General features: G+C 44.5%; 1 protein-coding gene and 2 long non-coding RNA genes across 14 annotated transcripts in view; 2 read left to right on the forward strand and 1 right to left on the reverse strand.

Annotated features, from left to right (window-relative positions):
* LOC102531606 (uncharacterized) overlaps positions 1-454 on the forward strand; it is a 4,228-nt gene extending 3,774 nt beyond the window's left edge. Inside the window, exon 3 of the long non-coding RNA XR_012063458.1 lies at positions 277-454. This is a non-coding gene — a long non-coding RNA (uncharacterized lncRNA). The remainder of the gene's footprint in view (positions 1-276) is intronic.
* Positions 455-17,371: 16,917 nt separating this feature from the next.
* On the reverse strand, positions 17,372-109,815 carry LOC102528608 (anoctamin-6-like). Of its 8 annotated transcripts, XR_012063401.1 has the most exons (10): positions 109,660-109,815; positions 98,126-98,191; positions 94,170-94,284; positions 89,224-89,358; positions 79,263-79,321; positions 74,115-74,190; positions 69,639-69,781; positions 68,420-68,591; positions 68,143-68,240; positions 54,640-54,869 (listed from the first exon to the last, which is right to left on the reverse strand). XR_012063401.1 is itself a non-coding variant. In XM_072948299.1 (8 exons), coding segments are annotated over exons 2-8 (519 nt in total). In that variant the 5' UTR covers positions 98,127-98,191; positions 109,660-109,815; the 3' UTR covers positions 64,067-64,340. The 8 variants fall into 8 exon arrangements, 3 of the variants coding, with proteins under 3 accessions (XP_072804408.1, XP_072804393.1, XP_072804400.1); XR_012063403.1 differs by lacking the exons at positions 98,126-98,191; positions 109,660-109,815 and adding an exon at positions 96,940-97,177; XR_012063408.1 differs by lacking the exons at positions 54,640-54,869; positions 68,143-68,240; positions 68,420-68,591; positions 69,639-69,781 and adding exons at positions 17,372-17,632; positions 18,807-18,956.
* A 76-nt stretch (positions 109,816-109,891) lies between these two features.
* Positions 109,892-114,162, forward strand: LOC140700676 (uncharacterized). 5 transcript variants are annotated; one of them, XR_012079166.1, is made up of 6 exons: positions 109,898-109,965; positions 110,277-110,320; positions 110,665-110,870; positions 112,634-112,854; positions 113,472-113,587; positions 113,894-114,162. It is a non-coding gene; the product is annotated as an uncharacterized lncRNA (long non-coding RNA). The 5 variants fall into 5 exon arrangements; XR_012079171.1 differs by having other exon boundaries at positions 110,670-110,870; XR_012079165.1 differs by lacking the exon at positions 110,277-110,320 and having other exon boundaries at positions 109,892-109,965.
* The last annotated feature ends 30,017 nt before the right edge of the window (positions 114,163-144,179 follow it).

The following is a 144,179-nucleotide window of genomic DNA, read 5'->3' on the forward strand; positions in this document are numbered from 1 at the left end:
TGTTTATTGTCTTGTAACTTGTTATTGCATTTCCAACTATGGTTTCCCATCTCTATAGTATCCTGCTTCCTTTCTGTTTAGAGTAGAACCTTTTAATGTCTCTGGTTCAATAATGCTGAATTATCTCCCCACCCCCTCCCCCCTGCGCCTCTGAATCCTGAGTCCAGGGAAGCCAAACCATCCTAGCCTTCATCGGTTCTGGGAAAGCAATCTTCAGAGTGGGAAAGAAAACATTGAAAAATAATATTCTGTGTGTTGCTTTCTACCCTTGCCCAGAGAGTCAGAATCACCTCTGAAGGCGGAGGAAGAAATTTGGAGGTGCGGGGCACAAAGTCTTTTCTCCTTTTGCTACTGAAAAAATGATTGCTTTTGTAATTAGTGATGATGCCCTTTAAATTGGTGAGATCGAGACTCCACAGCTTCAGCGCTTGTGAATAACCAGCGAGCCCTGGAGGCCGCAGGGAAGTGCAGCGAGCCCAGGAGGAGCGGGCACTTCCCCAAAGCTGGGTTGACAGGTCATAACCAACTCACTGGGGACCGAGAGGTACCGAGATATTGTTAACTTTTTGTCCCTCTTCCTTAAAAAAACTGCTTCCTGTTGAATAGCCTGTGTCGTTAGTGAGAATTAAAGACATGAAGCAACATTTCCTCAAAGTCATCCATTGTGTAGTTGTTAATAAGGGTCAAATGCAAACTTGAATAGATGAAATGAATCATTCATCAGAGGATTTTAAAACCCTTTAAAATAAAAACTCTTGCTGCCTTTGTTCTTCATTTCAGGGTTCACTTGGTGATAATTATAGTAACCAAAGCAACAGCAAACCCTTACAGAGCTCTGTCCTGCTGTTCCAGGAACGCTGTGTTCACAACAACCCAATGAGGTGGCACTTTACAGGAAGGACAGTCATTAATCACACAGGTAGTAAATGGCAGAGCGGGGACTTGAACCCAAGCTCTCTGGCCCCAGAGCCCCCTCTCAGCCCCTTCACTGCAGCTCATCACTTGGCATGCCCAACACAGGCCAGCATTAAGGAGCAGCGTGACCTTGGCCAAGACTGCTTCACCGCTTGGTCTCTGTTTCCTCATCTGTAGAATGGGGGTGTGGGCAGTGAACTCTGCGAGCTCAGTGGTCACTTCCTCCAGCCCTGCTATTCTTCTGCTTTGAGTTAATTTAGTAAGTATCCGAGCCTCTGCATGGCCCACACATGGGCTGGTGCTTTGCTAGGCCCTGGGTTACGGAGAAAAGTAAGATCAGCCTGCTTCTCCGAGTAGCCTGTGTCCCTCCATGGGAAGCAGCTGTGAGGCCCAGGCTCCCTCGCTGGTGGCCGGGGGTTGGGCAGGAAAGTCTGATAGAAGATGGAGGCAGAGCCCCTCCGGGAACAGTGGTGGCCACACAGCTCTCAGGAGCGGGGGAGTCTGTCCAGGCTGCTGAGAGGCGAGTCCTCATGAGGCCAGTAACCCCCCCAAAACTAAGCCCTCAGGACAAAGATCCAGCCATCCCTGCAGTGTCACCATAGAGCCAGTCCATCCTCATCACTGTTCCTCTGTGCTCCTTTGTCCTGGGTCCTCTCTTCCCCCTACACCCAGAAGACATTTCTCCCTCTCTACTCTGAGGGTCCCCTCACTTCACCCGTGGTCCCTGCTTCCTGGGTAACCATCTCTGGAGTTGACGCTTTGCCCCCTCATACCACCCTTTTGATCAGGAGCCTGGGTTGGCCTCCTTGTGCTCACATTCCCCCTTCAGATGATTGCTCCTTCTCTAGTGGGAGCAACAGGAAAATCCAGATCCTTTCCTAGCAGTGCCTGCCACCCTGGCCTCCCTGCTCATCTGCCTCAGTCAGGAGCACCTGGACCACTAGCTCTGTATTGCCTCACCTCCTACCATCAAGACTTCAAAGTTCATTCTCCCTCCACCACCCAGTATGGTCATTTTAGGGTCTTCTTCTCCGTCAGCCTGAGCCAGCCACCCCCCATTCCCCCTACCCCCGGGCTCATACCCGGGCATGTCTCCACCCCAGTTTCAGCCTCTCTCCTTTATGTGCCCACCTCTAGCCATCTGGCTGCTTCTCCACCAGCCTCCCTGGGGCTCCTTCACCCTCACTGGGGCATCAAGCGCTGACTCCTCTGCTTTCCTGCCTGTCCACGTTCCTCTTACTTCCACTTCCCCACCTTCCAGCTCTGCATCCACAGTCAGCACTCTCTTTATGACAAACAAAACCCCCTTGACCCTTGATCTTTTCAGTTCCTACATCTCAGTTCACCCAGCTCTATTTGTTCTGAGCGTGCAGGCAGCAGGCTCTCCCAGCACAGATTTCTAAGACTACAAATCAATGCCCACCATGTTGCCACTGCCAGGCAATCCTCCAGGATTTCTCTAGTGGGCACATTTCCCCACTTATCACTCAGTCGTGTCAACATTCTCTGCTCTCTGCACACCTCTAAGCTTCCTTCTGTCTCTTCCCTGACTCCCAGCAGATGGCCTTGCCTCCTGCTTCAGAAAGAATGACATGTCACTGGAAAGGAACTCGCTCACCTGCAGCAAATCTGCTCACCTCACCTTTTATCTGTCTCTCTCCCACCTGGACTCTAGCTGTAGTTGTTCTTAATTTAGTGAGTTTAGTTGACATATATATACACAGTTAAAAGCACAGCACACTATCGGCTACCTTCTAGGGCTTATTTTTCAATTTAACATACAGTGTATGATTCATTCATTTCATTGCATGTACCTGCAGTTCATTTGTTTTAACTGATCTTAAATATTGTGTGTGTGAAAGTAACACAAGGCAAGGGTAAGCCAGGATTCAGGATGCTGGTTACTTCCTGTGAGAAGAGGCCAAGGGCAGGATACGGAAAGAGGACACAGTATGTCACTGTCAATAGTCCTGTTCAGATGCTGGGTGATAGGTTCACAACTGTTTCTTATAATATTAATTTTAATACATAAATACTTCTGACAGTCACCTAAGGTGAGAATGTGTCATGAACCAAGATATACAATGGATAATATTACATCATTATTGTTATGTAACCTTGTTATGAAATATATTAATCATAATCCTACATTGTTATGTGTTATATATTATATAGATGCATGAATTATATATTATGTATATAAATAACTACATAAGTATTATATACTATCTGAAAATAAACAGAACATAACATGCTAGTATATCTACTATTACGCATTATTTAATAAATAATATAATATATCCTGTTATATGACATGGCACCTAATCTTTAATCAAATAAAAATATGTCACTATATGTAATGGTAATTAATAAAATTAAATGAAAAAGCCCGCAGCTTTTAACGCCGACACCGTTCCAGCTGTCACTGCCTTTTATCTTCCCTTTCATGGTCGAGGTCCTCACAGTGCTCTCTGTTCCCCCTTTCATCTCCTTATCCTGAACCTTTCTCCTCCTCCCATCCAATGCTGCCTTCTACCCCGTGGCCCCTCTAGTCACCAGCGGCCTCTGGGTCACTGAATTGCTGGCACGGTCTCAGGCCCCAGCTCACCTGCCTGTCTGCCGCCTCTGCCACCGCTGGTGGGGCGGGGCGGGGGGGCAGAGGGCACCTCTTGTCCTAGAAGAGAACACAGCACAGACTCAGTGACCAGCAGCAGGTGTGGCCGGGACCTGCAGGACTGGGGGGAGAGCCAGACTGTCTGCATCCAGACCGGGGGCACTTGGAGTGTGAAGAAGCCCAGTCCTCACTGCCCCTGAAGTGAGGAAAACACCCTCAGGTGAGTTAAAGTGCTTATGACCTAGGTCTGTTGGCTGGAAAGGACAAACGGGCCCCTAAGGGGAGGGTAGTTGATGTTCCAGGCCCCACCAAGGCCCTAAGGGCTGGCGGGGAACCAGGCTGGACGCTCCACTGGACCCAGTGCCCCCTCGGGGGTGGGGCCTTCGGGAACAAGCAGAAAACCCTCGGTCTCTGGGGGGAACGGGGCAGTGTGGGAGCATCCCTGCAGCGAGTCAAGTGAAGTCAGGGCCTGTGGGATCCGTTTTCATGGCCACATCGAGCCTCAGCAGAAGCCACAGCAGGAGTGGATTCCTGTCTCTCCAGCTGCCATCGTATCTGAGTGCCAGGCTTCAGACCCAATCCCCTGGGGCTCTAGGACAGTTATAGACAGAGCCGGCTCAGGGAGGCCTCAAGAGGGCGGTACTGGCCTTCCTGCCGACATGATTACACGAAGATCAAACAATCCATCGATGGGAAGAAAATAAGAACCATGGTCACATCTGGACCCCAAGCTTAGACGTGGTGTATGGGTGACATTTATCGACAATCCAGCGAGGTTCTGGCCAGAGCTAGAGGCCAGGGCAGCAAGACGGGAGTGGCATTAAGGAGCATCGTGGCGCAGAGGCTGGACTGGGGGTCTGCAGGCTCCTCCCAGGAGGAGACTTAGTGTTTGGGAGGTGGCTAACATGTCTCCTTCGTGTCACCAGCAAGTGATGCCACCTGCGGAAAATCAGCTATAATCCTGAGCCGGATCAGCCCTGGGTGATGTGATAAAGGCTCCTACAAGAGGGGGCGACAGATGGATAGTGAGCCAACCAACAGGCTGATGAATTTCTGGCCTGTGTTTATCGGGCTTTCGTATCAAGAATGAGGAGAGAATTGAATGGCTCACCATGAAGAGTTTAACAACTTAAGAAGGTTCCGTGTCTCACTCAGAGGAATTCTGGAGGTGTTTAGACCCAGTGGAGACTAACGTCCTCTTGGTTCCTCATCAACCTGGCAAACCCCCAGCCCTCTATGACCAGACCATGGCAAGTGCCTTCCCTTGTTATAACAAAAACCTTTCCACCCACACCTGTGGTAAGCTTTTATTTTTTTTTAATTAATGGGAAAGAAGATACCTTACAGCCTCCTCAGACCTCTCCTTAGGGCTTCTGTCCTTAGATCACGTCAAGGGGGCCTGCTGCCCTTGGTCCTGCACTACAGAGGGTCCCTCTGTCTCTGACACTTCCTCTGGCCACGCCCTCCATGGGGTGGAGTCAGCATGGCAAGGGGACATGGTCATTGGGTCCATCCCATGCTCTAGAAACCCAGGACCTCGAATGCCCTGCCTCAGCAGCCCCTGACCCATTTCTAGTTCCTGCACAGGCTCTCCCCGGAGTTCAGATCCCCAGGACTCACAGAGAGGCCAAAGGGCAGCTGTTTGCATAGAGGGTATGAGCAGAGCCCGGACGTGAGGACTGTGTCCCCCTGTGCACATCCAAGGCCACTTGTGGCAAGGGATGGACCCAGCATTGGGAAGAAAAGGGTCAGGCTAGTGATCAGAGACTGGGAATCAGCTCTCCCCACACGCTCACTTTCTTTGCCGGACTTCCCTGTGTCTGGGAATTCTAAATTTGAACCCGGCCTTCCCCCTTATAATGAATGTATATTTGTAAAGGCAGGACTTTAGAACCTACTGCACTTAACATGTTTACATATATAGGATGTGAGCTTCCAGGTATGCTCTGGTCCTGCACTTCCAAAAGTCCAGAGCAGTTATGTTGGCTCTACTGAGACTGTAAGTGGTAAAGACCATCTCCAGAGAGGAGGGGCTCCTGCTTCACACTCCAAAGTCAGGAACTTCTGAGTGGATAAATCAATGGACACCGTGACCCTCAATTGTAAATTGATTTAGAATAACGCCAAAGTGTGTATGACGTGTGTGTGCGCACGTACACACCTGGGGACGTGTGTCGTACATGACTCTGTGTGTGTGTGCACACGCGCACCTGGGGATGTATGTGGTTTGTATGTTATGTGTGTGTGTGCGCCTGAGGACGTGTGTGGTATATGACTCCATGTGTGTGTGCGCGTGGGGATGTATGTGGAGCAGAGCCAGTGTGTCTTCACGTGTGTTTGTGTGTACGTACATGCATTGGTTTTAATAGTAGAAGTTGTCCTTTAGAATTATGTAGTAATAAAAATTGTATGATGTCCTTTGCTGTATAATTCAAAATTAAAATAATCTTCAATCACCAGAAATTTAGTCCCCCACAGATTCTGATTTTTTTTTTTCCATATTGATTATGTCTTCATTTTACTGATGAGGAAACTGTAGCTTATAGATGTCAACTGACTCAACTAAGGGCATGGAGCTCGCGCGCCCAGGGCCAGGACGCAGTCCAAGCCGCGCTGCTCCAGAGGCCTGGAGCCCGGCTCACGATCACGCGTTGCCTCTTGGCGGGGGAACAGATTCTGATGGGCTGTGGCCAGCGTGCAGGCTGCCCAAGCCGGGGACTCGGGAAGCCGGGCACAGAGTACCAGACAGCAGAAAAGAGTGAAGGGTTGCTCAGAAGTCAGAGAGGTTCCTAGGTCTTGGATGAGGAAGGAGGCTCACTGCTCATCCTTGATCACTTTGCTGGTGGCTAAAAGGGACAAAGGCCCACGAGAGCACTTCTGGGAGCTGCCTGCCAAAACCTGGAAAAGGACTGCTCAGGACTGGCTCTACAGTAAGAGCAGAGGAAGGAAATGTCGCCTCCTGGTGGACATCCTTGATGATGGCAGTAGGAGGCCTAGCAGCCTTGGTATAGAGGTGGCAGGACAAGGTCCTAGTGGATGATCGTTTTCATGTGTCTTAAAAATAATTGCTTCATATATTCTATCCATTTTGTGGTTTATTTTAGGATGGTAAATACGGTCTCTGTTACTCCATATTACCTGGATTGATTAATTTTTTTATTGTTAATTTTCTCTTTAGTGATTTGGAAGCTATATTGCCTCTTAATGAAAATTCTCTCTAAATTTTTATAAATCATCTCTAAGTTCATAACTTTATCTGTAATTGGATCAGTATTCCTATAAGAGTCTCAAAAATGAAATAATCTATTAGATCCTGTTCCTCAATAATGATAAATTTAGCATATTTTACCTCTCTGCTGTTCCAAATTGTGTGTGTGTGTGTGTGTGTATGTTTGTGCTCCAGTTACTACTTTTTAGACAGTTGCTTTAAGTTTGTTACATTAACAAAGAAAATACAGGTATAAACATCTTGGATTTCATTGCTCACTACCACTATTTAATCCCATGTCTTTCCCACTTTTGAGTTATTTACTTATTGGGATTTCCCAATCAACTGGACACATGATTGACTAATTTTTTTTGAGCGGTGGACATGGAGCACTTACATATCTATATGCAGATGTATGTTCTCCTCATCAACAACTCTCACCGTGTTGTTGATGTTCCAAGCCTTGTTTTAAATTAAGGCATTGTTTTTCATCACCAAAAAAAAAAATTTCTTAATTTAAGGTGCTGTCTTTTTATGGCTGGCTAGTCTTGTATGGTGAATGGATATTAAAAGAGATTTCCTTAACCTTCCTCCTTCTTTTTGCCATATCTCGAATTCATTGAGAAGCATGTTTTTACCATTTCTCAGATGGGCTTCTGCTTTGACTTCCACTTTAAACCATCACCCCACTCTTTTTCTCCATGTTTATTCCTGAAAAAGTGAGCTCTCTATCGGATTAAAGGTGGTTCCTGTCAGAGATGTGTGGCTCCCTGTCCAAAGGTCCAAAGGAAGAGAAAAGGAAAGATTCCTGTTTCTGGTGGTTACATTTTGTAAGCTTAAAGATCTAGTTATCAGTGTGGCTGCGGTGGAATCTGCAATATCTTGGCTCAGAGTTTCCTTTTTCTGGCTTACTAGGAGAGCCACATTAGCTGAATTCACGGCGCTGTGGCCGTTGTCAGGATCCCGGGGCTGAGGCAGCCCCTCTCACTCCTTGTTATTTTGATCTTGCAAACTGGGTCCCAGCTATGGGAACCCTGCACCTGGTGGCCAGGATCGCCCCACACGTGACGTGTCCCCAGTTCCTCGGCGTCCCTCACCGCTATCAGCTAACTCCAGTAAGGGTACAAGCCTGCTTCCACTGCGGTCCTTCCTCCTTCCTCTCCAGGCAGGCCCTCCTTTCCCACTAGTTGGCCCTAAGCCTTCTCTCCTGCGCTACATATGCTGAAGGAATTTCTCAGGATTTCCAGCAGGTAGATGGCGCTCTTCTATGTTTGGACTCCTTCAGTGCTTGCAGTGGAAGTTTAGGAGGTGGGAAGGAGGAGTTTGGAGGTTCTCCGTATCTAGGGGCTCCCTATCCAGCAGATTAAACTAACTGTGGATTGAAAATATTCGGGAAAAAACAGAAAGTTTCAAAAAGCAACACTTGAATTTGCCATACACTGGCAACTACTTACATAGCATTCATGTTGTATTAGAAACCATGAGTAATCTAGAGATAATTTAAAGTACACAGGAGGACACAGTGAAAGAGAAAGTGACAACAAATATATGTGTATATTCATGTATAACTGAAAACTTGTGCTGTATGCTGGAATTTGATACAACATTGTAAAATGACTATAACTCAATAAAAAAAAAGTCTGTATATATAAGAAAAAAGTACATGGGAGGATGTACATGAGTTTCATGCAAGTCCTATGTCATTTTATACAAGAGGCGTCAGCATCCATGGATGTTGACGTCAGGGGGGAGTCCTGGAACCAGTATCCCATGGTTACCAAGGGATGACCAGAAGTCCAGGCTCCTTATCCCAGCCTGTCAGGTCCCCACGTGGTCTGAATCCTACCTATACCACACTTCCCTTGTCACTCTCCTCCAGCCCTGGTAGACTGCCCTCAGATTCTTGAATAGGGCACACTCACTGCGCTTCATGTCCGGACCCTAGAAATACCCATTACTTTCTAAGCATGGCTCTGCTTTCAAAAAATGGGCTGCATTGTCACTAGAGAAGACAGTGTGGAATTTCCTTTAAAAACTGAAAATGGGCTTAACTCATGATCCAGCCTTCCCACTCCCGGGCATATGTCAGAAGAAAACTCTAGTTCAAAAATTCACATGCACCTCAATGCTCACAGCAGCACTATTTATAATAGCCAGGACATGGCAACAAACCAAACGTCCATCGACAGCTGACTGGATAAAGAAGTAGTAGTATATTTCTACAATGGAATACTACGCAGCCATGAAAAAACAAAATAATATCATTTGCAGCAACATGGATGGATGTAGAGATAGTCATTCTAAGTGAAGTAAGCCAGAAAAAGAGAAAAATGCCATATGATATAACTTATATGTGGAATCTAAAAAAGACACAGATGAACTTAGCTACAAAAGAGAAACAGACCCACAGACATAGAGAAACAAACTTGAGGTTACCAGGGAAAGAAGGGGATGGGAAGGGATAAATATGGGAATTCGAAAAGTGCCCCTCTTGGGGAGTTATGGAAATGTTAGCTATCTTGATTGTGGTGATGGTTTTCTGGGTGTAGACATTTATCAAATTCATCAAATAGTACATGTGAAATATGTGTAATTTACTGTACAGGAATCATACCACAATAAAGGTGCCTGTAAAAGAACAAGAAAAGATTGGCGGCATTGTTTCATACGTTTTTGTGTGTCTTCAGTGAGTGGGTCTTCAAGTTTCTGGTCTCCCATATATTCTGAACCAGAAGTGCCCTCCTTCCTTTTTCTTTGGCAAACTGTCAGTGGGTGGCATTTATTCCCGTGGCTTCAACTGCTCTCTGTCCACTGATTAACTGTCAAATCTTTTCCAGCATGGAAATCTCAGTTCAGTCCCAGAAATATACTTCTAATTGACAAGTAGACATTCCCATTTGATTAGCCCATAAAAATCTCAAGCTCTGTATGTTTGGATTTACACTCGCTCAGAACTAGGTTTACTTCTTCAAACAATGGCATCACTATCCCATCTGTTTTCCGTGCCATACATCTGGGAGTTTTCCTTTACTTTGCCACTCCCTCACTCCCATCAGCACTACAATTCTATTCCTTAATGTCCCCCAACTGAGTCCCCGCCACTTGCTCCCCACTGCATTAATTCCCACCCCTTGCTAGTCTCCCCAGTGCTGTTCTTTACAGTGAACAATCCACTTTGCTCACTTTTAATGACTAATCTGTGTCACTCTCCTCCTTAAAACCCCAAAGAATTCCCCGCTGCGTATGTGAGGAAGTCCACGCTCCCTGATTTAACGTCACACCTTCCCATCACCTAGTTGCTGCTTTTTTTCAGCCTCAGCTTCCGTTAGTTCCCCACAGCCTCTAGCCTCACTGACCTTCCTTCCCTAAGTGCAAAGTGCTCTTAGACACGACCAGACCTCTGCACTAGACACGCAAGCTGCCGAGAATCCCGTGCCCAGCACGCACTCTCCTGGTCTAGAGATTTGCTGGAATCCATCAGATGTCAGTGCAGAAAGCATTTCCTCTCTGACACCTTCCCTACCTTCTAGAACCCAGCACCAGGCAGTGCAAGAGCCCTTCTGAACATACAGTATACATGATGCCAAGTGACAATTGCCACATTGTTTTGAAAATCTATTTAAATTTGTCTCTTCCACGACACACTGTGATCTCCTTGAGGGATGGGGGGCTGTGTGGTATTTGTCTAGACAGCTAATGTCTGGCACAGACCCCGGGCCATTGGAAACAGTCGGCTGACTCATCAAGAATTGTCGTTTTTGCGATGTAAGAAAGACTACATGATCTCTGATCTTACACCATTTGTCAAGGTTCAAAATAATTTCCCATAGAACTACACAGGCAAAATATGTGTATTCTTTTCCTCTTTGTGAGCCCGACATCATAGGCATCCTGGAACGTAGGTGTCACTCTAAGCTGTCTGCCCCCTAGGCTGTCACGTCCAGCTTCAACAAATTTTTTAGAAGTTGTAGGGATACGTGTACTTCACCCCGTCTTACAGCAAACGGCGCTTCAGCCTGACCAAGTTTAATGTCCATATAAAAATCAGAAATCTTCCAAACTGAAGCCTGAAGAAACATTTCCCGTCTCTCCTTCCAGTATGTCTGCCATCTGTATCCCACATCCCCACTGCTCGTCTGCGTCAGGCCACCTTCCATCTAGAAACATTTTCAGTGGGACTCTTGGATGAGAACTAATTACAGCAATCATGAAAATGGCCCCACGAACGTAAGCTCTGTACAACAAGGATGCTTTGACCGGAGGCCTCAGCCGTGGCCTGCAGGGTCTGTTCACGTGTTCTGCCTGGCTTCCCTGCAGACGTTCTGCAGAAAATCAAGCCGCAGTTAAAGTCATAGAAGGCCCAAGAAATCCAGAAAAATGGAATGAGATTCATCTCCTTGGGAATATTTTTGAAAACCATCCACTAATAGGAAGAAGAGCTTTAAGAGGTTCGTTTCAGAGCAGATGATGTCCAACTGCCGGTGGGTCAGTTTTGTCAATGTTGCTCGCTAGTTGGCTTTCTGCTGCTTCTAACACGCCGCTGTTTAGAGAAGTGGCCTGAGTCGGCCCTCAGAGCAGAAAGGTGAGCTGCGCCTGGAGACAGTCAAGCTCTTCTGCTGTGTAGTGACCCGCTGAGAAGGAAGGGATGGCCCAGGGCTTCCTCTGTCTCTCTCCCTCAGTTATAAACTCTATGAATGGAAAATGGAACAAAAAATCTTAATTCAATATGGTATTGTCAAAGTATAAAAATAATTGTCTTTGGAGGGATTGGTATAGTTCAAGGGCTAGAGTACGTCCTGGGTTCAATTCGCAGTAACTCGATGTAAAAAAATAAATAAATAAAAATTCTTTAAAAAAAAAATAAGGAAAAGAACAAAGAAGAAAAGAGATCTCAAACAATCCAAGTTTAAAAAGAAAAAAAAAGTCTTTTAAAAATAGTAGTCAGTTCGGTCCTTTGCTAGATTAGGAGTTTGGGATTAACAGGTACACACTACTATGTAGAAAATAAATAACCAATTCCCAGGTCCTTAATAACCTAGTTCAACCTGAATCCTTTCTCTTTTTTCCCCTAAGCAACCCGTGGAAGCCTCTGAAATTCTCATCTTATAAAAGAATTCATTTAAAGGCGGTTTGAAAGTTACTGGTTAAAACAGTTATTTGTGGTTCCATGAATATAGGTCTAGTAAGAAAGACAGACAATAAACCAGTAAGCAAATAAATATATGACGTACTGCCAGGGACTAATAGTTGCCACAAAGAAACATAAAACATATTAGGAGAGAAAATGATTGAATAGGAAATATGTGTGTGCTATTTTAAATAATGTGGTCAGATAAGTCCTCTCTGAGGGTAAAATAATTTGAACAAAGTCCTGAATGAAGATACCAAAAATGTCTTTGAAGAGCTTTTCTAAGACTGGGCTTGTAAAGAGACTGTTAGTTGGCAGAGACACTCTTCTCACCCATAGTCCCTCTCCTAAGGTTGGAAAGGACCAGCGTTTCCCCTGTGTGCAGTCCTGGTGCTTCAAGTGAGTTGTGGCGTAGGGCGGTGCACATGGGGCTGCCTTCAGTTTGTCCATCCTAAGTAACCCCTGGCAGTCAAAGGCCGAGTGTCTTGCAACGACATGAACAATTCGCCATCGTCTCAGGGGTGTGTGCTCATCTCAGCTCATCCTGGCTCAGGTGATGGTAGAGCAGGGAGTGGTGGCAAGAGGTCAGCCATGAGTAGCAGGGAGCACCTGTAGTCAGCTGGGTCCCAAGTGGCTAGGAGTTGCAGATGGAATTCCCAGGACTTCCCACAGCTCATTCATTCAGCTACTACTACTCCAGCACCTGTGATGTGCTGGTGCTTCCTTTGTGAACAGAACCAATTCCCTGTCCTCATGAAGATGATGTTCTAGTGGACATAAGAATTGATAAACGCAGAAGCAGATCCAGGTCAGGACACATGAGTGCTGTCTACTATGGAGTGCACAAGGTGAGATCCTTTGGGAAGGAATGTATGATACAGGAAAATGTGGGGGAGAGGATGGCCGTATTCCAGGTCTGATTTGGGCCCCTGAGATGCACCTCGTGAAGTGTGGGTCCTTGGTTTGCACAGGAACGAATTCAAGAGAGAGCCACAGTTCAGTAAATGTAGATTTATTCAGAGAGAGATATACTCCACAGACAGAGTGGGCTGTTTCAAAAGGCAAGAGAAAAGCCATGAGGCGTGGGGTTTGGGTGCTCCAGTTTAAAGTAAAAGTAGATACACACTCCACAGACAGAGTGTGGGCTGTCTCCCTCAGCAGAGAGAGCAGCCACGAGGTGTGGTTGTTAGTTTTTATGCACTCAGTATCTTCATATGCTTATAAGTGGGAGGAATATTCCAACTGCTGTGGGGAAGGTATTGGGATTCCCAGAAATTGGGCCACCACTCATCCTTTGACCTTTCATGGTCAGCCTTGAACCTGTCCTGGCACCTGTGGGAGTGCCATTTAGCATCCTGCTGTATTTCGGAGAGTGTGTATTGAAGCTCAAGATCTACTGGGAGTTGACTTTTCCACCGTCTTGGTGCTGATGGCTGTGCCATTCTTTTAATGGCTGTGCCCGGCCCCCTTCCCTCCTGTCTCATGAAGGAGCTCTGGATTGATTGAACAATTGAAGAGCAGGGGACAGAGCGGAAAGAACTTCATAAGTGGAAGGTGGGAGGCAGTGTTGGCAGTAGAATTTTCAAGTCAATCACAAAGTAAGGGTCTTCTGTTTGCTGGGGGTGCCTGGTGTCACATTAGGGAGCTGTGAGCCTTGGGGACATCAGTGAGTGGGAGGATCACTGTATATACTGTGTTGCGTCTTAGGCGGTCCGAGGACAGTTGGCTCTATAAGCCATTCACTCAAGCAGAGGTCTCTTAGGGTATTTTCTGCACGTGAGGCAAACATGGGTCACATGGGGTCAGCACCGGCCAGTCACAGCTTGGTTCACAGTCACCTAGTGCCCTCAAGGCTTTCATCCCATGGATGCATCACCTCCCCCTGGATGGGGACAAGGGCACAAGTGGTGGGGCAGCTTCTCAGTGGTGGAGGCATTGCTCTCCAGACCCAACACTCAACGTCATGGACCCCTGGTGTTAGCCACAGTCCTGGCTAGATGCGGCTGTTGGGTAGCTGAGCTCATGAGACGTGGGTGCCATGCTTCCACTCTCACCAAGAGCTCTACTTTTGAAGGTTCTGGTCAGACAGCCACAAATACTCCCTAGCCTATAAGTAAAGAACAGTCTCTTTCACTCGGGGAAGTACACACAGAAGGAGAACGGATCACCCGAGAGCAGGAGAGGCCAAATCAGTCCTGCCATCAGGGGTCTGACAGACGAGCCAGCAAAGTTTTCTTACTAGTTGTTTACTTGGATGATCTGGGGTATTTGGGTGACCTGCAAGTGTCAGGAAATAGTACATGAGGGCTTTGTAGATTTTCTGGTTCAGGGTTAACTCACCCCATTGTAGCTGTCGTGCAAGGAAACAAAACTTGGTGGACAGCAGGCCATGGCCTCTGCTCCCTGGTGGAGCCAGGAGATTACAATGGTAAGTACGACTGCGGGGGCATCATTTCTATGCTGAGAGGCCAAATGGCCTTACATATCTCTCATGCTGGATGTCTAAGTTGCAGAGGGAAACTAGATTCCATCCAGCCCTCCAGCCAAGGAGGAGACCAGAAGTGGCCTCCCCCACCAACTGTGAGCTCTTTGCCTCCACTGACGGCAGCATCTATAGCAAAAAGCTGGGCTGCCCCCTGCGTTTCCGTGTAAACATCCGAGTAGCCACAGCAATGGCCTCGTGAGGGTTGGTGTGCCCAAGGAAGGGACGGAGGGAGGAGTGCCGGGGTCAGACACCAGGCGGGCAGTCAGGCAGTGACGGCATCTGTGCAGCGCAGGCGCCATGGAGTTGAGCCAAAGGGAGGCGGGTTTTGGAGCAGGGAGCCTGGGAAGTGCCGTGTTGTTCGTAAGAAAATCCTGGGCTCTGGATCCACGAAGTCATTGGCTTGATTCCTGACCACAGCCCTCATCTTGGGCAAATGTTTGGAGCTTTCTGTGCCACTGTTTCTTGGTGTCCCAAATGGGGACAATAGTAGCAATTACCTCTGAGAGTCAGGAGGTATAGATGTCATTTCATTTCACTCACAGCAGCCCACGAGCACGGTGCTAGGTCCCCCATTTTACACGGGGCAGACGGGTAACCTTTTAATCAGTAATCACGCAGCTAAGAATGGTCAGAACCAGCATTTGAATTTGATCCCTGTGTCCAGATTATTTCTATTTTCACTCTGTATTACTGGAAAACTAGTAAAGTCAGAACAAACACTGCTGGGAAGTGGGAGTTTGAAACATGTTTGTCGTCTTCGCCATTGGGGAGTGTTGAGTTCACGTTCCTCACAGCCCGTCCGAGGCTCCCTGCGTCTCCAGCTGCCCCTGGTGGGGTCTGCAGGGCTCTGGGCAGCTTCTCCTTGATCTCTACCCCCAAGGCTCTCTGCTCTCTCTACAGGTTGATTCTCAGCCCTGACTGATCAGTAGAGCTAATGTCTAAAAACAAAAAAGGTGGGGAGGGTACGGCTCAGTGGTAGAGCACGTGCTTAGCATGCAAGAGGTCCTGGGTTCAATTCCCAGTACCTCCATTAAAGTGAATAAATCTAACTACCCCACCAATAAAGGAAAGAAGTATTTTAAAAACAATAAGCAGTACAAAGTCCCCACTCCAGTCTGGAGTGCACTATTTTTTAAAGGCTACCAGATGCTTCCCATGTGCAGGAGGGTGAGAGCTAGCCCTCCACACCTCTTCTCTTGAGCTTGTCTACTCACACCCATTAGCCTCTTGAAACAGGAAAAGTACATGGCTCAGCCTAGACCTTTCTCCCGATTTCAAGACTTTCATTTGCCTACTGGACATCTCTCCTGGAGCCCACAGGCACCCAGCCAGAACTGAATCAGTTGTCTCCTCTCATGACTTGCCCCTCTCCCTGCCCTTCTTATTTCAGGGAATGGCACTATAATTTAGGACACTGCCAAAGCCAGAAAGCTGGCCGGCATCTTTGACCACTTCCTGTCCTTCCATCACAGCTGTGGCCAATCCATGCACTTGCTGAAATGTTTCCTTCTCTCTCCTCCTTGCGGGGCCTCAGCAGGCCTTCAAATGAACCTGCCAATAGGTCTCCCTGCCTCCATCTTGTCTCTTTCTAGATCACTTTGCATGTCACCTCTACATTGGAGGCACACAGAGTCCATTGTGACGTGCACCTGTGATCTCTCCACCTGGTTGCCTCACCTGCCTCTCACACCCTGTGCTCACTTCTAGACTATTTGCAGTTCCTGGAAGGGGCCTGGCTCTGTTTGGCCTCCCACCTTTGCATGTGCAGCTCCCCAGGGAGAAATGGCCTTAACATTATACCTTCCCCTGATCGCTTCTAGGACATCTCAGAACTCACCACAGTGGTTCTCTCCTCTGGGAGAGCCTTGGCTACAGTTCTGGCTCTCTGCCCCGAGCACTCTCTGCTGACTGTTATCCAAGCCCTCTTAAAACGCCTCCTCAGCCATCATTTCACAATGACTCCTGTGCACCTAGGAGCTCCCGGAAGCAGGGACTGTGTCTTTTTCCTCTTTATTCTCAGAGCATGGTAGAGGCTCAGGTATAATGGTGGAGGGAACAGTGGTTATTCTGGAATTTCTCTAGAGTTGGGGCCTAGGGGTAACAGTCTGGTGGAAGAAGGGCTTAGGGGATTTACCCTGAAGCCACATTTTCAATTAACATTTCATGTTGTTTTTGTCTACTATTTGAAGTTACGAGTCTTAAAACAGAATGACGATTTCTAAAAATTTCTTTACCGAAGATTGAGGAAAATGGCAGTTTTCCATATTTAAGAATATTATTTTAATTTTGTGTGACTGGGGTGGTGGAAAATAGAAATGCAGTGGTTACTAATGCATTCTCATCCCCTTCCCCACCCTCAGGCCCTTCGGACAGAAGAGACAGAGGGATGAGAGGAGAAGACTTGGAGGGTGGACCGTGCACTGCTTTTAAATCATGACAGTTACTTGTGCTTTTTTTTAACTTTCTTTTTTAATGGAGGTACTGCGGCTTGAACCCAGGACCGTGTACATGCTAAGCACGTGCTCTGCCACTGAGCTATACCCACCCTCCCCCCCGATATTTGTGTTTTTAGTGGGCATAATGTGTTGGTAGCAGGTACTTTAGCATTGGACACAGTCACCTGCCTCTGACCATCACGTTAATAGCTTTCCCCTGAGCTAGAGAGCTAGACAGTCTGTTTTCACAAGTTCAATAAATTATCTACATTTTCTTTTTTCTTAAGAAAAAGGCATTAACTCATGTTTCTCTTTAGTATCGCCTATAAATAAAATGTGATTTTATAAACCATTTACCAAAGTGTTAAGGGTAATAAATATTAAGTACAGATTTCTGAAGCATCAGTCATCACTGAAGATCCACATTCTGTTGTTCTCTGTCTCTGTTAGTCACCATACTTCTGGAGTTCTGCAAGTGGCACCAGGCAGAAGTTGAGTACAAATGGGACACAGTTGAGCAGGAAGAACAAGTCCAGCCAGAATAGGAGGTGCGGTGTCCCCACGTGGAGATAGATGAGATTATCCAGGAAAAGCGGGCACTGTTTTGATGCACTTTAGTCTGTTTACTTCTGGACTTGTCAGCCTTGGCTGCATGTTGGAATCACCAGGGGACCATAAAAAATCTTGGTGCCTGGATTCCATCACTGCAAACTCCGATGGTATTTAGTGGCCTGAGGTGCATTCTGGCATAGGGAAGTTTTTAAAGCTCCTCTGGTTATTCTAATGTGCAGCCAAGGTGAAGAAGCACTGCTGGAATGGTGGACACAGAAGAGAAGTGAGGTCCTTCCTTCATAATAACAGTGAAAAGGGGGAAAAGAAAAAGACTGGTATAAGTGTATAAGAAAAGAGGCATTGATTTGTATCCTTTCATAACACTAATAAAAAATGCAAAATATAAATTAGCCGCTATGACATGGATGTAGAAGGAAAGACACAGTGATTTTTATAGTTGACTCCCATTTTTTCACATGTGCCTTCATTATTGAGGCCTCCTTTTCATCGTAGACTAGGTGCCCCTTTGTCTTGAACTAAGTACTGGTCACTGCTCCCCCTTCCGTTTGGGATGTGCACAAAGCAGCATGGCTCTCATCCTAGATAAGTCAGAGAAAGGGTAGAAGAAACAGGGAATTCTTTGTTGAGGTGTTATCTGTATTTGAGCAGTGTTTGAGGTAGACATTTTATGTAATTGGAAATGTAAATTTATTGCTGCCACTCCTGCTGCAAAATTAAAAAAATAAAACTGTATATCTTTGGATTAACATTCCAGAGCTATGAAAAGATGATTTTTGAGTCATTTGTATTATTGCTTCTTTCCATCAGCTGAGATAATTTAGAGCTGATGGTGCTTGCAGTCAGCAGCAGCAGGACAGTAGGTTGTGAGAATGAATAACACTTGGAAAGAAAATGCTTTTACTAGGAGCATCTGAAAATGTCTCCCACTATAGATTTAATAAATTGAATCACAGATCTACAGAATGTTGGCACTGAAAAGGTCTGGAGGGAGCAGGTCAAACTCCTCTTTTTATAAATGGAAAAAAAATGAGGTTCAGCTACCAATAGAAAGGGACATTTGACTTTTACAATGTAATAAGCTTCTAATAATCCCCATTATGAATAGTTCCCATTGTTTACAACTGAAGATAGGGGTCAGAGCATATGTTGGTGAAAGACTGTGCATTCAGAGATGAAAGCTGAAACTTAGACAAAATTAGATATTCATAATGTTTTTGAGTCCTGAAAAACAAAAACGTATCATATTTGCAACATACAAAAAATACTGAAGAAAAGTTTTTTGGTCACTTAAACTGCCAATTTTAAATTCAAAATTGCCAACAATTAAGTTTAAATTTTCATTGCAACATGCTTGTTGAAAAATTGAAGATGAAGACTCATTTTCACTTTATCATTCTTCCTTATTTAAAAAATTAATTTTTTTTATTTTTTTAATTGAAGAGTTTTACCTTAATTGCAAATGCATGCTCCATTGTTTAGAGAGGCCAGCGTTGTGGTGGTGAGACCTTGGGAATAAAGTTGCCTAAATTCATATTTGAACACAGCAGCTTGCTTCCTGAGTGATCTTGGACAACTTAACTTCTCTGTGCCAGAGTTTCCTATAAAATAAGAATAAGAGAGTTGCTTCCTCATCACTGTGGTATGGACGGGTCAAATTAACGTACAGAATCTACTTGGAAGACTTCCTGGCCCAGAGGAAGGGCCAGGTACTTAGTGACAGCTATTATTATACTGTATCTGTTTTTATTATCCAGGTAAAACATGAGTCTTACTGATTTCATCTTTAAAAATGAAATCTAAATATAAACTCTAAAATGGAAACGCTAAAACTTCATAGTTGTAGCTAATTAACACATAAAGCTCAACCAAGAAACACACAGTGGAGACCAGTTACCTGCAGACACCTGTGAAACTTCCTGTCCTGCACGGACTCTAAGCTGCCACTACCGTCACTTCTGAAATCTAAGGCAAGCTCAGGAATAGAGCTTTACACCTTGGCCTCGTCAGGTACCCAGACCCCTAAGCTCAGACCATGGCAGGGAAACAGTTTGCTGTTCACATGTGCATTTTCAAAAAATAGTATTAAAATGAACACTGTACGTATTTTGTTGTGTGTTTGACATCGTTAACAGAAAAGAAAAGGAAAAAAAAAGGAAAAAAAACCCATGCACTTACAAATAAGGAGGCTATGTCTGAAAATTACTACTTTTTTTAAATTATGTTTCGGATTTAGTGACCAGTTAGGAGAAAAATCATTTCATTGATGTAATCCCTTGATTGACTAAACTTGTTTTTTTAATTAGGAAGAAGAGTGTGTTCCATTTACCACCTGGGGAAAGTGTATACATATAACCCTTTGTGCAAGTGCTCTTTTTCTGGGTAAGAACCTGCCGCACACTTTTTAAAATCTAATGTGAAATGCTGAGAAAACTGAAAGTCAAGCTGGGAACTATGTAGTCTCATAGAGAAAACTTTTTCCAGAGAACATCTGAGCCAACGCAGGGCGCCACTCTGGAGGTTCCACAGTCTCCTCTGCTCACAGTGCTTCCCCCAATTCCTTTCACCTCATTTGTTCAAATCAGATCAGTGGTTTAGGATTCTCCAGGGTCTCATTAGGAGACCAGATGGAGGCATTAAGAATTCTAAAATTTTCCAAGATTAACAACCAAGGTAAAATGTCTAAGATAGCCTAACAAAAGGATAGTAGGAACTATCAAAAAAAAAAAGTAAAAACTACTGAAAGATATAAAAGATGCATTAATCACATGATTCTAATTAAAAGATCATATCTCCAAAATATCAGAAATTATAAAAATGATTTGGGGTTTATTGTGAATAAAATCATATTAGTAATATAATAATTAATAAAGATAATGAGAGTTTTACTAGTTCAAGAATAGCCAGATCAGAAAATAGGAAATGAAGTCCAGATATGGGCTCTGATATTGATAATAAATTAATATAAGAGATGAAAGGCATTACAAATCAGGGAGATAAATAAAGGTTATTCAGTAAATGGAACACTTCTTAGCTACTTGGGGGGAAAAGAAAAGATTGAAATCATACAGTGAACCATATATTGTGATAAATTCCAGAAACATTTAAAAAAGTAACACAATTAGAAAAAAACTAGAAATAAATATGTATGAATATACAACCTCTATATGAGCACTAAGTTTCAGAGGAAAATATATAAAGATTTCCATGCATCAGAAGCATCCTAATTTTAAACAAAACACCAGAGGATGTTATTTGCTTACAAATCCAACAGGGGATAATTCCTTCAATACATAGAGAGTTCAGATCACTTCAAAGGTAACATCAAAAAATCTCAGGAGCGTAGAAGGCAGAGAAGATGAACACACCTTCACAAAGGAAAAAATAGATGTCACAGTCCAATGGTAATTCAGTCAGTGCACATCAGAATGAAATAGTTTTCCACCTCACAACTGACACAGCTCTGTTTATGAGGATGAAGTGCCAGTGATCACCAATCCCAAGCCTAGGTTACTGGATATTTTTTGTGAAGTATGATTGATTTACAATGCTGTGTTAATTTCTGGTGTACTCCTCCAGCCTTCTTAGAAAGCAGTCTGGCAGTTCATATCAAGAGGCAAAAATATTCATATGCTTTAATCCACTAATTCAGCTTTGAAAAACTCTTAATCAGGAAGTACTTCAAAATGGCAGGGGAAAGTCAGTATTGATGCATGTCACAGACATAACTTTTCTATGTATATATATATAAAATCTTAGCCAAAATATTCTTCCACCCCTTCACATAGTAGAATATTATGCAGCCATGAAAAAGTGTGTTCATGAAAATATTTTATGACAAGTCAAATTGTTATGCTTATGACAAGCTTGAGAATAAAATTAATATATAAAATGATTTGTAATATACAAACAATGCACAATTCTGAAGGAATTAGGTCTACAGGTAGAAGTATTTTTCTTATTTTATTGTTTATTCATTTTCAGAGTTCGAGTCTTTTGATTGTAGGTGACAAAATCAATCTCCAATGCGCTTAAACAACAACCAAAAAATGGGGATGCATGGGATTTATTGGTTTCTGTAAATGAAAACCTCAGGTCTGAGGTCTGGCTTCAGTCGAGGAGAGATACTGTAGCCCAGATGATGTCATGGGCTGCTTTTGTCCTGTCTTCATTCTGTGTCCAAGGAAGTCTCAGAATGCTGCTTCTAGGCACTCAGCATCCCAGATCATCCATCCAAACCAAGAGAGGTCTCTTTTGGCAGCTTCCTTTCTTGATAGGGGAAGCTTATCATTCACATGGGCACCAGCACGTATCTCCTCACATAATAGTGGCTCTTACTGGGTTATTTGCCAATTCTCAAATCATGTGTGAGGCCAATAGAATGAGGGGTATTTTTTGTCTTAAGCCAACTGAGATCTACCTATGGTGCATCAGAAAGAGTGGGTCAATCAAAATTAAATCACAGGACTAAAAACAGAAGGGAGGTTATTTATACTAAAGCAAAATCTAAGTCCTCTTCTAAGACTGGGGACAGATCCAGGACAGCAGTTCTGTCCACTACTGAGTATTATCAAATTTTCTTTAATGAGCAAATATTAGAGTTATGATCAGAAAAGATGATAAGTAAGAAGGAACTTGAGGAAGGAGAATGGAAAGCTTTCCTGTTTCTTAAGAAATATTGAAACCATTAAGTGCTTGGAAGAAAAATGGAAATGTGTCAAGTTTGTAAAAGTTCTGAAATGAATGAGAATTGATTTCACAGACCATGTAGGAGACAGTGCTCTATACTTAGTGTGTCATTGGGCTCTTTGAGTATTTCAGTTCTTTCATTTAATAGTTGCTTCATTTGGGGAAAATTGCATCATCCCCACATGGCTCTATTTCCTCATCTGTAAAAGAGATATAATATTACCTTCCCTACAGGGTGATTGTGAGGATTTAGAAAAATAGATGTGTGCTGAAGCAATAGTAAGCATTTAAAGAATCTTAACTATTATGATTACTTAATACATAATTAAAAAATTATTATGCAGACTTTTTAAAAATGCATACTATTTAAATGGCCTCTATGTGCTGTACAAGAGAGGAAGGCTTAATATACATTCTATAATACATTTTTCTCAGCCTTAACTAATTTTCACATTTAATCACACACACACCAAAAAGTTATTCTTTTCACAAGCATGAAGCCCTGTGAAGAAAAGGATGATGAAAGAGTATAGAGGAGGAAATAAAATGTTTTCTCTACAAACTGATGGCTTAAAAACTAAGAGAAACAACTTTTTAAGACTGTGGTCACCATATGCATAGCTAATACTTAGGTAGAGTTTTTCACATGCCTGCGGTTAATGTTCCAATTGTTTTCACAATTAGTAAATCATTGACTCATCACAATAGTCCTATAAATTGCTATTATTATCCCCCCATTATATGGGTGAGGAGATTGAAGCCCCTAGAGGTTAAGAAATTTGCACAAGGCCCCACAGCTAGCATCAGAGCTGGGATCCAGATGCAGGAGTGTGGCTCCAGGAGGGGCTTGCAAACACTCCTCTGCTCTCCCCTGCAGGTGCAAGCCAGCCGCCCGCTGTTACTGTAAATAACATGATGTGGTTCACTTAGTCTTGAAATTCACATTCTTTGTAGCTTTCTCTCTGGGGCAGCCATCAGGAGCAGCCAGGGACACTGAGTACATGCTTTTGGACTTCGACCAAGAAGGTAGATGGAAGGAAAACAGTTTAAAAATGGGATCTTTAATGTGCATTCTTCCGTGGCCAGAAAGAAACCTGCCTAGTGAGGAACTGAAACCCTAACAGCCACGTGCAGATTATGCTTCAGACACGCCGCTGCCCTTGGGTCCACACAGTCAGAGCTACAGTGGATCACGGGTATGAATCTTGTGCAAATGCAGGGAGTATGAATACCTGCCATTTTAAGATCTCAAGGAGTATGAAAAGCATGTGAAGCTTCCATCAGCAGAGACCTGCTGTCACTTCCACTATTTCCCTCAGGGCATGTCCACAGCCTCACTGGTCCTATTCATAATGAAGGTGACATCTAGCACCTGTCAACCCCTGAATCAGTGATAGGTTCCCCCTTGAAAGGAAGCATATCCCCTTCATGGATTACAACTAGTTCATAACCTAAGTAATTCTATAGATGTAGAAGGGGTATTTTCATTGGTTCTGCTGTCACAGACTTGTCTCCAAAAGAACATGCCACCAGTCACTCCATTTTCAGCCATTTAAAGATATACTTAACAGGCTTCCTTCTTTAGTGCAGTTTTAGGTTTACAGAAAAATTCACAGAAAGTGGAGTTCCCATATATTCCCTATGCCCTACACACAGCTGCTCCTGCTGTCAGCATGTTACATTAGTGGATGCACTCATTCTTTTTGACATCCTTCATTCCTCTTCCCCTAAAGTTTAACATGCATAATATTCACGTCTCTTGTGGCATTTATGTGTGATTTACATCACTTCTCACGTTTATGTGAGGTTTACAGCACATGCATTTAGTCTGTTTAAGCGTGGGTTGGGGGCAAGTTTTCTGTGTAAAAATACAATCATTAGTGAGTCTAATGCTGCTGGGTTTCGGGATTGTCAGGTCCTGTTGACCATTGCTTCAGTTATTGGGAGCACTGTCTATGGACTTTCAGTGTTCATTGTATTTTCTGCAAAACTTCCCAAGAACCTGAATGGAAGAGACCCAATCCAGAAGTACCTGACTGTGCAGGTGGGCCACGCCCATCACTGCTTCCCTCACCAGTTTTATCATCATCGTGACCCTGAGCGCCATATATGAGACAGTGGCAATCATGATGACTGAGTCTGGTAAGCTCCTCCTGCAGCTGAGGTCATTTCTACACCAGTTTTAGAACCAAGTCAAAACAGAGACTATCTATTAGGCACTTCAATTCCAGTACATTACAGTCTTTACAAAACTTCAAGTGTAAACATAATTTCTCTAGCCTATGTGAGAAGTGAATTAGCTCCAGCTTTGCATTTGTAAAAGGGACAAAGGAAGCATTAGAATGTACAAGCTCTGTGTAAACAGGTCAGTGCTTAATAATAATTTCAATTACATTAGATCATGTACCCTATTGTTGAAAGTAAATAGTCTCTGTATTGCAAATAAGTGGAAGAGGGTCGTGGTTCCAGAGGCAGATTTTCTTGTGCATTATGGAGAGGACAAGTAATCACACTGTTATGTGTCTTCCCCCCATGCTGTTCCTGTTAGTGCAGCTCCATTCTCATCAGCTGTGGCTTCTATAATAAATGTTTCTTCTCTCTGGCTTGTATCCCAGCCAGTGGCTTAGCGGCCCAAGTTAAGTGCTTCCCACACGCTGCATGTGGCTGGGTCGTTCTCCCAGTGGTCTGCTCAGTGGTCATCTTCTGAAAACACCAAGACCAATTCAAATTCTGAACTAGGAGGATGATCCGTTTTATGTTCCCCAAATGCTTCTAGCAAGTTGCCCCGTGTTTTGTTTATTTTCTTCAATAGTCCTACCTTCCTGCCATTCAGGAAGACAAGAGAATATAATTTAGCAAGATGTTTAAAAGTAGCTTTCTGTCAACTTACACCTGACAGAGGACAGTTCTTGCCCATTGGATACTGTTGTGCTTATAAATTTTAAGGAACGGCTGACCTTTTTTCTTTTTCTTTTTCTTTTTTTTTTTTTTTTTTTTTTTTTTTTTTGCCTTGTGGGATATTGCGTTCATAGCGGGAGAAATTCTTACAACAGTGTGTACACTTGGAATTAACATAGTAGCTATGTTAAGGAATTCAAAACACCTTAAATGAAAACAGTGTGAATTGTGTATATATATATATACATATTTACCGTGTTAACCCATGTGTCCGTGGCTTTGATTAGGGTCTCAAAGCCATTCACAGTTTTGTAGACTTAACTTTTCTTTATTCTAGCTGCAGAGCTCCCAAGGACCAGACTGTGAGAACAACCTAGCCATGAAGGTGTTCTTGTTCCAGTTTGTCAACTACTATTCCTCATGATTCTACATCACATTCTTTAAGGGCAGATTTGTGACTTAGCCGGGAGATCTGGTGTATTGGCTGTGAAAATGCAGAAATGAAGAGGTGTGAATACAGCTTTGTGTTCTGACAGTCTAACCTGTTTCAGGTTTTCTCTTAGTTGCCCAATGGAGAGTGTCTTTACTCTCTGTTCCTTAGATTTTTTTTAGGCATAAAATAATGACTTTATTTCATGTTAGAGCTATCTAAAATTTAAATGAGATTTTCCTTCTAATATTCCAGTGTGACCCAGGTGGCTGTCTCCTTGAACTGATGACACAGCTGACAATAATCATGGGAGGACAGTCCATCTGGAATAACATACAAGAAGTGTTACTTCCATGAGTACTCAGTCATGAGATCTTGAGGTGAGAACGGCTTACCCATCCACGTCATTTTCCTGCGTGCCCATCTCTAAAACAGGGGAGACTCTCTGCTTATTAAAGCTCTCCAGATAAGATGATCCAGCCAACAGTGTAAACGTACCTGCTGTTTAATAATTATGCTTAAATACCTTCCTTTTTATGTTTAACTTAAATCCCCAAGTGCTATAGATTCTGCTTATTAGCCCATCACTGGGGACTGACTGATCAGAGCCCTTTGAGAGATGGCCCTTTTTGGGGCCGTGAACTGAGTTTTCCCACAAGTCCCCACAACTTTCTCCTCCTTTTATACATGCATTTAAAAATCCATAACAGGAATTTGTTGAGTGCCTAGTATGTGCTAGTCACTGTATTAAATATACATATATGTATGTGTGCGTGTGTGTGTGTGTACAATTTAATCACCCAAACAAACCTTATTCTTATCTTCCTTTTGCAAATGAAGATCCTGTGACTTAAAGAGGGTAAATGATTTGCCTAAGCTCTCATTGCCGATAAGAGACCACTGTGGGACTCAGATGTAAGACCCTATCTCTCTGAATCCATGTTCTTCTAAGAACAGAGACTCTCTTGGGGTCCTAAGGCACGGGGTTACATAATGTTTTAAGAGACACTTGTCTAAAATAATATCTACATAGGTTTTGACTTAATGTTCTCTTCCTAAAAATGAAAAAAGCAGATGTTAGCAAAGGTCACACTGTCCTTTTGATTTTCACATAAGCCCAATCCCACATCAAAGTGGACAGTCCAGGGTTATCTGCAATTTCTGAACATTTCAAGGAGCTTACTGTATTCTCTTTCTGTTGCTGTTGTAACAAGTATCCCCAAACATCATGGTAGTAGGAAGAAAAAAGAAAAAGTCTCCACTAAACAACACAAATTTAACCACGTATTGTTCTTGAATGCAGAAGCCTGCTGAAGTCAAAGTATTGGCAGGGCTGTTTCTAAAGGCCTCAGGGGAACCTGTATCTTTGACTTTTCCGGTTTCCAGAGGCTATCTGCATCTCTTGGCCTGTGACCTCTTTTCTCTCTCTAAGTTCAGCATGGTTGTGTGTCTCTGAGTCTGATTCTGTGGTCACGTCTCCTCTCCTCTCTCTCCACTTCTGCCTCCATCTTCCTCCTTTAACGGCCCTGGTGATTACACTGGGCCCACCTATATAATCCAGCTCGTCTCTCTTAGGGTCGGCTGGTTAGCAATCTTAACTGCTTCTGCAACCATCGGCCCCCTTTGCCAGGGAACTTGACCTCTTCATATATTCTGGGGATTAGGACATAGACATCTTGTGGGGGGATCATTTTTCTGCCTACCACAATAACTTTTTTAAGATAATTTTTGGCTTTGAGTTTCTGTTCTCATGAAACTCTTGATCTCTCTTCTATCTTGCCTTCCACACCAGCATTCTGCTCTTGGCAAACCTAACTGCAGAGCTCACCCCTCTCTGTGGTGTCCATCAAAACCACTTACACAAGTAGGCCTTACTGTTTTTTGGAGCATGGAGGAAAAACTCAAGCAACTTGAATTTTGAAATAAGAAACCTCCATCATTTTAAAATCTTTCATGCCACTATAAAAAAATTTCATTTTTTTAACTTCGTTTTTTAATTTTTAAACTATTTTAAACTTTGTTACTTTTTTTAAACTTTACTTTTTTCTTATCAATCTTCATTGTAGGCTCCAGAAACCTGCTATTCTGCCTACCGCATCCAAGTTCCCTTTCATTGTTTCTCCTCCCTTCCCTAACCTTCCTTCTCTCTCCCTTATTACCAAGTTTCTGTCCATTCTCTTTATAGGGCAGTTAAATTATTTTTTCTTTCTTTCTTTCTGTTTTTGCCGAGTGAACACCTTTGGGTGTCACTGTGTCCTTCCAGATTTCTTCACAAGGGCTTCCTCTTCCAGCTTCAGTGTGAACTGCCGAGGTCTGTCTCTAAACAAAGGCATTTCCCTTGTCCCCCAGCTCACCACGCCCCTCAAAAAAAACAAGATTCTGATCTTTGCTGTGAAATGAATCTTTTTTTCCCCTACTGTGTAGTAGATAACTCTTATCCTGATCTCACAGTCAGATTTTTCCAGAGGAGTAAAAGTACCTCATGTGAAAATAATACTATTTTTCTCTATGAAAAGAAATAGATCAGATAGAGGAAATACTTAACTCAGATTACTCAAAAGCATTTCCTGAATGAAATAGGTTAATTATTTAACACTAAATTTGGTTGAATCTGGTTATCAGTGAGCTATTTTTACCAATCAAGGAGAAGAATATATTTCCAAAATTGGTACTGAGCAAATCATATGAAATGAAACTTGCTCACATGAACTAGTTTAAAGTAAAGGATGCATTATAGTATCTGTGTTCTGTTTATACCTTCGCCTAAATAAGCACATTGCTGTATGTTCCAGTGAGCTGAACTTTGCCTCCATATATTTCTACTATGGGCTAAAATATTTAGGGAATATGTTTTGAATTATGTTTCCCTTCTTTGAAAACCAGAAATGCTGAATGGTAGCCAAGTACGAGAGTGACTTGTGTTTTCCTCACTGCCTCTTCTCTTTGTATAAGGTGCCAGTTTCCTTCTTAATTTTCCATATAAAATCCTAACATACCAAAGATCTATCAATTAATCTTGCTGCACCAAAACTATACCCATCCTCAAAAATACATAGGAGGGGAAAAGAAAACTCATCAAAGTTAGCGACTATTTTCACGCTATTTAAATATGTCTAAAGGAACATAATGAAATGAATTTCACCATAACTCACCTGCCTCCAACCCCCCAATTCCATATGGGGTTCTTGAGTAGGATTCAGGGAGCAAATGAAGAAGGACAGTGATGCCGTGATCCAGGCTCCCTCTGGGGTCCCCCAGCACTTGGATCGGCACCTGGTATAAAGTAGGTCTCAGTCCGAGCCAGCTGAGTGAGTGAGCAACTCACAGGCATTGAATGCGTAACATCAGTGAATTAACAGCATTCTTTGTAGGACTCAGAGAATAAGCTGAGAGCCCTGTGGCCTTCCCAGCCTCACATACTATTTTGATAATTGGGGTCATCTCTGGGAATTTTATTCTATACTTGACAAAAGGCTAGTACAATTCCAGGATTAAGCAACTTGCCGTAGGGAAATTTTATGATAAAATATTAGGAAAAATAGTTAAATGCCCAAAATGACATAGCATTGTCCTTTGGTGTTTAGATAATGTATGGCTGTAATTTTCTTACTTTATATGTTTTCTACATTTTCAACCGTGGTTATGCACTACTATATAATAAGAAAAAGCAGATGTTTAAGAGAAAATCTTTCTTCTCCAGATGTGATTTGGTTAGAGGATGAGTCAGATACATTTAATAAGAGAATCTTAAATACATGTGTCCATAATTCACTCTTTACATTCGGGAACAGAAAACTCAGGAATGAAATAGATTAAGAGAATCAAAGATACTTGTATTCAAGATTAGCAAGTGGGAGTGTCCTCAACAGAAATAGTGGTAATCTATAATGTAGGGATTAGATGTGATAATGAAGGTACAAAGACATGAAGTAGAAAATGCCACGTGGCAAGCACTGAGTAAAGGGCAATTTACTATGATTATGCCAATATGTGTGGTCAATTCCCAAGCAAATGATTGTGTAACCCCTGTAAGAGGGAGAAAGCTTCCAGCCTTGGCTGGAAAGGGGGGCGGATCCAGTGTCTGTATTTTTTAAAATGTCCACAGGTGCTTCTCATGTGCAAATTGATATCCCTGCGTGAGAACCGTAACCCAACAGAAAACCCAAAAGACCGAGGACAATGATGGGTAGAAGACAGCCCAAGCTTTTCTGCCGCAGATGAGTGGTTCCACGCAGGAAGACTGAGCAAGAGGCTCAGAGGCTTAGCTAAGGACAAGCAAGTCGGGACTTCTAATACGACCTAATGCCATCAACGGGGGAGGGCAGTTCAGCACAAGAAGGGAGCGCCAGGTGAGTTAACATGGAAGTTTCATCCTGGATCCATACCGTGATGGATTTGGGTCCAGGAGGGTAAAAGCCCTGTTTCCCTGGGGCATGGACCGGATTCCACAAGAGGCTGAGACAGGAAGTATGAGGCAGAGAAAAATTCCCCCAGGAGACTCCCGAGTCTGGGTGACGGAGGGTGATGGACGAGCGCGGTCCAGCGCCACCCGCACCGCAGGGCTCCGAGGGGCTGCGGAGCTGCGCGCTCCCGGCCGGACCTCAGACCTGCCTGCAGCGCTCCGGGCTGCGGCCTGGGGAGCGGCATCAGCAGCAGGCTGGCCCCGTCATTCTCGTAGGTGCTGCAGTGACCTCCACCCCTGTGGCCACGGTGTTCCCAAGCCAAGGGTCTAAGTGACTTCAACCCTATTTACATGTGACCACAGCCGGTTAGCCTGTGCTGCTCAAAAGGAAGACCCCACATGGGGTTTTGATGTTTCAGGGGGGTTGCTAATACCTGGCCTGCTTTGAATCGTTTCATCCTGACAGCAGCCTGGGCCGTGGAAGTTTCATCTCCCAATTTTATTTCTAGTTTTTTTGTTGAAAGTATAGTTGGATTACAATATTGTGTTAATTCTTGGTGTACAGCATAGTGATTCACTTATACATACATGTATACATATTCCTTGTCATATTCTTTTTCACTATAGGCTATTAAAAGTTATTGATGTATTTCCCTGTGCAATACAGTAGGACCTTGTTGTTCGATGCAAAATTACTAAACAAAGTATTTGCAGACTAAACCTAGCCATGTATGACACAGTTGAGTTTATCTCAGGATTTAAATGTGGTTTAGATTTCCAGGATCTCTTTATCAATTTATCATAAGTAAAGAGCCTGTGGACCACTTCTCAGAAACATGTTTTAAAATCATAAGATATAGAGAATAAAGAAGGAAGATAATTATACTGAAAAGCAGATATCAAAATACAGAAATGGGCATTTGTGATACAGTAATATCTGAATTTTTGGAAGAACGTGTTGATTAAGAGGATCCAGTGATGGGTCTTCTAACCGCAACATTCTGCCATAGCAGTGAGTGTAAATCATCTTCTGAGATCTGCAACAATTGCATTTGGAAAGTAAATAAAGTTAAATAACAAATAAGCAATGAAGTGTGGATTCAGATTCAGGGGTATCTCGAGTCCATATCCCCACCACTTCCCAGAGCTCCCTGCTCTTCCCCTAATGTTACTGAAAGAGGTGGGGAAAGTTTGTGAAGCGAAGGGCATGTTCCATTGCAAAGAAATCTCGCAGCAAACCTGGGAGCATGGTCAGTAAAAGATTAATGCTGAGATCAGAGGCAGTGGGAAAACTAGCAGGGGCACCTCTTTACAAGTCACATCATGTACTCTGTGTGTGTCCATGTGCGTGTGCATACAGACGTGTGGGCATGTATGATGTATACACCTGCCTTTCGTGTGAAGCCGCCTCACTGTCCAAATTTGAAATCCATCCACACGTGCAGTGCAGTCAGCCGAAGCTCAGCCAGACATTAAGTTGTCTGTTGTTGCTCTGTCTCTTCTGCTGAACTCCACGAGTAAGCCACGTGCCAGCTGTTGCTTTCAGGGACAACAGCTCTGTAGGCTGAAGGTCCATGCCTTGTTTCACTGCCAAGTCCAATTTCATTTCAGGACAAATTGCCATTTGAAAAAGGGGAAGAATTCAGTTGGCCAAAAAGCCTCTGAGTGAGGAAAAAATAACCTTTTAAGACAGCATCCAGGAGGGGGCAGAGCACTGGGCTGCGAGTCGAGGCTGTGTTTCTTTCAAGCTCTGCACTGACTTTGAGGCGGCATGTCACCTCTTTGGCCCTTGATTTCTTCAGCTTAAATTAGGGTCTTGGACCTGTTTGATCCAACGTTAGAGTATCACTTTTCTGCTTGGTGACCCTCCATGGATCCGCAATTCCTTCAGAGGGAAAAATGCCCACATCCTCACTGCGGTCTCTTAGGCTCCACCTCCAAAACCACCACTTATTTCCTATTCACTGTGGCCCACACCAGTCTCCATGCTGTCTTTCCAGCGTGAGGGACCTCTAGGCCTGTGATTACTGTTCCCTCTGAACCTCCTCTGCCCACTCCTTTGCCTCCGTCTATGCCTTATTCAAAGGTCACTGCCCCAGCCCCACTCCTCCCTACACACATTCCTCGCCCTCCTTTATTTTCCCCGCAGCACTTATCACCAGCTCACAGACCCTGTCTTTCTTTCTTTTACCTATTTTCTCTGACGATTTTCAAACTAGAAAGGCCATGGTGGATAATAGCAGAGAAATGGGGGGAGAAAGGTAAATGAGGGAAGGTATCTTCTAAAAGCTAAAATGCCCACCTGAGAAGGAGGAAGGAGATAAAGTAGTAGTCGTTACAATTTTGGTAAACCCAAGGTATGTAGTCAGGACTAGTTTTCACAATATTTGAGAGTAGGGAGGCAGCAATAAAAAGAAATTTATCCTGAAAACAAGAAATTAAATTCTTGGGAAGATGATGTGTTCAGCTTGAAAGGTCAGTAATATTTTAATGACCTTGGTCTAATAATATCCTGCCTTATAATTTGATCTGTTTGGCAGCTGGGTCATGAATCTAATGGTGCCACAGTTTCGGGAGCAGAAAAGACCACCCCAAGATGGGAGCGGGACAACCATCTGTACCCCATGTGCAAACTGGGGTTATTTTATGAATACCTTGAAATGAGCAAGTCATCAGTGGAGATTTCGGTGCTGTCGGTTATACTAGAATATGCTTTGGGTCTCAGAAGCATCAGTTACCGAGCCAAACAATGACCTAGCATACCGAAACGGAGCCCGCTTTTCTCCATTAGAAGCAATTATGCAGTCAGGCTTTCAAATAGGGTGCCTGTGTGTATCTTTGTCAGTATTTATGTTGTACAAAGCTGAAGATTTACTGCCAAGGACTGAAATGGAATACTCGTTCAGGTACATCTCCACCATTGATTCTCAGAGCGTTCTGACCATGTCATCTAAGGAGGAACTCAGAACCGTTACTAGATGTGACTCGGCTCGGCTGGAGCATGTGTGGTAGAGCTGTTGGCTGATATCCTTCTAAACAGAGTCATGTGAGCCAGCCAGCCTGTGCAGAAAGCCCGCAAGAGCATCCTGCCTCATGGCATCAAGAATCACAGGGTCACCCATTCCAAATCTCACACCTACCTTTGACAAAGTTCCTATTTCTTCTGGCCGATGGTTTCTGCCTGGTTCCTTGAGTGACCTCATGGCATATCACTGGCTTGAATTCAGGATGAATTTGCTGATCTGGAGTACCGGTTGAGCATAGATCCCCTCCTTCTCCAATACCTTTGTCCATTTCTGCACGTTTACTTGGTTGGCTTCTGTTTCTCTTTGGTTGAACTTGGTTTTGAGATCTCAGTTGCCTTTAAATGGTTGCATCTCAAAATAGATTTCCATAGGAAACGTTATCTTTTCTATTATGCATGGCACACTTTTATCTACTAGAAAGCTGATGATGTGCATGTTTTGTTTCTGAGCCCTTTCAGCTCACCACTGCCTTGAATTAGATTTTGTTTCTTTTTTTTAAGCTTAGGAGACAGGAAAGGATTTTGGTCAATAGGCTTTGAATTTATGCATGCGGGTTCATGTCTGCAAAGGCACCCCTTTGTGGTTCCTGTTTATAAGTCTACAGATAGAGGGAGTTTTTTTTATTCTCCTAAATTACATTCTATATAAAAAATAATTGCTTTTAAAAATATACATTTTACATGGAAACACATCTGGTTTCCTTGGTGAGTGAAAGGTCATCTTATGGCATCTTCAGTCAGCTATGCTTTGTGGCCTGGTGTCTGATTTGAGTTTCATCTATGCTTTTGTTGTGTTTCATAACCAGGTTCCATTAAGGGTTCAGCTGCAGTCTCTGGTGTAGAAGTTATGTTCGTTTATTCTGCTTATTTTCAAAAGAACTATAAACCAATGACCTGTTATTCCAAAATGAGTCATAATGGTAAATATGTCATATTGGGGCTATTATCAGCATTAATAATAACAACAACATTCTGGGGGCAGCATGTAATTTGGTATTTTAACACACACGAAAAAAGCCTTGGAAAAAAGTTATTGTTCTAGTTAAGTCAAATAAAGATCATTGAAAGGAAAAGTTGTACGCTTTTGGGAGAAACTGATAGGAATTTTAGAACTTTATAGTCTCATTAAAATACCTATTAAATAATTCAGCCTCCCCCTACCCTGCAAAACGGGATGGAGTAACAGCTATTCTAGAGAGATTTTTCAGATTTATTCGTTTTCCTATTATCTAAATAATCCCTAATGAATTAGAAAATTCAGTCCATTTCTGAGAGTAGGCAGTCTGTTATTCTGTATTCAACGCTGGAGTGAAACTTATTTTGTGTTCTTTTCATTCATGGGAGATAGAATTTCCAAGTGCTTTTTGAATTATTTTTGTTCCTCTAAAATAAAGTGCCTTTGGTGGTGATCTCCTGACCTCAGTTTCCTCCTCCCAGTTTTCCCCATGATCATTAATGACACCCCACCTGCCTTTTTAGTTATGCCTCTTAGCTGCTGAAGGGGAACAGCTTCTGACAGATGACCCTGGAGCCCTCCACCAGTGCTTCGTTAGGCCTCGTGCCCAGCCACCAACACTAGTCTCCTTCGCCAGAAGTACCTTTCTCTGCTTTTCTGCCTGGGAGGACTCTTGCCAAGCCTTGGCAGGGACCCCTCCACTTTTTAGAGATTTTCTGCTCTCCTTTCTAGACATGAATTGCACTTGATTCTTGTCTTGATGGTGCATGATCGTGTCCGTGTCCATTGTGCTCCGTGGCTGGACTGATTCTGTCGGAGGCAGTAGTCAGGCTTTTCATCTTCCCGTTCATGTATGGAGCACCACAGCCTGGACCCTGGTTCTCATACATGTTTAAGTGACTTGAGCTTGGAGTTTCAGCACACTCACATAAAACTGTTAGATGAGTTGGCGGTAACATTGCCCCCAAGGCCCCCACAAGGTTCTATATGGCATATGTTTTTTTCTGAGTGAAATTTCTCTTTTATTTGTTTTAGTCAATTCCCCACTGTCATTTCAGAATATTAGAGTAACCCTGAGTTGTTAAACACAATAGATCTCCCCTCACCAGCAAAAGATCCTGCTGTCTGAGAACTCAGACATGGGACATAAGAGAAATAATCTATCAGTCTTAAAACCTGGAAGCCATAAGATACCGTTTTGTACTTAGAGCACCCACAGCACAAACACCAGTCTCTCAAGAATTTGGTTCTGTCTTCCCAGAGGGTGGGTGCCATAAGTGAAATGCAGTGAGTGATGAAGTGAGAGCTCTTTGTCTCTGGTACTGCCTTTTCCACCCCTGCTGTGTTAACTTGATCTTCCCTTCATATATTATGTTCTCCATTTAATTTGCTGCAGTTAATATCAGTTGTTATTCAACATCTCCTTACACCCGCCCCTTCCATTCCCTCTCTCTCCAGTGGTCTCCCACCCACGACTCTCCTGCGCTCTCCAGGACCAGGCCTGTCTCCCCCACGCCCTCACCTCTGTTCTGTCGGCCCACCATTTGCACTGACATTACCTTAACTCCGCAGAATGAACTTTCCAAAATGGCAGCTGAGTAACTGGGGTGGATTGTAGACCTCTCATATGTTTACTGATTTATTCATTTATCCATCCAACAAACACTGAGCACCTGCTATGCCAAACACTGTATCAACTGCTGGGGAGACCAAGACAGGTAAGACTTGGTGTCTGCACTCCCCAGGCCAGGCGAGGCTTGGAGAGTAGTTGATGGATTGCTAAGCAGGTGAACACACATTGGACTCCCTAGAGCTGGAAATATTTGAACTGAATCTTGAAAGGTGAAAGGAAGTTAGCTCTCTAATGAGTGGTATAGGGAGTGGACACTTCATGCAGAGAGATAGAGACATATAAGAGTACACTTCATGAAGCGACTTGGCCAGACTGAAGAACAACAAGTAGGGCTAGAACAAAGGATCCATAGGTGGGAATATCAGGTGCACAAGGCCTCTGTCACAATGGGCTTTGTGTGCTTAGACATGAATGTATCCTTAAGGAAACAGGGATATATTGGAATATTTGTAGGTAAGAGAATTGCATAGTGTTTATGTTGAAGAATATCTAGTTATTCTGGCAGCAGAATGGAAGATACTATTTTTGGGGGGAGGTCCATATTTTGGGGGGAAAGGATATTTCGGGGACCACCCCAGGTAACCCAGAAAACAAATGGCACACGCCTGCAGAGAGGCCTTGGGCAGAGGGGTAGAGACATGGGCGGCAGAAGTGGTGACTGCTGCAGAGGGGACTGCAGGGCCGGGGCGGCGGGACACAGACATGCTGAGGTGACTTTCCAGTGACCCATCCGGAAAGCGGATCTGCAGGGGGAGTGTAAGGGGAGGAGCTGGATTCGAGGAGATGGTTCTGTGTGTGGCATTTTGATTGCGAAGTGTCTATGGGATATCTGAGGGGTGATGTCTGTTATTAAGCTGGATTCACCAGTCAGGAGCTCAGAGGAGCTGTGGGTGAGGCCATGGGGGTGATTCAGTCCTGCCAGGAGGAGGATTGAAGACGAGGCCATGGGGAAAAGGGCCATGTACATGGCAAATGGGAGAAGAGAAACCCACCAAGAGAAAGAATAGCAGAACAGTTGGGAGAAACTAGTTCAGGCAACACAGAGAAGGCTGTGAGAAAGGGGGGTGTGTGGGGCAAAAAAGCAAGGGCTAAAGCACACCTTTAATTACCGAGACTGGGGAAAAGGAGGAGGAGGATTAAGGTAGAGTTTAAAAAACAGATCTGTGTGTATCTGTGTGTGTGCATATGTGCACACACAATTTTCTGCCCGGGCTTTTTAAATTTATTTAAGTAAAACAAAAATCAAGAGGGAGGAACATTCCACAGAGAGGAAAATATTTGTCCACGGCAAAAGCTACCTGGTAATCAAATAAACAGGAGCTGAAAATGCCCGCTGGTTTGAAACACGCAGCCACCGGCAGTGCAGCTCCTGTCTCAGCGCCGCGGTGAGGGCCGTGGGGGATGCAGGGCTCTGAGCCCTGGAGGAGTCATCAGCGCAGGTACTTCTCCAAGAAAGTGGACTTTAAAGAGAACAAGAAAGTGTAGAAAGTATCAGAGAGCAACACAGGGCCGTGAGAGAGGGTTGGGCGAGGGTTAGTTTTCATTTACACTGGGCGTTTCTGGCCTTGCTGAGTTGCTGGCCTTTGCTGTTGTTGGTCTTTGCTCTGAAAGATTTTTAGAAAGTTCTTCTCCCTTGAAAATCTGAACAGATTAAATCATGTTGGGTTGTTTCTGGTGTTTTATTTTTTAATTAAAAAATTATCTGGAATTTATTTTAATAACAAAAGTGAGAACATTGTACCAGATATTTCAATGATTTAGCTTATTACTCCAGTATGTGAATCCACAGATTTGAAGAGTCACTTTTACAATATTACTAAAATCTCATAAATTTCTGTGTCTATTCTTGAAATGCATTCTATTTCATTCATACTCTCAGTGCACTATTTCTAAAAGGATTCCACGACCATAGAGTAATACCTCCAAGAGTTGGTCCTTTTTTATCCTTTTCCAGAGTGTCCCTACTGTTACAAATACAAATATCCCTCCTCATTATTTTATTTGTATACTTGTGTATATTTCTGGAAGTACTATACTATCACCTATCAGATTTTTTCTTCAATCCATTTGGGATTATTAACTAAATTTGCATTCAGATTCTAAATTTATTTTGGAGAAAAAATTGGCTATGTCCCACAAACTTGAGTCTGCCCAATGAAGAGTATGGTGCATTCTACTGCGCAATCATCATTGTTTGTCCTTTTTTAAGTCATTTATCAGAATCATCTTAACATTATTCATTAATTTATTTCTGAATAGTCTGTGCCCTTGTTCTCATTATAAATGATATCTTTTCTGGGTTTTGAACTGGGTTGATTGCTAATAACGTCTTAATTTCTGGCTTCTCTTGAATGAGAAGGAGATCTGACAGTGTGGGGTCCTCTTTCCAATATGGTGACTGTGAGCAGTACGTTTCCTTAGGATGTCCACTTGCCAATTTGACAGTGGCTGCACCCACTCCACACATTTCTGCTACTTACCTGCCCCCTGTAGGCAGATGTGTTCATGTAGGGTTAGGTGAGCTATGGATGCAGATACTGACATCACTGCTGCCACGCTGCTGAACCTGTGGCATCACTAACTCTGGTTTTTGCTCTCTGACCTCCCTGAATATGACAGCTCCTTTTGGGCTGTGGACCTGCTCCATCTTTCCAGCACTGTCGGCTTTTCTGCAACACACCCCTGCCTCTCAGGTCAGAGCAAATGTCAGCTCCTCCTACCCATCCACCCCATCCACGGTCTTGCCGTTCCTGCCCAGAGTGGTCCCTACCCCTTGACTGAACAGTAACGCTAAAGGGACTATAAATTTGCCTCTCATCCACTGTCTTAGTTACATACCTGTGCTAGTTTACTTTAAAGGTCTGCCAGTTAGGAGGGGAGGGTCTAAAAGTCTTTTAGATCTCTGGCCTTATCATTTCTAACCACTCCCCCACCCCATGGAACAGCTTACCACAGATCTCTGCTGCCCCGTCTGTAGCAACGCCCTGTAAATTGCAGACAGAGAGAAAAGGACTTCTAAGCCACCACCATAACTTTGACTTCCTGTTATGACACAGACCATAGAAATATCAAGATAAAAATTCCTGAAGAAGGATATTTTGCTTAGGAAGACACTTTAATTGCATACCTTTCTGTGACTTGTCATAACTTCATAGACTCTCTGAATGTGCTGCACTCACCTTCCCAGACTCAAGGGAGCTTGCTCACTTGCCTGTTTTCAGTGCATTTCCTCCAACATTCTCTATGCAGAGCTTTCCCAAAGGTACATTCCTTATTCCTTTTTAAATTCTTATATACAATCACAATATTCTTTTTCTTAATCCTCAATGACAAATCATCTTCCAAGATTGTACTATTTCAACACTGAGAGTGAATAGTATGCTTCAAGATTCCCAGGTTTATTACCAGCAAATAACTATGGTTGGTTAAAGATTTTTAAGTATGTTATTCCTACTAAGGGTATATACGTGAAAGAAACAGGATGTAATGAGACTTCTAACCAGAGATTTTATATTTGCCTTTTGTTTGGATTCTTTCACTGTTGAACATTATTATTACCATGAATAAATTTTCTCTTTGGGATTTAGTTCACCATTTGCCCCTCTCTCTTTACAGGAATAAAAGAATTGATGTTGTCCTTCCATCCATCCACATCTCCATGTTGTGTGTCCGTTCCTTCAACAGGTATTCAGTTTGGGTCCACCACCTTGTTTGTGGCCTCTTTCCAGTGGCCCCTCTGTTGGCTCTGGAGAACAATATATTGGAAATCAGAGTGGGTACGTGGAAACTTGACTACCCGGTATAGACGCATGGTGCCAGATAAAGCCCAGAACATTGCAGCGTGGCAGCCCACCATGCAAGGAACAGCAATTCTGGCTGTGGTGGACCAGTGTGAGTAAAATGGCTTCATGGGCTGAAGACTTTGAAGAGTCTACAAATGCATTGGCATTGCTTCCTAAGGAATCCAGTGTTGGGTATTATTTAATATGAGAGGGAGATGCTAACACTATCATAGTTATAAACAACATAGTTGTTGTAACTGTAATTGTTATTATTTTTAATATATTTTTCTTTATAATTATTATTTGTGACTTACAAGAGCTCTTACAGCGGCAGTTGTTAAGAAGCGTGGCCATTATACTGTTGCTGAAGTGTTAATTCAGTAGAAGTATGGTAATAGTATTAATAAGTGCTCACTCTTTTTATATTCACATGACTATAAAGGTCACACAGCAGTGCTTGTATAATGGAGATAGACATCTATCTATCCAAGAGTTTGTAGTACCTAAAATAAGAGCAGTCATTCCACCGTATTTGACCATAGATTCCAGACTATCAGTTTAAAGTAGAAACTACCTGATGAGGCCATAGAAACCCTTTGTGCATCCCCAATCATTCATTACCTTCCTGGTCCCCTGGGGCAGAGGTTCTTCCAGAAGGAGGTCCTATTTCTCCTCCCCACCCAACTCTTGGCCTTTGCTACTCACTGTTGGTCATTAGCTAAGCATCTTCATATCCTGCATGTGTCTGAGCTGTGAGGGAACAGAGCTCAGCTGTTTACAAACTGTATTGACTATGACCATTCTGAACAGCCTCTCTTCTTCCCTGCCCACACCCCCACAGGGCAACAGGGGACTCAGAACCACAGCGATTCCCATGCCAGCCCATCAGGGAGACTTCTTCCCTAGAAATATTCTTACAACCAGGGCTGTTTCCTCCCTTAATTCACTGCCAGTTTTACTCCCCGTTTACAGTCCCCAACAAAAGGCTATCCCAGTTTGAATTTCTTAATCAAGTCACATTGACCCCGAGTACCTGGCATTTACCTATGAGCACTCATAGAAACAGAACAGGGCCTGGCAGTGGCTGTGAGCCAGGTTCCTGGGTGAGGGGACTTGCTGGGCCCTTCAGGTTCTGTAGCATGGCCCGAGCTCAGCTCCCAGCATGGCGTCTTCCCATCTGCATGATTTTGGGCCAGGCTTCAACAGTTCAGAGCTTCATTTTATCACTTGCAGACAGAATAATTCCCTGCTTCATATTTTAAGACTGTTATGGACCACAAAGGGTGCTTAGGGAATTCAGTGAGTCAGTGCATGGGATTCACACAACCTGATCCTCAGGGAATGTTATTTAACATCATTATGCACCATCGATAAAATTGGCAGCACAGACTTGGCCAGGTATCAAAGGTACAGGCACAAGAATTTCACAATGTATCACTGTCTGGATCATAGTCACAATTTTACACAGTAAAACAAGCTACCTGGGACCACCCAGCTGTCAGCCCACCTGACTCCCCACCCCAAGATCCCTCAATTTATCTGATTTGCTTGCTACCCCTACTTGTTGGAGAAAGTTGGCAAATCACACACAGTCACTGACTGCTAGGTTACTTCCATTCCCATTCACTCAAATTGCCCCATTTTCAGTATCCACTCTGCTGCAAAACATAGACTAATGTTTAGAATATGACAACACGTCCTTTCCCGTTCCACAGTCAGAGAAGCATGAATCTGTCATGTTTAATATGCCATATGACACTAAGCAAGGCAGGAAAACAGGCTCCTGTGCTTTAAGAAATTTTTAGCAATGACGTTTGAAACTTAAAGTGTTTTTGTTTGACCTTCAGCTAACCAGAAACTTCAAATAACTCCTATTCCCCATTACTCAGGTGTCCCGGTTTGAATGTATTAGGCACTTTTTCCTCATCTCCCCAGCATGACTTTGCTCCATCAGCACAGATGGAGTGTCTCCAAGGCTGCTCCGTGTGCACGGGCGTCTGTGTGCACTCATGTGCACCCACTGATTGGTGCCACTGATTCATGTCCAGGGGTTGTTCTGTCTTATAACTCAAGCATTGCTTTATTATATCCTAGAAAACTGCTTTTAGGTCATTGATTGAACTATAGACCATCCTCTAGCCCACATTACGAAGTGACATCTTCCAAGACACAGGTCCTCTGTGCTTGTATTTATGTATATGTAAGAATTAAATACGCATGTCATCCCCTCACATATTTAATTTGTGCCTTCCCAATTGAATGTGCACAGTAAATGCTAACTTCCCATAACACGAGAACTTTTAGGAAGTAAGAGGAAGGAATTAGCCACCAGGGAGAAGACAGGACATCAAGCAGGAGTTTGGTATAAAGTCATTTATTCTAAAGCTGCTCTGGCTCAATAAATAAGTGGAATTGACCTTGTTGTATCATGCCAGAGCATCTGCTATTGAAGACCGATTTTAATTTATTTTGATATAAGTGGAAAATTGTGTCGGAACAGCATGGGAAATGAAGCACACTGCATCTATCTGTACTCCTGAAGTGTGGCTCAGAGCTGCTCAGTTTTGAGGAAAAGTATCTTGTCTGGAGACAATAGAATTATTTTCATTGTTGGAATTTTTGTAGCTTCCAGAAGCACATCTGCAGGTGATTCTGTAAAAGTCTAGAGTTGACTTAAATAGCAGGAAATTTTAGCCTATTGAAATCAGGAGAAGTGAAATATTTTTGCCTACAACCACCACCACCACCAGCACCACCAGGCAAGCACGTGTACACCCAGAGAGATTTCACATCAGAGGGAATGACAAAGCTGGTTCTGTTACTGAGGCCAAACTTGTTCTGCTCACTGCACAACAGTGATAAATAAATCAATCAGGAGACAAGGTTTTGGGGCAAGGAATCGTAACTTTATTCAGAAAACTGGCAGACCAAGAAGATGAGGGACTAATGTCCTGGAGAATCATCTTTACCAACCCAGAATTAAGGCTCCTTTTAAACTAAAAAGGGGAGGGGGTGTGCTTGGTTGTGCAAATTCTTGCTGCAGGCCTTCTTTGTTCTTGCAGCCGTCCATGTGGGTCAGCCTATGGTGTCCCTCTAAGCCTCCAACAAAACAAAGGTTATTCTCTATTTTGCAACTTGCCATCTCTGCGTAAGTGCAGAAGTGCTAACATCCTTAAAGGTCAGAGCCCTGAGAATAGGCTTTCCTGTAGGTTTTAGGCTAAAGGCAACGTTGTTCTACAAAAGGTGCAGAGCCAGCAAGATTAAGCCTGGAAGACAGGGCACAGTGCTTCAAACTGAAGGAATAGATCCAATATGGCATCATATTTGTTCACGATTACAGTTCTAGTTAGGGGAAATTTTGCAGCAGAAAATCCCCTCAGTTGTTTTTCTTGCTTTGCCTGACATCTTGTTTGTTGGCTTGTGGTCTCATGGTGTCTAAATCGTATGTTCAGATGAATACTATTAAAATCATATGGTGCAGAAAACATATCTGTTCTGCTTCAAAAATGACTGAAACATTTAGCTTTGTTTATTCCCAGAGAATTTGGATTTAATCTATTCTCGACTTTTTTCTTCCTTCAAACCAGTTTTTTACTGGAGGGTTTAAAGCCCAAACTAAAGAATTTTGGAGAAGACTCATGTAATTCATAAGAGCTTTACATCCGAATTTAAGACTGACCCATATTTATACTTTTAATCAAGGAACACAATAAACTTTGTTAGTCGGTCAGTTATTACGTGTTTAACTTTGTCCATGTAATCTTTTGGAAGTTGAGAGGCTTAGACACTTGATCTAACAAAATAGGTATCATTGCTTGACTCTGTGAATGAAAGAATCCCAGTATAGTTTCCTGCAATTATATTTTATTGAAAATAATAAAGAATTCTTGCTCTCTAATAAAGAAACAGACAGAAGCACATACTGAGTGCTTAAAATAAATCAGACTATAGGTTAACTTATCTAAACAAGTCAAGATAGTATAGGGAAAAAAGTATGAACTTGTAGGAAAATATATATTGTGCAATTAATATCCTATTTTTAAGAAGCAAATGATAAATATCCCCAATAATTTATCATTTATCTACAAAGGAGTTACTTAAAGAAAACTTATTTTCATAAGAGGTACATAAACAAATAGGCTATCTAAATCTACATTATTAAAGATTAAATTATACCATTAGATCTCCAAGGTTGATTGATTTTCATGATATGTATAATTTTTGAAAATATAACTTACATATAACATATCCAAGCAGCTCTTCAGTTATCCACATTACTACTCTACAGTTATTCTTACTGTAGTTAAAACAAGTAATAAGCAAGTTTCAGGTGCTTGCTTTTGAATTGCCACTGGAATTCTGGATATTCCCTTAGGTTAAAGACCAAAATCAAAGTAATATTTCTACTTTAAAGCAGTTGCTCAAAGACTTTAAGACATTCACTATCTATATCCAGTTACAAGAAAGAATTAAGTTTTCTGAACCTTAAAAAAAAAGAAATCTACTGCTGAAAATGAAATTCTATGTTTGCTTACCATAACTATAAAGGCTCTAAATTAATGCTCCCTTTACTGTTTCCCTACCAACATAGGACATGATCATCACTTTCAAATTCCATTTATGCTAGATGAACAAACGCCTCAACACATGCTCAATTCTGACAGTTGAATGTGTGTGAAAGCCATCAATCACCTAGCTTGTTGGGAACACAGAGTTTCTTTTCAGTGGGAAAATACACGACATACATATATATGGGGAGGTCCTAGCTCCAACTCGGTTTTACAGAGAAAACTGTATGAACGTCAACCTGGCACTAAGAAACATACTGAGAAATCGCATTAAGTGTTTTTGTGGCTCCTCAATCCCTTTATGCTACATTAACGAACGCGTCTCCACATGCTCAATTCTGAGAGTTGAATGTGCGTGTAATCTGTCAATGACCTATCTTGTTGGGAACACAGTTTCTTTAGAGTGTGGAACTAATCTACATATATATATATATATATGGATAGGTAGTAGGTCCAACTCGGTTTTACACTGAAAACTGCATGAACTTAAAACCGACACTAGGAAACTTACCTAGAAATCACAGTAACTGTTTCTAATGTTACAAAATCCCTTTATGCTACATGAACGAATGCCTCTACACATGTTCAATTCTGAGAGTTGAATGTGTGTGAAAGCCATCAATCAACTAGCTTGTTGGGAACACACAGTTTCTTTTCAATTGGAAACTAAACTATATCTATATGGCTAGATACTAGCACCAACCTGGTTTTACAGTGAAAACTGCATGAACTTCAAACCGGACCTAGGAAAAATAATGAGAAACCAGACTAAGTGTTACTACTGCAAACCATTGCCTTCATCCTAGATGAACGAACGCCTGTCTCCATGCTCATTTCTGAGAGTTGAATGTGTGCAAAAGCCATCTTTCCGTTAGCTTGTAGGGAACACACAGTTTCTTTTGAGTTGGGAAATGCACTACATACATATATATGAGGAGGTAATATTTCCAAGTCGACTTTACAGTGAAAACTGCATGAAATTCAAACTGGCACTAGGAAAGAAACTGAGAAACCAGAGTAAGTGTTTCTACTGCAACCCGTTCCCTTTATGCTAGATGAAGGAACCCGACACCACATGCTCAATTCTGAGAGTTAAGTGTGTGTGACAGCCGACAATCACCTAGCCTGTTGGAAAAAAACATTTTCTTTTGAGTGGGGAACTACAATACATTCATATATATGGAGAGGTACTAGCTCCAACTCTGTTTTACTGTGAAACAGGCAGCAAATTTACCGACATTAGGAAACATACTAAGAAACGTGAGTAATTATTTCTACTGCAAGCCATTCCCTTTATACTAGACGAATGAAAGCCTGTCCACATGCTCTGTTCTGAGTTTAATGCGAGCGAATACCATCTATCACTTAGCTTGTTGGGAACAAAATTTCTTTTGAGTGCAGAACTAATTACATATATATATATGGAGAGGTACAAGCTCCAGCTCGGTTTTAAACTGATAACTGCATGAACTTGAAACCGGCACTAGGAAACAAACTGAGGAACCAGATAAGTGTTTCAACTGCAACCCATTCCCTTCATCCTAGATGAACTAACGCTTCACCCCATGCTCAGTTCTGAGAGCTGACTGTGTGCGAAAGCCATCTATCACTTAGCTTGTAGGGAACACAAAGTTAGTTTTGATTGGGGAAATACACTACATACACATAAATTGGGAGATACTAGTTCCAAGTGGGTTCAAAAGTGAAAACTGCATGAAGTTCAGACCGGCACTAGTAAATATACTGAGAAAGCTGAGTAAGTTTTCTATTGCTAACTATTCCCTTTATGCTATTTGAATGAACGTCTCTACACATGTGCAATTCTGAGAGTTAAATGTGTGTGAAAGCCGTTAGTCAGCTAACGTTTTGGGAACACACAAATTCTTTTCAGTGGGAAACAACACTAAATACCTATATATGGAGTTACTAGCTCCAACTCTGTTTTACAGTGAAAACATAATGAGCTTCAAACTGACAGTATTAAACATACAGCGAAACCAGAGTAAGTGTTTCTAGTGCTACCTATTCTCTTTATGCTAATGAAAAATCGTCTCTCCACTTGCTCAGTTCTGAGAGTTAAGTGTGTGTGGAAGCCGTCAATCACCTAGCTTGTTGGGAACACATAGTTTCTTTCTACTGGAAAACAATACTACATACATATATATTGGGAGGTACTACCCCGAACTCGGTTTTACAGTGAAAACTGCATGAACTTCAAAGGGGCTCTAGAAACATACTGAGAAAGAAGAGTAAGAGTTATAACTGCCACCCATTCACTTAATGCTAGGTGAACGAACGACAATACACATGCTCAATTCTGAGAGTTAAGTGTGTGTGAAAGCCGAAAATCCCCTAGCTTTTTGGGAAAAAACAGTTTCTTTTCAGTGGGAAAATCCAATACATACACATATATGGGTAGGTACGAGCTCCAACTCTGTTTTACAGTGAAAAATGCAAGAAGTACAAACCGGCACTAGGGAATATACTGAGAAACCCGAGTAAGTATTTCTACTGCAACCCATTCCCTTTATGCTAGATGAACGATCGTCTCTCCACAAGCTCAATTCTGAGATTAAAGTGTGTGTGAAAGCTGTCAATCACCGAGCTTGTTGGGAACACACAGTTTCTTTTCAGTGGGAAACTACACTACATACATATATATGGGGAGTTACTAGCTCCAACTCGGTTTTACAGTGAAAACTGCATGAACTTCAAACCGGAACTAGGAAACATACTAAGAAAACAGAATAAGTGTTTCTACTGCAAATCATCCCCTTTATGCTAGTTGAAAGAACGCCACTCTACATGCTCAGTTCTGAGTGTTGAACGTGTGCAAAAGCCATCTATCACTTACCTTGTAAGGAAAACACATTTTCATTAGAGTGGGGAAACACACAACATACATATATATGGGGAGGTCCAAGTTCCAACTCAGTTTTACACTGAAAACTGCATGAAATTCAAACCGGCACAAAGAAACATACTGAGAAGCCAGAGTAATTCTTTTTACTGCTCGCCATTCCCTTTAAGCTAGATGAATGAACGCCTCCACACATGCTCAATTCTGAGAGTTGAATGTGTGTGAAAACCGTCAATCACATAACTAGTTGGGAAAACACAGTTTCTTTTGAGTTGGTATTTACCCTAATAAATATATATGGGGAGGTAATAGCTCCAACTCGGTTTTACAGTGATTACTGCATTAACTTCAAACTGGCACGAGGAAACATACTGAGAAACCAGAGTAATTATTTCAAGTGCTACCACATCTCTTTATGCTAGATGAAAGAACGTATCTTCACATGCTCAATTCTGAGAGTAAGTGAGTGTGAAAGCCGTCAATCACCTAGCTTGTGGGGGAAACACAATTTTTTTCATGGGGAAAACACACGACCTACTTTTATATGGGGAGATATTAGCCCCAACACGGTTTTACTGTTAAAACTGCATCAATTTCAAACTGGCACTAGGAAACATACTGAGACGCCTGAGTAAGTGTATCTACAACAATTCATTTTCTTTAAGGTAGATGAACGAATCCCTCCCCACATTCTCAGTTCCTAAAATTTGATGTGTGTGGAAGCCGTAAATCAAAAAGCTTCTTGGGATCAGATAGTTAGTTTTCAGTGAAGAACACACTAGATAAATATATAAGGGAGGAGCAGTCTTCAAATCGGTTTTACAGTGAAAACAGCATGAACTTCAAACCGGCAGTATTAAACATACTCTGAAACCAGAGTAAGTGTTTCTAGTGCTACCTATTCTCTTTATGTTATATGAAAAAACGTTTCTCCACTTGCTAAGTTCTGAGAGTTAAGTGTGTGTGGAAGCCGTCAATCACGTAGCTTGTTGGGAACACACAGTTTCTTTACAGTGGGAAATTACACTACATATATATATATATATATATATATATATGGGGAGGTACTAGCTCCAAATCCATTTTACAGTGAAATCTGCATGAATTTAAAATGTCTATAGGAAAGAGAGAGTAAGTGTTTCTTCTGCAATCCATTAAATTTATGCTATGTGAACGGACGTCTCTCCACATGCTCAATTCTGAGAGTTCATTGTGTGTGAAAGCCATCAATCACCTAGCTTGTTGGGGACACACAGTTTCAATTCAGTGGGCAACTACAATAGATATATATATGTAGGGAGGTACGAGCTAAAACTCGGTTTTACAGTGAAAATTGCATTAGGTTCAAACAGGAACTAGGAAACATACTGAGAAACTAGAATAAGTGTTTCTACTGCAACTCATTCCCTTTATGCTTCATGAATGAACGTCTCTCCACATGCTCAAATCTGAGAGTTAATTCTTTGTCAATGCCATGGATCACTTGGCATGTTGGGAACTCACAGTTTCTTTTGAGTGGGAAACTACACTACATACATATGTATGGGAGGTAGAAGCTCAAATTCGCATTTACAGTGAAATCTTCACTAACTTCAAACCGGCACTTGGAAAGATAGTGAGAAACCAAAGTGTATCTACAGCAAAACATTCTCTTTATGCTAGATAAACGAATCCCTCCCTACATTCTTAGTTCCTAGAAATGAATGTGTGTGAAAGCCATAACTCAAAAAGCTTCTCGGGATCACATAGTTTGTTTACAGTGAGGAATAACACTACATAAATATACAGGGGAAGTTACAAGCCCCAAATCGTTTTTACAGTGAAAACTACATGAACTTCAAGCCGGCAGTATTAAACATAATGAGAAACCCGAGTAAGTAGTGCAGTTTCCCACTGAGAAGAAACTGTGTGCTCCCAACAAGTTAACTGATCGAAGGATTTGTAACTGAATTAACTCTTAGAATTGATCATGTGTAGAGACGTACGTTGATCTTGCACAAAGGGAATGGGTTGTTGTAGAAACATTTACTCTCGTTTCTCAGTATGTTTACAAGTGCTGGTTTGAAGTCCATGCAGTTTTCACTGTAAAATAGAGTTGGAGCTAAAACCTGCCCACATAAATGTATGTAGTGTAGCTTCCAAATTAAAAGAAACTTTGTGTTCCCTTCAAGCTAGGTGAAGGACGGCTTCCACACACACTTATCTCTCAGAACTGAGCATGTGGAGAGACGTTCGTTCATCCAGCACAAAGGGAACGGTTTGCAGGAGAAACACTTACTCTGGTTTCTCAGTCTGTTTCCTAGTGCCGGTTTGAAGTGCCTGCTGTTTTCACTGTTAAACCGAGTTGGAGCTAGTACCTCCTCTTATATATTTATATATGTAGTGTAATTACAAACTGAAAAGGAATTTTGTGTTCCCAACAAGGTAGGTGAAGGACTGCTTTCACAGACACTTCTCTATCAAAACTGAGCATGTGGAGAGACTTTCCTTCATCTAGCACAAAGGGAATGTGTTGCAGAGGAAACACTTTGGTTTCTCAGTGTGTTTCCTAGTTCCTGTTTGAACTTCATACAGTTTTCTCTGTAAACCCGTGTTGGATCTAGTAACTCTCTCTCTGTATATTTACGGAATTTAATTTCCAGCTGAAAAGGAACTTTGTGTTCCGAACAAGTTAGGTGAAAGACGGCTTTCACACACACTTATCTCTGCAAACAGCATGTGGAGAGACGTTCGTTCATCTAGCACAAGGGAACGGGTTGCAGGCGAAACACTCTGGTTTATCAATCTGTTTCCTAGTGCCTTTTTGACAATCATGCAGTTTTCATTCTAATACCGAGGTGGAGCTAGTACCTCCCCATATATATTTATGTAGTGTAGTTTCCCAGTTAAAAGACACCGTGTGTTCCCAACAAGCTTGTTGATTGACGGTTTTACAGACAATTAACTCTCAGAATTGAGCATGTAGTTACACGTTCATTCATCTAGCTTAAATGGAATGGGTTGCCGTAGAAACACTTACTCTGGGTTCTCAGTATGTTTCCTAGTGCCGGTTGGAATTTCATGCAATTTTTACTGTAAAACAGCGTTGGAGCTATAACCTCCTCATATATATGCATGTCATGTAGTTTCCCACTGAAAAGAAGCTGCGTGTTCCCAACAGGCTATGTGATTGACGGTTTTCACACACACTTAAATGTCAGAATTGAACACGTGGAGAGACGTTCTTTCATCTAGCTTAAGGAAAATGGGTTGCAGTTAAAACACTTTTTCTGGATTCTCAGTATGTTTCCTCTGCCGGTTTTAAGTTCATGCAGTTTTCAGGGTAATTCCCTGTTGGAACTTGTTCCTCCCCATATATATGTATGTAGTGTTGTTTCCCACTTAAATGAAACTCTTTTCCGAACAAGGTAGGTGACTGACGGCTTTCACACACACTTAACTCTCAGAATTGAGCATGTGGAGAGACGTTCTTTCATGTAGCATAAATGGAATGTGAAAGTGATGATCATGACCTGTGCTTGTAGGAAAACAGTAAAGGGAGGATTAATTTATAGCCTTTATATTTATGGTCAACATACATTACAGAATTTCATTTTCAGCTGTTGACGTCTTTTTTTTTAATCTTCAGAAAAGTTGTCTTTCCTGTAACTGGATATAGATAGTGAATGTCTTAAAGTTTTGAGCGACTGCTTCAAAGTTGAATAGTTACTTTGCTTTTGGTCTTTAACCTAAGGGAATATCCAGAATTCCAGTGGCAATTCAAAAGCAAGCACCTGAAACTTGCTTATTACTTGTTTTAACTACAGTAAGAATAACTGTAGAGTAGGGTAATGTGGATAACTGAAGAGCTGCTTGGATATGTTATATGTAAGTTATATTTTCAAAAATTATACATATCATGAAAATCAATCAACCTTGGAGATCTAATGGTATAATTTAATCTTTAATAATGTAGATTTAGATAGCCTATTTGTTTATGTACCTCTTATGAAAATAAGTTTTCTTTAAGTAACTCCTTTGTAGATAAATGATAAATTATTGGGGATATTTATCATTTGCTTCTTAAAAATAGGATATTAATTGCACAATATACATTTTCCTACAAGTTCATACTTTTTTCCCTATACTATCTTGACTTGTTTAGATAAGTTAACCTATAGTCTGATTTATTTTAAGCACTCAGTATGTGCTTCTGTCTGTTTCTTTATTAGAGAGCAAGAATTCTTTATTATTTTCAATAAAATATAATTGCAGGAAACTATACTGGGATTCTTTCATTCGCAGAGTCAAGCAATGATACCTATTTTGTTAGATCAAGTGTCTAAGCCTCTCAACTTCCAAAAGATTACATGGACAAAGTTAAACACGTAATAACTGACCGACTAACAAAGTTTATTGTGTTCCTTGATTAAAAGTATAAATATGGGTCAGTCTTAAATTCGGATGTAAAGCTCTTATGAATTACATGAGTCTTCTCCAAAATTCTTTAGTTTGGGCTTTAAACCCTCCAGTAAAAAACTGGTTTGAAGGAAGAAAAAAGTCGAGAATAGATTAAATCCAAATTCTCTGGGAATAAACAAAGCTAAATGTTTCAGTCATTTTTGAAGCAGAACAGATATGTTTTCTGCACCATATGATTTTAATAGTATTCATCTGAACATACGATTTAGACACCATGAGACCACAAGCCAACAAACAAGATGTCAGGCAAAGCAAGAAAAACAACTGAGGGGATTTTCTGCTGCAAAATTTCCCCTAACTAGAACTGTAATCGTGAACAAATATGATGCCATATTGGATCTATTCCTTCAGTTTGAAGCACTGTGCCCTGTCTTCCAGGCTTAATCTTGCTGGCTCTGCACCTTTTGTAGAACAACGTTGCCTTTAGCCTAAAACCTACAGGAAAGCCTATTCTCAGGGCTCTGACCTTTAAGGATGTTAGCACTTCTGCACTTACGCAGAGATGGCAAGTTGCAAAATAGAGAATAACCTTTGTTTTGTTGGAGGCTTAGAGGGACACCATAGGCTGACCCACATGGACGGCTGCAAGAACAAAGAAGGCCTGCAGCAAGAATTTGCACAACCAAGCACACCCCCTCCCCTTTTTAGTTTAAAAGGAGCCTTAATTCTGGGTTGGTAAAGATGATTCTCCAGGACATTAGTCCCTCATCTTCTTGGTCTGCCAGTTTTCTGAATAAAGTTACGATTCCTTGCCCCAAAACCTTGTCTCCTGATTGATTTATTTATCACTGTTGTGCAGTGAGCAGAACAAGTTTGGCCTCAGTAACAGAACCAGCTTTGTCATTCCCTCTGATGTGAAATCTCTCTGGGTGTACACGTGCTTGCCTGGTGGTGCTGGTGGTGGTGGTGGTTGTAGGCAAAAATATTTCACTTCTCCTGATTTCAATAGGCTAAAATTTCCTGCTATTTAAGTCAACTCTAGACTTTTACAGAATCACCTGCAGATGTGCTTCTGGAAGCTACAAAAATTCCAACAATGAAAATAATTCTATTGTCTCCAGACAAGATACTTTTCCTCAAAACTGAGCAGCTCTGAGCCACACTTCAGGAGTACAGATAGATGCAGTGTGCTTCATTTCCCATGCTGTTCCGACACAATTTTCCACTTATATCAAAATAAATTAAAATCGGTCTTCAATAGCAGATGCTCTGGCATGATACAACAAGGTCAATTCCACTTATTTATTGAGCCAGAGCAGCTTTAGAATAAATGACTTTATACCAAACTCCTGCTTGATGTCCTGTCTTCTCCCTGGTGGCTAATTCCTTCCTCTTACTTCCTAAAAGTTCTCGTGTTATGGGAAGTTAGCATTTACTGTGCACATTCAATTGGGAAGGCACAAATTAAATATGTGAGGGGATGACATGCGTATTTAATTCTTACATATACATAAATACAAGCACAGAGGACCTGTGTCTTGGAAGATGTCACTTCGTAATGTGGGCTAGAGGATGGTCTATAGTTCAATCAATGACCTAAAAGCAGTTTTCTAGGATATAATAAAGCAATGCTTGAGTTATAAGACAGAACAACCCCTGGACATGAATCAGTGGCACCAATCAGTGGGTGCACATGAGTGCACACAGACGCCCGTGCACACGGAGCAGCCTTGGAGACACTCCATCTGTGCTGATGGAGCAAAGTCATGCTGGGGAGATGAGGAAAAAGTGCCTAATACATTCAAACCGGGACACCTGAGTAATGGGGAATAGGAGTTATTTGAAGTTTCTGGTTAGCTGAAGGTCAAACAAAAACACTTTAAGTTTCAAACGTCATTGCTAAAAATTTCTTAAAGCACAGGAGCCTGTTTTCCTGCCTTGCTTAGTGTCATATGGCATATTAAACATGACAGATTCATGCTTCTCTGACTGTGGAACGGGAAAGGACGTGTTGTCATATTCTAAACATTAGTCTATGTTTTGCAGCAGAGTGGATACTGAAAATGGGGCAATTTGAGTGAATGGGAATGGAAGTAACCTAGCAGTCAGTGACTGTGTGTGATTTGCCAACTTTCTCCAACAAGTAGGGGTAGCAAGCAAATCAGATAAATTGAGGGATCTTGGGGTGGGGAGTCAGGTGGGCTGACAGCTGGGTGGTCCCAGGTAGCTTGTTTTACTGTGTAAAATTGTGACTATGATCCAGACAGTGATACATTGTGAAATTCTTGTGCCTGTACCTTTGATACCTGGCCAAGTCTGTGCTGCCAATTTTATCGATGGTGCATAATGATGTTAAATAACATTCCCTGAGGATCAGGTTGTGTGAATCCCATGCACTGACTCACTGAATTCCCTAAGCACCCTTTGTGGTCCATAACAGTCTTAAAATATGAAGCAGGGAATTATTCTGTCTGCAAGTGATAAAATGAAGCTCTGAACTGTTGAAGCCTGGCCCAAAATCATGCAGATGGGAAGACGCCATGCTGGGAGCTGAGCTCGGGCCATGCTACAGAACCTGAAGGGCCCAGCAAGTCCCCTCACCCAGGAACCTGGCTCACAGCCACTGCCAGGCCCTGTTCTGTTTCTATGAGTGCTCATAGGTAAATGCCAGGTACTCGGGGTCAATGTGACTTGATTAAGAAATTCAAACTGGGATAGCCTTTTGTTGGGGACTGTAAACGGGGAGTAAAACTGGCAGTGAATTAAGGGAGGAAACAGCCCTGGTTGTAAGAATATTTCTAGGGAAGAAGTCTCCCTGATGGGCTGGCATGGGAATCGCTGTGGTTCTGAGTCCCCTGTTGCCCTGTGGGGGTGTGGGCAGGGAAGAAGAGAGGCTGTTCAGAATGGTCATAGTCAATACAGTTTGTAAACAGCTGAGCTCTGTTCCCTCACAGCTCAGACACATGCAGGATATGAAGATGCTTAGCTAATGACCAACAGTGAGTAGCAAAGGCCAAGAGTTGGGTGGGGAGGAGAAATAGGACCTCCTTCTGGAAGAACCTCTGCCCCAGGGGACCAGGAAGGTAATGAATGATTGGGGATGCACAAAGGGTTTCTATGGCCTCATCAGGTAGTTTCTACTTTAAACTGATAGTCTGGAATCTATGGTCAAATACGGTGGAATGACTGCTCTTATTTTAGGTACTACAAACTCTTGGATAGATAGATGTCTATCTCCATTATACAAGCACTGCTGTGTGACCTTTATAGTCATGTGAATATAAAAAGAGTGAGCACTTATTAATACTATTACCATACTTCTACTGAATTAACACTTCAGCAACAGTATAATGGCCACGCTTCTTAACAACTGCCGCTGTAAGAGCTCTTGTAAGTCACAAATAATAATTATAAAGAAAAATATATTAAAAATAATAACAATTACAGTTACAACAACTATGTTGTTTATAACTATGATAGTGTTAGCATCTCCCTCTCATATTAAATAATACCCAACACTGGATTCCTTAGGAAGCAATGCCAATGCATTTGTAGACTCTTCAAAGTCTTCAGCCCATGAAGCCATTTTACTCACACTGGTCCACCACAGCCAGAATTGCTGTTCCTTGCATGGTGGGCTGCCACGCTGCAATGTTCTGGGCTTTATCTGGCACCATGCGTCTATACCGGGTAGTCAAGTTTCCACGTACCCACTCTGATTTCCAATATATTGTTCTCCAGAGCCAACAGAGGGGCCACTGGAAAGAGGCCACAAACAAGGTGGTGGACCCAAACTGAATACCTGTTGAAGGAACGGACACACAACATGGAGATGTGGATGGATGGAAGGACAACATCAATTCTTTTATTCCTGTAAAGAGAGAGGGGCAAATGGTGAACTAAATCCCAAAGAGAAAATTTATTCATGGTAATAATAATGTTCAACAGTGAAAGAATCCAAACAAAAGGCAAATATAAAATCTCTGGTTAGAAGTCTCATTACATCCTGTTTCTTTCACGTATATACCCTTAGTAGGAATAACATACTTAAAAATCTTTAACCAACCATAGTTATTTGCTGGTAATAAACCTGGGAATCTTGAAGCATACTATTCACTCTCAGTGTTGAAATAGTACAATCTTGGAAGATGATTTGTCATTGAGGATTAAGAAAAAGAATATTGTGATTGTATATAAGAATTTAAAAAGGAATAAGGAATGTACCTTTGGGAAAGCTCTGCATAGAGAATGTTGGAGGAAATGCACTGAAAACAGGCAAGTGAGCAAGCTCCCTTGAGTCTGGGAAGGTGAGTGCAGCACATTCAGAGAGTCTATGAAGTTATGACAAGTCACAGAAAGGTATGCAATTAAAGTGTCTTCCTAAGCAAAATATCCTTCTTCAGGAATTTTTATCTTGATATTTCTATGGTCTGTGTCATAACAGGAAGTCAAAGTTATGGTGGTGGCTTAGAAGTCCTTTTCTCTCTGTCTGCAATTTACAGGGCGTTGCTACAGACGGGGCAGCAGAGATCTGTGGTAAGCTGTTCCATGGGGTGGGGGAGTGGTTAGAAATGATAAGGCCAGAGATCTAAAAGACTTTTAGACCCTCCCCTCCTAACTGGCAGACCTTTAAAGTAAACTAGCACAGGTATGTAACTAAGACAGTGGATGAGAGGCAAATTTATAGTCCCTTTAGCGTTACTGTTCAGTCAAGGGGTAGGGACCACTCTGGGCAGGAACGGCAAGACCGTGGATGGGGTGGATGGGTAGGAGGAGCTGACATTTGCTCTGACCTGAGAGGCAGGGGTGTGTTGCAGAAAAGCCGACAGTGCTGGAAAGATGGAGCAGGTCCACAGCCCAAAAGGAGCTGTCATATTCAGGGAGGTCAGAGAGCAAAAACCAGAGTTAGTGATGCCACAGGTTCAGCAGCGTGGCAGCAGTGATGTCAGTATCTGCATCCATAGCTCACCTAACCCTACATGAACACATCTGCCTACAGGGGGCAGGTAAGTAGCAGAAATGTGTGGAGTGGGTGCAGCCACTGTCAAATTGGCAAGTGGACATCCTAAGGAAACGTACTGCTCACAGTCACCATATTGGAAAGAGGACCCCACACTGTCAGATCTCCTTCTCATTCAAGAGAAGCCAGAAATTAAGACGTTATTAGCAATCAACCCAGTTCAAAACCCAGAAAATATACCATTTATAATGACAACAAAGGCACAGACTATTTAGAAATAAATTAGTGAAAAACTTTAAGATGGTTCTGATAAATGACTTAAAAAAAGAAAAACAAATGATGATTGAATGAGCAGTAGAATGCACCATACTCTTCACTGGGCAGATTCAAGTTTGGGGGACATAGCCAATTTTTTCTCCAAAATAAATTTAGAATCTGAATGCAAATTTAGTTAATAATCCCAAATGGATTTAAGAAAACAAGCTGAAAGGTGATCCTAAAGTTCTTCCAGAAATATACACAAATATACAAGTAAAATAATGAGGAGGGATGGTTGAATTTGTAGTATTAGTGACATTCTGGAAAAGGATAAAAAAGGACCAACTCTAGGAGGTATTAATCTATGGTCATGGAAACAGTTTAGAAATAGTGCACTGAGAGTATGAATGAAATAGAATGTATTTCAAGAATAGACACGGAAATTTATGAGATTTTAGTAATATTCTAAAACTGACACTTCAAATCAGTGGATTCATGTACTGGAGTAATGAGCTAAATCATTGGAAGACCTGGTACAGTGCCCTCACTTTTGACATTAAAGTAAATTCCAGATAATTTTTAAATTAAAAAATAAAACACCAGAAACAACCCAACATGATTTAATCTGTTCAGATTTTCAAGCGAGAAGAACTTTCTAAAAAGCTTTCAGAACAAAGATCAAAACAGCAGAGGCATAGCAACTCAGCAAGGCCAGAAACGCCCAGTGTAAAACAAAACTAACCCTTGCCCAACCCTCTCTCACGGCCCTGTGTTGCTCTCTGATACTTTCTACACTTTCTTGTTCTCTTTAAAGTCCAGTTTCTTGGAGAAGTACCTGCGCTGATTACTCCTCCAGGGCTCAGAGCCCTGCAGCCCCCACGGCCCTCACCGCAGCACTGAGACAGGAATTGCACTGCTGGTGGCTGCGTGTTCCAAAGCCAGCGGTCATTTTCAGTCCCTGTTTATTTGACTACCAGGTAGCTTTTGCCATGGACAAATATTTTCCTCTCTGTGGATTGTTCCTCCCTCTTGATTTTTGTTTTACTTAAATAAATTTAAAAAGCCCAGGCAGAAAAGTGTGTGTGCACATATGCACACACACAGATACACATAGATATGTTTTTTAAAGGCTACCTTAGTCTTCCTCCTCCTTTTCCCCAGTCTCAGCAATTAAAGGTGGGTTTTAGCTCTTGCTTTTTTGCCCCACACACCCCCCTTTCTCACTATGTTCCTTTTAGTCAGCGTTCAAATCCCTCTTAAGCTAGGTTACAGCCTTCTCTGTGTTGCCTCAACTAGTTTTCTCCCAACTGCTCTGCTACTCTTCTTTCTCTTGGTGGATTTCTCTTCTCCCATTTGCCATGTACATGGCCCTTTTCCCCAGGGCCTCATCTTCAATCTGCCTGGCAGGACTGAATCACCCCCATGGCCTCACCCACAGCTCCTCTGAGCTCCTGACTGGTGAATCCAGCTTAATAACAGACATCACCCCTCAGATGTCCCATAGACATATCGCAATCAAAATGCCACACACGGAACCATTTCCTCAAAGCCAGCTCCTCCCCTTACACTCCCCCTGCAGATCCGCTCTCTGGATGGGTCTTCGGAGGGTCATCTCAGCAATTCTATGCCCCTCCCCCTCCTCAGCCACACAGGCACCTCCACAGCACTTACCACGTCTGCCTCCCGTGTCTCTATCCCTCTGTCCAGGGCCTCTCTGCAGGAGTGCACCACTTGTTGTCTGGGTTACCCAGGGTGGCCCCTTGAAATACCCTCTTCCCCCTAAAATAGTATCTTCCATTCTGCTTTCAGAGTAACCAGGTCTTCTTCAACATAAACATTATGCAGGTTTCTTGCTTACAAATACTCCAATATGTCCATTTCTTTAAGGATACATTCAAGTCCCCTGGCTAAGCATACAAGACCCATCGTGACGGAGGCCTTGTGCACCTGATATTCCCACCTGTGGATCCTTTGTGCTAGCCCTACTTGCTGTTCTTCAGTCAGGCCAAGCTGCTTCATGCCGTGTGCTCTTATATGTCTCTACCTCTCTGCATGATGTGTCCACTCCCTCTACCACAAAATAGAGAGCTAACTTCCATTCACCTTTCAAAATCCAGTTCAAATATCTCCAGCTCTAGGAAGTCCAATTTGTGTTCACCTGCTTAGCAGTCCATCAGTGACTCGCCATGTCTCGCCTGGCCTGGGGAGTGCAGACACCAAGTCTTACCTTTCTTGGTCTCCCCAGCAGTTGATACAGTGTTTGGCACAGCAGGTGCTCAATGTTTGTTGGATGGATAAATGAATGAATGAGTAAAGAGATGAGAGGTCTACAATCCACCCCAGTTACTCAGCCACCATTTTGGAAAGTTCACCCTGCAGAGATAAAGAAATGTCAGTGCAGGTGGTAGGCAGACAGAGCAGAGGTGAGGGCGTGCAGGAGACAGGACTGGAGAATGCAGGGGGGCGTGGGTGGGATAGCACTGGAGAGAGAGAGGGGATGAAAGGGGTGGGTGCAAGGAGACATTGAAGAACAACTGATATTAACTGCAGTAAATTAAATGGTGATTATAATATATGAAGGGAAGATCAAGCTAACCCAGCAAGGGTGGGAGAGGCAGTACCAGAGACAAAGGGGGCTCACATCCTCATTCACTGCATGTCACTCATGGCGCCCGCCTGCTGGGAAGGCATTGCCAAGTTCTTGAGAGACGTGTTTGTGCTGTGGGCACTCTGAGTACAAAACAGTGTCTTACGGCTTCCAGATGTTAAGACTTATGTCCCGTGTCTGAGTTCTCAGAAGACAGGATCATTCGCTGGCGGGGGGAGAGCTATTTTGGTTGACACCACAGTGTTACTCTAGTAATCTCAAAGGATGGTGGGGAATTCACTACAACAAATAAAAAAGAAATTTCACTCAAAAAAATATGCCATTTAGAACCTGGTGGGGGCCGTGGGGGCAATGTTACCACCAACTCATCTAACAGTTGTATGTGAGCGTGTTGAAACTCCAAGTTCAAGTCACTTAAACACGCATTAGAACCAGGGTCCAGGCCGCGGTGCTCCAGACACGGACAGGAAGATGCAAAGCCTGACTACTGCCTCCAACAGGATCAGTCCAACCGGGGAGCACAATGGACACGAAAACGATCACACACCATCAAGACAAGAATCAAGTGCGATTAATGCCTAGAAAGGAGAGCAGAAAATCTGTGTAAAAGGTGGAGAGTTCCTGCCGAGGCTTGGCAAGAATCCTTCCAGGCAGAAAAGCAGAGAAAGGTATTTCAGACGAAGGAGACCAGGGCTGGTGGCTGTAAGCACTGGTGGAGGGCTCCAGGGTCATCTGTCAGAAGCTGTTCCCCTTCAGCAGCTAAGAGGCATAGCTAAAAAGGCAGATGGGGTGTCATTAATGATCATGGGGAACATTGGAAGGAGGAAACTGTGGTCAGGAGATCACCACCAAAGGCACTTTGTTTTAGAGGAACAAAAATAATTCAAAAAGAACTTGGAAATTCTATCTCCCATGAACCAAAAGAACAAAAAATAGGTTTCATTCCAGCTTTGAATACAGAATAACAGACTGCCTACTCTCAGAAATGGATTAATTTTTCTAATTCATTAGGGATTTTTTAGATAATAGGAAAACAATTTAATAAATCTGAAAAATCTCTCTAGAATAGGTGTTACTCCATCCTTTCTTGCAGGGTAGGGGGAGGCTGAATTATTTAACTGGTATTTTAATGAGACTATAAAGTTCTAAAACTCCTATCAATTCCTCCCCAAAGCATATTTTTCCTTCAATGCCCTTTATTTGACTTAATTAGAACAATAAATTTTTCCCAAGGTTTTTGTGTGTGTGTGTTAAAATAACAAATAATATGCTGCCCCCAGAATATTGTTGTTATTAATGCTGATAATAGCCCCAATAAGACATATGTACAATTATGACTCATCTTGGAATAACGGGTCATTGGCTGACAGTCCTTTTGAAAATAAGCAGAATAAACAAACAGCTTCCACACCAGGGACTGCAGCTGCACCCCTGATGAAGCCTGCTCATGAAACACAGCAAAACCAAAACAGACTCAAATCGGACCCCAGGCTGCAAAGCATTGCTCACTGAAGACGCTGCAAGATGCCCTTTCACTCCCTGAAGGAAGCAGATGCATTTCTATGTATAAAGTATATCTTTAAAAGCAATTATTTTACATGTAGAAAGTGATTTAGTAAAAACAAACAAACAGAAACCTCCCTTTATCTGCAGACTTATAAACAGGAAGCACAAAGGGGTGTCTTAGCAAACCCAAACCCCTAGGTGTAAGTGCAAACAAAGCCTGTCCACCAAAATCCTTTCCTGTCTCCTAAGCTTAAAAAAACTGTAATTCAAGGCAGTGGTGAGCTGAAAGTGCTCAGATACAAAACGTGCACATCATCAGCCTTCTAGTAGATAAAAGCGTGCCATGCATAATAGAAGAGATGATGTTTCCTATGGAAATCTGTTTTGAGATGCAACCAAAGGCAACTGAGAGCTCAAAACCAAGTTCAACCGAAAAGAAACAGAGCCCAAGCAAATGTACAGAAATGGACAAAGACATTGAAGGAGGGGATCTGTGCTCAACCTTAATCCCAGACCAGAAAATTCATCGTGCATTCAAGCCAGTGATGTGCCATGAGGTCACTCAAGGAACCAGGCAGAAACTATCGGCCAGAGGAAATAGGAACAATGTCAAAGGCAGGTGTGAGATGTGGCAGGGGTGACCCTGTGACCCTTGCTGCCATGAGGCAGGATGCTCCTGTGGGCTTTCTGCAAAGGCTGGCTGGCTCACATGACTCTGTTTGGAAGGGTATCAGCCAACAGCTGTGCCACACGGGCTACAGCCCAAGCCGAGTCACATCTAGTAACGGTTCTGTGTTCATCCTTAGATGACATGGTCAGAACGCTCTGAGAATCAATGGTGGAGATGTACCTGAATGAATATTCCATTTCATTCCTTGGCAGTAAATCTTTAGCTTTGTACAACATAAATACTGACAAAGATACACACAGGCACCCTATTTGAAAGCCTGACTGCATAATTGCTTCTAATGGAGAAAAGCGGGCTCCGTTTCGGTATGCTAGGTCATTGTTTGGCTCGGTAACCGATGCTTCTGAGACCCAAAGCATATTCTAGTATAACCGACAGCACCGAAATCTCCACTGATGACTTGCTCATTTCAAGGTATTCATAAAATAACCCCAGTTTGCCCATGGGGTACAGATGGTTGTCCCGCTCCCATCTTGGGGTGGTCTTTTCTGCTCCCGAAACTGTGGCACCATTAGATTCATGACCCAGCTGCCAAACAGATCAAATTATAAGGCAGGATATTATTAGACCAAGGTCATTAAAATATTACTGACCTTTCAAGCTGAACACATCATCTTCCCAAGAATTTAATTTGTTTTCAGGCTAAATTTCTTTTTATTGCTGCCTCCCTCCCCCCAAATGTTTTGAAAACTAGTCCTGACTACGTACCTTGGGTTTACCAAAATTGTAACGACTACTACTTTATCTCCTACCTCCTTTCAGGTGGGCATTTTAGCTTTCAGAAGATACCTTCCCTCATTTACCTTTCTCCCCCCATTTCTCTGCTATTATCCACCATGGCCTTTCTAGTTTGAAAATCGTCAGAGAAAATAGGTAAAAGAAAGAAAGACAGGTCTGTGAGCTGGTGATAAGTGCTGCGGGGAAAATAAAGGAGGGCGAGGAATGTGTGTAGGGAGGAGTGGGGCTGGGGCAGTGACCTTTGAATAAGGCATAGACGGAGGCAAAGGAGTGGGCAGAGGAGGGGCAGAGGGAACAGTGATCACAGGCCTGGAGGTCCCTCACGCTGGAAAGACAGCATGGAGACTGGTGTGGGCCACAGTGAATAGGAAATAAGTGGTGGTTTTGGGGGTGGAGCCTAAGAGGCTGCCGTGAAGATGTGGGCATTTTTCCCTCTGAAGGAATTGCGGATCCATGGAGGGTCACCAAGCAGAAAAGTGATACTCTAACGTTGGATCAAACAGGTCCAAGACCCTAATTTAAGCTGAAGAAATCAAGGGCCAAAGAGGTGACATGCCGCCTCAAAGTCAGTGCAGAGCTTGAAAGAAACACAGCCTCGACTCGCAGCCCAGTGCTCTGCCCCCTCCTGGATGCTGTCCCACAGAGTTGTCTCTAAGGTTATCTTTTTTCCTCACTCAGAGGCTTGTGGGCCAACTGAATTCTTCCCCTTTATCAAATGGCAATTTCTCCTGAAACGAAATCGGAGTTGGCAGTGAAACAAGGCGCACACCTGTAGCCTACAGAGCTGTTGTCCCTGAAAGCAACCGCTGGTGCGTGGTTTACTTGTGGAGTTCAGCAGAAGAGACAGAGCAACAACGGACAACCTAGCGTCTGCCTGAGCTTCGGCTGACTGCACTGCACGTGTGGATGGATTTCAAATTTGGACAGTGAGGCGGCTTCACACAAAAGGCAGGTGTATACACTGTACATGCACACACGTCTGTATGCACACACACATGGACACACACAGAGTACATGATGTGACTTGTAAAGAGCTGTCCCTGCTAGGTTTCCCACTGCCTCTGATCTCAGCATTAACTGTTCACTGGCCATGCTCCCAGGTTTGCTATGCGATTTCTTTGCAATGGAACATGCCCTTCGCTTCACAAACTTTCCCCACTTCTTTCAATGACATTAGGGGAGGAGCAGGGAGCTCTGGGAAGTGGTGGGGATATGGACTTGAGATACCCCTGAATCTGAATCCACACTTCTTGGCTTTTTCATTGCTTAATTTTAGTTACATTCAAAATGCCAACTGTTGCAGATCTCAGAAGATGACTGACACTCACTGCTATGGCAGAATGTTGCGGTTAGTAGACCCACCACTGGATCCTCTTATTCAACACGTTCTTCCAATAATTCATATGTTACTGTATCACAAATTTCCATTTCTATATTTTGATATCTGCTTTTCAGTATAATTATATTCCTTCTTTATTCTCTAAATCTTATGATTTTAAAACATTTTTCTGAGGAGTCCACAGGCTCTTTACTTATGATAAATTGATAAAGAGATCCCGGAGAACAAAACCACATTTAAATCCTGATATAAACTCAACTCTGTCATATACATGGCTAGATTTAGTTTGCAAATACTTTGTTTAGAAATTTTTGCCTCAAACAAGGTCCTATTGTATAGCACAGGGAACTACATTCAATACCTTGTAATAGCCTATGGTGAAAAAGAATATGAAATGGAATATATATGTATATATATGGATGTATAACTGAATCACTATGCTGTACACCAGGAATTAACAAAATATTGTAGGCCAACTATACTCCTAACAAAAAAAAAGTTGAAATAAAATGGGGAGATGAAACCTACACTGCCCACGGGCTATCAGGATTAAATGATTCAAAGCAGGCGACGTATTAGCAAACCTCCTAACACATCAAAACCGCATGTGGGATTTTCCTTTTGAGTAGCACAGGCTAACTGGCTGAAGTCACTTAGAGCCTTGGCTTGGGGACACCGTGTCAGCAGGGGCCGGTGTCACTCCAGAACCTACGAGAACGAAGGGGACCACTTGCTGCTGACGCTGCTTCCTGGGCCGCAGCCCGGAGCACTGCCGCTGGTCAAGTATCAGGTCCGGCCGGGAACGTGCAGCGCGACAGCCACTCCAGGGCCCTGCAGTGCGGGTGGCACTGGGACCACGCTGGTCCATCACCCTTCCTGGCACCCAGACTCGGGAGTCTCCTGGGGGAATTTTTCTCTGCCTCATACTTCCTATCTCAGCCTCTTGTGGAATCCGGTCCATGCCCCAGGGAAGCAGGGCTTTTACCCTCCTGGACCCAAATCCATCACGGTCTGGATTCAGGATGGAACTTCCATGCTAACTCAACTGGCGCTCCCTTCTTGTGCTGAACTGCCCTCCCCTGCCCAAGGCATTAGTTTGTATTAGAAGTCCCGACTTGCTTGTCCTTAGCTAAGACTCTGAGCCTCTTGCTCAGTCTTCCTGCGTGGAACCACTCATCTGTGGCAGAAAAGCTTGGGCTGTCGTCTACCCATCATGGTCCTAGGTCTTTTGGGTTTTCTGTTGGGTTATGGTTCTCCTGCAGGGATATCGATTAGCACATGAGAAGCACCTGTAGACATTTTAAAAAATGCAGACATTGGATCCTCCCTCCTCTCCAGCCAAGGCTGGAAGCTTTCTCCCTCTAGCAGGCGTACACAATCATTTGCTTGGGAATTGACCACACATATTGGCATAATCATAGTAAATTGCCCTTAACTCAGTGCTTGCCATGTGGCACTTTCTACCTCATGTTGTCTTTGTACCTTCATCATCACATTTAATCTCTGCACTATAGATAATCACCATTCCTGCTGAGGACGTTTCCACTTGCTAGTCTTGAATACAAGTATCCTTGATTCTTTGAATCTATTCCTGATTTTCCTGTTCCTGAATTTAAAGAGTGAGGGAGGGACACCTGTATTTAAGATTCTATTATACGTCTCTGACTCATCCTCTAACCAAATTATATCTGGAGAAGAGAGATTTTCTCTTTTAAACATTTGCTTTTTCTTATTAAAGAAGTGCGTACCCACGTGGAAAATGTAGAAAACATATAAAGGATGAAAATTACAGCCATATATTAACTAAACACCAAAGGACAATGCTATGTCATTTTGGGCATTTAACTATTTTTCTTAATATTTTATCATAAAATTTCCCGAGGGCAAGATGCTTAACCCTGGAATTGTACTAGCCTTTTGTCAAGTACAGAATAAGATTCCCAGAGATGACCCCAATTATCAAAATAGTATGTGAGGCTGGGAAGGCCACAGGGCTCTCAGCTTATTCTCTGAGTCCTACAAAGAATGCTGTTAATTCACTGATGTCACGCATTCGATGCCTGTGAGTCACTCACTCACTCAGCTGGCTCAGACTGAGATCTACTTTATACCAGGTGCCGATCCAAGTGCTTGGGAGACCCCAGAGGGAACCTGGATCGTGGCATCACTGTCCTTCTTCATTTGCTCCCAGAATCCTATTCAAGAACCCCACATGGAATTGGGGGGTGGAGGCAGGTGAGTTATGGTGAAATTCATTTCATTATGTTCCTTTGGACATATTTAAATAGCATGAAAATAGTCGCTAACTTTGATGAGTTTTCTTTTCCCCTCCTATGTATTTTTGAGGATGGGTATAGTTTTGGTGCAGCAAGAGTAACTGATAGATCTTTGGTATGTTAGGATTTTATATGGAAAATTAAGAAGGAAACTGGCACCTTATACAAAGAGAAGAGGCAGTGAGGAAAACACAAGCCACTCTCGAACTTGGCTACCATTCAGCATTCCTGGTTTTCAAAGAAGGGAAACATAATTCAAAATATATTCCCTAAATATTTTAGCCCATAGTAGAAATATATGGAGGCAAAGTTCAGCTCACTGGAACCTACAGCAATGTGCTTACTTAAGCGAAGGTTTAAACAGACCACAGATACTATAATGCATCCTTTACTTTAAACTAGTTCATGTGAGCAAGTTTCATTTCACATGAATTGCTCAGTACCAATTTAGGAAATATATCCTTCTCCTTGATTGGGAAAAATAGCTGATAACCAGATTCAACAAAATTTAGTGTTAAATAATTAACCTATTTCATTCAGGAAACGCTTTTGAGTAATCTGAGTTAAGTATTTCCTCTATCTGATCTATTTCTTTTCATAGAGAAAAATAGTATTATTTGCACATGAGCTACTTTTACTTCTCTGGAAAAATCTGACTGTGAGATCAGGGTAAGAGTTGTCTACTGCACAGTAGGGTGAAAAAAAGATTCATTTCACAGCGAAGATCAGAATCTTTTTTTGAGGGGCGTGGTGAGCTGGGGGACAAGGGAAATGCCTTTGTTTAGAGACAGACCTCGGCAGTTCACACTGAAGCTGGAAGAGGAAGCCCTTGTGAAGAAATGTGGAAGGACACACTGACACCCAAAGGTGTTCACTCTGCAGAAACAGAAAGAAAGAAAGAAAAAGAATTTAACTGCCCTATAAAGAGAATGGACAGAAACTTGGTAATAAGGGAGAGACAAGGAAGGTTAGGGAAGGGAGGAGAAACAATGAAAGGGAATTTGGATGTGGTGGGCAGGACAGCAGGTTTCTGGAGCCTACAATGAAGGATAATGGGAAAAAAGTTTAAATAGTTTAAAAAAAGTAAAAGTAACAAAGTTTAAAATAGTTTAAAAATTAAAAACAAAGTAAAAACAAAGACTTTTTTTTTTACAGTGGCATGAAAGATTTTAAAATGACGGAGGTTTTTCATTTCAAAATTCAAGTTGTTTTGAGTTTCTCCTGTGTGCCCCAAACGTCAGTGAGGCCTGCTTGTGTAAGTGGTTTTGGGGGACACCACAGCAAGTGGTGAGCTCTGCAGTTAGGTTGGCCAGGAGCAGAATGCTTGTGTGGAAGGCAAGACAGAAGAGAGATCAACAGTTTCATGAGAACACAAACTCAAAGCCAGAAATTATCTTAAAAAGGTTACTGTGGTAGGCAGAAAAATGATCCCCCCCAAGATGTCTATGTCCTAATCCCCAGAACATAGGAAGAGGTCAGGTTCCCTGGCAAAGGGGGCCTATGGTTGCAGATGCGGTTAAGGTTGCTAACCAGCTGACTGTAAGAGAGACGAGCTGGATCATAGAAGTGGGCCCAGTGTAATCACCAGGGTCATTAAAGGAGGAAGAGGGAGGCAGAAGAGGGGAGAGAGGAGAGGAGATGTGACCACAGAATCAGAGTCAGAGGCACACAACCTTGCTAATCTTAAAAGGGAGAAAAGAGGTCACAGGCCAAGAGATGAGGCGGCCTCTAGAAGCCAGAAGAGGCAAAGATACAGGTTCCCTGGGGCCTTCAGAGAGGAGCAGCCCTGCCACACCTTGACTTCAGCAGACTTCTGTGTTCCAGAGACGTAAGATACTAAATTTGTGTTGTTCGGTGGGGACTTTTTCTTTTTTCTTCTTACTACCAAGACGTTTGTGGATGTTTGTCACAGCAGCAACAGAAAGCAAATCCAATAAGCTCCTTGCAATGTGCAGAAACTGCAGATAACCCTGGACTGTCCACTTTGATGTGGGATTGGGCTTATGTGGAATCAAAAGGACAGCGTGACCTTTGCTAACATCTGCTTTTCTCATTTTTAGGAAGAGAACATTAAGTCAAAACCTATGTAGTTATTATTTCAGACAAGTGTCTCTTAAAACGTTATGTAATCCTGTGCCTTAGGACCACAAGAGAGCCTCTGTTCTTAGAAGCACATGGGTTCAGAGAGATACGGTCTTACATCTGAGTCCCACATTGGCCTCTTATTGGCAATGAGAGCTTGGGCAAATCATTTACCCTCTTTAAGCCACAGAATCTTCATTTGTAAAAGGGAGATAAGAATAAGAATTATTTGGGTGATTAAATTACACACACACACACACACACACACACACACATGTATAGCACTTAATACAGTGACTAGCACATACTAGGCACTCAACAAATTTGTCATGAACGTTCAAATGCATGTATAAAAGGAGGAGAAAGTTGTGGGGACTTGTGGGAAAACTCAGTTCACGGCCCCAACAAGGGCCATCTCACAAAGGGTTCTGATCATTTAGCCCCCAGTGATGGGCTAATAAGCAGAAACGATAGCACTTGCGGATTTAAGTTAAATATAAAGAAGGTATTTAAGCATAATTATTAAACAGCAGGTACGTTTACACTGTTGGCTGGATCATCTTCTCTGGAGACCTTTAATAAGCAGTGTCCCCTGTTTTAGAGATGGCACACAGCTACGTGGGCACACAGGAAAAAGACTTTGCTGGGTGGGCCGTTCTCACCCCAAGATCACATGACTCCATACTCACAGAAGTAACACCTCTTGTATGTTATTCCAGATTGCTTTTCCTCCCACGATTATTGTCAGCTGTGTCATCAGTTCAAGGAGACAGCCACCTGGGTCACACTGGAATATCAGAAAGAAAATCTGATTTAAATTTTAGATAGCTCTAACATGAAATAAAGTCATTATTTTTTGGCTAAAAAAATGTAAGGAACAGACAATGAAGACACTCTTCGCTGGGCAAATGAGAGAAAACATGACACAGCTTAGACTGTCAGCAGAACGCAATGTGGTATTCACACCTCTTCATTTCTATATTTTCACAGCCAATACACCAGGTCTCCCAGATAAGCCACAAATCTGTCCTTAAAGAACGCGATGTAGAAACATGAGGAGTAGTTGCCAAACTGGAACTAGAACACCTTCGTGGTTAGGCTGTTCTCATAGTCAGTCTGGTCCTTGGGAGCTCTGCAGCTAGAATGAAGAAAAGTTAAGTCTGTAAAACTGTGAACGGCTTTGAGACCCTGATCAAAGCCACCGACGCATGAGTTAACATGCTTAAAAAAAATATATATATATATATACAATTCACACTGCTTCCATTTAAGCTGTTTTGAATTCCTTAACATAGCTGCTATGTTAACTCCAAGTGTACACACTGCTGTAAGAGTTTCTCCCACTATGAACACAATATCCCACAAGGCAAAATAAGTCAGCTGTTCCTTAAAATTTATAGGAACAACAGTATCCAATGGGCAAGAACTGTCCTCTGTCAGGTGTAAGTTGACAGAAAACTACTTTTGAACATCCTGCTAAATGATATTCTCTTGTCTCCATGAACGGCAGGAAGGTAGGACTATTGAAAACAAACAAAACACGGGGCAACTTGCTACATGCATTCGGGGAACATAAAACGGGTCATCCTCCTAGTTCAGAATTTGAATTGGTCTTGGTGTTTTCAGAAGATGACCACTGAGCAGACCACTGGGAGAACCACCCAGCCACATGCAGCATGTGGGAAGCACTTGACTTGGGCCGCTAAGCCACTGGCTGGGATACAAGCCAGAGAGAAGAAACATTTATTATAGAAGCCACAGCTGATGAGAATGGAGCTGCACTAACAGGAACAGCATGGGGGAAAGACACATAACACTGTGATTACTTGTCCTCTCCATAATGCACAAGAAAATCTGCCACTGGAACCACGACCCTCTTCCACTTATTTGCAATACAGAGACAAATTTCAATAATAGGGTACCTGATCTAATGTAACTGAAATTATTATTAAGCACTGACCTGTTTACCCACAGCTTGTACATTCTAATGCTTCCTTTGTCCCTTTTACTAATGCAAAGCTGGAGCTAATTCACTTCTCATATAGGCTAGAGAAAATATGTTTACACTTGAAGATTTCTAAAGACTGTAATGTACTGGAATTGAAGTGCCTAAAAAATGCAGTCTCTGTTTTGACCTGGTTCTAAAACTGGCGTAGAAATGACCTCAGCTGCAGGAGGAGCTTACCACAGTCAGTCATCATGATTGCCACTTTCTCATATATGGCACTCAGGGTCACGATGATGATAAAACAGATGAGGGAAGCAGTGATGGGCGTGGCCCACCTGAAAAGTCAGGTACTTCTGGATTGGGTCTCTTCCATTCAGGTTCTTGGGAAGTTTTGCAGAAAATACAATGAACACTGAAAGTCCATAGACAGTGATCCCAATAACTGAAGCAATGGTCAATAGGACCTGACAACCCAAAAACCCAGCAGCATGAGACTCACTAATGATCATATTTTTACACAGAAAACTTGCCCCAAACCCACGCTTAAACAGACAACATGCATGTGCTGTAAACCTCACATAAACGTGAGAAGTGATGTAAATTGCACATAAATGCCACAAGAGATGTGAATATCAGGCATGTTAAATTTCAGGGGAGGAGGAATGAAGGATGTCAAAAAGAGTGCATCCACTAATGTAACATGCTGACAGCAGGAGCAGCTGTGTGCAGGGCACAGGGAGTATACGGGAACTCTACTTTCTGTGAATTTTTCTGTAAACCTAAAACTGCACCAAAAAATGAAGCCTCTTAGCATATATCTTCAAATGGGGTGAAAATGGAGTAACTGGTGGCATTTTTTTTGGAGACAAGTCTGTGACAGCAGAACCAATGAAAATACCCCTTCTACATCTATAGAATTACTTAGGTTATGAACTAGTTGTAACCCATGAAGGGGATATGCTTCCTTTCTAGGGGGAACCTGTCACTGATTCAGGGGTCAGCAGGTGCTAGATGTCGTCTTCATTCTGAATAGGACCAGTGAAACTGTGGACATGCCCTGAGGGAAATACTGGAAGTGACAGCAGGTCTCTGCTGATGGAAGTTTCACATGCTTTTCAAACTCCTTGATATCTTAAAATGGCAGGTATTCATACTCCCTGCATTTGCACAAGATTCATGTCCCTGATCCACTGTAGCTCTGACTGTGTGGACCCAAGGACAATGGGGGTGTCTGAAGCATAATCTGCACGTGGCTCGTAGGGCTTCAGTTCCTCACTAGGCAGGTTTTCTTTCTGGCCACTGAAGAATGAACATTAAGGGTCCCATTTTTAAACTGTTTTCCCTCCATCTACCTTCTTGGTCGAAGTCCAAAAGCATGTACTCAGTGTCCCTGGCTGCTCCTGATGGCTGCCCCAGAGAGAAAGCTACAAAGAATGTGAATTTCAAGACTAAGTGAACCACATCATGTTATTTACAGTAACAGCAGGCGGCTGGCTTGCACCTGCAGGGGAGAGCAGAGGGAGTGTTTGCAAGCCCCTCCTGGAGCCACACTCCTGCATCTGGATCCCAGCTCTGATGCTAGCTGTGGGGCCTTGTGCAAATTTCTTAAACTCTAGGGGCTTCAATCTCCTCACCCATATAATGGGGGGATAATAATAGCAATTTATAGGATTATTGTGATGAGTTGATGATTTACTACAGGTGAAAACAATTAGAACATTAAACCCAGGCATGTGAAAAATTCTACCTAAGTATTAGCTATGAATATGGTGACCAAAGTGTTAAAAAGGTGTTTTTTTTAGTTTTTAAGCCATCAGTTTGTAGGGAAAGCATTTTATTTCCTCCTCCACTCTCTCTGCTTATCTTCTTTTCTTCACAGTTAAGGCTTCATACTTGTGAAAGGAGTAACTTTTTGGTGTGTGTGTGATTAAATGTGAACATTAGTTAAAGCTGAGAAAAATGTATAACAGAAGGTATATTGAGCCTTCCTTTCTTATACAACATACATAGGCCATTTAAATAGTATATATTTTTTAGAAGTCTGCATAATAATTTTTAAAATTATGTATTAAGTAATAATAATAGTTAAGACTCTTTAAATGCTTACTATTGCTTCAGCACACATCTATTTTTTTTTTAAATCTTCACAATCACCCTGTAGGGAAGGTAATATTATATCTCTTTTACAGATGAGGAAATAGAGCTGCATAAAGATGACACAATTTGCCCCAAATAAAGCAACTATCAAGTGAAAGAAATGAAATACTCAAAGAGCCCAAAGACACACTAACTCTGCATAGCACTGCCTCCTACATGGTCTGTGAAATGAATTCTAATTCACTTCAGAACTTTTACAAACTTGACACATTTCCATTTTTCTTCCAAGCACTTAATGGGTTCAGTATTTCTTAGGAAACAGGAAAGCTTTTCATCCTCCCTCCTCAAGTTTCTTCTTACATATCATCTTTTCTGATCATAACTTTAATATCTGCTCATTAAAGAAAATCTGAAAGTACTCAGTAGTGGACAGAACTGCTGTCCTGGATCTGTCCCCAGTCTTAGAAGTGGACCTAGATTTTGCTTTAGGATAAATAACCTCCTTTCTGTTTTTAGTCCTGTGATTTGGGCTAGACTGACCGACCCTTTCCGAGGTGCCAGAGGTAGATCCTAGTTGGTTTAAGACAGATAATATCCCTCATTCTATTGGCCTCACACATGATTTGAGGATTTGCAAATAACCCAGTAAGAGCCACTGTTACGTGAGGAGATATGTGCTGGTGCCCATGTGAATGATGAGCTTCCTCTGTCAAGAGAGGAAACTGCCAAAAGAGACCTCTCTGGCTTGGATGGATGTGTGATCTGGGATGCTGAGTGCCTAGAAGCAGCATGCTGAGACATCCTTGGACACAGAATGAAGACAGGACAAAACCAGCCCTTGACATCATCTGGGCTACAGTATCTCTCCTTGACTGAAGCCAGACCTCAGATCTGAGGTTTTCAGTTACAGAAACCAATAAATCCCACTCATCCCCATTTTTTGGTTGTTGTTTAAACCCATTGGAGATTGATTTTGTCACCTACAATCAAAAGACTCCAACTCTGAAAAATGAATAAAAAATAAAAATAAGAAAAATGCATCTAGTTATAGGCATAATTCATTCAGAACTGTGCATTGTTTGCGTATTAAAAATTATTTTATATATTAATTTTATTCTCAAGCTTATCATAATCATAACACTTTGACATGTCATAAAATATTTTCATGGACACATTTTTCATGGCTGCATAATATTCTACTATGTGAAGGTTGGAAGGAGAATATTTTGGCTGAGATTTTTTTATATACACATATAAAAATATGTCTGTGACTTACCTCCATGCTGACTTTTCCCTTCCATTTTGAAATACTTTCTGATTAAAAGTTTTTCAAAGCTGAATTAGTGGATTAAATCATATGAATATTTTTGACTCTTGATATGAACTGCCAAACTGCTTTCTAAGAAAGCTGGAGGAGTACACCGGAAACTAACACAGCATTGTAAATCAACCACACTTCACAAAACATATCCAGTAGCCTTAGGTATGAGAGCTGCTGATCACTGGCACTTCATCCTCATAAACACAGAGCTGTGTCACTTGAGAGGTGGAAAACTATTTCATTTTGATGTGCACTAACTGAATTACCATCAGAGCCTGACTTCTATTTTTTCCTTTGTGAATGTGTGTTCATCTTCTCTGCCTTCTCCACTCCTGAGATTTTTTGGTGTTATCTTTGAAGTGATCTGAACTCTCTATATATTGAAGGAATTAGCCCCTTGTCGGATCTGTTAAGAAACAACATCCTCTGCTGTTTTGTTTAAACTTAGGATGCTTCTGATGCATGGAAATCTTTATGTATTTTCCTCTGAAACTTACTGCACATCTAGAGGTTGTATATTCATCCATATTTATTTCTAGTTTTTTTCTAATCATGTTATTTTTTAAATGTTCCTGGAATTTATCACAGTTTATGGTTCACTGTATGATTTAAATCTATACTTTTCCCCCCAAATAGCTAATAAGTGTTCCATTTATTGAATAACCTTTATTTATCTCCCTGACTGGTAATGCCTTTCATCTCGTATACTAAATTATTGATGTCACAGCCCATATCTGGACTTCCTGTTCTATTCTCTAATCTGGCTATTCTTGAGCTAGTAAAACTCTCATTATCTTATTTAATTATTATATTACTAATATGATTTTATTCACAATAAACCCCAAATAAATTTATAACTTCTGATATTTTGGAGCTATGGTCTTTTAATCTAGAATCATGTGCTTAAAGCTTCTTTTATGTCTTTCAGTAGTTTTTAATGTTTTGTTTTTTTTTTTTTGATAGTTCCAACTATCCTTTTGTTAGGTTATTCTTAGACATTTTACCTTGGTTGTTACTCTCGGAAAATTTTAGAATCCTTATTGCCTTCATCTGGTCTCTTAATCAGACCCTGGAGAATCCTGAACCACTGATCTGATTTGAACAAATGAGGTGAAAAGAACTGGGGGAAGCACTGTGAGCAGAAGAGACTGTGGAACCTGCAGAGTGGCACCCTGCGTTGGCTCAGATGTTCTCTGGAAACAGTTTTCTCTATGAGACTACATAGTTCCCAGCTTGACTTTCAGTTTTCTCAGCATGTAACACTAGATAGTAAAAAGTCTGTGGCAGGTTCTTACCCAGAAAAAGAGCACTTGCACATAGGGTTGTATGATTATACTTTCCCCAGGTGGTAAAGGGAACATGCTCTTCTTCCTAATTAAAAAAAGAAAAAAACAAGTTTAGTCAATCAAGGGATTACACCAATGAAATGATTTTTCCCCTAACTGGTCACTAAATCCTAAGCATAATTTTTTTAAAAAATTAGTTTTCAGACATAGCCTCCTTATTCATAACTGCAAGGGTTTCTTTCTTTTTTTTCTGTTAACGATGTCAAACACACAACAAAATACGTACAGTATTCATTTTAATACTATTTTTTGAAAATGCGCATGTGAACAGCAAACTGTTTCCCTGCCATGGTCTGAGCTTAGGGGTCTGGGTACCTGACGAGGCCAAGCTGTAAAGCTCTATTCCTGAGCTTGCCTTAGATTTCAGAAGTGACAGTAGTGACAGCTTAGATTCCGTGCAGGACAGGCAGTTTCTCAGGTGTCTGCAGCTAACTGGTCTCCACTGTGTGTTTCTTGGTTGAGTTTTATGTGTTAGCTACAACTACAAAGGTTTAGAATTTCCATTTTAGAGTTTATATTTAGTTTTTTTTAGAGATAAAATAAGTAAGACTCAAGATTTGCCTAGATTATAACAATTGCAAATAAGTACATGGCCCTTCCTCTGTGCCAGGCAGTCTTCCAAGTAGATTCTATACCTTAACTCGACCCATCTTTACCACAGTCATGAGGAAACCACTTTCTTATTCTTATTTTATAGGAAACTCTGGCACAGAGAAGTTAAGTTGTCCAAGATCACTCAGGGAGCAAGCTGCTGTGTTCATATATGAATTTAGGCAGCTCTATTCCCAAGGTCTCACTACCACAAGGCTGGCCTCTCGAAACAATAGAACATGCATTCGCAATTAAAGTAAAACTCTTCAATTAAAAAACTAAAAACAAAAAAAATTAAAACAATTTTTTAAATAAGGAAGAACGATAAAGAGAAATGAGCCTTCATCTTCAATTTTTCAACAAGCATCTTCCAATGGAAATTTAAACTTAATTGTTGGCAATTTTAAATTTAAAATTGGCAGTTTAAATGACCAAAATGGCTTTTCTTCAGTATTTTTTGTATGCTGCCAATATGATACGTTTTTCTTATTCACAACTCAAAAACATTATGAACATCTAATTTTGTCTAAGTTTCAGCTTTTATCTCTGAATGTACAGTCTTTCAACAAAACATGCTTTGTAGTTGTAAACAATAGGAACTATTCATAATGGGGATTATTAGAAGCTTTTTACATTGTAAAAGACAAATGTCACCTTCTATTGGTAACTGAACCTCATTTTTTTATTAATAAAAAGAGGAAGCTGACCTGCTCCTTCCAGACCTTTTCAGTGCCAACAATCTGTAAATCTGCGATTCAGTTTATAAAATCTATAGTTGGTGACATTTTCAGATGCTCCTGGTAAAAGCATTTTCTTTCCAAGAGATATTCATGATCACAACCTACTGTCCTGCTGCTGCTGACTGCAAGCACCATCAGCTCTAAATTATCATGGCTGATGGAAAGAAACAATACAGATGACTCAAAAAATCATCTTTCATAGCTCTGGAATGTTTATACAAAGATATATAGCTTTATTTTTAAATTTTGCAACAGGAGTTGCAGCAGTAAATTTACCTTTCCAATTATATAAAATGCCTAGCTCAGTGCCCAAACACAGTTGGCTCCTCAACAAAGGTTTCCCTGCTTCCTCTAGCCTTCCTCTGACTTTAGGATGACAGCCACACTGCTTTGTACATATTCCAATGAGAAGAGGGAGCAGTGACCGGGACTTAGTTCAAGACAAAGGGGCAAGCTAGTCTATGATGAAAAGGAGGCTGCAATAATGAAGGCACATGTGGAAAAAATGGAAATCAACTATAAAAACCAATGTGTATTTCCTTCTACATCTATGTCATACAGGCTGATTTTTTTGCATTTTTATTGGTCTTATGAAAGGATACAAATCAATCCTCTTTTCTTATACAATTATACCAGTCTTTTTCTTTTCCCCCTTTTTACTGTTATTATGAAGGAAGGAACATACTTCTCTTCTGTGTCCACCATTCCAGGCAGTGCTCCTTCACCTTGGCTGCACATTACAATCATCAGAGGAGCTTTAAAAACTTCACTGTGCCAGAATGCACCCCAGGCCACTAAGTACCATCAGAGTTTGTAGTGATGGAATCTGGGCACCGAAAGTTTAAAGGTCCCCTGGTGATTCCAACATGCAGCCAAGGCTGAGAAGCCCTGCAGTCAACAGACTAAAGCGCATCTAAACAGCGCCCTCTCTACCTGGGTAATCTCATCTATCCCCACGTGGGGACACCACGCCTCCTATTCTAGCCGGGCTTGGTTTTTCCTGCTGCAACTCAACCGGCCCCATTCGTACTCAAGTTCTGCCTGGCGCCACTTCCAGAGCTCCAGAAGTAAGGTGACTAACAGAGAGAGAGAGAACAGCAGAATGTGGATCTTCAGTGATGACTGATGCTTCAGAGATCTGTACTTAATATTTATTACCCTTAATACTTTGGTACATTGTTGAAAAAATCACATTTTACTTACAGATACTAAAGAGAAAAATGAGTTAATGCATTTTTTTTTTGAAAAAAGAAAATGTAGATAATTTATTGAACTTGTGAAAACATACTCTAGCTCTCTAGCTCAGGGGAAATGTAGTAACGCAATGGTCAGAGGCAGGTGACTGTGTCTGATGCTAAATCACCTGCTACCAGCACATCACACCCACTAAAAACACAAGGATCAGGGGGAAGGGTGGGCATAGCTCAGTGGTAGAGCGCATGCTTAGCATGCACAAGGTCCTGGGTTCAAGCCCCGGTACCTCCATTTAAAAAAAGTAAAAAAAAAAAAAAAGCACAAGTAACCGTCATAATTTAAAAGCAGCACACGGGCCACCCTCCAAGCCTGCTTCTCCTCACATCCCTCTGTCTCTTCTGACCAAAGGACCTCAGGGTGCCGGAAGGGATGAGAATGCTTTAGCAGCCCCTGCATTTCTATTTTCCACCATCACAGTCACCCCAAATTAAAATAATACACTTAAATATGGAAAACTGCCGTTTTTCTCAATTTTCGGTAAAGCAATTTTTATAAATCATTCTTCTGTTTTAAGACTCGTAACTTCAAATAGTAGATAAAAACAACATGATATGTTAATTCAAAATGTAATTCCAGGGTAAGTCCCCTAAGCCCTTCTTCCAACCAGACTGTTACCCCAGGCCCTTCCTACAGAGAAATTTCAGAATAACCACTGTGCCCTCCACCATTATACCTGAGTCTCTACCATGCTCTGAGAATACAGAGAAAAAAGACACAGTCCCTGCTTGCAGGAGCTCCTAGGTGCACAGGAGTCATTGTCAAGTGATGGCTGCAGAAGCGTGTTAAGAGAGCCTGGGTAAGAGTCAGCAGAGGGTGCTCAGGGCACAGAGAGCCAGACTGTAGCCAAGGCTCTCCCAGAGGAGGGGACCACTGTGGTGAGTTCTGAGATGCCCTAGAGGTGATCAGGTGAAGGTAGAATGTTAAGGCCATTTCTCCCTGGGGACCTGCACATGCGAAGGTGAGAGGCCAAAATGAGCCAGGTCCCTTCCAGGAACCGCAAATAGTCTAGAAGTGAGCACAGGGTGTGGGAGGCGGGTAAGGCAGCCAGGTGGAGAGATCGCAGGTGCACTTCACAAAGGGCTCTGTGCGCCTTCAGGGTGGAGGAGACATTCAAGGTGGTCTAGAAAGACAACAGAGAGGCAGGGAGACCCACTGGCAGGTACATGGTGAGGTCTGCCTAGGCCCAGCTGGGAGGAGACAAAAGGCAGCATTTCAGCAGGTGGACAGATTGGGCACAGGTGTGATGGAAGCGCAAGAAGTGGTCAAAGATGCCGGCCAGCTTTCTGGCTTTGGCAGTGTCCTAAATTATAGTGCCATTCCCTGAAATAAGAAGGGCAGGAAGACAGGCAAGTCATGAGAGGAGACAACTGATTCAGTTCAGATTGGGTGCCTGTGGAGAGATGTCCAGTAGGCAAATAAAAGTCTAGAAATTGGGAGAAAACATACTCCTGTTTCAAGAGGTCAACTGGGGCGTGAGTGGACGGACAAGCTCACGAGAAGAGGTGTGGAGGGGTAGCTCTCCCTCCTGCACATGGGAAGCATATGGGAGCTTTTAAAAAACAGTGCGCCCCAGCACCGCCCCCGCTGTTCTGAATTTACTGGCCTGGAGTGGGGCCTTTGTGCTGTTTTTTGTTTTTTAAAAACTTCTCTTTTTTGTTGGGGGGTTAATTAGCTTTATTTATTTTAATGGCGGTACTGGGAATTGAACCCAGGACCTCTTGCATGCTAAGCACGTGCTCTACCACTGAGTCGGACCCTCCCCACCTTTTTTTTTGTTTTTAGACATTAGCTCTACTGAGCAGTCAGGGTTGAGAATCAACTTGTAAAGAGCAGAGAGCCTTTGGGTAGAGATCAAGGAGAAGCTGCCCAGAGCCCTGCAGACCCCACCAGGGGCAGCCGGAGACGCAGGGAGCCTCGGACGGGCTGTGAGGAACATGAACTCAACACTCCCCAGTGATGAAGATGACAAGTGGTGAAGACGGCTGGTTCATGTCGTTGCACAACACTCGCCCTTTTACTGCCAGGGTTTAATTAGGATGGACAAACTGAAGGCAGCACCATGTGCACCGCCCTACCCTAGAACTCACTTGAAGCACCAGGACTGCACACAGGGGAAACGCTGGCCCTTTCCAACCTAAGGAGAGGGACTATGGGTGAGAAGAGGGTCTCTGTCAATTAACAGTCTCTTTACAAGCCCAGCCTGGGAAAAGCTCTTTAAAGACACTTCGGGTATCTTCCTTGTGTTTCTGTAATACCTCTAGATTTTGTCATCTTAATCTAGGCATTAGGAATACAGATGTTCTTGAAATCTGTATTGATTTTCAACAAAGAAAATCCTCAGTTTACTTCTCTGCTAAGAAAATTACTGCACTTTATATTAAAAAGCAGCTTCCTTTCATGAGTTTCTACCTTCAAACACCTAATTGCACAAGAATCTGTGATGCAGGACATGAAAATCGTGCTGAGCTTTAGCACTTACAGGTGGGCAGGGATGAAACGAATGAGGACTGACCTCATGAGGCAGGAAGGCTGGGGCTGTCTTATTCCTGCTACAGACGGAAGGGTCCGTATCTGTGAGGGGAAGGAAGGACCAAGGATGAGAAACCAATGTTTTCTAACCCATTTCTATTTTTCAGAGTCCCAGACAAAACAGTGCAGTTCTGTCAACAAAAACAAGTACGTCCGCACTCTTCTAAAAGCACGCTACAACTTTACTACTACACACGGCACTCTGTCACTGACCTAAAGGTTGATGACAGCCAAGAAATTTGCAGGGCTCTTATTCTGTGCTCACCCCTTTTTGTCTTTGGAGCCTCAGGCAATTTGCCTCCTCTCCCTGAGTGTTATTTTCCTCATCCTTCAAATGGGAGTGTAACAGCCATTCATTTGCTCAGGGTCTGTTCAGCAACAGGAGACGGCTTATGAAAACAAAAAAAGAAAAACAGCAATTCTGGTCTGTGCTCTCTTCCTCCTCCTCCCTGAACTTGGACATACAGGGTAAAACGGCATCTTTCACTAAATCCCGAACTTAAGAAGCAGTTCTGATAAGGAAGTCACAGGACTGCTGTGTAAGTGAGAAATGACCTGGTGAAAGAGAATGAGTTGCCAGCAAATCCTCAATACCCGTAAGGGTGCAGACCCTGGGAGCTACAGGCATGGGTGGGAGTTCCTTAGTTCCCCATTTCACAAAGTTGAGTATGTTGCAGGGTCCATGAAAGACACAGATAGCCCAGTACAACCACACCATGTTTTGGAGTACACCGGGGCCACATCGCTGCTGCCCTGTACTGCTGTGTGTCCCAGAGCAAGAGCCCTGGGCGGGGGTGACTGTGAGGCTGGACAAGAACTTTCTGTTCTGTCCCTTTTGCTCTCTCTCTTCCTGCAATAAAACAACTGGTAGGACTCCGGTGGGGAGCACTGCACCCACATACTCTGGCAAACCACACACCGGGCAGCTCTAGCTGATCTGAGAGAAAGAGGATGCTTCTATGAACATATACACCAAAGGCAGGCAGAAGGCTGCCTGTGACCTTGGGAACCCAAACCTGCTTGTCCTCTTAATCAGGATATTTGACATGTAAAGAAAGTACGCACCAGATGAAGACAACGCCTACGGACAGTGTTGGTGGTTATGTCCAGCAGTGTCTATGGACAAGGCATGCTCTGGTAGATGGGAGCATTCTGGTTGCCTTAAGAGTTTGGTGCTGAAGGGCTGGGACATTTCATTGGGCCTTGAAACTCCAGACCTCTTTACTCACAAAGGCAGACAAGGTAGGTGAGCCAGCTCAGCCTTTATTCCAGCTTCCTAACCAAAAGGCTATGAGGTTGAAAATACATTTCTCAGACTCTCCTGCAGCAAGGGTTTCAGACATGGCTTTAAAAATGCCCATCAGAGTTTGAGATTTGCAAATATTAACTACTATATATAAAAATAGCTAAAAAACTAAATTTCTTCTATATAGAACAGGGAAATATATTTAATATCTTGTAATAACATTTAATGAAAAAGAATATGAAAATGAAGTCATACATATATACATGTATATGTATGAATGGAACATTGTGCTGTACTTCAGAAATTGACACATTGTAACTGACTATACTTCAGTTAATAAAAGAAGAAAATACATTTTTTAAAAATGCCCATCAGCAGCTTCTGAGTGCCATTGAAAGCAGAAATCCAGATGAATGGAGGCAGAGGTGATTGGAGGAGCTACGTTATTTTGCTGGGGTGGATGCAGCCAGCATGGCAGAGATATAGAAGGAATAGTCACAACAGCCACTCACTGATCTGCAAGTCAGTTAGGGTAACAGCTTCCTGAAATCCTCCCCGCCCCTCCTGATGAGCCAGGTGTCTGGCGTTTCTCTGGAAATCACTAGGCCCAGCCTGGAACTCAAAGGTAAAAATTAAAAACTGCAGTCAGGCAGCAAATAGGCTGGCAGGATGCACTGGACAGAAGTAGGTCAGAAACAACAAGGAATGGGGAGGGGAGAGAACGTGTGCTGAGAACCCTGACTTCAGCGGTGGGTTGTCGGTGTTGAGGGCTCTGGGTCAGTATGAGTAGATGGACTGGTGTGGACTAAAAGATCAGTGTGTTATTTGAACTATATTTATTAGAAGAGGTTTTTTTTCCCTTCAACATTGATCATTTCTAGGGAGCAGAAAAATACTCTGCCACATAACATCTAAGTGCAAAAAACATGCTACGGGATGATGGTGGTAAGAAAAATTTCAGTTCTGCAGTTCCAGGCTTTCCTTAATGAGGTTCACAGCAGTAGTTCTCATAAGGCAGAGGTAACAAGAAAAGCTATATAAGGTACTTAAAATAAAGCCGTCATCATATGTACATATCCTTAAAGATACACATATGGTGCTATGAGCGGTGCTGAAATGTGTGCTGCATTCTAAAACCTGATGAAATAAAATCAGTAGCTCAAGATGCCTGTCAGCTCTATAAACATGATGTAGCTAATGATCACAGAAAGCAAGATCAGCTAGGAAATCTGAGCTCTGTCTTTTCCAGTGTCAAATTGAATATTTTTTGCTTTACTTAAAATGTATTTTTTTAATTAGGACTGTCAGCATCCATTGGTATATGGGGATCAGTAGATGTGTTCAGATGTTCTAGACAGTGAATCAGAGCAAAGACTGAGGTTTAGACAGTAGTTAAATGTCTCACCCATGTGAAAGGCAGCCACATACTGATATACTGAAAATCCTTTAAAGTGAGAACTTCATTAGAGCAATGAACAGGGGAAAAAAATAGCCACAGACTAGTGGAAGTTTTTTAACATGTAAAAATGACAAAGGACTCTTCACAAGCGTATTTTTAAAAACGCCTACAAATTAATAAGAAAAACAACAAACTGACAACAGGTTGCACACTGCTCCCTGTAGGAGAAGCCATGCAGATGGACTCTTATGTGAATGGGGCTGGAGCTGTAGAATTAGTTAGTCTTGCAAGTAACTCAGTTAAAAACAAATGCACATGGGATATACTTCTAGAATATCTGAGTAAACATCTTGGAGAACTTGCTCCTCTATAAAGCAATGACACTGGCAAATCTGTCAAAATTAACCTCTGCAGAACTCTGGAAATTAAACAAAGGCTTCCAGCAATCCGGGGAGTGTTTATTTGAGAAATAACAGCTAAATCTCCATAAATATAGTGAGCTTTGTGGCATTATAACTTGATCTACCCCCATCCCCATAACCTCACCTAAATGGTGTCCTTTAAAAGCAACAGTCTCACAATCAAGGTAGGGGCAGAAGTGGTTTGCAGTTACCCAAAAAACCCACCCCCAGAGACCTGTCACTCTTTGACCTATCTCAAACTCAGGCTGTGCAAACAGCCTATCCCAGAGTGCTTGTGGAAAACAATCAGCAGTAATTATTTAACATTACAACTGCCTGAGGCAGTGGTACCAGTAGAGACTAACTAGATGCTGACTAAAAAACTTAGAAGGCAAAACTGAGTAATGAGACATTCTGGAGGTGGAGGTAGGGTTAAAAAGCTCCAAAATATTCTGAGAACTGTAGGAGACCATACACATGTGTGGCACATGGCAAGGAAAGATCTGAGAAAAGCCTTAAAGTTCTGCATAATCAAGAAGTAAAGGCTATGAAGAGCTGCAGACTGCCTGCCGGTGCTGAGGGCATCCCTCAGCACGCAGACACACAGCCACCTGGCAACAGCTCATAAAATGATTGGCTCCAGGCACTGAAAGAAATCACTGTCCAATCATAATCACAGAGATGATAACTAGGCTTTCTGCACACATAGAGATCTCATGGCCATGCATGATAAAGAATACAGATGTTACAGAATTTGTTCAGGAAAGTAAATAAATAGCAGCAGCAGCAGCAGCAATGACAACAGAAGCAGCAACAAACCCTGGAGATGAGGAAAATCTGGCTTTCAGCTCTGCCACACTGTAATATTTTAAATGCCAAGTTTTCAACAGAAAATTACAAGATATATAAAGAAACAGAAAAGTTTGGCCATAACACAGGGGAAAAAGTAGTCAATAGAAACTCCCTGAGGAACCCCAGAAACTGGGCTTACTAGACAAAGACAAATAAGCAATTACACATATGTTCAAAGAGCTAACAGAAACCATGTCTAAAGGATTAAAGTATGTGAACATCTCATTGTACAGAGAATATCAATAGATAAAGTTTATATAAAAAACCAACTAGAAATTCTAGAGATACAAATATGATAACTAAAATGAAAAATTCACTAAAGAGGTTTCTCTGTTGATATGAACTGGTTGAAGAAAAAGTCAGCTAACTTAAAACTAATGAGATTATCCAGTCTGTGGAACAGAAAGAAAAAGGAATGAAAAAAAAATCAACACAGTGTCATAGAGATGGGTGGGACATCATCAACAATACCAATACACACACAATGGGAGTGCCAGAAGGAAGGAGAGAACAAAAGGGGCAGAAAGAATATATAAAGAAATAATGGCTGAAAACTTCCCAAATTTGATGAAAACATTAATTTGTACCTCCCAGCAGCTCAACAAACTCCATGTGGTGTAAACGCATAGACATCTAGAATAGGCACTTCAGACTCAGTGTGTCAAAGACAAGAACAAAGAACCCTGACAGCAGGAAGAGAAAAGTGGCTCAACATATACAAAGGCTTTTCAGTAAGACAAACAGCTGATTTCTGGTCAAAAACCATGGAGACCAGAAGGCAGTGGGATGGTATCGTCAAAGTGATAAAAGGAAAAGACGGTCACCCCATATTCTATATCCAGCAAAATGGTTCTTCAAAAAAACCAAAGGAGAAATTAAGACACTCCTACAAAAACAAAATCTGAAAGAACCCATTGCTAGCAGGCCTGCCCTACAAGAAATACTAAGGATAGTCCAGCAGGTGTAGGTGAAAGGCCACTCACCTGAGAAAATAAAGAGTGCTAGTAGCGGTAACTACATGAGTAAAAATATAAAACAGTATAAATAGAATATTACATGTAAGTGTTTTCTTCTATTTGATGTACAAGACAACTGCATAAAACAATACTTATGAAACTGTGTAGATGGGCTTATAAATGCATAAAGGTGTAATTTGTATGACAGTGACAGCATGAAGAGGGGGAGGGAAAAGATTGATACCAAAGCAAAGTTTTTGTGTACTGTTGAAATTAAGTTGGCATTCATGTGAACTAGATTGCTTTAAAATAAGATGTTAATTATAATCTCCAGGGCAACTACTTAAGAAAACACACACAAAAAAAAAAAAAAAAGAAGAAGAAGAAGAAAAAGGTAAAATAAGCAACAAATTAAAATGGCACACTAGAAAATACCTACTTTGTACAAAAAAAAAAGTAGTACTAGAGGAATGGGAATTAAAAAGACATACAGAAAGCAGATAGCAGATGTAACTTCAACCTGATAAGAAATTACATTAATGTAAATGAATTGAACATTCCAATCAAAATACAAAAGGCAGAAATAAATGGAATAGAGAATAGATGATCAACAGAGAAAAATCAACAAAAAGAAAAGTTGGTTCTTTGAAAAGATCAACAAAATTGACAAATTTTTAGCTAGTATTGAAGAAAAAAAGAGAGAAGATTCAAATTACTAAAATCAGAAATGAAAGGAAGGATGTCACTACTGCCCTTACAAAAATAACAAGGAATATAAGGGAATACCATGGATAATTATATAGCCAATAAATGAGATAATCTAGATGAAATGGATAAATTCCTAGAAGGACATAAATGACTGAAGCTAATTCAAGGAGAAATAGAAAATAGTCCTACAATAAGTAGTGACTGAAATAGTAATCCAAAATGTTCCCACAGGGAAATGCTAGGCCCGTATGGCTTTGCCGGTGAATTCCATCAACTACTTCAAGGAAAAAAAAAAAAGCTTCACGAACTCATCTAGAAATAAAGAGGTGGGCACAATTCCCAATTCATTCTATGAGACCAGGATTACACTGATACCAAAACCAGACAAAGGCATCATAAGAAAACTACAGACTATCTCTTATGAATATAAATGCAAAAATCCTCAACAGAATACAAGCAAATCCAATCCAGTAACACGTAAAACAGACCACAATCAAGTGGGATGTATCCAGGTATGCAAAGGCAGTTCAACATACAAAAATCAATTCATACAATACGCCATATTAATAGAATAATGAATAAAAACTAGGAATAGAAGAGAACTTGCTCAACTTGACAAAGAACATCTATGAAAAACCTAGAGCAAAGATCACACTTAATGGTTAAAGACTGAATTCTTTCCTCCCAAGATCAACATTGTACTAGAGGTTCTAGTCAAGGCAACCTAAGAAAATAAAGCCTCTAGATTAGAAAGAAAGAAATAAAACTATTTCTATTCCAGATGACATGATATTGTATATTGAAATCACAAGGAATCCACCAAAAAAAAAAACCTACTAGAATTAATAAGCCAGTCCAACCAAAGTTGTAAGACACAAATCAATATATAAAAAAGTAATTATATTTCTATACAACAGCAGTGAATAATCTAAAAATAAAATGAGTGAAACTTCTATACTGAAAACTATAAAATACTACTGATAGAAGTTAAAAATGACCTAAAATAAATGGAAAGCTCTTCTGTGTCCAAGGATCAAAAGCCTTATTACTGTTAGGATGGCAATCATCCTCAAAATGACCTATAGATTCAAAGCAACTCTGGCTTTTTTGCAGAAATGAACAAGCTGATCCTAAAATTAATAAGGAAATGCAAGATACCCAGAATAGTCAAAGCAATCTTGAAAAAGAACAAAGTTTTGAAGTTTCCAAATTCAAAACTCACTAACAAAACTGCAATCCACACAGTGTGGTACTTGCATAAAGGACAGACAAACAGATTGAGAGAAAAGAACTGAGAGTCCATAAACAAACTCTTACACGTAGCCAGTTAATTTTTGACAAAGGTGCCAAGACAATCTAATGGGGAAAAAATAATCTTTACAAAAATGATGCTGGGACACCTGAACATACACCTGGAAAGAAAGAAAACTGAACCTTTATCTTACACCATTTACGAAAATTAACAAAATAAATCACAGACCTGAAACTATAAACCTTTTAGAAAATGAACACTGAGAAAATCTTCAGGACTTTGTATTACAAATGCTTCTAAGATATGACACCAAAAGCACAAACAACAAAAGAAAAAAAAATCAAGTAAACTGGAATTCAGTAAAATTGAAAACTTCCATGCTTCAAAGGACATCATCAAGAAAGTAAGAAGACAATCCACAGAATGGGCAGAAATATTTCCAATATTTTCCCTGATAAGGGGCTTTTATCCAGAATACACAAAGAACACTTAAAACGTGACAATAGAAAGACAAATACAATTAAAATGGGCAAAGAATTTGAATAGCTGTTTCCCCAAAGAAGACATATGAATGGCAAACAAGCCCATGAAAAGATGCTCAACATCAGTAGGCATTAGGGAAACAGAAATCAAAAGCACAATGACATGCCAGCTTCATACCAACTAGGATGACAAATATATATATGAATATATAAATATGTATCTATAAACCCGGTAATAACAAGTGTTGATGAGGATGTGGAGAAACTTGACTCCTCATACATTACTACTGGAAATGTAAAATGTACAGTCACTTTAAAAGATACTTTAGCAATTCCTCAAAATGTTAAAAGTAGAATATATCCCAGCAATTCCATTTTTTGATATAATCTCAAGGAAACGGAAAATATCTGTTTGCACAAAAATGTGCCCATGAGCATTTGTAGCAGAATTAGTCCTCATAGCTAAAAAGTGGGAACAATCCAAATGTCAATTGATGGATGGATAAGCAATGTGGTGTATTTATAACAATGGCATATTATTTGAACACAAAAAGGAACGGGGTACTGATATATGCTACACCATGGATGAGCCTTGACAACATCACACCAAATGAAAGACGACAATGACAAAAGGCCACATACTGTACAGTTCTACTCATAAGAAATGCCCAGAGCAGGCAAATCTGTAGAGGCAGAAAGCAGAGTGGCAGCTGCCAGGGGCTAAGGGAAAGGAAGGTTAGGGAGTGACTTACTAAAGGGTACTGGTTCCTTTTAGGGGTGATGGCTGCACAAACCTGGAATGTACTTAAAATCCCTAATGTACACTTTCAAAGGCTGCATTTTATGGTATGTGAATTATATCACCATAAAGCTGTTATTCTTGAAGGACGCATAAGCTTTAAACAGGCCTTTTATAAAAGAGGAAATACCTCTGGTATCCTCTGCTTATGCAAACATATTTTCAAAAGCATACACAAAGTTAGTCATATTCTGTAGGGATACAAGTATATGTGAAAAAAATACAGTGAATGTTAAGGAATGATAAAAATCAGTATTTAGTGTAGTGGTTACTTCCGGAGTGGAAAGTGAGGGGATGAAACTGAACAAAGCACTTCGTGGGTAACAGTTATGTTCTTTTTCTTAAACTGGGAGATGGATCATTATTCCTTATAGCTTAAATACATTTTCTACTCTTGTGAATCTACTCAGTATGGAGTAAAATTAACTGAAAATATTTAGGGGGTAGAGCTCAGCAGTAGAGTGTACACTTAGCATGCACAAGGTCCTGGGTTCAATCCCCAGTACCTCCATGAAAAAAAGATGGAAAAAGTATTTAAAATGCATATATTTTAAATATGTCAATATTATTTAAATATTAAATAAACAGAGCCCACATAATTTTGAGCACAGGGAGATTATCCCCAAGAAACCCCCTACCTCTGCCCTCTACATTTTCTGTAAATTAATCTGTGTCAAAGAGTAGGACATTTGTGGTGTGACTGTCATTTCCTAAAATGAATTATGAGAACAACTACCATGCAAGAACCTTATAAAACTACTACATTTTCACTTTGCCACTGTATTTGAGGTGCCTTTTTCTGGTTGGAGCAATATGCAAAACAATGGAGAAGCCAAAGACAAATTTAGACAAAGACATCAACATTCAGCCTTTGGCCCTAAACTCTTTTTTGGTGAAGAGAGGCGAGTACTTCCAAGATCATCTGCAGCATTCTAGCTAAGAAGCCATGCTGGGCACACACCCTCAAAAACCTGTTAAACAGAATGGATAATGATGCCTATACATCAGAGCTGCCATGTACGCTTCTGCCTGTGGAGCCAGGCCGATAGGCTCAGGGCTAGGGAAATCTGCTCAGCAGCTCATCGCTGGTGCCCAGAAATGTGGATCCGGCCATCACACCTGGACAGAGGCCAGATGAACAAGAGGAAATGCCTGGTTCGGTGCTGCACCCCTCTGGAGGTTGGGACCACCAAAAGCAAAGGACTAATCACACAATTCAGAGCAGTGGTGGTGAAATTCAGGGTTCTGGCACACACGTATTTCCCTTCAGACAGTGCAGCTGGTGTTTTAATTCTGACATCAAGCACAAACTAATTCTTAATCACTTTTTTGCCTTCCTAACACTGTAACGGCTGCTTTTTTTTTTAAAGAAAAACAGTAACAAACTACTGTTCATTTGAGTTTTTGAACATGTATTTCCCATATATATTAAGAAGTCATTTCTAAACACAGAAAAGCACCAGTTTTACCAGTTTTGCCATTGAAACCCTGAAGAAATCAGGGCTGCTCTTGGCCCACATCTGTAGGGCTGAGTGAAGCATTCCTCTGGGGGCCACAAGTTCAAGGATAAGCCTCCCTTGAGACCTCCTTTCTTTTTCAAACAAAGCCTTGTCTTAAGATAGTAGAGTGTTTCCTAAGGGTAATATTCCTGTCAGAGGCTGGGCTGCATTATCTAAGAAAAATTTTTTTCCATTTCACTTAGTTATTATCCTCAGGACAAAAGGGATGTATCATCCAAAGCAGAAAGTGCTCCACAATGAGTCTTTTACTAAACCAGTCGGAGATCCTGAAAATCACTTTATGTCTAATCAATTTTACAGCACGTTAACAAGGAATAAAGAGAAGTTACCTCCAGGTACAGTTATTTTGATTAAAATATCCATAGAGAAAGCAAGCCACCCCCACGACTGCTGCCGGGAGGAGCGTCTGAGTGTAATAGCCCAGCCAAGCAAAGTAGATCCCGACCTTCTCTCCGTAGAATTTCCTGCAGAAAGACAGAAGCTAGTTTCAGAAGACACATATCACTCTGTATCTTCATCCTCATATTAGTTTCTTTCTTTTTAAAAAATTTTTTTGTTTTTTTTTTTTGGAGGGGGCATAATAAGGTTTATTTGTTTTTTAAATGGAGGCATTGGGGATTGAACCCAGGACCTCATGCATGCTAGACATGCACTCTACCACTGAGCTATACCCTCCCTCCATCATATTAATTTCTGATTCTAAATCAAGGGGGCTTTAAGTTTAAACCTCTGACTCAATTCACACTTAAAACACATGTGTTCTCATAGCAGCCCCCAAATTCTACCGTGAAATAAGAAGTATTTTACATATCATAGAAGTACAGATCACTGGTTCACCTGCTGAAGAGAGATAAATGAGAACGGAGCAAAGGAGGGGACGAGGCCGACTCCGGAGCAGATGCAGGGGATCATCACCACTCACTGGACAGTCTGGCACATTCAACAAATCCCACCAAAGACATTCTTAACAGGCTTGACACAAGTGGACATCAACAAGTGGCTCAGTCATCTGCTCCTGCCTCATCTCGGGAACTTCCCAGGAGCAAATGCATCGTAAACCACAGATAAGGAAATGGCTGATAATGATAACAACTGGGAGTGCAGTGTCTCTCTGACAAAATATTTATAAAACTCATTGTGGGAATGGGAAAGGGCAGGAGGGATGTGGCTGAGGAAGGCACTGCCCTGTATTCTTGTATCTAGCACGTCTGTTGTTCCTAGGTTTTAAAAACTCTTCAAAGTTTCTCAGTTAATCTGGAGTAGATGGAACAGGCCAGGGAGGCAAGATTAGAAGAAAGGAGGCAGGGCATGAAGCGGTGCCAGGCTGGTCCTGAAAGGGAGACAGACACAGACAGGCAGACACAGAGGGTTTAGGAATGAGGAGGAACAATGAGATGGCAGCTCAGGTGTGTCTTGCTGTTGCTGATCCTTCCCTCAACTGGCTCACTGCTGACTCGGCAGTGCTGGGTAAAACCTGTGGATTTCCTCAGCTCTGAGTTCTCTCTGAGGCTTCCGGCTCAGTCTGGAGCTGAGATGAGCTCCGTGGGCTTAGCCTAGTGGGGACTCAGTTCTGAGAACAGCCTGCAGTCCTGGGAAACTTCACACAGGAACCCCCTTGGGCTGGACCAGCGCTCACAGGGCTGCTGTGAGACCAGCTCCATCGTCAGAGACCTGGGCGTGGACCATTCCATGGGGAAAAGGGCTGATCCCGATGCCAAATCAGATGGGAGCGACAAAGTGTGTTCATTCTCATGTGACTGTGTTTTGTGGCCTGGCTCACAATGGCAGGCTCAGGATGGTGTCTGGCAGAGAAAACCCTGGCAATGGGTTTGAGGTGTCTTGGACTCTTTCTTGTTGAGCTTTTTGTAATACATTCTTATCAACTATCCGCCCTGGAAATGCCACATCAAAACTGAAAGAATTTTGGAAGTTGCCTGCTCCAACTGGCCAATGGTAAACACACCCTGCTACAGTTAGAGAGCTGATCAGGCAGCCTCTGCCTGGATGTTTACAGTGACGGGGAGTTCATTACTTCCAAAGGTTACATGTCGGCAAGAATATCAGAAAGAATTTTTGAACCTTAATCAGACGCCTGCCTCCTAGTCCTTGATGAAAACCTGGGAATAATGAGGATCCCTTCAAATGTAGTTTTGTCTGATCATTCTCTGTCAAAAACACCCCAATTCTTAGCCCCAATTTTTCAAAATCCAGCTTTGATTTCTTTTTATCAAAGTTATACCACACATTCATTAAAGAGTCAAACAGTTCTCGAGCACCGATTGTAAAAAGGAGCAGTTCCCAACAACCGCCCCATTTCCTGGCCAGAAGCAACCACGTTCAGCTCCTACTGCTGACTCCTGGAATAATTACTCCCTATCTCTGACTAATATCCTTGTAACACAGCCTACAGACTTTTTCAGCTTTATGTATCACCTATTTAACTTTCTATTTTGGAAAATGAGGATTCAGCTCTCTTTCAAACCCCATCTCATCTACACACCCAAACCCCCATTCTTTCATCCTCTTGACACAATCACATTATAATTTTGATCAGCTCAGAATCCTTGCTTTACATTATTAGGACTCCGTACACTGTTCACAGCTGTAGCAAGTTGTCTGCTAGGCTTATTTTTTTCTTCAGATCTCCTTCAACCTCGATTAACGACACGCTAGTCTTATCACAGAGCTCAAGGGGCCACTAGTGGGAAGCAACAAAGGGAACATGTGAACCAGGAGCAGGGAGTAGCTCAACATATTTTCCTTAGCAAAACATACTTAAAATACTGGGAAAACTGTTTTCTTTACAAACACACACACACACACACAAAACCCCCAAAAGCCCATAAAGAATGATGAAAGAGCCATCAAACCCATCACCCTGCCATCAAATACTGTACAACAAAAAACAAAAATAACAGAAGGGAAACATCATATAAATATGAACCTCAAGGGGGATGGGGTACACTCAGTGGCAGAGTGAGTGCTCAGCATGCATGAGGTCCTAGGTTCAATCTCAAGTTCCTCCATTAGAGAAAAAACATTTAAAAAAAAAAAGAAAAGTATCGACTTTAAATATTTACATATGTACAAACACCCTCTTTTAAAACTGTTCTACAAGATAACCCGGGTTAATGACAAAGTGCCTCTTCATGACTGTGATCCTGCTGATAATTGAGGGAGGAAATTAGAGTATGACCACATGAAATAAAATCCCTTATGAAATAATGATCCTAGGCAACAATCATTGCTGGCTGCTGTCATCACAAAAAAGAGAGACAACTGGACATTATGTACCTTGTGACAGGAGTACAAAACTCCACGTGACGAGTATTCTTGCACAAAGTTGAACCTCAATCAGATCAAGCTTTGAAGGGAGGATCAAATCACTTAGCTAAAGCAAATACATAGGATTGGAGAAACAAGTCTAACACCACAGGGGAGAATGAAATCAGCCAAACAAGAAATAGAGAGACCCCTCAGCAATTTCAAGGAAAACGAGAAACAGGAAAAGTATAGATTAGAACCCACTTGAGAGATATGTTAGCTGCAATGTCTGAACCTAGTCTGGATCCTGATTTCAACCCCAAAACTACTTAAAAGTGTATTTTTGTGACAATCAGTAAATTATTTTGTAACCCTAAAAAAAAAGGAATATTCCAATTGTATTTGAAAGAGATCTTGTCATTTCACTAATGAAAGGTTAAGCTATGTAGGATTGTCTTCAAAATGATCCCGTAGTGGGGGAGGGGAGGAGGTGGGGATGAAAGATGCAACAACAGTGACTCTGAGTTTACAATTCTGGAGCTGGGTGACTGATACAGGCAGGCTGGCTCTGCTGTTCTCTCTACTTTTGTACATGTTTGAAACTTTCCATAAGATGTGAAACAAAAACATTTCACAGTGTTTTAAAACCCTCATTTTGAAGGTTAAGAGGTTTGCCCAAGTAGGTGGGCACCTGCATGGGGAACTGAGATGAGAAAGAATGGGCACCTGGCCCCAGGCCGACCTGAGGCTACCCTGACCCTCTTCTCCTCACCATCCACAGCCAGCCCATTACTGCATCCTGTCAGCTCCATTCCCCAAACGCATTCCTCCCTGGCTCCCACCATCTCTCATCTGGCCCACTCCAAGAGCCTCCTACCCAGCCTCCCTGCTTCCTGGGTCCCTGCAATTCATTCTCCACATTATCTTTGCAAAATGTGAGTGAGAGAAAATTACTTTAGTGCTTAAACTATCATGGCTGCTTCTCACTGCACTTAGAGTCTCCACTCCTTTCCGTGCTCCTGATGCCCTTCTAAACCTCGCGTCTCATCACTCTACCAGCGCTGGCTCCAGTTATCTCCTCAAACCTGCCGAATGCATTTGTGCCTCGGGGCCAATGGACAAGCTGCGCCTATTCCTGGGGTGAATTTTCCCAGATCCTCAAAGTCCAGCCTCCTTTTCACCATCCACATTCCAGCTCACATGTCATCTACTCAAAGGTAGCTTTCTGGACTCACTTCAACCCATGCCTCCCCATCTCAACACTGTCATTTCCTTCATTTCAATCTGATGTTTTTTCCTTATTTGCCCAGTTATGTTTGTTTGCTCGGTTGTCCTTGGCCTCCCTCCCCCTAGCAGCCTTGCCCAAACAGCATAAGCTCCCGGGTAGCAGCCGGCACTGCTGCTCTGAGAAGACACGTGCTGAGCGTGACATTACAGTCACGTGGTGTAGTGAAACGGTGTCGAACAGCAGATACAGCAAAGCAGTGAGAATTTCTATTTCTTATTTTATAATTTAAGTGAAATCAAACATTTACTCCTGTTTAATGAAGAATTTGGTAGGTGTTTGGTCCCAGTTCCTGGACGGCAACCCCTAAAGCCTTGAAATTTCCCAAGATAGGAGTGTCTTTACTATTCATGGTGCACCCTTGGATGGCTTCTGTTCATGAGATGACTCAGGATGGGGACTGGCCTGCCAGAGACACCAACCATGTGATTAGAGGAGTGGGGCTTTGAGCTATGTGACAAGTGAGTGACCACCAGGAGAGGAAGGGGCTCAGTGGTTAGGGCTAAGGAAAGGTTTGACTTACAGTTAGGGTTTGGGTTAGCCATGTCGGTAGTGACCCAATAAATCATGTCTTTGTAATAAAGCCTCCAGCAAAAACTTGGGGCAACAAAGCTCACAGCTCCTGTGCGCTTCCTGGTTGGTAACACTCTTAGAGGACTGTCACACTCAGATGCCATGAGGGCAACCCTGAGCCCTTCCCACTGGAGTCTCTGCACAACAGCTCACCTGAGGAGATCTAAGGGCTGCTGCTTGTCTGTGCTTCGAGGAGGAGCCCATTCCCTGTACAGAAGGCCCTGTTCGCTGGGGCAGCTGAGGTCCTCTGACGGAGGCTGAAGTTGCACTGGGAAGCAGAAGCAAACAGGTGAGCGTCACTGTCACGTGTTCACATGTTCTGTTGATAAAATGCGGTGCTAACACTTCGTGGTCATTTGTAAATAAGGGGCCCTCTCTTGCCAGAAGGGATGGAGGTACCATATAATTTTTCAAAATTCTCACCCGGGCTAATACTAACCCCTTGAGGGTCATTTGCAAACATGGGTGGAAAGGAACGCTTGGATGTTACAGTCCTGGGACCACCGCGGGTATCTGGTGAGAGCCTTGCAGATGCTTAATGTCCTACAACCGGGCCAGTCTTCCACAGCAAAAAAACTAGGCCACCCAAGTGCCCAAACTGCTGCAGTGGAGGGACACCTGATGGTCCAGCCCCCTCCTTGGACACCCAGAGGAACCTGGACTCTGGCAGGTTAGGGGCAGGGTGAATTCTAAAACCCAGGCTTTTTTGTCCCCACAATTCAGTAGTTATTCGGTGACAGCACATGGATTATAAACAATAAAGAAATCTGACATGATGTTATATATTTAGCTTACTCAAGAAACAAAGCTCAAATCCAGTCATTCTCCATCCCACCTGCCCTACTTTCCTTCCTCCTGTACCAGAACAAGATTATTACCCACCCAGCCTTAACATGGGTCCTGACTCCACTTACCTCCCTCCCAAACACCACATGAGATGATTCCTCAGCCTGGATGTGGGACCAGCAATTACAAGAGGCTTTAGTGGAAAAGAACTGGTTGGGCGCAGATGCCAACTAAACACTGTAGAATCCTGGTGTCCCACATTAGTAATCATGATAGCTGTTTGCAAGTGTCCCCAAAGTTCATTTCAGACTCTCACTGCTAATTTTGCTGGGACATAAATATAAAACAGGTGGACTTCTGGGCTGGATTGCTATGCTGGGTCTCTGATCCAGGAAGCTCAGTGTCTGCTCCCTCACCCAGCTCCCTGTTCTGTTCATGCATGTGCATCAAGCAGCTGTTTAGTGTCCACTTTAATATCTTAAACAGTGCATTTCAGTATTGTCTTCATTCACAAATATGTGTAACACACAGTAGTAACGATCAATCTCAGTCTTTGCTTTCTTTGGTCTTAGAGAGTCAGATAAATGGATAGCAAAGATAACAAAGTCATAGAGCTCTATAATATAGTATTTCCTTTATTTCAATGACAGGATTTATTTAAAGAGTTTAGATATAATATCCTTGCATTTATGGCATCATTAAGGGTCTGAAGCAGTCACATTTTAAAAACTTCATTTCATGAGAGATGTTATCAGCTAGAGAAGTGCTCCTGAATTTGAGGGGTTGCTGTCATCTCAGACGGAGTTCCTAAAAAATGTCAACACTCTGCGGTATTGCCATCATGACAAGAACCCAGACAGATGAAATTTGGAAAGCCCTGTAGCTTTCTAGTCCACAGCCAGAAAATGGTACTTCAGAGGGAAAAAGCCTGAATTACAGAAAATGATAAGTGAAATGGTCTAACATGTGTTTCTCTTACAAAGAACTAATACTTCTTTGGTTGATAATAACATCTGTCAGTAATTATGAAAACAGCTGACAAACACATAGTGCTTACTATTAGCCAGGGCTGTTCTCACATTGACACGGATTCATTAATCCCCACAGCAACTCTATGAGTAAACCTAGTAAGATTTTAAAAGAGAGTGTGTGGTTTATACAGGGTAACTAACCAGCCACTGTTTACTATCGTACGAGGTGGGTACTATTATTATCCTCATTTTATTGATGAGGAACTTGATAAACAGAGAGGCTAAATGACTTTTACAAGGTTGAAAGCAAGAAACCAGCACAGGTGTTCCAGCCCGAGACTACGCTGTTGGCCACTGCTCTTTTTTTTTTTTTTTTTTTTTTTGGTGGCAGGGAGATAATAAGGTAATTCTGGTAGGGGTGGGGATAACACCCACCATAAATTAGGGTTATTAGAGGAGGTGCTGGGGGCTGACCCCAGGACCCCGTGCGTGCTAAGCATGAGCTCCATCACTTGAGCCATACCCTCCCCTCTTGAGTCTATGCTCTTAGCTGCTAATCCGCACTGCCCCACATGGTAACTCTGGGGGAACTACAGTTCATTCATTCACTCACTCATCTAAACTCAGCCTTCCCTGTGCCTGGGATTCCACAGTGAACAAGACAACATGGTTCCTGCCCTAAATGAGCTTGTCGCCTCCTGACATATTATCTTCATTTTACCCAGGAAGAAACAAGGTCAAGAAGATTAGCCCTTTCCTGTTAACACTGGAGGAGACACGAGGTGCTTTATTTCATCTTTGCCATTTGACTTACACCATGGGGAGGGAGAGCTGCCTTGCAGATCCCAGAGCTCACAAGCCTTAATCTTGAATTATTTAACACTGTCCCTTACTTGATACTTGATCTGAGAAAGGATGAAGTAAACCTAAAAAGATTCTAAAAGGGTGTGTGGTTTACACAGGGTAACTAACCAGCCACTGTTTACTATCCTAACAGGAATCTATAGGCATACTTCTTTTCTTTCTCTTTTTTCTTTTTTCTTTTTTTTTTTTTTTTTTGGCAGCTTTAAAAAACCAAATCAAACCAACCAAACCAAATCACTGATAATTCAACAGCAGGTTCTAAATCGCCCCCAAGACGGCAGCTAAACTCGGTTTAGACTTACAATGTGGTTTCTGGTGGCTGGATTGAAGAACGTATCTCTATCCTGAATATAAGTCATTCATGCAGCTCTTCTCAAATGGGGCAGTGAAAAACTCTTGCTCTGGCTTGGTGATACTTTCATCCTCTTGGAGGACTTTCATAAAACAGCTGAAATTATTGAAGGCTGAGCGCCGGGTTTTCAGATTATTGAGCTTCAGAGGCAATTTCATGTGCAGTATCTCAGCATACGTACACAGTACCTCCCACAGGGTGTGTATTTTAACAAATACAAGCTTGTCATCCAAAACCTTTATTGGGAGAATTAAAACACAAACCAGGAAACCAACTATTTTCACATTTTTAGTACATAGATTTTTCTTACGTTGCTGGTAGTTAAAGCAGGTGTGCAAATACACACACATATGACACTGGTAAAAGTGAAGATATAATAAAAAAACAGATTTGCAAACCATCATAAATTTCTGCCTTAAAGATAATTTCTTTGTTTAAATTACTGAAAAAGTAATTAAAATCTTCATAGTTCATTCATAAAATTACCAGTTTTAAATGAAGAAAAGCAAACTTAACTTTTAGTCCGAAGTAGTAACTAAAAATAAAAACACTAGAATATTCATTGCAGTGGTATTGTAATGACAATTTTTTAAATTTCTCAAGCCTAGAAGAGGACTATTTAATATATTAAATATCTGTTCAATATAGTGTTAAACAACAATTAAAAAGGATTTTAAAGAATTGTATTTATTGATATGGAATATACAATAAAAGGGAAAAGCAAAAAATTGTGAAATAATTTTCCTTTTTGGAAGGGAAAAATATATTTGAGCAAAAAAAGTTTAGAAAGATTATAAGATTATTTATGGATAATTAAGGTATAGATGATTTTTAATTCCACTACTCTTACGTTTTATAATTTTTTTGGTAAACTATTATTTATAAAAAAAAACTTTAAAAACGTTCTTGCATAAATACATTAATAGATATATTTATGACTACATTCTTTAGCTATTAAAAAAGATCTAGCTTTGGATCCAAAACATACATTCCACAATGCAGATTCTGACTGACTCCCCTCCCAGCCCACAGGGAAGGCATGGCTGGGGTGAGGGTGACATGTTTCAAATGCCATTCCAGCATTCCAGGTAACATGCAAGCTCCTAGCCAATGGTTGCAAAGGGACTGACACTCACTGATCTTGTTGCTTCCAGCTGCAGACCATCACAGATGAGTTTAGATTCATAGGCTCACGTTTTTCTCTGTCAAAAGAAATCAGAAAATGTTAGGCTTTTAGTTTTACCAAGGGAACAAGAAGGTTTGGGTTTTTAATGCAAAAAAAAAAAAAACACATCAATTTGAACCTGATGAAAAGACATTTGCTCAAAACAGCACAGTAGCAATGAAGGTGCCCTGGCTGGCAGGGACTTGTTGGATCCCTGTGGGTGCTCGATTCCTCACATGGAATTCCCTTGGCACTCCAGAAGGCCCTTGGTTGTCCCCGTAGGTTTGTGGCCATTTGTGGTGCACAAAAGTCTCTGGCATTGCCACAATCCCAAGGCCTTTTTTGGCTTATGAAAAGTTTTGCACTCAAATGGAGTTTTTTTGAGTCCCACTCACTGATGTCATTTACCAGAGTTATAGTCCAGATCTGACATTCTAGGCTTTTAAAATCATGCAGACATTCTAATAGTTCAGGTTTGGATGTGTATTCACCCCCACAGGCCTGGATCAAATTCGATAAAACCACCCAGACAAGTTTGGCAAAATGCAAAGAAATTTTTCTCTCTGCAAGACTTAAATGTCTGTGAAGCTATAAAAACTTCGACATCTACAAAAATAGGGAAGCAACTCATCAATAACATATCTATCCATATTACACGGCCATTTAAAAAAATACTGTATTTACTGCTATTAAATTCTATCTGGCTTCTGCTAAGTTGTGTCCTAAACTGTAAGGGAAGTATATGAAGGTAGAGATTTTGACCTTTTAAGAGAAAAAGGAACCCTCCTACATGGTTGGTGGGAATGTAAATTGGTGCAGCCACTATGGAGGACAGAATGGAGGTTCCTTAAAACACTAAAAATAGACCTAATGTGTGATCCAGCAATCTCATTCATGGGCATATGTTTGGAGAAAAATATAATTCAGAAAGACACATGCACCCCAATGTTTGCAGCAGCACTATTTACAATAGCCAAGACACAGAAACAACCTGAATGTTCACTGACAGATGACTGGATAAAGAAAGTGTGGTATATTATATATGTTATATATATACACACACAAACACACATATATATGTATATATGTGTATATCTATGCACACACACATATATACACATGCACACACACACAGTGGAATACTTCTCAGCCATAAAAAATAAAATAATGCCATTTGCAACAACATGGATGGACCTACAGGGTATTATGCTAAGTGAAATAACTCAGAGAAAGAAAAACAAATATTCTATGTATTACCTTATATGTATATCTAAAAAATAAAACAAATTAATGACTATAACAAAACAGAAATAGACTCACAGGTACACAGAACAGACTGGTAGTTACAAATGGGGAGAAGGAGGAGAGGGGAGGCAGGATGGGGGTAGGGGATTGAGAGGTACAAACTACTACGTATAAAATGGACAGGTTACAGGGATGTATCATATAGCAGAGAAATATAGCCATTATTTTATGGTGACTTTAAATGGAACATAATCTATAAAATGTTGAGTCTCTGTGTTGTACACCTGAAACTAATATGATGTAAATCAACTACTCAATTACAAAAATTTTAAGTTTTCTTTCCATATTCTTTGCAATAAGGTAGAAGCCAGCACCGTCCAATAGAAACATACAGCAAGTCATAATTTTCCAGTAATCCCATTTAGAAAAAGAAACAAGTGAAATTAATTCCAGTAATAATTATATTTATCCCAAAATATCAAATATACTATCATTTCAAAAATGTGATAACACTTTTAAAACTTATTAATAAATATTTTACATTCTTTTTGTTGCACTAAGTCTTGAAAATTCATTACGTATTTTCCACTTATAGAACATCTCAATTCACAATAGCCACATGTGGCTGGTGGCTATGATACTAGACAGAGCAGATTACACCATTCACACTTCTGATAAATTACCTGCTCACTTACTTATTTAAAAAACTTGCAGAAAAGGCTTTAGATATTATCTATATCAAACAAAGCAACCTTGACAGGTGGGGAATATCTTCATTATAAAGTGAAAAATAAAGGGAAGAGAGCCATGGTTACATGTGTGTTAATGTAACACTACCTTCTTAATTCATTCAGGACTTTACAATCTTTCTTCATGTGCCAAGGATTCACTGTCACTGCACAATGTTTTTCACTATTATCATCTTTGGAACTGAGAGGCTTCTGATGACCCTGCTTTGTGCATTTGTACATAAAAGAAAGTAACAAAACAGAGAAAAAGACCTTATTAAAGATAATTTAGGGGGGAGGGTATAGCTCAAGTGAAAGAGCATATTCTTAGCATGCACAAGGGCCTGGGTTCAATCCCCAGTACTTCTTCTAAAAATAAAATAAATCAATAAAAACCTAATTACCACCCCCCTGCAAAGAATTAATTAAAAGTTAAAAAAAGGTAATTTAGTACTGGCTTATCAGGCTACAAGAGCTACAATGAATGCCCTTCCCCCACATTCATTTAGAGGAAGTCTCGCAGTCTATCCCAACATAAAGGCTAAAATATAACTCATAACAATTTCTGATGGTCAGCATGACTTTAACAAAAAAGTAATTACCTCCCTGGTGTCAAAGCTCTGTCAGAGATGGGCACAGAAAATCTATGAAAAATGGTTTTGCAACTACCTTCAAAAGAAATGCTGAGAAATGATCTTCTCTGTTGGAAACTAACCTGCTTTTACATTCTGCAGTAGGCAGACGTATTTACAAACCAGGCAGGAACTGGATCATATTTCACACATACTTTAGAAACTTAAAAACTGATTTGAATTTTGCTCTCTACCTGCAAGGCTATTTTTCAGGTAATAACATAAGCTGGCCACTACACTAAATTTTGTTTCCCTGTTTGCTTAATCCTCACAACAACTCAGTAAAATACTATTATTACCCCCAGATAACAGATAAAGAGCTTGAGGCAGAAAATAATTTGGGTAACTGGGTAAATGGTGGAGCTGGGTAAGACTGCAGCCAGCCTGACACTCAAGTCCATTCTTCTCACCGATGTCTGATACTGCTACCTACATTCAGCAATGACCGTTGATTTCATATTTAAGTATGTAATTTCTAAAAGTGCAAAGCTATACTAGTACTGCTGTGTAAATTATTCTTTTGAGATGTGGGACCCAAAAAACAAATAAATAAATAAAATCAGGGTGCCACTGAGGGGATGGCTAACTGCATATGGACGGACACAAGGGGACTTTTTGAGGAGACAATGCACAACACTAAAAAATTTTCTAAAATCACTGACTTGTACAATTATAATGGGTGAATTTTATGGCCTGTAAATTATACCTTAATACAGTTATTAAATTAAGAAACTGGGATACCAAATTAAGCCTAAAAAAATACTTATATATACATATATATGTCACACATAGAACAACAGGCAAATATCATTATTTACTGCACCATTCCCCTTCATGCAGCTTCCTTTCCTCACCCATTCCTGAAAGGATGGTTCATTTTTCAAATAGTCTTTTAATTTATTCAGCAAATAATTTTTGACTGCCTACTATGTACCCAGGACTAGTCTAGACACTTGGAATAGATCAAAAAAACAAAACAAAAGTCCTGTCCTCATGGAGCTTGGACTCGGGGGTGGAGATGACAATTCACACAACAGAGCAGCAGAGGAGGTGGCATGTTAGGAAAGAGGAACCATGGGAAAAAGGAAAAAGGACAGGGTAAGGAGAGTTGAGATTATGGGGTGAGGGTGATGTTGTATTAAATATCAGAGCAGGCCAAACTGAGGACTGAGGTTAGAACTTTTACTAGGAGGTGAGAAGGCCCAGGCAGATGAAATAACCATCACCAAGGCCAGCATGTACCTTGTGTGTTCCAGGATGGGGGTAGGGCTGGGGCTGCGGGTAAGGGGCAGTGCAGATCCTGTAGGGCCTTGGAGGACATTGTAAGGACTGTGGCTTTTACCCGGAGTGAAATGGGGAGGCACTGCAGAAGGATGACACAATCTAACTTAGGTTTTCAAAGGCTGACTTGACTTCCAAGTGAGAATAGTCGATACGAGTCAGAGATGAAAGGAGGGAAGCCACTGAAAAGGGCTGTGCGGGAGGAGAAGACAGTGGCTCAGGGCAGGGAAGCAGCAGTGGAGGCAAGAGCCATGGTGAGAAGTGGCTGGGTTCTGGATATGTTTTAAAGGCAGTGTTAAACCAGATCTGTTGACAGAATGCATGTGGTATGTCAGTGAAAGTCAGAATAACTCCCAAGCTTTTTTACCTGAGCAGCTGGAAGGATTGAGTTTCCATTAATTGAATGGGGGAGGCTGCAGAAAAACCAGTTTGGGGGGTAGGAGGGCCAAGAGCTCAGTTTTTACACATGTTGTTCGTTTTAAGATATCAGAGTTCCAAGTGAAGATGTCCAATCAACAGATTGTAAGAGTCCAGAGTTGGAGGAAAAAAGTCTAGTGGGAGACAGAAATGTGGGAATCATGGGTCACACGGGCGGTACAGGAAGCCATGAAACCCAGGTACTCAAACATTAAGACAACCTGGCATTAACCATAGATGTTAGCCTTGCTTGTGTCCCCAGGCCCAGAATCAACACTAATTGAGAGACACCTGACCCCTTGAGGGCCTGCCTACTAGGTGTGAATATCAGTCCTGTTTCCCGACCACTCGAGTTTTTAAAGGGAACTTACAAATGAAGTCGTACAAGACACTGCCTCCAGTGGGTGGGTCCACAGCTGGAGTGGGAGAATGGGATGGTGCACGCTACTCCTTGCGGCCGTGTGTGTGTGTGTGTATGTACGTGCAAGCACGTGTGCGCGCGCAGGGGAATGAGTTACACCTGCCTTAACAAAAAGAGCTGGTCGAGGGAACAGGGGAAACACCGTGTACTGTAAGACATATCCCCATAATGCCATTTCCCACCATCCTTTCATCAGGAACACAGTTGGAAAGAGGGGGATTATGTAGATACGTGCGACGTACACAAACTTTCTGACTATGTAACACTGAATATCTACATGTGTAGCAAGTTTATGATATTTATATCTGCTTCAAGTTTAATAACAAGTTCACAACAAAGAGAAAATAAAACATTGAGGACTGGTAGGAGTATCATAGAAGGCCTTTCAATGCTCCGAATGGAAGCAAAAGCAGCTTCACCCCACAAACAATGCCATTAAGAGTCAAGAATGTTTATATTTGCTTAAGAAATTGAGAGTTACAACTTCCTGCTTTAAAGAATTGACTTCAAGACAGATACCATACAACAAGCAATGTCTATACTGGTGCTTTCTTAAAGCTATTTTTAGTTTCTGTTTTTCTGATGTACTCCAGAAACTCTGCAAAGAAAACCTTCCATTCAAAGGCTTAAAGGAATAAAGAAGAAATAACACTGCATTCTTTTAAGTGTTCTCTGTACTGAGAGTCACTTGCAAATGTAGCACCCTGTCAATGGTCTACATTTTTAACAATAAAGTCCTTTGCGCAATTTTTCAATTGCTATGTGACTTTGTGTCAGTCTCTCACTAAGAAGCAGAATGGAGTACCAGAAAATGACACATCAGGTCTAAAACTACAGATGTGGAAGATGAACGTCCACCAGGAAACAGCTAAGTGGGAGGGTAAGGTTTACCTTTTAAGTTACCGTAAGTGCAGTTACACCTGCTCCCTGCTTCCCCTGTGAAGTGAAGAGCTAGTCTTTTCCAGAAAAGCTCTCATTCTGAGAACTGTCTTCTTTAAAATATTTGGAGATTCTTTTCTAAGGTTCACTTTTAAGTATTTCCCCAACTCTACATCCCATAACCAGTATTAAAATTATCCAATAGCCTATTGTTACAGAGCATACTCTACAAGAGTTGAGGCTTCCCAGGGTTTGGATCCCAGAACTCTGCTACCAGATAATCCTAAAGCCTTGCTTCCATAACTGACTCTTCTGCCAATTCCCAGCTGCGGGCAAATTCGGCTTCTCAGACCAGGTAACATTCTAACTCTGCCTACGAACACCCCACTGCCAGTAACGAACTCTCAGACAGGAAGCAAAGAAAGCCCCTAGTGAGGGTTGCCTCCTTCAAACAGTCAAGATGCCAAGCAAAGATTAAACCTACTGCAAAACTTCTGAGGACATCTCAGAAATAACATAGTTTCTTTAGATGCCTACTATTTGCTCTGGAATAGTGATTTCCAATGGAGGGAACAAAGGACCACATGACCCAAGCCATTTTTTAAAACTGCACACAACCGTCCCTCTTCACGTGAGGATTCAGGCAAGCCCGTCTTACAGGTCTAGGTGTAACAGAATGACAGCACCTCTAGGAGTAGGGTGAAAGGCAGCGAGGTAGACTTTTAGTGAAAGGGGGTGATGTAATAGGCCCATCGCCCACTTACCTCCCACCACAGGACAATCATCTCAGATCGAGAGCAAACACTTTAGGAAACAGAGGTTGCTTATGTTTTTATGGTTTTCTGGTGGAAATAATGCCCTGAGTCATGTGAAGTTGCGACTGCAAAATTGAACAGGGGACCAGACATTTTCACATTCAGGACACAAATAGCCCCCAGGTGGCCACCATCTCTGCTCTCCCCTTTGCCTGTGCACCCCAAAAGCTGCAGGACTCCCCTGCTTGCAATGGCACCCACCACTTCTCACAAATTCCTGCCAAGTTCACATCACCATTTGTACTGCTCTGAAGTCTCTCCATTACTTTATATCCCTTCTACTTTCTCTGTTGTCTTCCTAGCTGCACTTGCATTCAGAAGCTGGTTACCACACTAACATTGCCTCTGTAATCAGTCCAGGATATAGGAAGTAGAGATTCAAGTGTAACCAGTCCCAGAACACTTGTCATGCCACTCTAGTTTCCCAACAAAATACTCTGGCTTCCCTCATCTCACCCAAAGAACCACTGCATTACTTAGAGGTTGTGGAAGTGGAGGGCTTTCTCTACTGGGAAACACTGTGTCTTGTGGTAGAGTTGTGATTTCAGTTTCTGCAACTAGTTACAGGCAAAAAAAGACATGTTCTGCAAATTTTCTTCAAGTGTTCAGAATTTAAACTCTTACTAGGTACAGAGCTGGTGGACTAACAGTAATCTACAAACATATGGTCATATTACCAAATAATGTTCATGTCTGCCTTACAGACATGTAAGAACTGAATTACACCTGCAGCCTGTAGGCCTTTAGAATTGGATGTGAAGCATCCTGTGAGATTAAAAAACCTCCTATCCAGTCACAGAACACCTTACAGACAACATCACATTAATGTCACTGAATAATTAGTATAGTCCATGTGTGGCTAAAAGTTACATCTCCAATTTCTCAGAGCTGGAAAGCAGATGTCTAGAAAAGCTGGAAAAGCCCAATTACCAAAATGGCTCATCAGTTAAAGCAGACTCCTGCACCTCCCAGAGCAGAGGGCGGAGGGGGCATTGCCCACCACCCTGTCCTCCCCCAGGACGTGGCATGTGGGGAAGCAGGCAGGAGGGGGTGGCTAGGGCTTGGAGCTGGAGAGGTGATGAAAGCAGGAGTGGAACTGCTCTGATCCTAGAACAACAGAGCCGTAAAAAGCTCGGCTTCAGTTCAACCCGCTCCCTATCCCACTTTCCCTCCTATCTACGTGACAAACAGCACAGTCAGGCACTTTCTGTCCCTGATGGTGACTACTAGCAGGAAAGGGACCAGGGTAAAAGCATGTCCTATAAAAGATCAGTCTGATTTTAAAGACTATGTTATAAACAATGAACAGCACTGTCACAGTGGGACACTTGTGAGGCGCTCAAGTAGGGAGGAGGAGGTTGAGGACCCATTTCCAGCACTTCCATGTCTTTTATCACTCCTATTTCTGACCTTTCCTTGCCACTTTTTGTAGCACTGCCATCACTGGCAGGTAAGGGGGCAGCAATACGACTTGGCCATTTGGCTGATGGGGCTACATTTCCCAGCACTGGAATGAAAAGGCACTGGAAGAGGATCAGCTGGAAGATGTGAACCGCGGTCCTGGCCTGTGCCAAACACTGACCAGGTGACCCTGGGTTAGGCTCTTAGTCTCTCTGGGCTTCCGGCTGTTTACTTATAAAAGAAGGTTTTGTCGTTCCACAAATATACCCAATATGAAATGTAATGTGAATGTCAAACATAATGACATCTCACCTGCTTGCCTCAGGGAACTGTACAAGCACTGAACTCTATGTGTATGTAAACACAGAGCTAAGAAAACTGTTGTGGTAAAGCACTAAACTGAACATGGAGATAAAGTTTTATGGATTTTCTTGGCTTTCTTTTTTAATTGCAACACTGAATTAATAGTTATTAGCTGTACTCCACACCACCACCCCTGCGAATAAATAAAGTAGGTAAGCACTGCCTGGATGCCTGCTATTGCCTGATGCTAAACAGGGTGAGGGGTATAAAGGAGGCTGAACAAGGGAGTCTTCTCCAGTTACGAGCTAAGTGAGGAGACACATTGGAAACCACCCAGGAATGGTACCAAGTCATTACTCAAAGCCAAGATAACAGGCTACCGATCATAAACAGTGCAGGAATACAAAGAGCTAGAAGTATTTGGAGTAAATAGGGAAGGCTCTATGAAGGGGATGGGGCTCCAACTAGTTCTCAGGGCAATTCCAAGCTGTTTTAACTGATGGCTGGATAGGAAAAGGCTGGTGACTCCTGGTTTTTAATAAGGCACACATTACCCTATGGGGCTAAGTCACATAATGTTTGGAACACATAAGGTAAGGCCAAAATGATGGAGGGTCGAGACTACCTGGGTGAGATCTGGTTGTGGTAAGTCTTTGACTTGACTCTAGATGTTGGAGGGTCAAAACTGTAGGTGGACTGAAGGTGGGGAAAGATATCCAAGAGTTCAAAAGAAGGAAAAATGTGGAGAGTGGTGAGAGAAAGATAAATCAAGGACCATTCCAAGCCTTTGGGTATTCAGGACCAGAAGAATGATGATCCCACTGAATAAGAGGAGATGCTGCAAGTGGAAGTCAGTTCAAGAAAAAGATTATAAAACCAGCTTTAGACAAGTTGAATCTGACATATGAGCTAAGAGTAGGTGTTCCTCTAAGACGCTCAAAATTCAAAACTGAAGCACAGATCTAGAGTACGGGCTTAAGATGCAGATGGACAAGACACGATAAATCTCCCAAAAGAAAACATAGGCAAAGCATTCTCTGACATAAATCTTAGCAAATTTCTCCTAGGGCAGTCTACCCAGGCAATGGAAATAAGAGAAAAAAATAAACAAATGGGATGTAATTAAACACATAAGCTTCTGCACAGCAAAGGAAACCGTAAGTAAAACAAAACAACCACCTACGAATGGGAGAAAATATTTGCAAATGATACGACTGACAGAGGCTTAATTTCCAGAATACATAAAGAGCTCATACAACTTAATAACCAAAAAAACAAACAACTCAATCCAAAAATTGGCAGAAGTCCTAAACGAGCATTTCTCCAAAGAAGACATACAAATGGCCAATAGGCTCATGAAAAAATTCTCAATATCACTAATTACCAGAGAAATGCAAATCAAAACTATAACCACTAATTACCAGAGAAATGCAAATCAAAACTATAATGAGGTATGTAATGAGGTATGAGCTCACATCAGTCAGAACGGCCATAACTCAGAAGTTCATAGAGAGGCTGTGGAGAAAAGGGAACCCTCTTACACTGCTGGTGGGAATGTAGTTTGGTGCAGTCATCATGGAAAACATGGAAATCCCTCAAAAAACTAAAAATAGACTTATCCTATGACCCAGCAATCCCACTTCTGGGTATATAACTGGAGGGAACGCCAATGCGAAAAGATACCTGCACCCCAGTATTCATAGCACCACTGTATACGATAGCCAAGACATGGAGGCAACCTAAATGTAGCAACAGATGACTGGATAAAGAAGTTGTGGCATATTTATACAATGGAATACTACTCTACCATGAAAAGGACAAATAACACCATTTGCTGCAAGATGGATGGACCTAGAGATCGTCATTCTAAGTGAAGGGAGCCAGAAACAGAAAAATACCAAATGATATCACTCGTATGTGCAACCAAGAAAAGAAAAGAAAAAAAGACACTGAATTAATCTACAAAACAGAAACTGACTTACAGACTTAGTAAACAATCTTAAGGTTATCAGGCAAAGGGGGTGGGAAGGGATAAATTTAGGAGTTTGAGATTTACAAATGTTAGCCACTATATATAAAAAGAGATTTTAAATAAAGTTTCTTCTGTATAGCACAGAAACCTATGTTCATTATCCAGCAATAACCTATAATGAAAAAACCGATACAGCCACCAACTGAGGAAGCAAGAGAAGAAAGGAGAGTTAGTTATGCTGGGCTAGAGCCCACTTCTAAAATCCTTGTCAGCCACTGAGGCTGCCCCGAGTACACTGAGCCCTCCTCCCTGAGACAAGCTGACATGACATGCGTCCTGCAAACCTGGGGCAACAGAGGCCGTCCCCAGGTCTGGCCCTGGGGGAGATGGGAGCAAGTCCACCTGCTCCCCCTGGGGCAGCACCCCTCCCCGCAGACACCGCCCCCTGACCACACCGTGCCTGTCTCCCAGGAACCCACTGATTTGGAAACAAGTGATCCGCAAAACTGGGGCAGCGGTGGGGAGAGGGGCGCTGCCCCTGGCAAGCTGGTCGATTTGCCCCCATCTTCCCTGCGGCCTGTCCTGGGCTTGGCCTCTGCTGCCCCAAGCATTTCCCCAGGTCAGCCTGCTCTGGGGAGGAAGGTGCGGTGTTGTCGGAGGCAGTCGCGAGTTATGGGGGCTGCCCAGATGAGCCTGTGGATTTGCTTCAAACTCCCCAGCGGCATGGCCTGGGCTTGGCCTCTGCTGCCCCAGGCTCGTGGAACTCAGGTAACAGGTCAGCCTGCTCCTGGAAGGCGGGTGCTGTGCTGTCAGGGGGCGGGGGCGGCGGCGGCTGCGATGGCGGGATTGGGACTGCCCTGGGCGAGAGCGGGGATTTGCTACCATTTCCCATTGTTGCTGCAGCCATCCCAGCACACTGATCGCACCGCGCCCACCTCCCAGGAGCAGGCTGACCGCGAGACGTGCACCCTGAGAACATGGGGAAGCAGAGATCGACCCAGTCCATGCTGCGGAGGAATAGGGAACAAATCCAGGGGCTCGCACGGGGCAACTCCCATTCCATTGGAGGCCCTGCGACAGCACGGCACCCACCTCCCAGGATCAGGCCATGGTCTGAGAGCCAGTCGGAGATGCCCCAGGGCCGTGTGGCGCCCTCCCACCTCCGGGGGCTTTACCCGTTCTCCTAAACCCGAGTGTAAGCGGCGACAAAGACGCAGAGTTCAAGGACTCTAATGTTGGGGTCGGTGCACCACGAACCACGGCAGCGGCCAGGACCTGCCTCAGGGCCCAAACAGGGACGCGCGGCCTGGACCTCACCTACGCACCCCTCCCTGTGCGCCCCCAAAAATGCACAGCCCAGACCTCACCCGCCGGCTCCCCGACCCACGCGCCCCCACCAGCGCCTCCTTACCTGCTAGTGGCGGCAGCGGATCAGAGGGCAAGTGGCAGCCCAGACCCCAGGCCGTGTTCCTCTTCCAGGAGCTGGTCCAGGAGCAACCGGCTCCCGCCAGCTTCCACGCATTCTGGGCGGGTTCCGGCGTCCGCGCTTCTGTGCGTCTGCGCGCGCTCGCCTTCCCCCTCCCGCCCTCTGCGCGCGCTCGCCTTCCCCCTCCCGCCCTCTGCGCGCGCTCGCCTTCCCCCTCCCGCCCGCAGCGCCAACTGCCAGTTGGGGGCTCCTGCTGTACCGGACCTGGCCACTGGGGCCGGGAGGAGCCAGGTGGGGCCCCTCCTGCCCGCCCCGCTGGGTCTCCATCCCCAATGCCCCTATCCCGCCACCGACTGGGTCCTGGCGCTGAACTAGAACCAGGACCGCCCTGGGCCAGGCCATATCCCCAGCCCCACTCCCCCTGCTCACCTCCCCCTCACCGTTACTACCCTCCCACCACCGGCCAGGCTCAGTCTCCCACCAGACCTTGAAGACAGGGCTCCTTCTCCTCACATCAAGTTCCCTGCCCCGACACTCCATCCTGCTAGGTCCTAACCTATGGCCCCTACTCCCCCAACCTTACCACTCATGCCTCACCGCAGGACCCCCAACATCCTGAGATTGTCCTCCCTCACCTCTCGGCCAGGTCAGTTCCACTCTGAGCAGCCCCTCACCCCTCAACCTGTCCCCCCTCACCACAGGATCCCCTTAACTCCGAGTGCACCCCTACCCTGAGCTCACCCCCTCACCCCGTGGTTGGGGCAGGGAAATCCGGGCTCCAGTCATGATGATGACTGCCACCAGCGGGGGATCCGGCTTAGTGTGCACCTGCATAACTAGTGTCTGAGGCTACAGGGTGAGGCAGGCTAGGTTGGAGGTTCCAATTCCCGCCCTGGCGCCCTGACCCCCGCGCCCTGTGTCTCAACTGAGCTGGAGGGCCAGGGTGATCCTGGACTGCCCATCACTGTACTGTGGGTTCATTTGCACCAGGCCAGATGGAAGAGGAACTCAAGCTTTGAAAGTGTCCACGTTAGGAAGCCAAGGCTGGAGAGCAAAGCAGCAGCTGCACTGGCCAGGCAACCTTGGACCCCGCCGCAATGCTGGTCCCTTGCATCAGGGGAGACTGATCGTTGACTGGCCAATGAGACGTCCCCTGCCGTGGCATAGTTTATAGGCAATTGATGGGACTCTGACAGGTAATTTTAATCCAGTAATTGTTAACTTTCTTTGCAGGAGATTAGGTCCACAGTCATGGTGAACGTGGCAGGGCTCCTGCCTGAACCCCAGCCTGGGACAGTGGAGGACCTGCCCAGGAAACACCTTCTTAGCTCTCACCAAAAGGCACTGTAATAGAAAAGAACAAGTCTGTCTCCATATTATATCTGTTCCTTTTCCTTTAACCCTGTGCCCTGTTTTCTAGGCTTAGTCTTGCTAGCTCTGCACCTTTTGTAAAACAATGTTGCCTTTAGCCTGAAATGTACAAGAGAGACTATACTCAAGTCTCTGCCCTTTAAGGATGTGAACACCTTCGCACTCATAGAAAGATAACAAGTTGCAGAACAGAAAATAACATTTCTTTTGTTGGAGGTTTTACAGGGACACCATGCTCTGACCCACGTGGACAGCTGCAAAGGATTCCAAGAACGAAGAAATCCTACATCATGAAGTTTGCAATAACCAACCACAGCCCCTCCCCTTTTTAGTAGAAAAGGAGCCTGAAGACTGACTTGGGGAAGACGGTTTCTCCAGGGCTTTTGTCTGCCATTATCTTGGTCTGCAGCTGTCCATGTGGGTCAGGTCATAGTGCAGGACACATCAAAGGACCACAGGTGCATCCCTTCCCCAGTGGTGCTGATCCTTAGAGCTGACCCCACCAAAGTGCTTCCACAACTTTCAAAGATGTCTTTCTCTTCAGTAACATGAATTCAAAATAATCAATATGTCATCAAGGCATTTTCAGATGTGACCTTCCCTGGGCCCTAACAATACACACACATAAATACATACATATACACATAAATATATACACACATACAACCAGGAAAGAGACAGGCAGACAGAAACACAAAGATGCAGAGGGAGAGAGAGAAACAGAGAGAGGTAAGACAGAGAGAGGGGCACTGAGACAGAGAGAGAGACAATGAACATTGGAGCTGGGAATGAGTGGAAGTCATGCACATTTTCATAACTCAGTCTATATGTCAGAACCCGGTCCCAATGTCCATCCACCCTGCAGAGGAGAGTGTGGGGATCACACAAGGACATGTGAACAGAAGGCAATAAAACTGGGAGCCATTGTGGGGCAGCCCATCACAGAGTCCAAGATGGGACACCGGGCCTGAATCTGAACAAGACAGAATGACTTAGGAGGTTCTATGCCAAAGCAGACAATGACAGAATTGTATTTAATTTCAACCCACAAACACGGAGCTGGGAAGCAGGCAGCAAGGAGGATGACCTTCCCCAGAGCTCAGGGCGGACACCGGCCTGTGTGGGGTGTGCTCTCTGCTCCGCCAGCGCTCTGTGGGGTCCTTCCCTTGCTGGGTCTCTGCACGAGCTTCCTGTGATGCCAGCCCATGGGGGTGACAGGTGCAAGAGGTGTTTATGGGTCTAGACACATGATGGCTTCCCTCAGAAGCAGGGACCAGAATGATCCCCACTGCACCAGTGGGGCATTGGGGAGACCCTGAGAGGCACGTGGCTTGTCCAGGGTTACAGCACTGCTGAGGACTGGAGCTGAGACTGAACCCAGCTATGTCCTCAGAGCTGCAGCCCTGGCTGCATCCAGGCCTCTCCAGGGCTGGTGGGGAGGGGGCTGAGTTGGTGTCACTGTGTGTGGACATGTCATGGGGTGGGAAGTGAGCCATCGGCAGCCTAGACAGGCCCTTGGGGAGCTTTGTGTAATGAGGAAGCTTGGGGAAGGGGACCCCAGGAAGTAACCTCACTTCCTTGTCAATAGAGCCCAACAGAACTTGGAACCGAAGTCACCAGGCACCAACTCTGTGGAGGAGCCCCTACTCAGCTTACTTAGTTGGAGACAGAGGCGTGTTCTGCTGCATCCCAACATCCCAAAGCCACGGCCCCCAGAAAGCCCGCAGTGAGGGGATGGGCCAGTGGTGCTGGCGCTGAATCAGGTCTCACCTCAGGCGCCTCTGGCCTTTTGGCCACAGGGGCCCAAAGGTAACACAGGGAGGCCCAGGGCAGGCCCACCCAGGCTGGGCCACCGCTCACATCCCACCTGGGTAGCCCCACGGCCCCTTCCTGGCCGGTGGAGGTGGGGAAGACATTCTGGGGACAGTGGGTCCTGCCTCAAGCAACAGCAGGCTGAGGAAGGGTCAAAGGCCTGGGGGGGCCGGTCAAGTTCACAACCCAGGTCACAGCTGGCTGTCTGGGATGTGGAGAGCCGGGGCAGGGCCCTGCTGCCCGAGGTGGAGTCCATGCCCTCTCAGTGTGTCTCTTGCCTCCCGGGTGACTGTCTGAGCTGACCAACGTGTCAGCCTGATCTGGCAGCAGAGGGTCTAGTGGGCAGAAGCAGGAGTGTTCCTGGCCGGACAGGGCTCTGAGACCTCCGGGCCGGGCCAGCTGCTGGTCACTGTCATTGCAGAGCCAGACACCACAGGAGATGGTGGACAAGGACACCCACGCCATCTCCCCGACTGAGGGGCTGGTGTGCCACAATTCTGAGGGCCAGTGCAGGCTCTGGGTGACTGGGGATATGGAGAGGTCCCCACAAACAAGGCCCAGAAATGATCGGGGCAGGCCCCCTGCCCAGACACCTGACACAGGCCTCTCCCCAGGGCTCTGCCTGTTGCTGACAGGCAGCTCAGCACCCCTGGCTCAGACCAGGAGCACCGTGCCCACTTCATTGTAAGTCAGGTGGAGGACCAGAAGCCCACTGAGGCAGAGCCCGAAGGTGAGAAGGGCGGGGCTGGTGCATGTGCGTAGGTGAGGGAGGGCCGAGGGCTGGGCCACATAGGGAGGCGTCCCCAGAGGCTGCTGCTGGGACCAGAGCAAAGACTGGCCTCAGACCACCTGTCTGGAAGAATTCAGTCACAGAAAACACCCAGTCGGCACTTGCTGGGTGGGAGCTGTCTGGAAAGCTCTGGGAAGGTTTCTGTCCTTGAAGAGGCACATGGAAAGGGAGGCACGTGGGTAAATTTTTCCTCTCTCACAGCATGAGCACTTCCACTAGACTGAAAGCTCTCTCCACCTCCAACAGTTACAGGTCCAGAGCAGGCGGGGGCAGGGGAAGATGCCAGAGACCAAAAACAGGACCATCAGGATCCAACAGGAAATCCCGAGCTCCCTCCTGCTGCTCCTGAAGATCCTGCAGCTCCTGCAGTTCCTGCTGCTGGTGAAGCTCCTGCACCTGCACCTGGACCGCTGGGCGACGGAGAACCAGTCCAGGCATCACCACCCCCTGGGCCTGAGCCCCCTCTGCGCCCACCCACACCTTCTTCTCCAAAATACCACCATCGGTCCCCTCCCCCACCCGAACTTGACTTCCCTTCCCCTGAAGATGTTTCTGTTTGGTTTTTCTTTACTTTCCTTTCTATGTTTCACATCGTTTATGGCATCTTTTATTTTGCTGCTTTAAGTTTTCTTTAATAAAATATAGAATTCTTCCCCTTTTAAACTCTGCAATTCAGGAACGTTAAGTGTATTCCTAAAGCTGTGCGACCATCACTACCATCTAGTTTCACACTATTTCTTTCTTCAAAGTAAAACCCTGGATTCAGAGTGCGCACTCCCCTCCCTCCCCCAGCCACTGTGAGTCCTCTTCCTCTCTGGGGGTCTGTAACTCTCCTGGGTGTTCCCTGTCAATGAAACCATATGAAAGGTGGCTTTGTGTGCCTGCCCACATGTTTTAAGCTGGGGCTGGTGATTTTCTTTCGTTTTCACTTGAAGTAGCATTTTTATTATTTGAAAGGGAAATCCAGGGGAATTAAAGATGTGATGTACAAAATGAAGCCCTTTGAGTCTCTGTGCATCTTCTCGGGGTAGACACTGCTGTTCCCCCTGTGACACCACAGCCAGAGGACAGAAGGGAGATGCTTAGCTCTTCCTGTGGCAAAAACAAAACCAAACAAATCAAAAAAAAAAAAAAAAGCCAAAGAACACAAAAACAGCTGGAAAGACAAACCACAACCTGGAAAAAGCGTTTCCCATGACCCAAGGTTGGAGAAAGGTTTCCCGTCCCTGTGGTCCAAAAACCTCTCGAAACCCAGTGTTCTCAACAGAAAGCGCACACGCACGGGCAGTTTCAACGGGAGGCAGCGCAGGTGGGCAGTGTGTGCCGCTAGAGGGGCTTGACCTGTCGGGTGAGGACACGGGCAGACGGACACTCTGTGGGACAGCACTGGTCACCATCACACTGGCAGGACTTCAGCCTGGTGACAACCAGCCCTGGTGACAATATGAGGAGGCAGAGGCCCCAGCAGGTCCCCTGGAGGGAAGAGCAAACGGATGCTCCTCTCCGGGGGAACAGGGTGCAGGACGCATCAAAGGGCCACAGGCACACCCCTTCCCCAGCAGCACTGGTCCTTAGCGCTGATCCCACCAAAGTGCTTGCACAGCTTTCACGGAGGTTTTTCCTTCAGTCACATGAATTCAAAATAATGTCATCAAGGCATTTTCAGAAGTGACCTTCCCTGGGTCCTAACAATACACACACATAAGTACAAACAAATACACATAAATATATACACACATACGTACAGGAAACAGACAGACTGACACAAAGAGAGGCAGAAACAGAGAGAGAGAGAGAGACAAGACAGAGAGGGAGGCACTGAGAGACAGGCAGAGAAAATGAATGCTGGAGCTGGGAATGAGTGGAAGTCACGCACATTTTCGTAAGTCAGTCTACATGTCAGAACCCAGACCCAATGTCCATCCACCCTGCAGGGGAGAGTGTGGGGATCACACAAGGACACGTGACCAGAAGGCAAAAAAGCAGAGAGCATTGTGGGGCAGCCCACCCCAGAGGCCGCGATGGGACACTGGGCCTGAACCGGAACAAGACAGAGTGACCTAGGAGGCTGTATGCCTGAGCGGACGGTGTCAGAGTTGTGTTCAATTTCAACCCCCCGACAGGGAGCTGGAAGAAGACGGCAAGGAGGGTGACTTTCCCCAGAGCTCAGGGCGGACCCCGGCCTGTGTGGGGTGCGCTCTGCGCTCCGCCAGCCCTCTGTGGGGCCCTTCCTTTGCTGAATCTGTGCACGAGCTCCCTGTGCTGCCAGCCCGCGGGGGTGACAGGTGCGCTAGGTGTTTGTGTGTCTAGAGACGTGATGGCTTCTCCAGGAAACAGGGGACAGAATAATCCCCACTGGGCCGATGGGGGATTGGGGAGACCCTGAGAGGCACGTGGCTCGTCCAGGGTGACAGCAATGCTGTGGGGGGAGCCGGGTGTGAACCCAGCTGTGTCCTCAGAGCTGGGGCCCTGGCTGCATCCAGGCCTCCCCAGGGCTGGTGGGGAGGGGGCTGAGTTGGTGTCACTGTGTGTGGACATGGCATGGGCTGGGAAGTGAGCCATCGGCAGCCTAGAGAGGCCCTTGGGGAGCTCTGCGTAAGGAGGAAGCTTGGGGAAGGGGACCCCAGGAAGTGACCTCACTTCCCAGGCAGTAGAGCCCAACAGAACTTGGAACCGAGGTCACCAGGCACCCACTCTGTAGAGGAGCCCCTACTCAGCTCATTTGGTTGGTGAACTCAGCTCAACTCATCATGTTCTGCTGCATCCCAACACCCCGAGGCCGCGGCCCCCGGAAGGCCTGCTGCGAGGGGCTGGGCCAGCGGTGCCGGCGCTGGGTCAGCTCTCACCCCAGGCGCCTCTGGCCTTTTGGCCACAGGGACCCAAAGGTAACCCAGGGAGGCCCGGCGCAGGCCCGCCCAGGCCAGGCCACCACTCAGACCCCACCCGGGTAGCCCCACATCCCCTTCCTTGCCGGTGGAGGGGGGCAGTCATGTTGGGGTGGGGGGGGCCCGCCTCCAGCACGAGCAGGTCAGAGGCCTGGGGGGCCGGTCACGTCCGCACCCCGGGTCCCAGCTGGCGGGCTGGGCTGTGGCGAGCCGGGCAGGGCCCTGCCGCCCGAGTCGAAGCCCATGCCTTCTGGCTCTGTGTCTTCCCTCCCGGGTGGCCGTCTGAGCTGACCAAGGTCCCAGTCTGATCTGGCGGCAGAGGGTCGAGCGGGCAAGAAGCAGGCGTGGTCCTGGCCAGGCAGGGCTCTGAGACCTCCGGGCCGGGCCGGCTGCCGGTCACTGTCATTGCAGAGCCGGACACTGCAGGAGCCGCTGGATGAGGACACCCACGCCGCCTCCCCGAGCGAGGGGCCGGTGCACGCTTCTCAGGGCCAGCACGAGCTCCAGGTGAGGCTGCACACGGAGGGGTCCCCGCCACCACGACGGCTTCCTCCCCAGAAACCGCCCAGGCGTCACGCCAGGGTCCTGCCCGCGGGTGACAGGCAGCTCAGCAGACCCGGCCCTGACCTGGAGCACCTCCCTGGGAGTCAGGTGGAGATCCAGGAGCCCACCGAGGCACAGCCCCAAGGTGAGAAGGGCGGGGCTGGTGCATGTGCGTAGGTGAGGGAGGGCTGAGGGCTGGGCCACATAGGGAGGCGTCCCCAGAGGCTGCTGCTGGGACCAGAGCAAAGACTGGCCTCAGACCACCTGTCTGGAAGAATTCAGTCACAGAACACATCCTGTGGGCACTTGCTGGGTGGGAGCTGTCTGGAAAGCTCTGGGAAGGTTTCTGTCCTTGAAGAGGCACATGGAAAGGGAGGCACGTGGGTAAATTTTTCCTCTCTCACAGCATGAGCACTTCCACTAGACTGAAAGCTCTCTCCACCTCCAACAGTTACAGGTCCAGAGCAGGCGGGGGCAGGGGAAGATGCCAGAGACCAAAACCAGGACCATCAGGATCCAGCAGGAGACCCCGAGCTCCCTCCTCCCGCTCCTGCAGCTCGTGCTGCTGGTGAAGCTCCTGCACCTGCACCTGCACCTGCACCTGCACCTGCACCTGGACCGCTGGGCGACGGAGAACCAGTCCAGGCATCACCACCCCCTGGGCCTGAGCCCCCTCTGCGCCCACCCACACCTTCTTCTCCAAAATACCACCATCGGTCCCCTCCCCCACCCGAACTTGACTTCCCTTCCCCTGAAGATGTTTCTGTTTGGTTTTTCTTTACTTTCCTTTTTATGTTTCACATCGTTTATGGCATCTTTTATTTTGCTGTTTTAAGTTTTCTTTAATAAAATATAGATTTTTTCCCCTTTTAAATTGTGCAATTCAGGAGCGTTAAGTGCATTCACAATGCTGTGCGACCATCACTACCATCTAGTTTCACACTATTTCTTTCCTCAAAGTAAAACCCTGGATCCAGGGCGCGCACTCCCCTCCCTCCCTCCCCCAGCCCCTGTGAGCCCCGAGTCCTCTTCCTCTCTGGGGGTATGTACCTCTCCTGGGTGTTCCCTGTCAATGAAACCATATGAAAGGTGGCTTTGTGTGCCTGCCCACATGTTTTAAGCTGGGGCTGGTGATTTTCTTTCGTTTTCACTTGAAGTAGCATTTTTATTATTTGAAAGGGAAATCCAGGGGAATTAAAGATCTGACGTACAAAATGAAGCCCTTTGAGTATCTGTGCATCATCTCGGGGTAGACACTGCTGTTCCCCCTGTGACACCACAGCCAGAGGACAGAAGGGAGATGCTTAGCTCTTCCTGTGGCAAAAACAAAGCCAAACAAATCAAAAAAGAAGCCAAAGCCCGGAACAACAGCTGGAAAGACAAACCACAACCTGGAAAAAGCGTTTCCCATGACCCAAGGTTGGAGAAAGGTTTCCCGTCCCTGTGGTCCAAAAACCTCTCGAAACCCAGTGTTCTCAACAGAAAGCGCACACGCACGGGCAGTTTCAACGGGAGGCAGCGCAGGTGGGCAGTGTGTGCCGCTAGAGGGGCTTGACCTGTCGGGTGAGGACACGGGCAGACGGACACTCTGTGGGACAGCACTGGTCACCATCACACTGGCAGGACTTCAGCCTGGTGACAACCAGCCCTGGTGACAATATGAGGAGGCAGAGGCCCCAGCAGGTCCCCTGGAGGGAAGAGCAAACGGATGCTCCTCTCCGGGGGAACAGGGTGCAGGACGCATCAAAGGGCCACAGGCACACCCCTTCCCCAGCAGCACTGGTCCTTAGCGCTGATCCCACCAAAGTGCTTGCACAGCTTTCACGGAGGTTTTTCCTTCAGTCACATGAATTCAAAATAATGTCATCAAGGCATTTTCAGAAGTGACCTTCCCTGGGTCCTAACAATACACACACATAAATACAAACAAATACACATAAATATATACACACATACGTACAGGAAACAGACAGACTGACACAAAGAGAGGCAGAAACAGAGAGAGAGAGAGAGACAAGACAGAGAGGGAGGCACTGAGAGACAGGCAGAGAAAATGAATGCTGGAGCTGGGAATGAGTGGAAGTCACGCACATTTTCGTAAGTCAGTCTACATGTCAGAACCCAGACCCAATGTCCATCCACCCTGCAGGGGAGAGTGTGGGGATCACACAAGGACACGTGACCAGAAGGCAAAAAAGCAGAGAGCATTGTGGGGCAGCCCACCCCAGAGGCCGCGATGGGACACTGGGCCTGAACCGGAACAAGACAGAGTGACCTAGGAGGCTGTATGCCTGAGCGGACGGTGTCAGAGTTGTGTTCAATTTCAACCCCCCGACAGGGAGCTGGAAGAAGACGGCAAGGAGGGTGACTTTCCCCAGAGCTCAGGGCGGACCCCGGCCTGTGTGGGGTGCGCTCTGCGCTCCGCCAGCCCTCTGTGGGGCCCTTCCTTTGCTGAATCTGTGCACGAGCTCCCTGTGCTGCCAGCCCGCGGGGGTGACAGGTGCGCTAGGTGTTTGTGTGTCTAGAGACGTGATGGCTTCTCCAGGAAACAGGGGACAGAATAATCCCCACTGGGCCGATGGGGGATTGGGGAGACCCTGAGAGGCACGTGGCTCGTCCAGGGTGACAGCAATGCTGTGGGGGGAGCCGGGTGTGAACCCAGCTGTGTCCTCAGAGCTGGGGCCCTGGCTGCATCCAGGCCTCCCCAGGGCTGGTGGGGAGGGGGCTGAGTTGGTGTCACTGTGTGTGGACATGGCATGGGCTGGGAAGTGAGCCATCGGCAGCCTAGAGAGGCCCTTGGGGAGCTCTGCGTAAGGAGGAAGCTTGGGGAAGGGGACCCCAGGAAGTGACCTCACTTCCCTGGCAGTAGAGCCCAACAGAACTTGGAACCGAGGTCACCAGGCACCCACTCTGTAGAGGAGCCCCTACTCAGCTCATTTGGTTGGTGAACTCAGCTCAACTCATCATGTTCTGCTGCATCCCAACACCCCGAGGCCGCGGCCCCCGGAAGGCCTGCTGCGAGGGGCTGGGCCAGCGGTGCCGGCGCTGGGTCAGCTCTCACCCCAGGCGCCTCTGGCCTTTTGGCCACAGGGACCCAAAGGTAACCCAGGGAGGCCCGGCGCAGGCCCGCCCAGGCCAGGCCACCACTCAGACCCCACCCGGGTAGCCCCACATCCCCTTCCTTGCCGGTGGAGGGGGGCAGTCATGTTGGGGTGGGGGGGGCCCGCCTCCAGCACGAGCAGGTCAGAGGCCTGGGGGGCCGGTCACGTCCGCACCCCGGGTCCCAGCTGGCGGGCTGGGCTGTGGCGAGCCGGGCAGGGCCCTGCCGCCCGAGTCGAAGCCCATGCCTTCTGGCTCTGTGTCTTCCCTCCCGGGTGGCCGTCTGAGCTGACCAAGGTCCCAGTCTGATCTGGCGGCAGAGGGTCGAGCGGGCAAGAAGCAGGCGTGGTCCTGGCCAGGCAGGGCTCTGAGACCTCCGGGCCGGGCCGGCTGCCGGTCACTGTCATTGCAGAGCCGGACACTGCAGGAGCCGCTGGATGAGGACACCCACGCCGCCTCCCCGAGCGAGGGGCCGGTGCACGCTTCTCAGGGCCAGCACGAGCTCCAGGTGAGGCTGCACACGGAGGGGTCCCCGCCACCACGACGGCTTCCTCCCCAGAAACCGCCCAGGCGTCACGCCAGGGTCCTGCCCGCGGGTGACAGGCAGCTCAGCAGACCCGGCCCTGACCTGGAGCACCTCCCTGGGAGTCAGGTGGAGATCCAGGAGCCCACCGAGGCACAGCCCCAAGGTGAGAAGGGCGGGGCTGGTGCATGTGCGTAGGTGAGGGAGGGCTGAGGGCTGGGCCACATAGGGAGGCGTCCCCAGAGGCTGCTGCTGGGACCAGAGCAAAGACTGGCCTCAGACCACCTGTCTGGAAGAATTCAGTCACAGAACACATCCTGTGGGCACTTGCTGGGTGGGAGCTGTCTGGAAAGCTCTGGGAAGGTTTCTGTCCTTGAAGAGGCACATGGAAAGGGAGGCACGTGGGTAAATTTTTCCTCTCTCACAGCATGAGCACTTCCACTAGACTGAAAGCTCTCTCCACCTCCAACAGTTACAGGTCCAGAGCAGGCGGGGGCAGGGGAAGATGCCAGAGACCAAAACCAGGACCATCAGGATCCAGCAGGAGACCCCGAGCTCCCTCCTCCCGCTCCTGCAGCTCGTGCTGCTGGTGAAGCTCCTGCACCTGCACCTGCACCTGCACCTGCACCTGCACCTGGACCGCTGGGCGACGGAGAACCAGTCCAGGCATCACCACCCCCTGGGCCTGAGCCCCCTCTGCGCCCACCCACACCTTCTTCTCCAAAATACCACCATCGGTCCCCTCCCCCACCCGAACTTGACTTCCCTTCCCCTGAAGATGTTTCTGTTTGGTTTTTCTTTACTTTCCTTTTTATGTTTCACATCGTTTATGGCATCTTTTATTTTGCTGTTTTAAGTTTTCTTTAATAAAATATAGATTTTTTCCCCTTTTAAATTGTGCAATTCAGGAGCGTTAAGTGCATTCACAATGCTGTGCGACCATCACTACCATCTAGTTTCACACTATTTCTTTCCTCAAAGTAAAACCCTGGATCCAGGGCGCGCACTCCCCTCCCTCCCTCCCCCAGCCCCTGTGAGCCCCGAGTCCTCTTCCTCTCTGGGGGTATGTACCTCTCCTGGGTGTTCCCTGTCAATGAAACCATATGAAAGGTGGCTTTGTGTGCCTGCCCACATGTTTTAAGCTGGGGCTGGTGATTTTCTTTCGTTTTCACTTGAAGTAGCATTTTTATTATTTGAAAGGGAAATCCAGGGGAATTAAAGATCTGACGTACAAAATGAAGCCCTTTGAGTATCTGTGCATCATCTCGGGGTAGACACTGCTGTTCCCCCTGTGACACCACAACCAGAGGACAGAAGGGAGATGCTTAGCTCTTCCTGTGGCAAAAACAAAGCCAAACAAATCAAAAAAGAAGCCAAAGCCCAGAACAACAGCTGGAAAGACAAACCACAACCTGGAAAAAGCGTTCCTCATGACCCAAGGTTGGAGAAAGGTTTCCCGTCCCTGTGGTCCAAAAACCTCTCGAAACCCAGTGTTCTCAACAGAAAGCGCACACGCACGGGCAGTTTCAACGGGAGGCAGCGCAGGTGGGCAGTGTGTGCCGCTAGAGGGGCTTGACCTGTCGGGTGAGGACACGGGCAGACGGACACTCTGTGGGACAGCACTGGTCACCATCACACTGGCAGGACTTCAGCCTGGTGACAACCAGCCCTGGTGACAATATGAGGAGGCAGAGGCCCCAGCAGGTCCCCTGGAGGGAAGAGCAAACGGATGCTCCTCTCCGGGGGAACAGGGTGCAGGACGCATCAAAGGGCCACAGGCACACCCCTTCCCCAGCAGCACTGGTCCTTAGCGCTGATCCCACCAAAGTGCTTGCACAGCTTTCACGGAGGTTTTTCCTTCAGTCACATGAATTCAAAATAATGTCATCAAGGCATTTTCAGAAGTGACCTTCCCTGGGTCCTAACAATACACACACATAAGTACAAACAAATACACATAAATATATACACACATACGTACAGGAAACAGACAGACTGACACAAAGAGAGGCAGAAACAGAGAGAGAGAGAGAGACAAGACAGAGAGGGAGGCACTGAGAGACAGGCAGAGAAAATGAATGCTGGAGCTGGGAATGAGTGGAAGTCACGCACATTTTCGTAAGTCAGTCTACATGTCAGAACCCAGACCCAATGTCCATCCACCCTGCAGGGGAGAGTGTGGGGATCACACAAGGACACGTGACCAGAAGGCAAAAAAGCAGAGAGCATTGTGGGGCAGCCCACCCCAGAGGCCGCGATGGGACACTGGGCCTGAACCGGAACAAGACAGAGTGACCTAGGAGGCTGTATGCCTGAGCGGACGGTGTCAGAGTTGTGTTCAATTTCAACCCCCCGACAGGGAGCTGGAAGAAGACGGCAAGGAGGGTGACTTTCCCCAGAGCTCAGGGCGGACCCCGGCCTGTGTGGGGTGCGCTCTGCGCTCCGCCAGCCCTCTGTGGGGCCCTTCCTTTGCTGAATCTGTGCACGAGCTCCCTGTGCTGCCAGCCCGCGGGGGTGACAGGTGCGCTAGGTGTTTGTGTGTCTAGAGACGTGATGGCTTCTCCAGGAAACAGGGGACAGAATAATCCCCACTGGGCCGATGGGGGATTGGGGAGACCCTGAGAGGCACGTGGCTCGTCCAGGGTGACAGCAATGCTGTGGGGGGAGCCGGGTGTGAACCCAGCTGTGTCCTCAGAGCTGGGGCCCTGGCTGCATCCAGGCCTCCCCAGGGCTGGTGGGGAGGGGGCTGAGTTGGTGTCACTGTGTGTGGACATGGCATGGGCTGGGAAGTGAGCCATCGGCAGCCTAGAGAGGCCCTTGGGGAGCTCTGCGTAAGGAGGAAGCTTGGGGAAGGGGACCCCAGGAAGTGACCTCACTTCCCTGGCAGTAGAGCCCAACAGAACTTGGAACCGAGGTCACCAGGCACCCACTCTGTAGAGGAGCCCCTACTCAGCTCATTTGGTTGGTGAACTCAGCTCAACTCATCATGTTCTGCTGCATCCCAACACCCCGAGGCCGCGGCCCCCGGAAGGCCTGCTGCGAGGGGCTGGGCCAGCGGTGCCGGCGCTGGGTCAGCTCTCACCCCAGGCGCCTCTGGCCTTTTGGCCACAGGGACCCAAAGGTAACCCAGGGAGGCCCGGCGCAGGCCCGCCCAGGCCAGGCCACCACTCAGACCCCACCCGGGTAGCCCCACATCCCCTTCCTTGCCGGTGGAGGGGGGCAGTCATGTTGGGGTGGGGGGGGCCCGCCTCCAGCACGAGCAGGTCAGAGGCCTGGGGGGCCGGTCACGTCCGCACCCCGGGTCCCAGCTGGCGGGCTGGGCTGTGGCGAGCCGGGCAGGGCCCTGCCGCCCGAGTCGAAGCCCATGCCTTCTGGCTCTGTGTCTTCCCTCCCGGGTGGCCGTCTGAGCTGACCAAGGTCCCAGTCTGATCTGGCGGCAGAGGGTCGAGCGGGCAAGAAGCAGGCGTGGTCCTGGCCAGGCAGGGCTCTGAGACCTCCGGGCCGGGCCGGCTGCCGGTCACTGTCATTGCAGAGCCGGACACTGCAGGAGCCGCTGGATGAGGACACCCACGCCGCCTCCCCGAGCGAGGGGCCGGTGCACGCTTCTCAGGGCCAGCACGAGCTCCAGGTGAGGCTGCACACGGAGGGGTCCCCGCCACCACGACGGCTTCCTCCCCAGAAACCGCCCAGGCGTCACGCCAGGGTCCTGCCCGCGGGTGACAGGCAGCTCAGCAGACCCGGCCCTGACCTGGAGCACCTCCCTGGGAGTCAGGTGGAGATCCAGGAGCCCACCGAGGCACAGCCCCAAGGTGAGAAGGGCGGGGCTGGTGCATGTGCGTAGGTGAGGGAGGGCTGAGGGCTGGGCCACATAGGGAGGCGTCCCCAGAGGCTGCTGCTGGGACCAGAGCAAAGACTGGCCTCAGACCACCTGTCTGGAAGAATTCAGTCACAGAACACATCCTGTGGGCACTTGCTGGGTGGGAGCTGTCTGGAAAGCTCTGGGAAGGTTTCTGTCCTTGAAGAGGCACATGGAAAGGGAGGCACGTGGGTAAATTTTTCCTCTCTCACAGCATGAGCACTTCCACTAGACTGAAAGCTCTCTCCACCTCCAACAGTTACAGGTCCAGAGCAGGCGGGGGCAGGGGAAGATGCCAGAGACCAAAACCAGGACCATCAGGATCCAGCAGGAGACCCCGAGCTCCCTCCTCCCGCTCCTGCAGCTCGTGCTGCTGGTGAAGCTCCTGCACCTGCACCTGCACCTGCACCTGCACCTGGACCGCTGGGCGACGGAGAACCAGTCCAGGCATCACCAACCCCTGGGCCTGAGCCCCCTCTGCGCCCACCCACACCTTCTTCTCCAAAATCCCACCATCGGTCCCCTCCCCCACCCGAACTTGACTTCCCTTCCCCTGAAGATGTTTCTGTTTGGTTTTTCTTTACTTTCCTTTTTATGTTTCACATCGTTTATGGCATCTTTTATTTTGCTGTTTTAAGTTTTCTTTAATAAAATATAGATTTTTTCCCCTTTTAAATTGTGCAATTCAGGAGCGTTAAGTGCATTCACAATGCTGTGCGACCATCACTACCATCTAGTTTCACACTATTTCTTTCCTCAAAGTAAAACCCTGGATCCAGGGCGCGCACTCCCCTCCCTCCCTCCCCCAGCCCCTGTGAGCCCCGAGTCCTCTTCCTCTCTGGGGGTATGTACCTCTCCTGGGTGTTCCCTGTCAATGAAACCATATGAAAGGTGGCTTTGTGTGCCTGCCCACATGTTTTAAGCTGGGGCTGGTGATTTTCTTTCGTTTTCACTTGAAGTAGCATTTTTATTATTTGAAAGGGAAATAAATCCAGGGGAATTAAAGATCTGACGTACAAAATGAAGCCCTTTGAGTATCTGTGCATCATCTCGGGGTAGACACTGCTGTTCCCCCTGTGACACCACAGCCAGAGGACAGAAGGGAGATGCTTAGCTCTTCCTGTGGCAAAAACAAAGCCAAACAAATCAAAAAAGAAGCCAAAGCCCAGAACAACAGCTGGAAAGACAAACCACAACCTGGAAAAAGCGTTTCTCATGACCCAAGGTTGGAGAAAGGTTTCCCGTCCCTGTGGTCCAAAAACCTCTCGAAACCCAGTGTTCTCAACAGAAAGCGCACACGCACGGGCAGTTTCAACGGGAGGCAGCGCAGGTGGGCAGTGTGTGCCGCTAGAGGGGCTTGACCTGTCGGGTGAGGACACGGGCAGACGGACACTCTGTGGGACAGCACTGGTCACCATCACACTGGCAGGACTTCAGCCTGGTGACAACCAGCCCTGGTGACAATATGAGGAGGCAGAGGCCCCAGCAGGTCCCCTGGAGGGAAGAGCAAACGGATGCTCCTCTCCGGGGGAACAGGGTGCAGGACGCATCAAAGGGCCACAGGTGCATCCGTGCCCCAGCAGTGCTGATCCTCTAGACGTCATCCCAGTAAAGTCCTTGCACAGCTGTTCCAAGATGTCTTTTCAAGGGTGTTCATCACAACACTGGTTGAAACAGTGGGAATTAAAGCAACACTAGGTTGATGGAGATGGAATGGGCTCCATCAGTTCTGGTTCAAGTGGATGAATGAATGGTTTGCAGTTGGAAAAGTGGATGTCGGGTTTTTACCCGATGTCAAGGGATGCCTCAGTGTGGAAGTATGCAGACCCACCGTCTGCACCCAGGGTCCCATCTGCACGACCACATATGTGTGAAAGCAACATAGATGTAAGTGAATCTGATTGTGAGTGTGTGAGACACAGAGATAGAGAGATACATACTGAGAGACACAGAGACTGAGAGATAAGCACCAAATCATTCATGACAGTCACCTCTGTGGGTGGAATTTACAAATCTCTTCTCTTCTCTTTTAGGCAATGTTTCAATTTTTTGTTATGTGTATTGCTCTACTAATTCTAAAAGGATTAAAGTCCTATGTGAATGTGACCCATTCATTACTCATCTATGGAGAAATTGAAGTACATTAATCCTATTTTAAAAGATTTATTATGAGGACAATAAGCATTTATGAGAGTAAAATATGAATTCTACAGGACTTAAGAATCCATAAAGAATAAAGCCTTCTCAGGACTCAGTTCCAAGTCAGCTCCGTGGCAGTAGAGGTTCTCCAGGATGTCGTGTCTGTTCTGCATCAGCATCCCACAGAGGTGAGGAAGTACCAGGCTTGGCCACTGAAGGCTGCAATAGCTGAGAGATTTTGTTGAGAGAAATTAAGACCTACATTCACAGAAAATAACCCCATATTCACGGAGCGGACTACTAAGATGACAATAGTCTATGAATAGATCTAAGGATTCAAAGGATGCCCGCCCAAATCCCAGGTGGTGTTTTGCAGAAATTGACAATCAATCTGAATTTCACGTGGAAAATCCAGGGGCTCATAGTAGATGAGTGAATCTTGAAAAAGAGGAACAAAGTTTGAGGAATGGAAAGTCAGATGGAACCCACGGCTGATACAAAGGCACTTTAAGCTGAAGATGCCTCAGATTCGATAGATGCAGAAGGAAATCTGTCATGGAAGCCAGTTCTCTCCTCTCCCTTTGCCCTATTAACTTAGGTTGATTTAAAAAAGCCTTTAACTTTCAGCATGTAACATCGTAGTTACTTTTCTGGTTGGCTCTTGCGTGTGTATAAGTATACTGTTTCTCTCGTTCATCTCTTTACTTCTGTGGACTCTTTGGGAGGGATTCTGGGTGATGGGGACCTGCTCTTTTCTCATCTTCTTTAGTGACATCTTTTGTCTATTGCTATTAAGGACCTGGGAGTTGATGTTTCTGTATTTTATAGATAGTAGTGTGTATCTGTACCTGCTCCTGGGGCACATATTGTCTTTCCTGCCAGCCGAGCCACAAAGGAGCGCGAGGCTCTGAGCGCGGAGCAGCAGGCGAGCGAGGGGGCAGAGCCGCCAGGGGGCTATGATGGCTGAAGGCACCCAGCGAAGGTGAGTGGTGGGGGGCCGGGCGCGGCTCAGCCGGCCGGTGAGTCCCCTGGTCGCAGGGCCGGTGGCACCTTCCCTGTGCACTGGCACCAGAGCCACCATGTCGTCGGCCCTCGAGGAGACACCTGAGTTTGACCGGGTGCCCGTGAGACCGCACGGGCTGGAGGAGCAGGAGAAGCACAGGTTTGTCTCTGTCGTCCCCCGGAATGAGAGTGAGGGTAAGTTTGCCATAAGCTGCCACAACCAGCCGGCCCAGAGGCAGAGGAGTAGCATCCAGGATCAGGCAGGTGTGCCAGGGGGCGCCGAGCCTGACGCATCCATGTCCGACAGCACCTGCAGGCCGAGCTGCCCAGTGGGCAGGGGTCGGCCCAAGGCCACTGCCGCGGTGACACCGGGCAGGAACCTGGGGCCCCTGGAGGCTCCTGGCCTGGGCAGAGGGCAGCTCTCCTCGGAGCATGTGCAGCCTTCCAGGGTGCCTGCTGCCATGGAGTTTGGCGGGAAAGGAGGCGGAGAGTCCTCTCCAGAGCCCAGTGCGGGCCACGTCCAGCACGGCCCGGAGTGCATCTGGAGGCAGAGGTGGGGTGGGGGCCAACCGCGATGGCGCCCAAGGAGGCCCCGGTGTCATCAGTGTGGGTAGTGAGTGCCTGCGTGACGGTCACCGAGGAGACAGATGCTAGAAATGGTGAGGGAGGGCGAGGCGGCCCGGGCATCGCTGGGCTTTTGGTGGCGGAGCAGCTGCCGCGTGGCAGGGAGCTGGAGTCCCAGGCGAGGAGCTGGGCTGGGCGCTTCTGTGGTGCAGCAGCACCCCAGCTCCATGCACTCGCAGCTGGAGCCATGCCTGCCGGAACTCCCCGAGGGGCTCTAGGGCGTGTGGACAGTGCTGTCTGGGGGCGCCCCAGAGATGACTGAGCAGGAGGTCCACATTCTGTGTTACCAGCTGCAGGTCTCCCTGGGCCATGGGCTGGACACCTCTGGCTGGAAGACCCTCTCCCAGGTGCTCTTCACAGAGACCCGTGACCCAGAGGGGTATTATGAAAGCCTTAGCGAGCTGCAGCAGAAGGGCTACAGAGAAGAGCTTCAGGGGGCCAGGGAGCACATCCAGGAGGTAAGGACCCAATCTGGGCCCCAGTCGTAGCTTTTGGTTACGCGCTGCCAAAGGCTGGAGCCTCAACCCAGGCTGTGAGCTTTGGGGACACTTGTTTTTCTAGAAAAGGGAAAAGGAAGACCTATTTTCAATTTCTTGTCCACTGGATGGAGGAACAGGGTCCCTTATTCTGACAGCAGAGTTCTTTCTCATATAAGTTTGCTGTTCCCTCACAAAGCCCACACTGGGCTTCGTACCTGAAACTGCAAATTGGAAATCATCCAATACATTAAAAATTTTTTTTACAGGTTTCCCCTTGGAAAGCAGAAAGCTGAAACAACACGAGGGGGAAGGTTAGGAAGATGAGATGAGAAGGGATGAGAAATGTGGGAATACACGGGCTAGCAGAGCTAAGCTACACTTCCCAGGAAGCCACGGCGGTGGGCCCACCACACCTATCACGTCTGTCTGGCTCCTGCAACTCTGTCATCCATGCGTGACTCCCAGGACATCCATGCATGACTCCCAGGACATCCGTGTATGACTCCCAGGACATCCATGCATGACTCCCAGGACATCCATGCATGACTCCCAGGACATCCATGCATGACTCCCAGGAGCGCAGAGAAGAAGGCCGTGGAGTCCCCAGCAGTGCAGCAGCGACTGCTCCCACCTGCCAGATTATCCTGGGAAACTGCGACCACTCCAACCTGCGCCTGGAGAGGCGAAAAGACACTACCCACTGTCCCCAGTTTTATTAATGAATTAAAAATTTCTTGTCTAGCTTACTGGCCAATAATTGTGCAGATGAGCTAAATCAAAGGAGAAATTTCTGAAGTTCATGACTGGCTATTTTTATGATGTGATATTCCTTGAATGATGTGGATTTCCTTGAAGGCTATTTGTTATCTCTTGTCATTTAGTGTTTCCAATGTTGTAAATATCTTGGAATGTTTACTTTGGGTAGTGACAATGACTGATAATGGCGCATTATTCCAAAGAACAGCTGGATAAAGACTTTGAATAGTTCATGAAATAGGTAAGTTTCTATTTTTAAAAGCTATATTGTAATCACTTTTTTTCATTATAGGTTACTACAAGATACTGAATATAATTTCCTGTGCTATATAGAAGAAATTTGCTGTTTATCTATTTTATATGTAGTAGTTAGTATCTGCAAGTCTCAAACTTCCAATGTATCCCTTCCCACCAGTATACGTATGTATGTGTATGGCTGGAACGTTGTGCTGTGCACCAGAAATTGACACACATTGTAAACTGACTGTACTTCAATTTAAAAAACTATGCTGTAAGTTTGTCTCATAAGCAACTCCTTCAGTTCTCTCTTTCATCTGCAAGATACAGTCAGTCACCAAGCTCTGTCACCTCTGTCTCAGGAACATATCTGTCATCCCTCTAGTTCTCTCCCTCTTTACTGCCACCGTCCTAACTCAGGACACCGTCATCTCACCTAGGCCACTGAGACAGTTCCCAAGTACTGTCCCAGTGTTCCTTCACCACAGTGCAGCCAGCCTGGTCTGTGACATAACTCAGACTCTGTTCCTTCACGATATAGAACACTCTGTTGGCCTCCCATCACATGAGAATAAAATCCAGACTTCTTGCAGTTTATAAAGCCCTGGATGGGTTTGCAAGCATCCAACTCGCTGACTTTATACCACTCTTCCCCCGTGTCCATTCGTGCTACAGTGGCCTTTTTTCTCCCCTAGACATGCCAAGCTCATTTCATGTTAGGAGCTTTGAACTAACTGTTCCCTCTGCCAGTAATGCTGTTTGTTTCCCTGTTCTTTATCTGGTAGGTGAATATTTCTCCTTAAAAATCACTACCTGAGAGAGGTTATTTTCTGTTGATCCAGTAGAAGAGTAACCAAGTCATTTCTTAGTACACTGTGTCCTTAATTCTCTATGCAGCCCTTGGAACCACTCACTGTTTGACTTCTTCAGCTCGATTTTCTGCCTCCCGTAAGAATGAACGGTCCATGACATGATGGGTGTATTTTTTGTATTGGAGTGTGGTTAATGTACAAGATTACATTAGTTTCAGGAGTACAACATAGTGGTTCTATATTTTTGTAGATTATACTCCATTTAAAGTTATTATAAAACGCAGGCTATATTCCTGTGCTGTACAATAAAACCTTGTAACATTTATTTTATACACAGTAGTTTCTACCTTTCAACAGCTACCAAAATTAGAAATGTAAAAATAAAAAAGACTAAATCTCGCTACCCAAAAATGAGAATGTTAACAACCATTTACATAAATTAAAAATAAATGAAAATAAATGTTCATTAAAAAAAGTAGACTACGGTTTAAAAACCTGTTTATCTCCACTTCCTCTCAAAAACCCCTCAAATAACAAAGGAATAAAAAGTACAAAGAGAACAGGAGATTAATTGACTACAGAGAGGGTATGTCAGGAAATTCTAGAAGATAGAATGTAGATAGACAAGGAGTAACTAAGAAAAAATGGAGCAAGACCTAAGTTCCTGCGGCACCGTCCAGCAATACCCAGCCAACCCCTGATGTGAAACCCTAGAAAAAGTCAGAAATGAAGTCACTAGTCGCCCCCAAAGGCATGGGCACAGGGTAAAGTGGAAACCAGGCTTTTTCTCCTGAATGGACAGCCCAGGATCACTAGATATTTGACAGAAGTCTAAGATGAAAGCAAAAAAGAAAATTAACCTGGAGAAAACTGAGACAATACACAAAAAGAAAAGGATCACAGACTGTGTTAAAACTTTAAGATGGAAGGCACGGGATGGTTGGTTGTGCTCCTGAAGCTGAGTGTCACCTGATAAGGTGCACGAAGAACATGGCATCACTTTTGATGATGTTCCTGCCAAACTGAAGGCTATTCCACAAAGTAACTGGCTGCAATCTTCAAGAGTATCAAGGCCATGAAAGTCAAAGAAAGACTGAAGAAACATTTCTGACCAAGGGACACTAAAGAAATGTGACAAATGCAACACACATTCTTTTTTGTTAGTTTTGTCTTTTGTTTATTTTGGGGGGAGGTAATTAGGTTTCTTTATGTATTTTAAAATTAATTTATTTTTTATTGGAGGTACTGGGGATTGAACCCAGGACCTTGTGGACACTAAGCACCCAGTTTACTGCTGAGCAACACATTCTGAAGTGTATCTTTTTTCTTTTTTTTTTTTACTATAAAGGATATTACTGTGATGATTGATGAAATTTAATAAAGGTCTCAGGATTGGGTAATATGAATGATCTATGTTTACTTCCTGATTTTAATGGTTGTGTTGTGATTATGTAGGAAGAGGACCAAAGCACCCCATTAAGTCTTTGGGGGTGATGGGGCATCAGGTTGGTAACTCACTCCCAAATGGGAGTTGATAAAAAAAAGTTCTTTATATTGTACTTGGAATTCTGTAAGTTTCAGATGGTTTTAAACTAAATAAAAATAATACTCATTTGTGGTTTTAAAAGGGAAATGAATAACCATTCTTACACATGGGTCTAAAAAATTTTAAATGTCACTAATAAGATGTGTTTTGCAATGATGTAAGAGAGTAAAAGCCAACCATCTGGAGATCACCAGTTCATTTATTTAAAATGATCCTGAAATTGCATTGCTAGAATTTTTAAACTGCAAGAAGCCAAAAGGAAAATTCTACATATTACCGATATTTGCATGCCAAGCATTAGGGAAATTGCTATTCAAAACAAAAACCATAGTAGCAATTTCTCTGTTTTATAACATTGGCATTTCATCTCTGGGGTAGATGGGCTTCTTAAGAAAAACATCTTTAAGGGCTTTATGGACTGAATGTTCACATGTGAAATCCTGTTCTGTCCCGCCACCTCCCTTCCTTTTCCTCCTTTCGAGGTGCTAAGCGGTGAGGCCTTTGGGAGGTGATTAGGATTAGATGAGGTCATGAATGTGGAGCCCTCCTGAATGGGACTAGAGTCCTTAAAAGGAGTCATCAGTCTGCACCGCTTTCCTCGCGCCCCTCTCTCTGGAGTGAGGTGGGAGCCCCGCCCTGAGCGAGCAGGACAGCGAGCTGAGCCGCCGCCGCCGCCGCCGCCGCCGCCGCCGCCGCCGCCGCCGCCGCCGCCGCCGCCGCCGCCGCCGCCGCCGCCGCCGCCGCCGCCGCCGCCGCCGCCGCCGCCGCCGCCGCCGCCGCCGCCAGGAGAGCGAGGACGCCCGAGGACCCAGCTGTGGGCACTGGCCGCCGCGGGGACCTCGGACCTAACTGCGGCCCCCGGGAGCCGCGGCCGCCCCTCCGCCCCCACCTTCCCGGCGGCAGCGGCGGTGTGGGGAGCAGGCTGCACACGCCGGGGCCCGCGCCCCGCGGCGGGGGCGGGGGGGCAGGAGCGGCTGCCTCGGGCCGGACTAGTCAGCCACTCGGCGGTGAGAGGACGCCGCGGAGGGCCGGCAGCTTCTGCCTCGTCCAGAGGCGCGGGGCGAGGGACCCCCACAAGGTGGAGGGAGGGGTCGCAGCCGGCGCTACACGCGCGGGAGTCGGGAGCGGGGGCGGCGCCCCGGCCACCCGCCCAGGGCCTTAGCATCTCGCCCTGGGGAATATGAGCCGGGACCCCCAGCTCGGCTACCCCCACCCCGGCCCCCGGTGTTAGGGGGGCTGATGTGAAGCGGCAGCCGGGGCGGCGGGACAGCAGGCCCCGCGCCGCCGTCCTTTCCTTCCCTCCCGCCGCCCCTCCGCCCCCTCGGGGGTCTTCTCCCTCGGCCAGTGGCCGGCCCCCCGCTCCGCGGCAGGACTGCGGGGCAGGTCTGCGAGCGCCCTCCCCCGTCCCAGCCCCGGGGCGTCGGGCCGGGGTGGGGCACCCGGGGACCCGCAGCCTCTGCCCAGAGGAAACCACGGAAACGAAATCCGGAGCCTCCCAAACGTGACTGTCCGGGGACAAGTGGCCCGGGACGGGCCGAAGACTCAGCCCGAAGAGACCCAGAAGAGGAGGTAATTGGGGCCGCCGCCTCCTCCGCTCCGCGGGCGCGGAAGCCACGCGGTGGCCGCCCGGCTTAGCGGTACCAGCGCCGCCGCTTCCTCGGTAACGCGCGGACCTGCCGCAGCTGCCGCCTCGCCCGGAGGAGGACGGGAAGCAGCCCACTGCCAGCGCTCCGCTCTTCTCTAACGTGTGAGTGGCCCCGGGAAGGGGGATCGGGGTGAAGGGAGGGGGAGGAGGCCCGCGCATCCCGCGGAGGTTTGCCGACGTTTTCCCGGAGGGTGGGGCGCGTATAGGTGAGCGGGGAACCGAGTCCTCGCTGCGGGCAGAAGGCAGCAGGCAGTCCTGTGTTTCGTAACCTTTTAGCTCTCTGTGCGTGTGATACGCCAGCCTGCAGGTTTCTTTTCGAGGAGTTCGTTCTGTCTTTCCCCAGAGGGGACACTGGTAGGTTTCTGGACAGTCATTGGCAGAAGGAAATTGGGGAAGCCAGAGCGTATGTGCGCCCAGAGGACATCCCCGTGTTTGTAGCTTTTCCTGGTACACCGGGTGGGAAACAGCGCTGTAGTTTTTGTTTCTGGGAAACTCTTATTTGGGCTCCCGAATGGGAGCCTCTGAAATTAAAACTCCTCCTCTTTTCTGCAGTCTTCCTTGAGAGTTCTCCTTTCAGTACAGGAGTTCCTTACCCTCTTGTTCCCTGGGCGCAGTTTCTGAGTTATCAGGAGAACACGGTAACGGAGATCAATTACTCGGGAAATTCAGAGTTCTTAGGAATCACAACTGGTTTGGGGGAGAGCATTTAGCACTCTAACCAGTTTATCAAAAAGGTATGAGACTTTTTCCTTACCCAAATGCTTTTTTTTTTTTGAGTAGCATGTGTCCTAATCGATAGAACAGTTTTATCGGTGGGATGACTTGTGACTTTATTTGGGTTGTCTTCTCTATCAAATGAGGACGATTTTTTCCCCGTCTGTTGTTTTAAAGAAGTCTGTAGAATCTTTGATGTGTAGTTTAGGTATCCTCTCAGAGTGCCAAATTACGGTGCAGGAAAATAATGAGCATTTCATGCATTTATACAGACCTTAAGGGTTAAGCATAGGGTGGCATTTTGTGTAACAACATAGACAGTACTATACTGAGAATTACAGGCCCTCTGGGTGACGCGTGGGCTCACGTTCTGAAGCCACTGCTGAGAGAGGCTGTGTGGGATGAATGTAAGTCTGGGGTTATCTGGGCTAACTTTCCATTCTGGATCTTGATTACACTTATTTAAAATTTTCTCAGCCACTTTTTATCCTTTACTTTTTTCTTCTGAAGTAATGCGTTCTACAAGTTTATTCGCCCATTTCTTTATTAACAATTCGTTTATTTACCCAAAATCTGCCTCTTTAAAGTCCAGGACGCATCCTGAGCTTGTGTTTTGAGAAATGCGAGAATGAGCTGGAGCTCGTCTTTTCCTGGTTTTGTGGATTCTCATTGTTCCTCTTTACTGTCCTCTTTCCTGACTCTCTGTGTCTGGTTTAGAATAATTTCTTCCATCCCTCTGATGACTTTGCCCTCCTCTGGAACTTCTCCAGCTGTCTGGTTCTTTGTGTGTCTTGTTCTTGCTATGCTTTTGTTAGGAACCTTGAATTCTGTCTCTTCAAAATAGGTGCTGACATTAAAAATATTTCTGTAGTGGATGTAATGTTAGATGTGGAGCCAAAGACAAATGTTGCTGAAGTTGTTACTTTGTGACCTTGAGGAAGTCACGTAGCCCATGTTTCACAAAGATAGGGAGAGAAATCCAGTCTTGCATAGGCTGTTTTTTGGGGGAGGAACGGAGGACAAACCAACCAGCTCATCTGAGAGTACATTATACGCCATCAGAGTTGCTTACTAACTTTAAGACTTTCATTGCTTTGACTATAGATTGGTTAAAAATCATGGCGATGTTTTATTGCATATTTGGGCAGCAAAGAAACAACAAAGTATTTGGGGGTCCCTGCCTTTGAGATGCTTTTACTTATGAATGGCAGAGGCAATGACACACAGCTTGCACAAAACTGTAGGAAAGGGGGAAGGGACCAGTTTTTAATCCATGACCACTATATGACTGAAAGTGTTTGGTACCTTATACATGTAAATGTTTGTACATTTTTCATTGGGGAAATGTTGATACTGGACTACACAGAACATATTGGAGTGTCTAGCCAGCGGAAGGTGTCTTTTAGGAAGAAAAAGGCTGGGAGAGATGTTTAAGACTTTCGGAACTGGAGTATGTGAGGAGCAAATGTAATTAGGAAGTTAGCTTGATGGGAATTCAGAGGGAAGTTGTTGCGTAGGCTTGGGGTCAGTTTCTGTTTGTGTGGGTGCGTGTTTACAGCTCAGAGAGCCAGCTGAGAACCATGCTCCTGAGAGGGTAGTGTTAGCCCATTGAGGAGATACTGTATTTTAAGCCAGGAGGCATCATACCTGGGTTAGGATTTTGTTTTTCTAGGGAACCGACATTTTTATACCAGTGACACAGATGGAGGGGTGAAAAGGAAGGTGCTTCCAAGATCTTAGTGTGGTGCTCGTGGTTTCTTATGAAAAGTAATTCAGAAATGGGGCAGTGGACTTGGTTTTGGACATTACATTTTAGGCTTAAAGTTGGATACCGATGAAATCTCCAGACGGTAAAATAAAGAGCAACATGCTGAAAACGTAGAACTGGGAGTCATTATCAAAGTATTAAGGTTTCTCGAGAGGCTGATGGAGAGTCAGGAGCTGGAAAGTGGGTATTTTTACTTGGGGGCAGGAGACTCTCTTAACGTTAGCAGAGAGGAAGTAAGAACAGAGATGGATGGAACTCTCCCTAAAATAGGTGTTTGAAAAGTGAGTAAGTGCTGAAGTTGAAAAGGGAGGAACAGCCAGCCTCAGGACATATGCTTATTTTTGAAACCGCTAACAAGCTTTTTGTAGGCTACGTAAGCCCCACGAGGTTAAGTTCAGAAGAATGTGTAGGATTTCACCGTTAAGGAGCCTACACGTAAAAGGACAGGTCTGTCTCACCAGATTGACGTTTTTAAACTTTGCCCTTCGTTATCGTCCTGAGCTTAGTCTCTAACGTGGCGAAGTGGGGCTCAAACAGCTGGCAGGGAAGGCCGCGCCCCCTGCGGCAGGTGGCCTGTGTCCTTGTGTCCCGTACACAGCGGAGGGGAGAGCCCCGTGCTGGCACAGCAGTGCTGACAATGCCTTTAAAACTCTTTTTATTAAAATACAAACAAAACCCAACTTGGCACTTAAAAAATCCTGACATCTCTGAAGCATGAAATGCTAGAAGACTGATTTTTTTTTAATCTAAAACAATTTTTGAATTTTTGTGGTGAAGCCCGGAATTTGGTGTTGATTCCAGCAAGGAGTGAGGACTGTGAGGCAGGGAGTCTGCACACCCACACCGCCTTGTGCTCCTTAGTTTGAACTCACCGCCTCCCTAGTAGTTTTTTGGCCTCTTCTTAGGAGTGACAGTTCACACGGCAGGGCCTTCTGGGGAAGAGCTGTTTACATGGGGAGCTCGAATAAGGTGGTTCAGGATCACATGCCATATGGGTGCCTGCCTTCCTCACCCTCTGTTTTCCAGACATTTTTTTATGCAAGTGAAATCATGTTTTGATGAACTTTAAAGGGCAGCCTTTGTGTGTTAACATAATTTACCAGTAAAGACAGCAGGAAAGGTGGGGCTCTGGTGGTTGGGAGTGGTAACCACACGTGCTTTGCCCTGGCAACTTTGGGGTTGATACGGGATGGTTAAAGAGCCCTAGCGGTGTGCATTTGTGTTTGTGTGTTTTGACACCAGGTGACCCCGCAGCCCGCACGTAGGCTAGCAGCGGCCCAATGCACGTGCGTTGGAGGTGGTTCTTGGAGACGTCTTGTGTTGCCTCCGACATCTCCTGCAGAGGAGGGGTTGGCAGGCTTTTGTTTGGCAAAGGGCCAATTAGTAAATATTTTAGATTTTGTGGACCACATGGTTCTGTCATGACGATTCAGTTCTGCTCTTGTGGTGCGAATGCAGCCACAGACAATGTGCAGTGAATGAAGGTGACTGTGTGCTAGTGAAACCTTAGACGTGAAAACTGGAGGCGGGTTGGGTCTGGCTCGTAGTTTATAGGCCCCCGATGTAGACAACTGCCAAGTCCAGCTGCGTGCAGCCTGAGCTTCACTACTACAGAGCTGAGACTGGCTGTTGTCGGTGGTCCCTGTTTTCTAAATGAGATGTGTTCTTGGGGGCTGTCTTGAAATGATTCTGCGTAAAGCATAGAGCCTGCTGTTCAGGTTACTGTTGCCTCCATAGTGTTGACAACTGTGGACCGAGGAGCAGGGGCAATGCCTTCTAGAAAGGACGCGGCCAAAATCAGGGACAGCTTGCATTTCTTACTCAAAGATGTCACACCATGAAAGATAGTGCATAATGACACAGCGGCTGTGCATCACGGCCAGAAGTACCTTTGGAGTGTCTTTGGAGAAACTTCTGGGTATAATCTTGAAAGGTTCTGAAAATAAGTTGTAAAGCATCTACTTCAGCTGTAAACTTTGAAGTGTTAATGGTTTGTTTGAATTAGATGAAAATATTGGTCAAACTATAAGAACACTAAGTTTTTGGTTTCTTATAAACATTTTTTTATTGAGGTATAGTCATTTTACAATGTTGTGTCAAATTCCAGTGTAGAGCACAATTTTTCATTTATACATGAACATGCATATATTCATTGTCACATTTTATTTTCGCTGTGAGCTACCACAAGATCTTGTATATATTTCCCTGTGCTATACAGTATAATCTTGTTTATCTAGTCTACATATGCCTGTCAGTATCTATAAATTTTGAACCCGCAGTCTATCCCTTCCCACCCCTCTCCCCCTTGGCAACCACAAGTGTGTACTCTGTCTGTGAGTCTGTTTCTGTTTTGTAGTTACATTCTTTTTTTTTTTTTTGGATTCCACATATGAGCGATCTCATATGGTATTTTTCTTTCGCTTTCTGGCTTACTCCACTTAGCATGACATTCTCCAGGGACATCCGTGTTGCTGCAGATGCCATTATGTTGTCGGTTTTTATGGCTGAGTAGTATTCCATTGTATAAATATACCACATCTCCTTTATCCAGTCACCTGTTGATGGGCACTTGGGGTTGTTTCCGAGCCTTGGCTGTCGTAAATACTGCTGCTGTGAACATTGGGGTGCAGGTGTCTTTTTGAATTAGGATTTCCTCTGGATATATGCCCAGGAGTGGGATTGCTGGGTCATAGGATAAATCTATTTTTAGTCTTTTGAGAAATCTTCATACTGTCCTCCAAAAGTGGCTGCACCACTCTGCACTCCCACCAACACTGTAGGAGGGTTTCCTTCTCTCCACACCCCCTCCAGCATTGTTTGTAGACTTTTCAATGATGGCCATTCTGGCTGGTGTGAGGTGATACCTCATTGTAGTTTTGATCTGCATTTCTCTGACAATTAGTTATGTGGAGCATTTTTTCATGTGCCTATTGGCCATTTGTGTGTCTTCATTAGAGAATTGCTTGCCTAGGTCTTGTGCCTGTTTTTGGATTGGATTGCTTGTTTCTTTGATATTAAGGTGTATGAGCTGTTTGTATATTTTGGAAATTAGTCCCTTGTCAGTCACGTTATTTGCAAATATTTTCTCCCATTATGTAGGTTGTCTTTTCATTCTGTTGATGATGTCCTTAGTTGTGCAAAAGCTTTAAAGTTCAATTAGATCCCGTTTGTCTATTTTTGCTTTTATTTCCAATACTCCAGGAGCGTATTGAAAAAATATATTGCTGTAATGTATGCCCATGAGTGTTGTGCCTATGTTTCTCTCTAGGAGTTTTATAATGTCTGGTCTTATATTGAGGTCTTTAATTCATTTTGATTTTATTTTTGTACATGGTGTTAGAGAATGTTCTAATGTCAGTCTTTTACCGGTAGCTGTCCAGTTTTCCCAGCACCACTTATTGAAGAGACTGTCTTTCTTCCATTGTATATTCTTCCCTCCTTTGTCACAGATGAATTGAACATAAGTGTGTGGGTTTATTTCTGGACTTTCTGTCCTGTTCCATTGATCTATGTGTCTGTTTTTGTGCCAGTGCCATACTGTTTTGATTACTGTAGCTTTGTAGTATAGCCTGAAGTCAGGGAGCGTGATTCCTTCAGCTCCATTCTTCTTTTTCAAGATTGTTTTGGCTATTTAGGGACTTTTGTGTTTCCATACAAATTTTTAACATTTTCTGTTGCAGCTCTGTGGAGAATGTCGTTGGTAATTTGATAGGGACTGCTCTGAATGTGTAAATTGCCTTGGGCATTATGGTCATTTAACAATATTGATTCTTCCAATCCAAGAACATGGTACATCTTTCCATTTGTTTATGTCATCTTCAATTTCCTTCATCAGTGTCTTACAGTTTTCAGCATACAGGTCTTTTGCCCCCTTGGGGAGGTTTATTCGTCAATACTTTATTCTTTTTGGCATGATGGTAAATGGTATCGTTTCCTTAATTTCCTTTTCTGCTACTTCATTGTTAGTGTATAGAAATGCAAATGACTTCTGTATATTAATTTCATACCTGTAACTTTACCAAGTTCATTGATGAGTTCTAGTAGTTTTCTGGTCGCTTCTTTAGGGTTTTCTATGTATAGTATCATGTCATCTGCAGTGACAGTTTTACTTCTTCATTTCCAATTTGGATTCCTTTAATTTTTTTCTTCTCTGATTGCTATGGCTAAGACTTCCCAAACTATATTGAGTAGAAGTGGTGGGAGTGGGCATCCTTGTCTTGTTCCCGATCTTAGAGGGAATGCTTTCAGCCTTTCCCCATTAAGTATGATGTGAGCTGTGGGTTTGTCATATACGGCCTTTATTATGTTGAGGTGTGTTCTGTCTATTCCCACTTCTGGAGAGTTTTGATCATAAATGGATGTTGAATTGTATCAAAAGCTTTTTCTTCATCTGCTGAGACTATCATGTGGTTTTTAGTCTTCGGTTTGTTAATGTGGTGTATCACATTGATTGATCTGCATGTATTGAAAAACCCCTGCATTCCTGGGATAAATCCCACTTGATCAAGGTGTATGGGCCTTTAGAGGGGGGCTCATTTTCATTCACTTTCACCTAGCTGTAAGAATAAATTACCATACACCTCTTACAGCTGAGAACTTAATAATCTATTGGAGTTTTGAGTGGAAACAAATACCCCATCACATGAGAAGTTTCCCTGAGTAGCCCTCTGTAGCCTGCCTTTACCGCTGAGAGGGAGAACATCGCCAAGCACTGTTGTAAACCAGCATAGTTTACTGGGTTGTGTTTATAAAATAACTCAACCAACAGGTAGACATTTGAATATAAATTTTGAGTATTTTGGCTAAAACTAGGATAGGAAGCAGCTTTTGAATTTTGAAAAAATCCAGGGGTAAAGTTTCTGGAGGATTAGATGGATGTGCATTGTGTGTCTACTTTTAGAAAATTTCTTCCCAGCCTATTTGTCTCCATTTGAGGAAAGTAAAAATATCTATAGGTGGCATTGGAATCACCTATTTTTTATTTTAGCAAGATAAAAACCTTTAATAATTATGTGGAAACTATTCACACTCTCACCTATTGTTTCTGGTTGTCTGGGTGGAAAGGAAAGGCTTGCTTAACCAGTGGTCAGGGCATCCTCATTCAAACAGGTGTGGATGGACTTCATTTCATTCTTTTCTGATAATATAATTTTTCTAAAAGCTTTGGTAGCATTTAGTGATAGTGGTGACTGACGTTGACTTAAAAAATTACTGTCACGTATAGCCCAGTATTACACAGCATTGCATATTAATTTGAGTCATTGTCTCCCTCACAATGTAAAATGAAAGGCAATTTAATGTCTGTGTAAGTTTTCTGTGGCGGTAGGGTCAGCCCCCCACAGCCCCCGTTCTTCTGTACAATGATTTCGCATTTCTCTGTAGTTTTATGCTGCTGTTTAGACCTTCTTGCAATAAAGCTTGTCTTACTTTGCACTTGGCTGATGCTTTGTTACTGTCTTTCTTGCTCGGAAGAGCTCTAGGAATGATTTTTCTCTGGAGGAAAATACGGTTATACCTTAGATTATAATTTATAATGTTAATCTGGCATTTAAAGAGTCTTCCTATATTTTTAGATACTGTGGAAAGTTGTATGATGAGTTTAGATTTGAATATGAATACTGTTCATATATTGTGGGTGGCTTTATTAGCGGTTTTACTTGGAGATAATATTAATATGGACTGTAACTCTAGTTGCCTTTGTTGGCTGAAGGATTTCATAGTCAATCCTGTTAGAAATAAAAGTTAGGAAGGGACTTGGGCAGTTGCCATTTGAGTGCATCCTTCCTATAGCGGAGGGAATTGAAGTTCAGGAAGGTTGATTGCCCAAGGTCAACCAGCAAGCAAGTTCTGGAGCCAGATGCTGGTGTCTGTCGGACTCAGTGCCTCTGTTCCCTAACTTGCAATTTGCTGCGTCTGAGAACAGGAGTGGGTGCCCCCCACCACCTCGGCCCTGCTAGCGCTTAGCCATGCAACTAACTCTGCTGCTGTCTTGTTAATGATCGTCTTCTTAGACCTCAGTGTTATTATTTATGAAAACACTCTCAAAGATCTTTAAAAAAAGTCCTCTTTTTGTTCTTAGTTTCTTTACAACTTTAAAAATATGATTATGTTCTTTTTGTGTTAAGTATCAGTGAGCTTTTTTTATTTTATATGCGCTTTCAAATTGAACATGTTCTTGATTCATGACAAAATGATTCAAACTCACAAGGAATCGAGGCCTCGTCCAAGGATGTCTCGTTTGCCAGTAATGGAAATACTACTGTGGTGCTGGTTGATTATAAAAGTGTGACCATCGCGGTGTGGAGCGCGGTTCCCATCTGTAATAGGAACTTCAGTGGGGTGAATTTTGATTTTACTGTTGTGACTGGTCCCAGCCGGGGTAAAACGCACTTCTGTGAAGACGGTCGTGGAAACGCCTTCTGTTCACGAGGAGCCGTGGATGACAGACTTGAGGGTTGCTTGGGGAGGTTACAGCCGACTGGCAGGAGGGATGAGGCCGGTGCCCCCTTGATGGCCCCGCGGGAAGAGAGCGCCTGGGAAGCCCAGTGTTCTCTCTCATCCTCACAGCAGCAAAGTGGGTCTGATACCATTTTACTTAATTGAAATGTCGTCCTTGTAAAGCAGCAGTAAGTGTCAGTCATACTGTCTGCCAGCAGGTGAGCTGTTGTTTGTGCAAGGAGCTGTGCTAAACACTTCGCACAGATTTTCACTGAAGCCTCACGGTGCTGTCCTTGAGATAACTCCTCCTTCATCCCTGTTTTGCTGATGAGGAAACTGAGGCACAGAAAGGCGAAGTGACAGCTAATAAGTGACAGTTTAAGTAGAAGTCCGACCCAAGTTGGGCTGAATCTCAAGGTCATGCTCTTTCTATTCAAACAGGTTGCTCTTCCATTAATGTGGTGAGTAGTAAGATCTTGTAGTGCTCTTTCTCCATAAGAAAATGAAATATTTCTTTTAAAGGAGTAGGAATAGCATGCTATTGAATGTTCCCAATTACGTGAGTAATGGTATGTTTGAACTAGTGAGCTCTAATGTCCTAAAAAGTCCTCTCCCGTTCACAGGACTGCTCTCCTTTTGGCGTGTGCCAGTGGCCATGCAGGCGTGGTGACTCTCCTGGTGGAGTGAGGATGCCAGCTCAGTGCACGGGACAGCAGGAACAAGATGGCCATCATGCAGGTGTGTAGCAGCCAGCCGTGTCCACGTGAGATGGATTCCACGTAACGACTTAAATAAAAAATGAATTGATCTGTTTTAAGTATAATGAACTGGTGGGACTTGTGGCATGGTGGCTTGGAATTCCTGCGCTTACAGTCCGTTTCTTGGCATGATACCGACAGGCCACACAGTGCGAGGCGGGGGAGTGCGTGGCCATCCTCGTCAAAAGTGCTGCCAACGTCGGCGCTGCAGACGTCAGCGGGAGCCCTGCGCCCCACTGCGCGGCAGCCCTTGCGAAGGCGTTGCAGCAGAGCTGCTGCCCCGCCATGCAGACATGGAGGCAATAAACAAGTACAGCTCCACTACTTTATCTACAAAATATTTGAAATGCAGGTTCCTTTTTAGCTACAGGTGTTTTATTTCTAATATGTATACCAAATTCATCAGGCTATTACCATGGAAACAACTCCAGAGCCAAGCCAAGGGCTAGAAAGGTGGTGCCCACAGAAAAGGCAGACCTCTGCCTCCCAGCCCCTCCTCTGCCCTGGAAGGAGCAGCTCCCCATCAGGAAGTGCCTGGGGGCGGGTGGTAGGCTCAGAGCCCACAGACGAGGAAGGCCTGGGGGGAGTGAAGTGGTGGTGGGGGCTGGCTGCCTGCGGAGGCAGAGGGGCTACTGAGGAAGGCTGGAGGGGGAAGGAGATCCAGTACCCAGCAGGGGAGCTGGGCGAGTGCATGTGGGCAGGGGAGGC

This window comes from Vicugna pacos, chromosome 2 (genome assembly GCF_048564905.1).
Source record: "Vicugna pacos chromosome 2, VicPac4, whole genome shotgun sequence".
Classification (NCBI taxonomy): Eukaryota; Metazoa; Chordata; class Mammalia; order Artiodactyla; family Camelidae; genus Vicugna; species Vicugna pacos.

What these genes read in the sequence shown, in the direction of transcription:
- LOC102528608 (XM_072948292.1), bottom strand. An exon ending in CAGCCCTTAGATCTCCTCAG is followed by an intron (nt 89,359 to 94,169) that starts GTGAGCTGTTGT and finishes GTCTTTCTGCAG; the next exon opens with GAAATTCTACGGAGAGAAGG. An exon ending in CAAAATAACTGTACCTGGAG is followed by an intron (nt 74,191 to 89,223) that starts GTAACTTCTCTT and finishes TTTTTTAATTAG; the next exon opens with GAAGAAGAGCATGTTCCCTT.